Source organism: Labrus bergylta, chromosome 6, assembly GCF_963930695.1.
Source record: "Labrus bergylta chromosome 6, fLabBer1.1, whole genome shotgun sequence".
Lineage (NCBI taxonomy): Eukaryota > Metazoa > Chordata > Actinopteri > Labriformes > Labridae > Labrus > Labrus bergylta.
Genome location: NC_089200.1, coordinates 18578003 through 18690292, shown reverse-complemented (window position 1 = coordinate 18690292; position 112290 = coordinate 18578003). Strand labels below are relative to the sequence as shown.

General features: G+C 39.7%; 4 protein-coding genes and 1 long non-coding RNA gene across 6 annotated transcripts; all 5 read right to left on the bottom strand.

Annotated features, from left to right (window-relative positions):
* Positions 1-1055: 1055 nt before the first annotated feature.
* Positions 1056-48250, bottom strand: hcn2b (hyperpolarization activated cyclic nucleotide-gated potassium channel 2b). Its single transcript, XM_065955911.1, has 8 exons — positions 47090-48250; positions 45357-45780; positions 39950-40111; positions 28329-28547; positions 16238-16384; positions 15367-15607; positions 11598-11762; positions 1056-5876 (listed from the first exon to the last, which is right to left on the bottom strand). The coding sequence occupies exons 1-8, from the start codon at positions 47908-47910 to the stop codon at positions 4942-4944; spliced, it is 3114 nt and encodes a 1037-aa protein (XP_065811983.1). The 5' UTR covers positions 47911-48250; the 3' UTR covers positions 1056-4941.
* Positions 48251-50648: 2398 nt separating this feature from the next.
* bsg (basigin) lies at positions 50649-65155 on the bottom strand. 2 transcript variants are annotated; one of them, XM_020632074.3, is made up of 8 exons: positions 64930-65155; positions 57801-57969; positions 56820-56908; positions 56538-56674; positions 55669-55945; positions 52894-52906; positions 52716-52788; positions 50649-52533 (listed from the first exon to the last, which is right to left on the bottom strand). In XM_020632074.3, the coding sequence occupies exons 1-7, from the start codon at positions 64991-64993 to the stop codon at positions 52728-52730; spliced, it is 810 nt and encodes a 269-aa protein (XP_020487730.1). In that variant the 5' UTR covers positions 64994-65155; the 3' UTR covers positions 50649-52533; positions 52716-52727. The 2 variants fall into 2 exon arrangements, with proteins under 2 accessions (XP_020487730.1, XP_020487729.1); XM_020632073.3 differs by having other exon boundaries at positions 52894-52918; positions 64930-65154.
* Positions 54540-55662, bottom strand: LOC136179406 (uncharacterized). The gene is made up of 2 exons (XR_010666536.1): positions 54922-55662; positions 54540-54709 (listed from the first exon to the last, which is right to left on the bottom strand). It is a non-coding gene; the product is annotated as an uncharacterized lncRNA (long non-coding RNA).
* Positions 65156-66954: 1799 nt separating the features above from the next.
* LOC109982720 (E3 ubiquitin-protein ligase RNF126) lies at positions 66955-73024 on the bottom strand. The gene is made up of 9 exons (XM_020632052.3): positions 72872-73024; positions 71593-71651; positions 71381-71441; positions 70578-70813; positions 70408-70476; positions 70239-70308; positions 70020-70113; positions 68219-68334; positions 66955-68095 (listed from the first exon to the last, which is right to left on the bottom strand). The coding sequence occupies exons 1-9, from the start codon at positions 72944-72946 to the stop codon at positions 67925-67927; spliced, it is 951 nt and encodes a 316-aa protein (XP_020487708.1). The 5' UTR covers positions 72947-73024; the 3' UTR covers positions 66955-67924.
* A 9870-nt stretch (positions 73025-82894) lies between these two features.
* fstl3 (follistatin-like 3 (secreted glycoprotein)) lies at positions 82895-87439 on the bottom strand. Its single transcript, XM_020632137.3, has 5 exons — positions 87197-87439; positions 86594-86779; positions 84670-84885; positions 84329-84556; positions 82895-84208 (listed from the first exon to the last, which is right to left on the bottom strand). The coding sequence occupies exons 1-5, from the start codon at positions 87264-87266 to the stop codon at positions 84156-84158; spliced, it is 753 nt and encodes a 250-aa protein (XP_020487793.1). The 5' UTR covers positions 87267-87439; the 3' UTR covers positions 82895-84155.
* Positions 87440-112290: the final 24851 nt, after the last annotated feature.

The following is a 112290-nucleotide window of genomic DNA, read 5'->3' as shown; positions in this document are numbered from 1 at the left end:
CATGGAGAGAGCAAAAAGGCCCAGAGCTTTATGTCAACAGGAAGCAGCACAGGTAGTTAAAAACGTTCAACACTTCTGTTACATGTTAAATGTAATACAACATATTCAAATTCATTGCCAGCATGTTTCTTAAAGAGATCTATAGATTTAAATAGCCTCTAAATTACAAGCTGCAAGTGTTGGATCTACTAAGGCTTTTTTAATCATCTGTACTGGATTCTTTGAAAGGCATACTCACAGAATATATGTGTGAAGTCTTTTCAGTTCCCCCTTGACCAGCTCTCCCAACTGTGCAGGGAAAACTGGTTGCCAGACCAGCACCAAAGAGGAAAAGACTCTCCTGAAATGCCTCATCAAGAATCATTAGTAAAGGGGAATAATAGAGTTTTGATGAAATGTGGATTAATTTCTAAATTGCAGCTTTTATAAAATGAAATGTTATTTCTATTTGGAAATGTCTTTTTACTGTTTAAAGATACCAACAAATGTAAGAAAATTTTAGAAATGTCACTGCCATTTACTGTCATGTTAGATATTTGGTTTTTAATGTTTCTTCTACAACCAAGGGCCCATTCAATTGACCTGGTGACATTACTGCAAGTAGGCAACCTGTTCTCAAATGTCCTTGTTCCAAACAGCTTAATATTGAGTGTGTGTTTTGGTGATTGGTGGAATGATAATAAAAAAAGCAAAGTTTCATGTACGGTACTGCAGACTTGGTTGTTATCGCTGATCCCCCATTATGCCACATGGTAAGTGAACAACAACATCAGAGATGAGTGAGAAGTTCCCTCTTTGTTTCTTGTGGCCTTTAGAAGTGTGTCATTCTGTATAAGCACTACTTAATTAGCTTACTATTTCCGGTAGCTCTACAAGTGGATTTTATTGGTTCTGGGAATTTCCGACCGAGCCTGTTGGTTTCTTTGTAAACACGAGCATTTCTTATCAGCAGCTCAGCAGCGGTGGGTTTGTTTCTCCTTATCTAAGGGCTATTTAGAAAAGGTCTACAACATGACCAATAACATCATAACAGAGAGAAAAACAAACTGACAATGTACCATCACATGCCTTTATTGCATTAAGAGGTTATACTTCTATAAATAAAAAGCAAAATGATTGACCAGTAACCTGTTGGTGCTTCATTTAAACTCGAGTCCAAAGTGGGTGACTTCAACATAAAGCGGTGGAATCGTATTGTATTCAAATACAGTTTATTTGTTCTCCTTTTTCCATGTATTGCAGTGGGATATAACTAACAGTGATGTTTTCATTGTGAGGAGCTTGCATTTTTTGTACAGCTACACACATAAACAATATACGTAGTACATGTATGTGGAGACTACAGTATATGCTAGGCACTAGGTATGCACAGTACATGTTATGGGATGTGACAACTGAAGACCACTTCATTAAAAGAAAATCAGGTCCCTGATGCAGACATACTTGCACTGAAGTGTAACCTTATATTTTCCTGTAGTACTTAGTTACAGATACGTTTTGGTCTTGGTCTTTGTACTCATCATTACACACATTAGAGGGTATTGGACTGAGAAAACAAAACAGGAAAGGATTAGGTAAAGAAAAAAAAAGACAATTGCAAAGGAACAACATGATTGTATATTCTGAAATAATGTTTTAAAATAAAATCGGCGTTATATATGTCAGTGTTAGTGTGGTCATTACTGGTAAGGAAGAGAGAAATTAACTGAACTCACTGGCATGAATGTACTTGTGTGACAGAGACATCAATGCTCTCTCCAAAAACAGCCCTTGAATGTAAACATTGAAACACTGTTCATCTTCATGTTTTATCCTCAGAAAAATCGGGATGGAAATTGTTTCGACAAACCGTTGGACTGCAAATGATTGAAAAGGAAAAAAAAAAACATTTTGAAAGCACACAACTTGAAAAAAACATATGCTTGTGTAAATATTGCAGCTGCTGCATTTGTGTGGCACAGATGTTTTCCTAAAGCCTGGAGGGTGTACTGGAGAAAGCTGAACAGCTGAGTTGTTGTAACAATTACATAACACTTAATATGTTTGTAAAGTTGCAAAAAGAGGGTAGAAGGCATTTACAGAGTCCTGGGCTACATGCTAATTAGATGAAGGTAAGTGGGGAGGGGTCTAGAAGCAGCATTGGTTAAAGCACCAGGATTTGAAAAATAGACTGGGATGTAACAAAAGAAAATACACAATAAAAGGAACCATGCAGACCTCACAGCAACTAGCACAGGTTTATATACAAACAGCGGGTGGTACTGTGAGCAACTGTTGGAAAAGAAGTTCAAACCTTTGTTATGCTAATCTGTGTTCTGCTGTAGTTATTGTTTATGCTCAAGAATTATTAGTTCCAGATGATAGCGTGCATTTAGTCACAGATTAAAAAGACATCCAGTTGTCAAACATTTTCTTATTCAGTATGTTTTTTACAACAGTAAACTATGCCAAATAAAAAACAAAAGTCTGGTCTGGTTTACTACTTTCATACTTAGATATGTCAGTCATGTCAGTCAAGTTATTGTCATTAAATAATGTATTTTAAAATCTGAAAATCTTCCAGAAAACAGACTTTTAAACAAATTCTCAGCTTGGGAAATCTATCAAAAAGGTGGAATATTGCATCTTGTCAAGAAAACGACAGATCATCTGCATAGAGTGACCACTCTCCTTTTGATACATTTATTGCTTTGTCTGATGTACCTCCCTTGACACACCATGACTGACGCAGTGCAGTGAAGAATTCTCTGATTTTTACATTTAGTAAGAATTAATTATAAAGTCTGTGACATGTCGTCATGTCATTAACATAGCAAATATTTGTATACCAAAAAAGGTTAGGCCTTTATACCTGTTTTTTCTTCAGTTTTAATAAAAATTGTGGAGTTAATCAGGGATTTTTTGTATTTCTGCTTGTTATCTATAATGTATATTGGCAGTGATGCAATCCATCCAACCTCATGCTCCTTTCTCCTTCCATTTGTTTTCGTCTGCTGTGAGCTTTTAATTGAAGGAGAAAAAACACATCTCTAATCTTATTATGTCACTTTAATTTCAGCTCCTGTCTTACACAAAATGTGTATTTAACACTGTTTAGCCATCTAAAAAGGTTCCACACAACATAATTTGGTGATAAAACAGAACACAATAGACCAAACACTAATAACTGGGTAAAAATACTGTGCAAAAACCTTCAACTTTATCCCATTTTGAAATGTTAAGGTGGATAGCAAAGCAGGAACTGAAACAAAACAAATACAGAATTATCATAGAGAATGAACTCATCACTGGCACTGTATAATAAAATCAAATCAGAGGACGATAATAGAAGTCTTAAACAGGCCATAGGGATTCCAATTTCCACTCTCATTACCCAGTAATGGTTCAGGCTTCAATGCGATGAGGCGAGAGAATGTCAGGTCTGGGAGAAGAGGTTCCCTTCTTAATGCTTTGGACACAAATTATTGGCATTCGATGAATTCTTATAGAAGATTTAATGACAGAGGCACACTGCAATACACATCCTGCAAAGTCTCTTCACTGTCCTTGGCTTCTGATCAAACTGTAGCATTTACAGTTGGGGTTGAACTTGACAGTAATCTCATTATCTACTGACCAGCATAGTGAAACACAAAGAATGGATTTATAATTTGAATATGAGGGTTTTAATGGATTCAGATTTTGAGTCAAATAAAGTTCTTTGTAATGTTTGGGCAGTGAATAAACATAAAGTCTGTAAAACAATTGCTTTAGCAGTTATGCTGTTGATAGGAAGTGTCTTAAGTCAGTTTTAATTGTCTCTGATCTTGTGAAATGAATATAGTTCTATGTTATATATATATTTTTTTGTTATTTGTTAGTTTTCTGTGTGTCTTGACTGTGATTGCAGTTGCTGCCGTGACAATGTAATTTCCTGCAAAGGATTAATAAAGTACCTACCTATCTATGTTAGTCTGGTAATTTGCCTTTTTGTTCTGGGGATTACGGTGAGCTTTTGCTTAGACCTACATAAAAATAACAATTAAAGTGATCATTCTCTGAGATCACAAAGCATCCTCAGTTATTTGAACCACTTTTAAGAAATTTAAAAAATTGTTTAATTTACTGTAGCTTTGACTTAAAATGAAGGCCTCTCCTGAAGACATCGATGCCTGGCTGGAACCAGACAATTTGTCCCACAGCTTTAATTTCAAGTGGGCTGAAGTATTTATCTTTTGGGGGTATTAAAGACAGGAAGACTAGATTCTAAAAATACCATTTTGATTTATAGTTTATAAAGTCTAGTGGGAAATATGGCTTAGAATTTTGAGGGAACGAAGTGAAACCATTTTTTCTTTAATTATTTAATATCTTATTTTAGATAATATAACTACATTTTGTGCTTACACATTTGGTCGATAGAAACACTTAAACAGCAAAAGAAAAAAAACACATAATCTAGACAACCAAAATGACCACGCCTTTTTGAGACTATTAACTCCCACAGCAAAATGTAACTGCATTCACGTATCAACTTCTGGTATCTAAAGTAGGTCCCTGATTTTCTTTTAGTCCCATCTGACCCAAGGTTTTCATAAAATGAGGAGAATGATTGGTTAATGAAGCATATGTACCAACATGTTGTTGACTATGTTGTGAAATAAACTACATAAAGGGGTCAGAGTAAGGAAGATGCTACTCTATCACTACTGATTTGTGCAATTACTTTGTAAGTAGAATTATCTCAAAGCTGCAGATTCAAAAGTCAACATACAGACTTAATAATGTAATAACAGTCTCCCTTTAGATACTCCTTGCTGCCACTCACTCAACATTCATACATTCGGATAGTCAAACTGGAGTGGGTACAGAGAAGAAAAACTGTAAGATAAATAACATAAATCACCACTCCAGCAGTCAAGCCCCTGATTGAGTCACTTCTCCAAAATAATTTTATTAAGATCACAAGTTTGAAGATAGCCTGGATCTAACTTTGACATGTTCTGTCTCAGGAAGGCTCACTACAGAATCTTTCTTGGGTAGCCCCGAGTCCCCAAGACCTGTTCCCAAGCCCCCTACTGCCAGTCCTGCACCAGCCCCAAAACCCTGCATAGAACCAGGCAGAGACGCTACAGGGAAGGACATCTGGTGAGGCAGTACCACCCTATGTGGTATAGCGCTGCGGATGCCAGTGTGAGCTGATGGGGTCTGAGTGGGTCCAATGGAAGTGGAGGATACTCGTGTGGATTGGGGTGGACTAAGGGCACCTAGTTGTGCCCCCTCATGAGGCAGTGAGGGTTGAGAGGCAGACAGTGCCCTAGCATCTTGGCTCAGACTGTCCATTTGTAAGGAATGGGTACTCTTATGTGAACTGGGCCGGTGTGCAGGGCTGGCAATGTGCTGCTGCACTAGAGAAAGCTGGGAGCCTGAGGTTGGACCAGTCATGGCACTAGCTCCATACTGGAATGATCGTCCTCCAACTGCCAGTGGACTCTGAAAAGCAGGGGTGGACAGGATTGGAGCAAAGGCACCGGAAGCAAAGAGCTGAGACTGCAAAGGAGAGGCTGAGACAGGGCTGGATACACTTTCCAATACCTGAAATCTCCGAACCATCCTAGGAGACTGCAAGCTACCTGATCCTACCGAGTTCCCTTGCATGGGTGGACAAAAGTTCATGGCCACAGCCTGCTGCAAAGTGGCAATTGCGGAATTTGGTGGCTGGATGGAGGAATCTGAAGGAGTCATGGACATGGCCCGTTGTCTTGGTACATCAACTTGTTGAACCATCTCCCGATCATATTTTACTATCTCTTGGATCATCTCATTCTCACGGTTGTTGAAGACACCTGAGTTCAGGTCATGTTGAACTTTGTGCATTAGAATGGAGTTCTTCTTGCCTGCAATTGAATGGAGACATACATTTAATTCCATTAAATCCTATTACACAGACTAGAACATTTAATTGGAATTACAGGGTCTGCTTTAAGTTGGTTTGAATCCTACTTATCAGATCGATCTCAGTTTGTACATGTTAATCATAAGTCCTCGATGCACACCAAAGTTAGCCATGGAGTGCCACAAGGTTCCGTGCTTGGACCGATTCTCTTTACATTATATATGCTTCCTCTGGGAAATATTATGAGGAAACACTCCATACAGTTTCATTGTTATGCAGATGATACTCAGCTTTACGTATCAATGAAGCCCGATGGCACCAGTCAGTTATGTAAGCTAGAAACGTGCTTTAAGGACGTTAGGACCTAGATGACCAGAAATGTTTTGCTACTTAACTCAGACAAGACTGAAGTTATTGTGCTAGGCCCTAAAAACCTTAGAGAGACTTTTTCTAATGATATGACTGTCCTTAGTGACATCAGCCTGGCATCTAGCACCACTGTTAGGAATCTAGGAGTTCTATTTGATCCTTTACCTCTCACATCAGGCAAATTCCAAGAACAGCCTATTTTCACCTTCGTAATATATCTAAGATCAGGTACATCCTGTCGCAAAATGATGCAGAAAAACTAGTTCATGCATTTTTTACCTCCAGGTTGGATTATTGTAATTCTCTTTTGTCAGGGTGCTCTGGTAAGTCTCTAAAGACTCTTCAACTAGTCCAGAACACTGCAGCTCGTGTACTGACTAGAATTAGGAAAAGGGACCACATTACTCCTGTGTTGGCTTCTCAGCACTGGCTCCCTATCAAATCTAGAATAGAATTCAAGATCCTTCTTCTCACTTACAAAGCTCTAAATGGCCAGGCACCATCTTATCTTAAGGAGCTACTAGTACCGTACTAACCTTCGAGAACATTACGGTCCCAGAATGCAGGCCTGCTAGTGGTACCTACAGTCTCTAAATGTACTATGGGAGGTAAAGCCTTCAGTTGTCAGGCTCCTCTCCTCTGGAATCATCTTCCAGCCGGGGTCCGGGAGGTATTTTTAAGAATAGACTTAAACTTTCCTTTTTGATAAATCTTATAGTTAGGGCTGGCGCTGGTGTAGACCAGCTCCTAGTTATGCTGCTATAGGCCTAGACTACCGGGGGAACTGGCACCTTGAGCTCCTCTGTCTCTCTCTCTCTCTCTCTCTCTCTCTCCTGTGCTTATACAGTACATCATACTACTGCATGTATCTATCTGTAAATTTTAGTCACTAACCACCTACTTTCCTGGGAGCTCTTGAGCTCTCTTAGGGCGCGGTCTCACTGGCCATCCATACCGTGCCCAAGCACGCTTCAACGCTAAAGTCTAGTTCGTTTGGCCAGTGTGACTGCTCCGTATCGTGCGCAGGCACGGTACACTTCCTTGGCTTTGACACACTTCAGAGAGGTGTGCTTCAGCACGGTACACTTCATGCACGAGCACAAGCACGCGGGTAAACAAAGCTGACAGCCTTCATTATGGAGAAATCCAGAGTTTCATGGCTGTATCTGACTAAAATGACACAATATAAGCCACAAAGTAGCTGTCATGTTCTCTGTGTTGTTCTCCGATGTGCGGACGTTCACACGTCTATTTTATTTTTTAATTTATTTATTATTGTGTCTGATAAAAAAAATTCTAACCACTGTAACTTTTGCTGCTTTGCTAAAGTGCTCATGATGGATAGGCTGGGTCTTTGTAATATAGTAATAAGTAAGGTCTTTTACCTGCTTTTTGTAAAGTGTCTTGAGATAACACTTGTTATGAGTTAATGCTATACAAATAAAAATTGATTGATTGATTAGCATTGTTGCTAAAGTAAAGGCTAATTATTTTTTAATGAATCATGTATTCCTGTACAAGCAACACTTTCTCAGTGGGGCACTGGCATACCATCTTTTATTGCCAGTCTTTCTTATAATGGCTTTTATTTTTGACTATATCCTTTAGCTATTCCTGGGCGAAGTGGATACAGTAGGCTAAAAATGGAACGAGCTGTCATTCCCTCTACGTGCAAAATCCATCACTGACAAACACTTACACAAACATACTCAGATAGAACAAGAAATAGAGTGTCTGATCTTTCTCACTGATCCTCTGTTAAGAGGAATTGGCTAGTGTGTTTGCTAGCCGGTGTTTTTTGCCATCAACTCAGAACTTATTTGTGCTCTTATTCTATGGGTCTATTACCTGTATTTGATCAGATCTGTGTGGTTGTTCTTGTGTGTGTGTGTGTGTGTGTGTGTGTGTGTGTGTGTGTGTGTGTGTGTGTGTGTGTGTGTGTGTGTGTGTGTGTGTGTGTGCGCGCGCGTGAATTAACTTAAAACCGCTGCTGCTTGATGTGATTCGGCCCCAATGGAGAAAATTAGAGTTTTTCCAATGAAAGAACAGCTGTATTACTTTGTGTAGTCATCTTTCTATTCTTAACCCTAGTACTGTAAGTGTACAATACCAGAGACAACCTGATGTACGGCCCTCTGAATAAGATGGTGTATGCCTCACAAATGTGCACAACTTCCTCAGCTCAGCTCCACTTTTACTTAAGTACTGACAACATGTCAAATATACATGTATTACAGGAAGTTGTCAAAGTTCCATCCTTTTTAAAGTTTTCTGTCAATTGCAATATATACTGTGCTTCAGTGAAAAGCTGTATGTAAATGGAGATAAATGGTAAATGGGCTGTATTAGACAGCTTTTCTAGTCTCCTGACCACCCAAAAAACTTTGACATGTCACATTCCCCCACTCATACACTGATGACAGAGAATGGTATTTAAAGTGTATATCAGTATTAACTAATCACACATTCAGTTTAGGATCCTGTGACTTGCCCAAGGACTTCCTCAACATGAACCGCAATAGATGGGATTTAACCGCCAACCTTCCAATTGAGAAACAACCTTCTCTAACACTGACCATCAGTCGCCCAACGCTGCCTGGTTGCAGGTCTAGATGTGTAATTTACTGTTATCTGTGCAGGAAAGTGAACTCTTGGCAATGACAGCACACTCGATCAAGCATTAGCAGTTCACACCACAGCTGGATGCACCATGTGTGCAATTGCCACAAATTCAGAAGTCGATGGGCAACTGATTTGAAGCCAAATAGATATATCACCATCTCAGCTTTGTGACAACACTGTGACAACATAAACACATAACTGAGCTTTTTTCTTACTGACTGCTGTAGAGAGCTCTTAAGTTATAATTGAAAACCAATGCATTTTATGTTTCTGATATTCAGTGTCAAGGGGACTTCTACTCCTGTTGAGAGGTGGCAGAGCAAGTGCTTTCTGTCTGAAGCAGCCAATGTGATAATGATAACGATGACGGAGATGATGCTAATTGATGTTTATGATGATGCTAAAGGCCAGTCAGCCTTTGCTCACTGCTGGATAAGAAGGTTGGGACCTAAGAGAAGATTTCAGCTGCTTGATGGCCTTCTTAGCAGAATCCAGATGCCCTACCATATGCTTTCCCTTGGGGATGAAGGAGAAGTATGCATGTGCCTGTGGGCAACTCAAGTGGTAAATATTGCTCTTGTGCACTTCAGTCATTGACAGTCAGATTGGTTCTTTGATGCAGCATGTATTCAAGGAAGTTGGCAAGGAAGACAGGCTCTAAGTCAGCCTATCAGCCTGTCTTATACACCATGTAACTAAGAGGTCCAAAAGGCTGGTTATGAACTTGTTCTACTCAACACAGGCAACTGTTGATCTTAAGGAACGAATAGGTGGAGGCAGATCAAAACTGTGGTAACTCCTGTGCCCCTAGAATCGTGCACGGTAGGCATCTGTCAAACAATAACAGTTGATAATGAGGTCCTTTGTCAGAGTGTGCAATGAGGAGGAGGAATAGCCATTCACTGAGCTGCAGCCTGTGCCTACCCACCACCACTCCTCCCATAAAATCATTTGCATGGCATCATCATAGTTATGTCAATCTTGAGCCCCACATGCACTGCACTCTTGAATGCAATTTAGAGGTGAGCTGCATGTGTGAACTCAAACACCCAGTTTTTTTTACCCCAATTTTATCCAGACTGTTACCAGCAACTACCCCTACCTTTTCCTGCCAGCCCTCGAGTGTAAAGTGAAGCCAGGATGAGCAGGTGTGTTAACACAGCAGGTACTATTCTGGAAAATGAACCTTGAGCGAATGGGCAGGGTTGATGATGTTTCTATACTGCGACCGCTGTACTAACAAATGTAAATGTAATGAAGCTGCATTAATCTTTTCTGCTTGCCAGCATGTTCTTTTTCCTACATAAATATAAAGGCAAAAACTGTCGTCAAAGCTTGTGACATAATTTATCAGTCATTATTAACATTTTATATTCTTACCATGGATTTTGTTCTGCATCTGTATATTTTAGATAAGCCATGAAGAAATGTTATTATTGATTAACATTTATCAAGTGCATACATTTGAGTGGAACAATTTGGTTGAAGGTTAGGTCGCCTTAGACTCCTTCCAAGTATGTGAGCTTACTGACTGAAGGCTGTTCATGTGTGGAATCTGGCTGCTATGGCAACACTTTTCAGGTGGTGGATGTGGGTATTTTGTAAACATGTGAAGTGTAGTCATGTCACGGGTGATGTGACATCAGTGGCACTGCTGACCTTGGGTGGGGGGGGCATGTTGAGAAGGGAAAGGTATTTGCATTGTGTACAAAAATGTCTATTCACTCACTAACGACTCCCAAGGCTTTGCAAAGGCAAATTATTCTCTGTGCATGTTTGTGTGGGTGCTTTGGTTAATCCAAAAAAAGTTCTCTAATGAGCAGTCATTTCAAATAATCATTAAATTGTGAGGGTTAATCTAGAGGAGGTACAGAGAAACCAAAGAGCAATCTTTCCCAAGAGCTTTTGTCACCTTATTTCTAAGGGTTAATATGTCAAACAACAAGTGACAGGTATCCACCTAGAGAGATTTACATTGAACAGACATAATGAATGATTCTCAGCCATGAATACATTTTCAGCCACTACTCTTTTCCTCCACACACTGCCACTGCTAGGATAATTCAAACAGTACATCACAGCTGTCAGTTACCGCTGTGTTTTGACAGAGACATCATGCTAATGAATGAATACATTTTCCTTACACTTCATTTTATCTTATGACGGAGACTTACGCTTATGAAGAAACCGTACCTTTGTATTTAACAGTAAGGCATAAAGTTTATTTTCTTGGAATAAATCTCCAAGACACATTTAATAAGCTTAGTCAGGATGGAAGCTTACGTTTTGCTCTGCAAACAATAAAGAGCTTAAAATGCATGAACAACACTGGACAGAGACTTGATGACTTGTTATTGTTAGAGAGTGAATCTGAATCTCCATGGTGTCATGGTTTGGATATGCTCGTATTCAAACAATTTGAAAAAAAGACTCTTAAATAATTAAGGATATCAGATATCTGTATGTATTTGTCTGTTTTGTAGACAAATGAATCTGACCATATTTCAAATCATCAAACTGGAGACATAAGGTCAGAATAAAACAATGTTCTAAGTGTGTGTAAAATCAAACCAGACAAAATCTTTGGGACCGTTATACAAAGGTCTAGTTTTAACATCCCAACAGACAGGTCATAATAAATGATAATTTAGTATTAAACATACATACTTCAAGTAAAGGTAATTGGTGGAGTTTTCTGTCAATTCTGTCAGTTTTCACGTGGCAGTCTTACCTATCCTGTCCAATCTGTCGATGGCAACCGTTTCAAAGGCCCTCCTCATCATGGGATACTCCTCCAGCACCTCATTGAAATTGTCCACAGAGAGCGAGTACAGACGACAGTAGGTATCTGCTTGCACGCTGGCTGTCCGTCTGCCACGGGTCAGCAGACAGATCTCTGTTGGAGGGAAAGAAAGACCCGAATAGAGATCAAAATGGCAGACTGACAGATTTTAGGGTGTTTTTTTAGATTTTAGACACACAGACAGATAAGACAATCTACTATAAAAAATGATGATGTTATTTAATCGGCCCCTGCTATCACACTCTGACGAAATAACCACCTATAGGTTAAACATCACTGGAAACCATATCTGAAAAATATATTTCCAAGTGAACCCCTCTTCTATTTCATTGCAGTTGTCTCGATGTTTTAATTCATAGATTCACTTTCCACTGTTTTATGGGCTGTAAAATCGTCCGACAGTGAGCCAATGTTTGATAAGTATGTTTTATGCATGCAGCAGTTGTGTGTTGCCAGTGTGAGCCACTGAAGGTAAAACAGAGTATTTCCACGAGCACTAGTAAAGCAATGACAGGTGTGCGATGGAAGCACACTCTATATTTGTAGATGTGCCGCTATGCTTCATTTCATTCAGATGTTCCCCTTCCTTTTCCTCTGTATAGTCTTCTTTCTAGCTTTTTTCCTCAATGGGCCAGGGCTGACTGTTGTCTTGACAACCGTATGACCTCCTTTTCCCCTACCTGAAAGGTCCGCCTTCACTGACTCTGTCTGGGAAAGGGAGAAAAAAAACCCGAAAAACCCAAGGAGGCTATTTTCTGAACATGCAGACTATTAAGGGCCAATGTGCTGGATTGGACTGAAACTGTCTGAAAAAACGGTTGCTGCATAATGCAAAAATAAAAAGTAAATTAAAGGAATACGAGAAAAAATTTAGACATGAATACATTCAATTGTCAGTAAAAAATAAAAACATTTTCTAATCAGAAGTTACAGTGCAAAAGAGGATTAGGGCCACTGAAACATTTTTTTTTTGGGGGGGGGGTTCTGACTTTTTTTTTTAGAATTCGTTTTTTCATTACCATATGAAACGAAGAGTCATACAAATTTCATATCTATTGGGTAAAAATGTAATAAAAAAAAAAAACACTAGCTGGTTAGCTTAATTTAGACTAAAGGCGAGAGAAGGGTAAATGACTTGCCTTGGTCTATCTGTGATAATTACCTATAGTCAGCCTTAAGGCACACTAGACTGAAATGTAAAAATGTCAAGCTTTGGTTTAAATTTGGTTTATGTGCTGGAAGCTTTCTTGGCCGGCGTCAGTGACTTACTGAGATTTCTGCTTTTTTTTTTCAATTTAGTTTTTTTTCTACTGATAAAAGCATCATTTTTTTCATTTTTTTCAACCTTAAAATACCAGCCTTATCAACTGCTCATGCACTATGTAACTAGAATACAAACATAATTGATCTCCCTGGAGAAGTGAGCACCAGTTTATGGATTTAAAGGCAAGAAGGCTTGCTAACAAACTTCTCCTGTTCATGGTCTTCACTAAGTATTGTAGGAACAGACATCATTGCAGAGCCAAAGAAAACTGAAGAAGATTGTAACGGTAAATGATCAAAAAAGAACGAAAATTCCCTCCTCAAAAATGTGCAACAAGGTTTTTTTTAACCAGTAGAGCTCCTGATATATTGATTTTGCTATTGACAAGCGGGCTTAGCTGTTTCCTTCTTCTTATCTCTAAACTGATTTCAGTTCACTGGTGGCTGGCTCTGGCTCCAGAGTTAGTGTACAGACATGAGAGCAGTAGTATCTTGTCTATTTCATGGCATGACAACAAACAGTTCCCCAAAAAAGGTTTATCTATTCCTTCAAGGCAAAAATGAAAAAAGAACATTGGGCCATAGAGATAGGATCTAGGAGTCAGCAGCCAGACATAATCAGTGTGTCTATCCCTGGAAACACACACACTGTCTCTATGGAACAGATGCATACAGTACACTCAAACCCACATACAGGATGTACTATAACTACATGAGATTTTATACAGGGTATTTAAGTAAGACCTTCATTGTGACCATGCTGTCTCTCTATCTGATATGGGATTAATATTTACTAAGTAGATTAATATACAGTAATAGCTTGTACAGATAGATGCACTACTATATATGTGTTTTTGTTCTGTGCTTGTGTAATGGAATCTAAAAGCTTTAGGATGCACTACATATAGCCCCTTAGAAGGAACCTGTGGCTGCTGGTCATCATGTCACTCTATTAATGTAGTATTAGACACTTTATATAACATGCTGTAGCAGAGCTGCAGACTGGGAGAGATAGTACATAAAGATCTTCTCACAAAGTTGACGTATCAAATATGGGATCGAATGTTAAAATGTTATTGAAGTCGTAAACATGTATTTGAGTTTAGAAAGAATATTGAAAAGTACTTCTCTAGCTTGAAACTACTATCTATTTCCTTTTTTATTACCAATTCAGACATTTACTGCAGAAAAAAAGAGAAAGGTCCGCACACAGTTCAGCTCCCAATGAGCCACTTTATTTTACAACAGTGTGCAGACCTTTCTCTTTTTTCTGCAGTTTGTACTTTTTTTGTCCTGCACCTGTATGCATTTTGCTTGGATATGCGCACACTACTTTTTTCTTTTTACTAATTCAGAAATGTTACCACAAATTCACATGGCACTTCCCGAGGCCACCGTGGACAAACTGTGCTATCCCTGTAAACCACAACCACTAATAATTTTGTTTATGAAGAGAGACCTGCAGTTTTCTCCATGTTGGCAGGATGACTCTGAACAGTCAATGTTTGACATTACAAATGGCCCCACCATCGCTGTGCTAATTAGCTGTTATTAATTGGCTGTGGGTATGTGTAATGTGTATGTGCCTCAGTGTGTCATGTATCTGCGCCACTCTGCTGGCACCCTGGGCTTCTGGCAAATCAACATCACTGACAGAGAGCTATGGTCTGCTGCAGAGGACACCAGATGTTAAAGCCCAAAGACTGAAATAAGTGTGCAGGTGTGAGTGTGTGTGTGTGTGTGTGTGTGTGTGTGTGTGTGTGTGTGTGTGTGTGTGTGTGTGTGTGCGTGTGTGTGTACATGTTTGTCTGGGTTTATTGGTTGGGAAGTCAGTCGAGACACCTCTACCTCTACACACATGTGTCTAATCAAGCCACAGAGGAATAACATTCTGAGAAAGTGGAACAGACGTGGCTGTTAGGCAACACCAGACATAATATGTCAAAATACATTTAATTTTTTCCTTTAATTGGGTTTTCCACTTACTGCAACAACTGAAACTAGACAAATAAATGCATATATGGGATGTTACTGGTTGGATTCCGTTGAGATTCAAAGTGTTATTAAGAACAGAGTAGAAAGGAACAAGTTTTATAAGAAGATTGATTATTTAAATACTGTCATTCTTAATGCCTGTAAACAGTAACTACTATCTGCTGAGCCTGCTAAATGTCTGCTAAAGAACAGAGCTAGAGTACAAACCAGAGTAAAAAGAACAGAGTAGAATGGAACAGACTCAAATTACAAGATAGAAAAAATCTGTTCTATCCTCTTATTTTATTCTATTCGGTCTTATTGTGAAGAATATTTAATATTTTCTCTGATTCAGTTTTATGACGATATCTTCTGAAATGTTACTATATGAAAAATAGAATACCAGATTGCAGAACAGATTTACAGAAAAGTAATTTGAGATCCCAAAGTGACAGTTTACCTCCAAAGTATGAGCCGTCCATTAGCTTCATGCCGATGCTTCCTTTGGTGAGGACGGTGACCGACCCGTGCTGGATGAAGTACATCTTCTTGCCAATGGTGCCCTCTCTGACGATGTAGTCTCTGGGCTGGAAGACTTCAAATCTCAGTTTGGTCAGCATGGCCGTCACGAAGTTGGGATCGGCGTTGGCAAACAGTGGCATAGAGGCCACCAGCTTACGGCAGTTGAAGTTGACGATCTCCTGAATGGTGCCAGGAATAAAGCAAGGGATTGTAACATTACAGCACATTACAGCATTGTATCATCGCTAAACGCTTAAACTACCTTATTTCATACATCAGTACCATCAGATAAATGTGTGAAGATTAAGCTTTATTTGTTTTGGGGGTCGAACAATAAATCCCAATTTTACAAGTGATGGTTAGAGGTCATTGTATTTCTATCCAATCAAGATGAGCAAACACTGTATTTGAATCGGTTAGCTTTTTCTAGTAACCTTGATGAAGCTCTTTTGAGTCTGCACATTTTTTTCTCTTCATTATTTGAAGCAGGAGGACTTCACTTAGTGTAGCTACAGTTTTCTTAGGTTGCCGTCCAAGATTACATTAATAATTAATGTTTAATAGATTAATTAAGTAATCTTCAGGAGACACTTAATTGACTCTCTCCCAAGTAAGTAAACTTGTTAAAACAGTTAATCGTAGATAAAAAGGCTGGGAATGACCTATTAACCACTTGGTTATGAAAAAAGACACCGTAACCATGCACCATAATGAATTTATTCCACTCCACTTACTCGCTGAAGAATTAGGGAATGTGCATTTGAGGGTGAATGAGCACATTATACGGGATGCTTTGGGTGTTTTCATACCTCGCGCAGTGGCTCGTTAAGCTCCTCAAGGATGCTCTCCTCATCGAACATCTTGCCCTGGTATCTATGCTCATAGTAGTCATGGATTTTCTGTCGGAAGTCAGCCGGGAGTTTGTGGAAGGACATGTACTGCTCCACTTGCTTGTACTAGAAGATGGAAAGAGGAATCGGAGACAGTGATGAGTTTAAAATGGAAATTTAAATCGATAAAAACATGATACAGACATTGTTTTGTTTGTCATGGAAGAAAGAGATTTGAGAAGTCTTTCACACTTATTATCATCAACTCTACTTCTAAAGATGCAGTGTCTTATCAAACACTAATCACGTCACATTTAGACTTGTAAAAATGCCTATTCTTGTTCTCAGCGTGTGTGCAGGTATTTAAATGTACAGCCCTGCAATATGATGATCCTGTGACCCATTTATACCTTGTAGCTATGGGAGGAAAAACTGTGATGAAGGTGTTAAGAAAGCATGACAGCTCTGCTAAGCCCATGAGGATTCATCATGCTCTGCTGTGTTTCGAGAAGGAAGATGCTGCTATTGTACAACCTAACCACAGCAAGCGTCCTACTACCTAACAAACATGAAGAACTCTTCCACTTTCTGTTAAGAATCTTAAGAAAAAAAGTCACAGGTTAATAATTCACTGGAACAAATGGGAATTCATATTACTGGATATACTATTCAAAGACAGGAAGATGTTTATATTTTATGGTAGAATTGATAATATGTAAGTATGCGGCTAGAAATTGAGGTCAATTGCAGCACAACATAGTGTTTGCTCACTCAGGTGCTTCACACTACTATATGTATTCACAACTGTAATGTTTATCTACATCAAATGCAGCCGCATTGTCCACTCCTCTCAAGTCATTATAACGGTCCATAACACATTTCATGGCTGGATTCCCTGTGAAAATAGCAGCTGCTGGATCTACTGTATAGCTTTTGTTATAAGGTGGAATTGCATGGCACTGTGTCAGCTTGGGGATACATTGTGCAATTATTCTCCATTCGCTGTACACCATGTTTTCTAGGGGGGTTTTTTAGACCAGGAGGATTGGATATTCAATGTTATTTATCGTGTGGCCGCCTTCTTATTAACAAAAAAAAAATCCTCCCAAACGCTACAGAGAGACAAAACATGATGAGGGTGGGGATAGTGGAATTCTAACACGTTTTTCTAGTGGAGAGCTGTTTATTTCTGCAATTTCAGAAAGAGACAAGCTTGTGAAAAAAACCCAACATAATACGAATGTACAAACTGAAAAACAAAAATCTTTTCATAGACACAAAGACAGAAAAGTGGGATCAAAACTTTTTAAAAAGTCAAAAAAAATCATAGCTCTGTTCTAGGCTATTGAATGTTTTAGAAGCTTTGCTGGTCATGAAACAGACGAAAGTTTAGACTGATTCCTCTTTCTCACCTAAAGAAGCAATTCAGACCTTCAGGAATAAGATTGATTGACACAGAGCTACATTTCATCACAGTAGCTTTAAAGTTTTTTATGTACTGTATGTGTGTGTAGTGTGATTTGGATGAGGAGTTAATTTTGAAAAGGGGGTCAACATAGAAGCTCTCCTGTCCAAGAATGATTGGAAAAATAGAACAAGACAGCTCAAATCTTGTATACAGAGTTTAAATTTGATGTTTTGATGAAATTGGTCAAACAGGGTGACAGCACTTTCAGTCCTTAGTGTCCCGTGTGAAACTTGTAGTGAAAAAGAAAATGATTGCAGCCTGTCAAGCAAAGCTGTTTTTGTTTACAGCATACCTGTTGTTTTGAACCTCTGTATTAATCAGTAAGATCTGTTTTTTATTCCGTCCACCTTTGTAGTCAGAGCTGTCACTGCTGTCGGTTTTCGTTGTTAACCTCATATAAGAATCAAGTTTAAAAATGTAGGCAAAATAATGAAAGCTTTTGAGTAATCAGTAAAATAACTTAAATTCAGGGTCAAGTAAAAAAATGACATCAGCCCCTTAAAAGTGAAACTTTGAGGTATTTTAAACACAATCATCAAACATCAGAGGCACTGTTTGTCAACAGGCAAGTCAGACAACTGCTTGGGGCCCCGGGCTAGTAGGGGCCCCCCCAAGGGCTGACAAACTTAAAACCACAACAGTGTCTCAAAATGTGCAAATTTTGCAATGACAGTAAGATACCTCCCTAAGGGGACCCCATCTGACAGCACTCCCTCTCATTGCCCTGCTAAGCGTGGCATGCATTATTTCTGTGGAAACCAAAGTTTGTCAATGAAAGGGAGGGGCCTCCAATGAATTTTGGCCTAGGGCCCCGACAGAATCTAGAATCACCACTGTCAAACATCTTGCACAGAGAGAAAGTTTGAGAAATTTAAGTGGGAAAAGAGAAAAAGTGGAGAAAGAAATTACAGAAAAAAGACTGACAAAAATAAGAGGAAATCTTCCATCAATCAAAAAAATTTTTGTATTGCATTATGCATACAGTGTATATCATGATATAGTGCTTTTTCTGCAGGCTCAGGTAAGACCATAAGATAATTAAGTCAGCAAATTAAACACCTGACAGTAGCTTCTTTCTCAAGGCATTCATGACACATTTTATTAATTTTATACCACAAAATCTTGTTGGGGTGCAAAAACAGGTCAGTGAGTAAAATAAAGGATGATCTTCAGCAGCCTCTGAGTATACGTACTACATGTTTCAAGAGGAATTTGTTAATCTTTAAAGTGCCTTCACCTTCCTGCCGGTGACTCATGACCTGATATCACAAATCATGAGGACACACCATGTATGGGGAAGCAGAGGGCCGCTCACAGTGACCTTGACTGTAACAGTCCATGACACATGCTTTGGGTATGATGTCGAGCAAATTACATTTTGTCACACTGTAAGGTGACATATGGGTTCCAGGTAAGTGGAACCCATATGCCAAGTACATTTACACATACAAGGAATTTGACGCTAAACAATTAACAGGGAAATAAAGCAGACCTAGCAACAAATTAAATAATACAGTATAAGAAGCTATTACAATATATAAAATACAATTTAAAAATGTAAAATATCAAATATAAAAAATATAAAACACAAAACGTACAAAAGGTGCAATGTAGGAGCTGTGCAGTGGACTATGAGAAAAAAAATCTTATAGTGTGTAACTACTCACAGAGTGCATGTAAGGAAGATACATTTTTAAAGTCCAGTGGGTGTTAACGTAACGCATAAAGAACAGTTCAGCATTTACATTACTTTGATGTTTTACTGAATGTGGGGCTGATGAGAGTCTGGGTTATGTGGGAGGAGGGGGGAGGGCAGGGACATTGTTCATCAGGCTGACAGCAGAGGGGAAGAAACTGTTCTTGTGGCGAGAGGTTTTGGTCTTGATGGACCGCAGCCTCTTGCCAGAGGGGAGAGTCTCGAACAGTCCAGGGGGTGAGAGGGGTCGGCCACAATCTTCCCTGCACGTCTCAGGGTCCTGGAGGTGTACAGGTCGTGGAGAGATGGCAGGTTGCAGCCAATCACCTTCTCAGCAGAGAGGATGATGCGCTGCAGCCTGCACTTGTCCTTTACTGTGGGTGCAGCGTACCAGACTGTGATGGAGGAGGAGAGGATGGACTCAGTGATGGCAGTGTAGAAGTGAACCATCATGGTCTTTGGCAGGTTGAACTTCTTCAGCTGCTGCAGGAAGTACATCCTCTGCTGTCCTTTCTTGATGAGGGAGGTGATGTTCAGCTCCCACTTGAGGTCCTGGGTGATGATGGTCCCCAGGAAGCGGAAAGACTCCACAGTAGACACCGTGGATTCATCGATGGTGATGGGACTGGGGGCGGCTGCATTTTTCCTGAAGTCCACAACCATCTCCACTGTCTTCAGAGCATTAAGCTCTAGATTGTTTTCGCCGCACCAGGTCACCAGATGGTCAGCCTCCCACCTGTAGGCAGACTTATCCCCACCAAAGATGAGTCCAATGAGGGTGGTGTCGTTTCTTGACAGACTGATGACTGGAGGTACAGCTGTTGGTGTACAGGGAGAAGAGCAGAGGAGAAAAAAACGCAGCCTTGAGGGGAGCCAGTGCTGTCCGAGACATTCTTCCCCAGCTTCACCTGTCGTCTCCTGTCAGAGAGGAAGTCTGTGATCCACCTGCACGTGGACTCAGGCACGTTCAGCTAGGAGAGCTTGTCCTGAAGCAGAGCCGGGATTATTGTATTGAAAGCAGAGCTGAAATCCACTAACAGGATCCTGGCGTAGGTTCCTGCTGAGTCCAGATGCTTGAGGATGAGGTAGAGGGCCAGGTTGACAGCATCATCCACAGACCTGTTGGTTCTGTAGGCAAACTGCAGGGGGTCCAGCAGAGGGTCTGTGATGTCTTTGAGGTGGGAGAGCACAAGGCGCTCAAAAGACATCATCACCAGTGCTTCAGGGTGGAGGGAGAGACAGAGTCTGGTCTGGTCTGGTCTGTGGTGAGGGAGGTGAGTTGTGGAGTGGAGTCGTTGGTTTCTGGGCTGTCCCATTGTCTTTCAAAGAAGACAGAAGAACTCGTTCAGGTTGTTGGCCAGACGCAGGTCACTTGCAGAGTGGGGGGTTTTAGGCTTGTAGCTGGTGAGCTGACAGAGCCCTTTCCAGACTGAGCCAGCATCTCTATCTGAGAACTGTTGTTGTAGTTTCTCAGGGCGCGGTCACACTGGCCATCCGTACCGTGCCCAAGCAACGCTAAAGTCCAGTTCGTTTGACCAGTGTGACCGCTCCGTATCGTGCTCAGGCACGGTACACTTCCTTGGCTCTGGAACACTTCGGAGAGGTGTGTTTCGGCACGGTACACTTCATGCACGAGCACAAGCAGGCGGGTAAACAACGCTGACAGCCTTCATTATGGAGAAATCCAGAGTTTCATGGCTGTATCTGACTAAAATGACTCAATGTAAGCCACAAAGTAGCTGTCATGTTCTCTGTGTTGTTCTCCGATGTGCGGGCGTTGGCGTGGACTGCGCGTCTCTTTTTCTCTCTCTCTCTCTCTCTCTCGCTCTCTGCCTGTTTGTCAACTGAGCATGCTTCATAATAACATAAAGCATGCATGTATTGTATTACGACGTTATGTACAAGAGGTAATCGTGCTTAAGCACGGTTAGTCCTGTGTAGTGTGACCGTGGGCTGTGCCGGCCAGCGGGGGAATGGCGCTGCGGGGGGGCAATCATGCTTGAGTACGGCACGGTACGGATGGCCAGTGTGACCGCGCCCTCAGAGTAGAGACGCTTGGCATCTCTCACCGCCCTGTTGAAGGTGTATTTAGCCTTTTTAAAACTCTCCCTGTCCCCGCTCCTGAATGCCTCCTCCTTTTTCTGCCTTAACCGCCTGAGTTTAGCTGTGAACCAGGGCCTGTCGTTGTTGAAATATGAGGCACTGAATTGTGTTTTTTTTTTAAATTCCAGTGAAGTTTAAAAAAGAAATCACAATTTTGCAGAAGATTAAAGGTGCACGATGAAGTTTTGGTAGAGAAATGTGTTTGAAGATAAAATGCTACACGATAAGCTATTGTGGGGGCCCGCAACAGTGAAACTTTTTGTGTATTCAGTAGACAAAAACAACAGAATTGTTTCACTTCTCCAACTTTCAAATTTCACTACCAAATCTCCATAGTGCACCTTTAAGTCAATTCGAGGATTTTTTTATTTGTATTAAGAATACTTTAAACCCGCTATCAATAAATTAGCTTTCCCCCAAATGTTCTCTAACTCTTTGTCAATCGTTGATGCATGCACTGCATGAATACACACTACATACATATAGTGCAGCACAACATTGAATATGATACATGGGAGACCTGCGGGGACCACTTCCTGTAACTGTCAACATAAAGAAATGATATCTGAACAATTTACTACGTCCCTTTTCTTTCTTAATCCAACCAATTCTAATCTCAATCTTAATTTACATTTTGGGAACCCCATTGGCTATGGTCCTACAATGACATAACCTCTTGGAGTCGTTGTTAGAGATGAAAGACCTCCAGCCAAGACTTCATTTTCCTTTAAATGTCTTTTTTTTTTACTGTCCAACAAGCAGTTTGCCAACTAAGATGTTGGGGAGTAACTTGGAATAAGTTATGAAGTGACCAATGAGTTCTACCTCTTTTGCTCTCCAGGCTGTTACAGCTAAAGCATTCTGAAATTCTAATAGATGATAGTCCTCACACAACAAACAGAAACCAGAACACTTCCTGCACACAAAATCATGTCACTTGCCTACATATTCTGTAAAGAGACAGAAGCTGTAAATAGAGATCTGTTTAGAGGCTGTTTTTCTCAACCATCTTCTCACACATTTTAGAATTGTGATTTTTTTTCTCTCAAATGGTTATGTATTTATTTTGGACCTCGCTACAATAAAAGACGAAAAGAACATCAGGCATTCCAATTAAACTTGACCAATTCCCTCCCAATTTGTCGCGGGTCAGAATAGAGATGCAGCCGACTTACAGAATATCCGGCTCATTCATTCGAGCATGGGGATAAATCGGGAGGCTCGTATTAAGTGCTTCCTGCCTCAGGATTCAGACTATGGCACTCTCAATTAAACTGACATGACAACTCTCTCACTCTAGGCCTCTCATTCCCTCACTTCTTTAAAAGTGGCCGTCGAAGGAGTTCAGTGGAGTTTTATTGACTCCGATTTTCTCAGCATTAACTTAGATTAGTGACCATGTCACTCAGAGTCAGCGTGACGGCGTGAGAGTCCACGCCTCACGGTTAAGAAAAACATTTAGGCCTACACACATTTCGAGCAAAGCCTAAATGTATTCAACAACTTCTCTCAAGAGGAAAATGTAAAGAAAATATGAAATCCATAATGCATGTTGTGTTTCCACAAGGTTGTGTTCGTTTTTTTTAGCATAAAAACTACAGAGACAACGATGGGGGACATGATGGATGTCAAGCACTGTCAGTTAACACTCTGACTGTGTAACACACAAATACACACGCACACACGCACGCGCACACACACACACACACACACACACACACACACACACACACACACACACACACACACACACACACACACACACACACACACGCACAGATACATATATATTTAGAACCCATATACATGAGCAAAATCCTCAAATTGAATTTTTACCATTACCATTCAAGTCTCTACATCTCCAGAACCCAATCTGTTCCTCTCAGCCTGTGGACTTAGTTAAGGAGGCAGGGCAGTGTGGGGTATTTTTTATGGGACATAAAGCCCCTTGTTGGTGGCTTGCAAGCATGATGCATGGCTGTCACTGTAAACTGCTACAGAGGAGTGGGAGAAATTGAATTGGTCCTTGTATTAATGGGCCATGTCACTGAACGTCAGGGATCACGATGTGACAAGTCTTATATCTGTGTGTGTGTGTGTGTGTGTGTGTGTGTGTGTGTGTGTGTGTGTGTGTGTGTGTGTGTGGTGTGTGTATGTTTTATGTGTGTGTGTGTGCTATGTCCTTAGTGTATAGAACCTAATTTGACTTCAGACTTATTTAGTTCATTGACAGAAGAGGGATGACAGGAATACACACATTATCATCCCTTCAGGCACACACAAGTATGCAGGCATGCACTCACTACATGTGTTTTTTTTTTCATGTGTGTCACAATGATAGCATTGAGAAACCTAAAAATATATCCTATTTTAAAACATTAATTACAGTCCTGTACGCACTGTGCATACATGTTATGGCCAAAATGTGTTGCAGGATAGACTCAAGCTCAATACCGACTTTTACGTCACGCTCCTCTGAACTAGCTTTAAAATCGTATGATACTACAGTTGCCGCTCGAAAAAATCAAGCAGACAGTTGTTTTTTTAAGGCCAGTTGTCTGGCTACTTCTGATAAATCTGAGTTTTGGTTAGTGTTAGTACGCTGCCTTTTCTCTCTGGCGTCCAGTCACTTTGATAGCTAATGTGCGCATGGGAACTTTGGAGATAAAAGAGTCCTACATGCCAGGAATAGTTACATTAAATCCTACCAGCGCCACTGATTATATAAAATAAGAAAAAGGTGTAAAAAAAAGCAAATAAGCTTTGCCCAAAATTACATGTCGAACAAACTCGACACAATAACTTTGAAGACAATAAAATATTCATTAAGAGACTATTAGGCTGAAAATGCATTATAAGCCATTTTCAAAGTGCAGTTCTGCAAAAATACTGCAACGAAGCTCCTCCAGAGTAACTTCTTGGTGCGTTCATATTGATTCAACGGTCAAATACTGGTGTCCCAGCCTGTGAATCCACATTGCGTTATGGCATTGTGAAAGCGCAACGTGTGGAGAGTGCATTTTCAAAATTTTCACCTGTCATTTTGCCATCACAAAGCTGGCTTGGCCAAAACACAAAAGTTAGAAAAGTTGACTTAATTACAGTTGAGTTTGTTGTGACCCTTTCTTTTTTCTATTTAACTTATAGTTGTAGTTTTTAAATAGTAACCCACGTATTACTCTTGTATTTGACTTGCTTTCAACTATGACATTTGGTTAAAAGCTCAACACCTAACTGTCTCCTGAGTTTCATTTGATACGTCAGTGCTCTTTGGACCAGGTCTCACCGCCAAAAAGCCTCATGGGGTCACATCTCCCTCCTCGCAGACACTCACTCTATTGATTTAGTGGGGGAGGAAGTGATGGAGGAGGTGTTACAGGAGCACAGTTACATAATGGCTAATGCCCTCAGTCCATGTTCAGTATCCACTGGCAGATGGTGTATTGCCCAACAGTCAAGGGCAAATGGACAGATGTAGCCGAAGAGGGATGGAGGGATGTAGAATGGAGGAGTGTTGTAGAGAAACACGTTATGAAGGCCCCAGTCCCCTGAGCTTTTACTATAGTAACATACCATTTGTAGATATCGAGTGAACATCGACCAAAACCAAAAAGTCAAACGAGACCATCAACAATGTACCATGTTAGCAGTAACAGAGCACAAACCTCAAGGTCCAGATAATATCACAGATTTGTGTAATGAAAAAAAAAAACCTTTATAATACAACATTTCTTCTCCTTAACTTAGCCATGACATAACTGTGCATTTTAACAGCACACTGAATCGCAATGCATCTCCATACAGAAATGTATGGAGCATGTTGCCCAAAACTAAATACCAGATATAGAGTATGCATGCATTAAGGGACTATATCTCCAATTTTCAAACTATCCTTTTAAATGCTGTACAGGGGCAGAACATTTATTTTGCACCGTGATGATGAATTCTCAATCGATCTGCAGATCACATTATGGTCAAATAATAGAGGTTGATCCAGACAGATCACAGATCGATTGTGATCCGTTTCTCCAATTGCCTATGAAACACAGAGCGACTCATCCTCAAAGAGCAGAATAAGTACCAGCATGCTTTACCTCCAGAACTCTCTAAAGTCTGTGCAGCCGGGGGAAGATGCTGAATGTGTGAGCTATTATGACACTTCTGTCCTAACGCTGATACAAACTGTTTACTCTGTCTTATGTCACCACCAGTCCATGCTGTCTATAACATTTACACTATCTCAAACAAAGAATCTGTTTTGTACCAGAGGCGACTTCCAGCCATAGCTCTGTAGCCTGTTATCTGATGACATGACTTATTGTGAACTGCAAGTTCAGTGGTTAATGAAGAACAAACAGTCAGGAGGCACCGGAGCAGGACGGCATATTGGATAAGTTGTGTTGCCCCTGTGTTTATTATTTTATGAGTTTGCATCATGAAAGAGGAAGAGAATGAGCCCATAGTGACAGAGTGCAGCTACACATTACTGACACAGAACAGACTCCAGGATAGATTCACTGCACATTACAAGCTGCACTTTCTGGAAAAAAAAAAGACAAATTCACTTCACACCCTTTTTGCAGGATAAATGATAAAGATAACAATAAACCATTCAAAGTAAAAAAAAAAAAGTTATTTACAGGAAATATAATGGTATGGACAATATATTAATTATGCACAAGTTAATATCTTGTGCACACAAGATATTGACTTTTGCACAGAAGTTGATGTCTTGATTTTGTTTTTTACCTTTGGACTCCGTATAATGGTAAAAATAATTTTACGAAAAACAAAACAGTACAGAATATAAAACACCATACATGGGCTAAAAATAGAAAACACTGATTGTTTCAAAGCACCCCTGAGAGTTAATCTTCTGATATATTCAAAGATGGTGCTGAATTAGAGATATGTATGCAGGGTAGTCTGCAGATCTGAGGCTGCTGACTGAAAAGCATCATCACTGCATGGATTACCCCGGCTTCTTTTTTTGTTCTTTCAAATTCCCAATGTTTTTAAACAATTGGAAAAGCCAATCAACCACTTCAACACTGAGGTGAAACTGGAGTCACATAACATCAAGATGTTGCTTGCACACATCCACCATACCCAGATATATGAAGAATTCAGGATACTTGGTGAATATGGTTGGTGTATCCCCGATCTATTGGTTATACTGGCACATCCCCTGCTGCTTTTACCATGCTCGTGAATATGGTACATCAATACAGTTGGTTCATTACTTTTTAAATAGCACCACAACTTCTCCCACAGGAGAGTTGGTCTGTTTTAAATGCCACATCATTAATATGGAATTTTATTGTCATCATGACCTCAAAATGAATCACTAAAATGATCTCTCAATCATGATGCACAACCGAGCCACAAGACTCACAAGAGCAAAAATAAGAAGAACACGTCATGCTAATGTAGAAAACAGTTTGATGAGAACCTGATAAGCCTTTGTTCTGAACATTGGCCAGAGGCTCCAAATAAACAACAAAGCTTGACTGATCACTCTGATGTGTATGTGCGTGTCTGCATGCATGTGTTCGAGTGATAGATAGCATAAGACATGTCCACATCAGCCAGGATCTAAGGAAGCTAACAAAACAAAAGCACCGCTGACACCCTGACCTTATAAAGCAGGAGCGTGCTCCCTCCCTGGCCTGCAGACACCAGAAGCTTTGATCTGCTGTTTTACGCAGATGACAAACAGGCTGAGGCCCAGCGAGCTGTAGCCATGAATATTGAACTAATGGAACAGATGCTGTTCCTATCAAAGAGTGTTGGAATCAAAAGTGCAAACCTCCTCTGTTTATATCAAATCTGATAACCTTATCCACACTGTTTCAGAGGACAAGCACTGGTGATTAAATCTCTTCATGGCATCTTGCCAGGCGCTAGACAGAGAGGCCACCTGGGTGTGAGTAAGGTAAGCCTCTGGCTATCCCCTTTGGTGTATTTCACCAGTGATCCAAAAATAGACTCCAGTAAAACAATCAATCTTTCTCTATCAGCTAACAGTAGCCTGTGTACTAGTGTACTCAAACAGTACAACAGTATTGGTCCGCCCTATTTTCAAAAAATTATGGCCAATAATCAGCAGTATCTCTTTTCAGGAAGCCTGATCCAGCACACACAGAATATACAACTTAAAGTTTACAGAGAGGGATTGTTGTCTTGGTAGCGAGAACCCCAGCCCCCCCCCCCCCCCCCCCGAAGCCTGGTGCATACATCTGCGTCGAATGTACACCATAACTTAGTGGCCTGCGCCATCATGAGTATTACATACTTGTTTGTTGGTGTGTCTGCATAGCTCTGCAAAACTCTGCCTACAAACGCTGGTTGGCAGTCCGATTTCTTTGGTTGTTATATAGCCAGTTTTCAATTTTGCCAAATTCTCGGATTGTTTGTGTACATGAAACCATGGTGACTGAAACCGACATAATATGTTGGAGTTGGAGCTGATGAATATTGAGCAGCAGTTGATTATACTGTATTGTAGCATTCTCCCTTCTGCAGAATTTGAAAAAAGTGCCGATAGCAGAAATATTTTAAATGCAGCAAATACGATGCTATCCAGCAGTCTAATCAGTCGTTTTGATGCGTAGTTACATTTTTGAGGAGGTGCACATTGAGCTATGTACGTAGGCTTCTCCGTAGCTACAGGGCTATGCAAACCTGCGTATATGCTTGTATAAGGTGTATAGGTTCAAAGCAGAAGTATAAGTCTTAAGTTTCAGTTAACTGCTTCATTGAAGCAATAAATGTCCCTAAATGAACTCAGGATAGATCCTCACCTTTTCTTGGTATTGCCGTCTGGAGGAGTCCAGAGACTGGATGAGTGCAGTTGCATGGCCGATGAACATGGCGTAGCAGGTGGCTCCGACAATCATACTGAGCATGGTCAGCCAGATGTCCGACATGCTCTCTGGGGCTTGTCTTCCATATCCAATGCATAGCATGTGGCTCATGGCCTTGAACAGGGCAAAGGAGTAGAGCTCACTCCACGAGTCGTTCTGTAGGGAGAGACAGAAGGGAGAAGGAGCAAGCAGACACATTTAAAAAAAAATAATAATGGCAAACAATATTCAGTAGGTAAATCAAGGTTCTCTTTCGACATTTGTTTTGGTATCTCACTATGGGACACGCCACTCGCGCTGTCCCCAGAAGCAATATTACATTACGCCAGTCTTGACTGGCAGACAGACGGGACGTCTGCTCTCCAGAGGAGGGACTTCCTCCTCTTATAAAAGCACGACGTAACGTCACTTCTTCAATCTTAAACCTCTTCTCATTCCTAGAAGCAACCTCTCAGATGGCAGGTGTAGCTGACAGGCTAGCTAAAACTGTTCACAGAGCGATTTAACCCCTCGGTCGCTGAATGCTATCTTTAAGCTGCACAAGTCAACTGAGCCAGTAGCTGGTCTGTTCCCAAACAGTAGCTGCCACAGTTAGCCACCATACTAGCTACCACAGTTAGCCACCATACTAGCTACCACAGATAGCCACCATACTAACTATCACAGTTAGCCACCACACTAACTGCTTCTCGCTTCTCAGCTTTTATTGACGGAGCATTCCAGACTCGGTGCTTAAACTTTTTCTCACCATTGAAAAAAGGCGAGCTGCCGGCCAAGTTGTGAACATGTGGTAACAAGATAGCCCGGACAGACACCCACTCTGTATGTAGTGTGTACCTCGGGCTGCAAAACGCCCAGGATGCATTGACACCCCAGGCTACTTGTGAACATTGTGCTCGTTTTTCACTGAAAACTCACCGACGCAGGCTAGCACGCCAAGCTAGCCTGTTGACTGAGGATCCTATGATGGGGGTATCCACGCCACCACATCAGGAGATTTCAGAGAGCTCCCAGGGTGATGCCATCCCTCTGGACACTACCGCTAGCTGGGGTGAGCAGCTCGACGCAGTAGCCCCGTTAGCCGACCCCGACGATCTCGAAGCAAGCCAGAGGGCAGAGCGGGAAGACGTTGAGGATAGATACTCCGACTCCGGAGAAGAGTCCCTTAGCCTCTGTTAGCATCTCACCTCCACCCTTCACAGAAGTCCACCATGACCTCTGCGAGCCCCTCCCTGCCTTCTAAAGCCAATTGTTTCCAATCACTGACTGAGAAAGGCTATAAGGCAGTGGCAATGTCGGTGAGGGCCCTGAACACATCGTCGTCGTCTATTAGCCTACCAGGCGGAGTTAGAGGACGACATGGCAACCTCACCTACCCCGGCAGTGTGGGATGAACTGTGCATGATTACGGACCTCTGCCTGCGTCTTCACAGGTGCGCTGTACAGACCTCCGGGAGAGCTATGGCTCTGATGGTCTCTCAGGAGAGAGCGAGATGGCTCAACCTGTCCAGCCTCTCTCACAAGGAGAAGACCCAGCTTCTCGATGTGCCTGTGGACCCGAAAGGCTTATTTTGCCCAGCGGTAGCCACGATGCAGAAACGGTGCGAGGAAAAGAAAAAGGAGGGTGAAGCACTGCAGCTGTGTCTCCCCAGAAAAGTGCCACCCTCCCAAATTCCTGTAGCACGGCAGTAGCGAGACCAGCTTATCGCATTCCCAAACGTCAGCCTCATCCTCAGACAAGCGGCCGAAGCCAGAGCAAACCGCCTGAGCTAAAGGGAAGCCTTTCGCTACCAGTGTGACGCCAAGGGACCAGGTGAGCGCCCCTGTCACTCTGGGGGCAAAGAAGAAGTGATACTGCAGTTGTCTGCACCGGGAGAAAAAGCTCAAGTTTTGCAGGAGGAAATTGCCTCTCTGCTAAACAAGGGGGCTATTCAGAAAGTACCGTTAAAACAGTGTCAGAACAGCTTCTATTTGAGGTATTTTCTGGTTCCGAAAAAGGGGGGAGGTCTGCAGCTGATATTAGATCTGCGCGCTCTGAACAAGTACATGAGGAAGTACAAGTTCAGGATGCTGACGCACACAGCTCTAATGCGCTTTGTGCGTCATAGAGACTGGTTTGCTTCAATAGATCTAAAGGACGCCTATTTCCATATCCACGGATAGGCGTGCTTTTAGTGTAGCTGAGTCCAGCGACAAGCCTATGAATGTGATGTTTTGAGTTGGGGACAAAACACTCTTTTCCCGGTTTATTGTAAAACCCAGGGCTGCCAGATGTGACGTGAGCAGTCTGATCTGTACCTGAATCTGACGGGGAGACTGTGCCGCCAGAAGCCAGTCGTCTATGTATGTTGCGAGGCGCATTCCCTTTTCCTTCAGGGGTGCAATTGCCGCCTCGATACATTTTACGAATACCCGCGGGCTCAGAGAAAGTCCGAATGGGAGCACCCGGTATCCGTACGTTATGACACGGAAAGCAAATCTTAGATACTTTCTGTTAGGGGGATATATATGGAAAGGGTGAAAGCCTTTCAGGCTTGTCTGTCACTTTTTCACAGAGGGGCAATGCTAAAATTCAAACTTTGTCTCAGGCTGCTGGGATTGATGGCGTCGGCACTAACTGTCATCTCTCTCGCCTGCCTATACATGAGACCATTTCAGCAGTGGGTTGCGTCACTAAGATTGAACCCCACGCACCACTGCCATCGCCAAGTGTCGATCTCCTTGGCTTTTCTGACTACAGGCGTTTCCATGGGAACGATCCTAACAAGAAAAGTTGTTACCACGGATGCCTCCCGTACGGGCTGGGGAGCCGCTCATGGGGGCAGGATTGTGAACGCTATATGTAGCTCACAGATGCAGATGTTTCATATAAACTACCTGGAACTCCAGGCTGTCTTTCTGGCTGTGAAACATTTTCTGCCCCTTCGAAGAGGGCAGAATGTGTTGGTCAGGACGGCGTATATAAACAGACAAGGGGGACTGCACTCACGTCATCTGCACACATTAGCACGCAGACTGATTATGTGGAGCAGCTCTCGCCTGTTGTCTCTGAGAGCTACCCATGTGCCAGGAATATTGAACAGAGGTGCGGATCTAATGTCCAGAGGCAACCCTTGCTACAAGGACTGGAAGCTCCACAGCAAAGTGGTGGCTCAGATATGGACGATGTACGGTCGAGCGGAGATAAACCTCTTTGCATCAGAGGAAAACACTCAGTGCCCGCTGTTTTATTCCCTGACCGGTCATCATGCTCCAATGGGACTGGATGCTTTAGCGCACGAGTGGCTGCATGTTCTCCTATACGCTTTTCCCCCATTAGAGCTGGTCACTCCTACTCTCGCCAGAGTGCAGGAATGGGGTCTCTCTCTGACTCTGGTACCTCCCCGCTGGGCGGGGAAACACTGTTAGAACAAATAGCGGAGATATTTCAAATGCTTTGGGGACCTCCGTGGCCTCTGCCTTTCCGCAGGGATCTCCTGTCACAGGCACGCGGAGAGATCTTCCATCCCTCCCCAGAGCGCATGGCTCTGTGAGCTTGGCCCGTGGAAGGTTAAATTTAACTGCTACAGGGCTTCCGCAAAGCGTAATTGCAACTATTCATGGCGCCAGAGCATCATCTACATCTTGTGCTTATGATGGCAAATAGCGTGTGTTTGATGACTGGTGCGTAAAAGCCGGGGGTTGCCTTCCAGAGTTCGTTGTCGGATGTTTTGACATTCCGTCAGTAGCTGCTGGATAAGGGCTTGGCCTTCTCCACTGTCAAAGTGTATTTAGCCGCAATATCGGCTTGTCACATAGGCTTTGGTGATAAAACGGTAGGTCAACATCCTCTCATATTTCAATTTATGAAAGGAGCGCGACGCCTTAGGCCAGTGTCTAGAAACTTGACTGCCCCTTGGGACACACTGTCTCATTCAGTGCTGAGCGTAAGCGCGCATAATATGCTTGTTTAACTATCTTTACCGGTCTTCGAGGTAAGCCTGTCTGGCAATACGGGAGTCTCTATATCCCATAGTGAGATACCGAAACAAATGTTGAAAGAGAAGTTTAGGTTAAGAAATTAACCCCGGTTCTCTGAAACATGAGTAAGGTATCTCACCAGACCACCCTCCTTGCCTGGAGCGAGGAAGAGGTGTGTTTGCCAAGACTGAAGAACTGAAGTTACGTCGTGCTTTTATAAGAGGAGGAAGTCCCTCCTCTGGAGAACAGACTGCCAGTCAAGACTGGCGTAATATAATATTGCTTCTGGGGACAGCGCGAGGGGCGTGTCCCATAGTGAGATACCTCACTCATGTTTCAGAGAACCGGGGTTCATTTCTTAATCTAAAGTTATTCTGTCCATCTAGACGAGTTCCTCTTCAGTATTTTTCCTTTATGCCACGGTAATATTGACCTGATGACCTCTGCTAAAGGGGAACTGTTGAAGCACACTGCAAAGAAAATTTGAAGAAGTTGGAGATTGTCAGAAGAGGTGAAAGTGAGTTAATTATGAATAAGAGGGCAAAAGAGTTAGATATTCCTGGTGAAGTATATACAGCTCTGTGTCTGGTGATTGTTTCGGGGTTTGGCAGAGCGCCTCATCATCACTAAGCAGGCTAGCCTCGTCTTGGCAGAGCAGAAGGGGAAGGGGGAAAAAAATCTTGTGTTTAATGAGGGGCCTGTACATCTGCCTCCTCCTGTCTGCCTTTGATTGGTGCTCACAAACGCAGTCAACCCTAATTCTCCTGTGTTCGACTCATCAGTAAGTCCTCCACAGGCGGCTGAACCTCACATCCTCCCCTTAAGCAGCTGTGGTTCACACACTGTCCAGAGTTTACCACTGTGTGTGTGTGCGAGTCTGTATCATCTGACACTCTTGTCCCTCTCTGGGATGAGTGCTGTTTCAGTCACTGATTGACTGGTTGCAACTCATTTGTATTTTTTCCAGGGTTATTCGCATTTCATTTGAGATTCAGATTTAGTTGTTTATTTAGAGGAGGTGAAAGAGGACATGCTGGTCAAAACAGGCTGCTATTAAATGTTTGAAAAATGTGTGTTTTGAAGTTGTTCACATCAAGAGCGAGAATCAAGATTGAGAGTTTAAAGGCACACAGACTGACACCACCGCTTTAGTTTTATTGTTTTCCTGCTGCACGAGGCTGGCTTTTCGTTTTCATTTCCGTTTTGAGCTGTCGGCTGGATCTGTTGTCTGTATTTGTTTAAGTAGATAAGCTGGACCTCGTAATCTTTGAGAAAAGACAGAATAATATGAAGACTGATTGAAGCCTCTTAAGATTATGAACTCTTTCTCTTCTGCTTTGTCCATTTCCATTCGCCGTAGCCTAGTTAATGCAGTCCTTGTTTCACTATCATTCCCAGCCCTTAAGACATTTCCATATTTCCAACAAACCCTAAGAGAACATTTAATAACTCTCCAGCCTCAGACTGCACCTCATCCCCGCTGCCCCGGGTGGTTAACAGACCTGGAGCTGAATCCCTCCAGTAAGCTATTAGCATGACGGCCACATTTCGGATGGGTAAACTGCTGGAGGGAGTAGGAGGCCCAAAGCTCAGGCAGAGAATAAAGACTGTCTTACACATGGCTTCATGTGTCTGTCTCACTCTGTAACAGACAGAAACACTAACATTTGCAACAGTTTTTATCCAAAACTAGGTTGAATCATAGCCAGGGAGATTAACATAACAGAATCATTGGTTGCCAAGCTAGCTGATTCTTCCTGTTTCTATTGCTAAACCAAGCTCACCAGCTCCTTTCAGAGCTTTATTAGGGCAAATAAGTGGATAATCTTTTAATTTACGTCAACGCTTTGCTAGAAAGCAGATACGCATGTTTGTTTTTTTTGGTACGTTTTCTTGGACCCCCAGAGACAGTCACATCCTGACCGGCTGTAACTTGATGTGTTTAAGTTTGAGATATTAGCTGATTAAAAAAGACACAGTGTACAGCTGCCACTTTCTATTAAAAATGACAGCCTTTAAAGTAACAGAATAAACTCATTCTACAGAGATACCACCCAGTGTGAGGGGGGGAGATAGAGGAAAGAAATGAAATTAGCTGTTGTGTTCATTTTATCTGCAATCGCTCTTCACTGGGTTGTGAGGGTGATGGCTAATTGTACATAATACATTTAGCTAGGAACACAAAGGGAGTATAGGACAATTATGATTCATGACTACGTAAGCATAGAATGGGGTGTGTGTGTTTCGTGTTTGGACGTGTGTCTATCTGTGTGTTAGTCAGTCATGCTACTGTAAGTCTTTTTGACATGGTTCTGTCTGCCTCTGAACATTTCAAACTAACATTGGGGGTATGGATTGCTTGAAAGGACTGACATGTCACTGACACTTACATATATAAAAAGCTATCGTTAGCAATGTTAAGATGTATTATTTAGAAGCAGAGGGTTCGTGTGTTTGTTTTCATTATTTAAAACCAAATAGAGCGTTACAAGATGGCTTGGGGTTTGATGGAAGGTCTTTACAATATCAAATAAGAAAACTGACATTTAAAGTTACCTCCACCTGTTAGCATTGGTTGAAATTGTCTGCTTGGTTAGAGGAGAACTGATACATTAACTTAAGTTGGAGGATGTGTTGAACTAAAAATAATAGACTACTTGGTTGAATGTTTTGCTGCACGATTCAAAGCTTGATCCGAAGGCAACTGGACGTTTCACGTCACCTCCAAAAGGATTCTTATCCGTCCACCAGAAATTTCCCTAAAGTACTTCTCTAGCTTTTACTCAAAATGAGTAATTATGCTATTTTTTTCTTTTTATATGATTGGCAGCCTTTTAAAAGATATTGTTTGGCTCATATTTGTTTCTTTTAAATAGATGGAAGTGATTTAAAACTGTAGCAGCATCTTGAAGTAAGTTACAATCACTTTTTCTCTTCTTTCTCTTGAATTGAACATCTAATAAATTATAAAGAGACAGTGAAAAATCTGATCCAGCAAATATAGTGAATCGATAGTGTTTTAGACATTGTAGGCTTAGTGTACAGATCTAAATGTTGAATTTTCATCAGTCTGGTTTATGGATACTTGACCGAGCTGGCACCTGTGAGTTTTCAGTCGACTTTGTTGGACGTGAAATAGAATCCTCTTAATCATAATTAGTACAACAGAAGCATAGCAATGTAAAGACACAAATTCCCAGTTATCTAATAGATAAATAACAGGTTTAATTGTTGGTTCAATCCACTATAGCTGTATTGTACAGAGGACATAACAGTTTTTGAGGAACAGGATCGCTCTAACCAGATGTTTGTTATAAATATTTTATACTAATCTCCTTCAAAATATGTTCAGTTAGCTATTAGCAGAAAACCATTTAGCTTGTAGATGGCTACATTTAGACACTTTGACATGTATAGCTTTACAAGAGTTGTCTGCGGAAAGGACATAGATGGGGCTATCATAAACCAGTTAAAAAAATACATACTGTACTGATGGCAATTTTATGGATGGGGTAGTGTAACTCTTGTTAAATTGATTGATCAATGTATGTTAGAACCATGTAAATCACTTTAAGTACAGCTTCTCTGTGCGCCACTTGCTTTCGCAGCTTTTCTGCCACTACAATGCCCGCACAACTGCCGTGATGTAACTGTGACGTCTAGTCCAAATCTGTGAATTGAATATATTAATGGTGTGTTACACGTTGTTAGCACATGTTTCCAATTAGTATTGAAACAAGCTGTTGGATCATAAAGGGCAATTGCCACTCATTCACAAACACACCCACACCTTCAAACACATATCTCACTCAATAACAATCTATTACTCTTGGCTCTGGCAGGCCTGCCCGTCATTTAGATCACTTCCGTAATTGAATGAATTAAGAATTTCTCTATTAACCTTCAGAGCGGGGGTGGTGGGGGGGGGGGTGGGGGGGTTCATGAAAAGCATCTGTGTTAACATGCACAGTTCAGTACACATGCATGGATACAAGAAAAAGTAGTGTACTATCACAATGAAGGCATTTCTTTCCAACTGTAAAATGTCATTTATCTACCTAAACTTACATGACCAAAGCTCAGACTAACGGTAGTAAAGTTGAGAGGATGAGAGAGAAAAGCTTTTTTTTTTTTTTAACTTTATTAATCCAAAATCCAATCAGGCTGAGGTAGATGGGAAAAAATACCTGTCATCCATGAAAGAAAAACCCACACAAAAACAGAAACAATGATTTGTTTTCTTGATCACTCTACTGTAGAAGCATGATTATTCAGCCTTAAGTTGAAATCACTGTCTGCTGCATGCATGCGTTTTACAAGTCACACATTTTGTTTTGAAGAGTAGAGAGTGCTTTAAAGCATGACGCTGAATGCATTACAGGAAGCAAAAGAGTTGAAAACAGCCTATGTTTGGATTATTTACTATTTTATATGGACAGACAAGCATATGCAAGATGAGAGTACCATCTGCGGATAAATCACGTGTTGTTTCTTTATCTGGTTGCAGATCCATATCCTAAGTGCATGGATGACATACAGGAAAGGTAGGTTGGAGTCCAGTAAATTTCTAGCGCAGGCAGAGAGCCAGTCAGCTGGAGGAGAAGCATGAGGAGAGGGATCATTTAACGCTGTGTCTCTCATTTACAGCAGCTCTGAAGAGGATCTCTGACCTTGATTACCCTGAGACAGGGAGCACAGCACAGAACACCAGGCTGCCACACCCACATGGGGTGGCACTGTGGCATCTCGCTCAGAAAAAATGATGCACACACTTTTAACAACAACCTAGTGGGGATTCCTTGGCTTTAGAGCCAGACTCAATTGGACAACAAATAACTGCATTTTTTTGCATTTCTGCATTGGATTAATTTTTCTACAATGAAGATTGCAGGATGCTGAGAGCATAACTCCAGAAGTCTGACAGGATACAAGTGGAGTACTATCCAAAATAAGGCATTTTATCAGTCAAAGTGAATCCCGTCTATCTCCTTGTCTAGCAGCACTAACAGCACAGCTCCTTTAACTGTTTTTGTTTTTTAACCCTCGTTCTGAGGACATTATTTTTTTTTAAACTGAAGGTTGTTTGACTCGAGGGCTTGTGTCTGCAGGTCATCAGGACTCGACTGGTTCTGGTCTCCTGTAACTTAAGGTGCAGCTATGAGTGTAATTTAAGTTTTTAACTATTGTAAATACTTTATTAGACTCCTTGTCTTTGTAATATAGCAATAAGTAAGGTCTTTTACCTGCTTTTTGTAACATAACAATAAGTAAGGTCTTTTTACCTGCTCTTTTGTAATGTTAACAGACAAAGAGTAAGGTATTTTACCTGCTTTTTGTAAAGTGTCTTGAGATAACACTTGTTATGAGTTGACGCTATACAAATAAATTGAATTGAATTGAATTATAGATAAAAGTGATGATGCAATATTCGATAGCCTCCACCAGGACTCAACAGTAACAGATTTTCTCCTTTACTCCTCTGCAGTTTAGAAGTATTTGTACTTTGATAAAGTCATTTATATTACTGATCAAACAAGTCTAAGTGGTATCTTCCACTAGAGTTTCTGTGGCCATTGGCTTCAAGCAGAAGAACCGTCCATTTAGTGAGCAAAAGAGACAGAATGCATGGACTGTGATGCAATCCTGGACATATTAGCTATGATGACTATTTAGCTGATCTCTACATAACCAGATGTTTGCATATAACATTCATGGTTTTGACATTGCCTCTCAGCCCCAACTTAACTCTCTTCTCAAGTTGTGAGTTGGACTGCGAACATTGATGACTGAGTCCTGGCCTGGATAGTTTCGATTGATTTTTGGCGTAACCTCCTGCTACACTAGAAGCCCTGAAAAATTGGCTGTTGCTCTCGGGAGCTATATCAATGTCAGACAAGAGCTGATGAGATCAGCGCTAACATTTAAGTAAAGCACATCAAATCCAATGGTATTTTACTGTTCTAAAAGGGACTTATCAGCTAAATTTGGGTACTGGAGGCATTTTTATGCTAACTCTTCTGCTCACTTAAGTTAAATGTAAATGACTCTTACTTGTGACAGAGTATGACTACAGTGTGCTGGGATATTGTTCTTTTAACATACGTAAGCGGTAGCTCTTTTATCACTGGCCTTGACGGAGATAGAGGAGAGTGTGTGCGCGCAAGCGTGTGTGCATGTGTGTGTTAAGAGGGGGAGAGAGACAGAAAAATATGGCCAGGGATAAAATGAGAAAGAGGGGTGGGACAGGAGAAACAACAGTGTTGTCTCACAGGGTCAGTGGGTGTGTGATCCATCTGTTCCTGAGAAAACTAAAACAGAGTGTCTTCAGGAGTGTATGGCAGGCATCAATGTCACCGATCATCTTGCAAAAAACTGAAAGAAAAAAAACAGCTCTTATTTCTGAGCAACAACAGTGTCAGACAGCTCACAAGAGGAGGCATGAGGGAGAATTTATCTTGTCTGCTCATCTTCCCGAACAACAGTAAAGTGATGTTCAGGAAATAGTTTAAAATGATTTGCAGTGCACCTTTCGATGCTACGACATTAAGTAACAGTCATCCACTGACATCTTTTGGGACCTACTAGGTTACTTTAAAAGGCCAGATAACGCTGATGTGAACTTACTTTAAATCCTTATCTGTGTACCTGCGCACCTGCACAATCATTCAATGATAAATAAAACATTTCCAGGCTAGTTCAGTAACCATGATTATTCTCTTTTAATAATGTCATATATAGTTTTGTATTTGTTGCACTTCGAATCAGGGGTGGATCCAGACATTTTGAATGCGGTGGCCGAACTGGGGCATTATCTTATGCAGGAGTTCCATGAGCTATTATTTTCTAGTTCAAAATCTGCTTCAGGGAGGCATTTGAAGGGAACTATTAGGCTTCAAGAGGTTGACTGATCAAGTGAGTTGGTCAAAAGTTTCAAGAGAAATTAACACACCTTTAATAAAGAGTTTTCATGAACGGTCTGGTTACATAATTGTTTTTCATGGAGCTCAAGTGTTGCACAACTTGTTCTCTAGAGAGTATAACTTTCATGCCAGCATGTGTTAAAAATATTTGTTGTAATAGTCTGCCAATCAGCACATGGCCATAAGCTGCCAGCCAGGTAGAGAAAATGAAGGACATCTGAGAGGAGAAGTAAAGGAGAGAGAGAGAGAGAGAGAGAGAGGGAGAGAGAGATGGTAAAAGAAGAGACCACATGAAGTGCTGCTTTGAATGAGCAGAAAATGGCTCATTTTTTATCCCTCATTTCTGCTTTCTGTACACTTGCATGTCTCCTGGGTTTAACTAGAGAGAGTTTAATTGAGGATGGTCCAGTGTGGGTGTGTGTGTGTCCGTCTGTGTGTGTGTGTGTGTGAAGCCTCAACCTTAAATAAATTCTATTCCCCGAACTGCAAATAACACACCTTTTTCTCTCCATGGGGGATACATTTTGTACTCTGTTTTTGCAGTCATTTTTCTGCCTGACATATGAAATGACTTTAAAAAAAAAACACTTCAATCTCAACCAACTCACATTCATAAACACACACATTCACAAACACACACACACACACACACACACACACACCGCAGATTTTGCTTACCACCATCTTGTTGAGGGAGACCCAGCAGTCAGAGGGGAAGTCCTGCAGCATGGGAACGAGGAACTGAAGACAGCCATCCCAGTGACACAGCAGCAGCATCATACCAATCAGGTTGAAAATTCGCATCACAGCACTGGCCAAGTCATAGGTCATGTGGAAGATCTGTCAGGAGGAGAGGAGATGGGCAGACCGAGGGAGACAGGAGGAAGAAGAAAAAAAACAGAGATAGATGTGTGAGCGGAATAAAAAGCAGTTTTCTACTTCTTCTGAAAATGTTGAATATGTTTTGATAGATATCACACAAAGGGGGATTTCAGTGATCTGCTAAGTTAAGCGTAATTAACAGAAAACATGTTTCACTCTGTATTTTAAATTTATTAATAACAAAAAAATCAAGTAGTTGAGTTGTACATTGCAGGAAGAACTCATTCTGAGCTTCATCAATAATTCAAAGTGACATTTTATTTCTTCATGTGTCAAACGGCATGCCAACAATATAAGTCTCCTAATGCATTCTTCACTGTCACTGAGACGCTGTAGTTTGGCTAACATTCTCTTCCAGCAATGTTTTTATTAGCAATTTAAACACAATTAAATTGCAGATACAACATTCACATATTGCCATGTTTTTAAGTTTGATTTTGACGTTCTGTTAGCATAGCTCACTGTGGTCTATTTATAGATTAGCAGCATTAACATGAATTTAGAGTTTTGTTTCTGGACACCTGGTTAATTATTTCCAGTATTCACATTTTTAAAGCTCTATTTTTGTTGTTAGCTGCTTGTTTGCTTTGTTTGTGTGTGCTTTGATGCTAGGCAGACAGTAAATGGAGGGTTTCTAGAACTTTTGAAAAAAAAAAACATCTGTCTGCTGTGTCTGGAAATGAAAATAAAAGAGAATTTAAACAAAGTGAACCATGAGAGTAACAGATAGGGCTGCTGAATGAATCACAATTTGATCCTTGTTACAATATGAACATTGCAAAAGTCGGAATTTATCACAGAGTAAGAATTGTGAAGGAAAAACGAGATCATAACATATTAATGGAAAAAGTAATGTTGATGGATATGTACTGTTAACACTCAGGTACACAAATACAGACAGATACATAACAGTATGACAACATGAGGTATGCACTGTGATTCCTCACTGTGATTTTAAATGTAACTTGAGCTGTTTTTACGTTCTGTCTTTTGGGTGTGATTTGATCGGGATGCAAGGCTATCTGAGCTTGTAATGTAAGACTAATTTCCGTGCAAACAGACAATAAAGTGTTATCTTATCTTATCTTAATCAGTAGGTAAGTGAGGGTTTTGTAAGGTGTGCTGTCTGTCACTTCTCCATTTTTCTATTAATGTGTCAGGCTGAGATGGGAAACAAATGAACAAGCATACTCTTTGGTCTGCACTCATTCATGATCAAGCTCAATCAAAGCGTAAATCAAAAGAACGGGCAGACCTTTCTTTTCTGCTCATAAGGCTTACTCCTCTCAGGTAAGACGTCTCATTTGTGTGGTGACAGCCTCGTACACTAAACGCACACTGTGGTCATGCTGGCTGATGGTGAGGCCTTGTTATCACTCTGTGTCTGAGTATGAGGGTACATTAACATGCATGTGTGCATTGGTGGGTAATCCTTGTTTAGCTGGGCCAACTGGAGGCTTCGCTAAACTGCATGCAAACGCTAACCGCTCACTAGGGACATCAAACTGGCTTACACGGGAAGTAGGCCAGATGCTGCACATATATGAATATTATATATAGATACTCATGAATACTGGAAGCACTTTTATGAGCCAATTTGATGGTTTCTTTTATTTAAAAAAGCTTCTTTCTCACTTGAGACTTCAGAATCGTCCTGCATATGAACTAGGCCAGATACTGCGAGTGTGTGTCTGGAGACGTGAACAAGCATACTCTGTTGTGAATTTACAGTTTTTTAGGAGCAGCCAAGTTGGGACTTGCGGTGACTCATCCCGTCACCTCAGAGACCTCGCTGCCATAAATCCAGCGCTCTCTTGAATATCAAACTGTGCCTCCTACAGAACCCTTGGGTGCCAGTGTCCCTTGTTAATTTCAGTTCCAAAACAAAGCCAACCAGTGCAACATATTCCTCCATCCAAACCTGACCAACACACTTAATGCACTCTTACTCTGTGCAAAACTGTCTGATGCTTATCTGGATTACATTGTTCTAAATTATCAATGCGTAATTTTTTCGTACATGTTGCTTAACTTTGTTATTTGTGTTTTTACTTCCGATATCTCCTAATGCTATATTTGCTGTATAAGACCAATGAGCAACTGTGACACACAGCTTTCTGAGGTTTCTTCTTAAGAGCTCCTGTGAGGAGTTTTGAGTTACTTTTGAAACAGAATGAAATGAATATTGATGCCTCTTCTTTAAGACTTAGAAAAGCAAAGAAGACCATCAGGAATGAGATTATCTATTTCGCTGCCCAAAGCTGCCTTTCTTTTATTTGTACATGTTCCATTTTTAAAGCTTCAGTCACACTCTTGACTGTTAAAAGAAAGCAGGATGAGATTTTTTTGTTGAAAAAACTTTTTATGCATGTTCAGGTTACAATCCAGCAAAAACAAACTGTAAGGCGTACCCCTTACTCCACAGGAGGTACAAAATAAACATCAATTTAAAGTTCTTCTAGATCTGTAAATATAGGAGCTTTGGTAGAGCAAAACTAAGGCTATAAATGCTAAAAATACTATTCGCTACACTATTTTTAGTATCTTCTGTAACGGCTAATGGCCTTCGCTAATTTGGAGAGGTTGAATGGTAAATACACCGTGAGGCCCTGCCCTGTGATAAAGAAACATCCCAATCATGATTAATGAGGCTCCCGGACTAATGTTCCCCCCGACACCGGAACAGCACCTGGCCGTGTGTCACTGTCACACCGCAATGTGGGTCAACAACATTACAGAGACCACCACTCACAGCCTGAAACCCACAGATAGACTACTTTCTATTCTCTGCTGCACATGGATAATTACTCTGTGATCTGGACAATTTGAATAAAGTTATTTGGGGGAAACTATTGAACCTGATGAGTTTAATCCCCACTACCAATCTCCACTGATAAACATGGACTCCATCAATTCACCATCATTGTGTAGCTCAGGTAGAAGGCATCCTCTGGGCAAGTGGAGAGCCTTGATAGAAGCTTCCTGCCTCAGGAAATTGCTCTGGTTATTCCTGACCATGCTTATCTCTGCACACAACACACACACAAATATATCCAAAGATCACATCAAAACTACATATAGGGCATTCCTTTTTAATTATAAGAGTTTTTCTAAAGCAGTCTCTTCTTCGCCTACAGCTAAGCTAAACAGTAAAATCATCACAACACTAAGATGATCTTATAGGAAACCCCCTCTGAAGCAAGCTTAGCTGAGCTGAGCTGAGCCGAGCCGAGGTGAGCCAGGCAGAGGTGAAACACAGCCAGCCGTGTTTGGATCGCGCTGAGCAGAGCAGAGCTCAGGACTAAGCTGATTGGGGCAGGGCTGAGTCGGAGCAAAAGAGCATTCAGTTGTGAGTGTTTCTCAGTAATCAGGGCTCCCGTCAGGCTCAAATTACCACTCTGTAATCAGAAGAGTGCTGGTTATTTTCAGAGCTCGGAAACACACGTTTTATTCATAGATGCTGGGTTGGCCCAAATAGGGATCCTCCGTTTGTGTACACGAGCCCATGCACACAGCAGATGAGGGTTAATTGTGTTTGTGTGGCACATAAGGATATGACGGATGGTGCAGCTATCTATAGACAAATCTTATTTCCTGATGTGTAATGTCATCAGAAAGCAGTGTACTTGAGTTAGCCAGCCTGTCAGCATCCATTTCCAGCTGTTAGATGTTTTGAGTGGTTGAAAAGCCACATTGGAAAAAAAATAAAAATAAAAATGAGGAAAGTGAATTTCTTGTTGTAAAAAGAAAAAAAAGTCAGTGAGTGCCCCTGGTGGTTGCGTTCGTTTCCCTGGAAAATCCCTTTTCATTTTCCCACTGATGAGCACAAATGAATGTTTCATGAATTCTTAACTACATCAGCACACTGTGCTGTGACGAGCTATTATCCAGCTATCAGGCTCATTGTTATACAACATGGTAAACCTTCTTTTCTGTGTGTCAGGAGGTAATTATGCAGCGCATTGTTTTGATGTACAAACAGAATTACTTGCATAGTGATTATAAACCACTGCACTGGAATCAAATTATTGTTTTATTAATTAGAGCACAGTCAGTGTAGATTCTCTTTTTACCGCTGCCAAAGAGGTTATGTGTTTGGTCTGTGCAAATGTCTGATTTTTTTTCTGCTGCAGGATTAAGGGGAAAACGCCTGGCCTGATTTTCATGAAACTTTGCATAAAGGTAGAGCATAGGCTAAGAAAGAACCCAGTAAAGTTTAGATCAGACTCATGAACAAGAAATTACAAGCTGGATCAGACACACAAACCAGTAAAGTTTCCTGCTTGTGAACAGAAAGTTTCCCTTACAATTATAAATGAAAACATGTCATGTACATGACATTTTTTTTGGAAAAGCATTGATATTATACATCCGTGACAAGTTATCTCTGACTTTCAGAAGTGTATGTTTTACCTCTTACCTTAAAGAGTCTAATAGATGCTCAGTGGGTTTAATGATGATACAGGTTTGACAAACGGATACAAAGTGGTGGAGCTTGCAGATGTGCTAATAATAGACTTAGACTAGTTTTGTATGGAAAACAGTTCAAAACGTTTGAGTAAACTGTTCTTATATCCCAACCTCGTCTGGCTTCTACTGAACACAGGCAATAGTCGATAAAGCCCTGAAGCCTTTGATCTGCTGTAAATAAAGGCTGCTCCAATTTGCCATTTAAACATCTCGATGTGGGACCTTACAACCAAGAAGCAACATGATCAAACAAAATAAAAGTTTAAATCAGGTTTTATTTAACTATCTTGAATTATTTGTTATTGATATAAAAATTGGGTTTAGTGAGATTTAGTCCAAAAGTATAGCCTCCCCATTTCAAAAAAATTAGTTGTTGAATTGTACAGATTGTGTACAAGTGAATCAATGTATCATTTTTCATTGAACTGTTTAAGATTTAACAATATTGTTAAATAATATTGTTGCAGGCATTTTCATTTTGGTATAGGGTGATTCATCCATATCAGTCAGATTACAGTTGTAGAAGATTTAGACGGCTTAGATTAGCCTAACATCTTCTTTTGATAGGTAACCTGCATATGATAAGGTTTTCCCCTCTTGTATTTCTTTCCATCTACTGCTTACACATGGTTTGTTTGTATGTGTTTCTTGCCGATATGCTCACCACATACAAACAGCAAAGATTAATTACTGCCTCCTTTCATTGAATTACAAATGTTGAATCCCAGCCTACCTCCTCCCATTGGTGGATGTAGCGGATGAGTCTGGACAGCCTCAGCAGTCGCAGCAGACTGAGGATCTTAGTGAAGCGGACGATGCGGAGCGCTCGGGCCGTCTTGTACACCTCTGAGTCGATGCCCTTCTCCACAATGAGGAAGATATAATCCACAGGTATGGAGGAGACAAAGTCCACCACGAACCAGGTCTTCAGGTACTTCTTCTTAATCTTCTCAGGGTCCAGGATGATCTCTGTGTTGTCCTCGAACACAATGCCAGTCCTGAAGTTCAGCACCAGGTCCATGAGGAAAAAGGTGTCAGAGACCACGTTGAAGATGATCCAGGGTGTGGTGGTCTCGTCCTTGAAGAAGGTGATGCCCACAGGGATGATGATCAGGTTGCCCACCATAAACATGAGCATGCTGAAGTCCCAGTAGAACCTGATGGGGGGGAAATCAGCAGGGAGAAGGGAGTTAGAGACTGAGCAGGGATCTATTTAAGCTCTGATCCCTAAAGAAAATCCTGATTTTTCATTTTATACACTGTATCTTCTCCTGGTGATGTAAACTATACCCCCGATTCAAGCCAAAGTCAAGCCAATGACAAGCAGAGAGACAGAGATACTACAGGAAAGATAAGCTCCCAAGAAGAACAACAGGCAGTAGCACCCATAACACAAAACCTCTGACAGAGTAAATGTCAGCACTTATCACAGCTATAGTTCTGTGTAACTGAGTCATAGTTGATTCCATTGGTGCATGAACAGCCTTTATATGATGTTGCTTTGATTGGCAAGCAGTGCAGCATTAGTCACTAAACCAAACATTATTTATAGACTATGTTTTATTGAATCATTCATCACGAAAGCAATATTTTTAAATGTACTCTGTTTTAGCTTTTCACAGGTGACGATTATGCTGCAGATATGTATCACAACAGCTGAAGAAAAAATACGTAAGATATATAAGACATGTGATATACCTTACATTTTGATGACCAAACAATTCATCAAAATGTGACATGGATCTATCATACCATAGTTATGCTGCTGTCCCATCAACTTGAAGTTAGTGGGACGAAATTATTGAAGCGACGCCGAGTCATGACCCAACTCAAAAAATGTGCTATTGTTTAGTCTTGAATGCCCCCTGACATAATTACCCTTTAACAGAATAAATAACATTTGATCAAATAATGTTTTCAGAGCAAAAAAGTTAAGAGCAAAATGGAGGAATATGTTTTTTCACGCATACTAAGATGGTAAAATGAGCTCTCCTTGGTGCTGAAACAGATTTTCAGACACATTCCCATTCCAAAAATCTAACTTTTCCAATTTAACATCATGTTAAAAGCTCAAGAACCAAAGCGTTTGTGCAGGTCAGTTGCCTCTAATGCACATCTGTGTGGCAGCTGTGTATAGATTAGAAAGTGTAGGCAAAGAGTTCAACCAGATTTGAAATGGAGACTAAATGTGGAATCAGTTGGTTCTATAAACAAATGTGTCACAAAAATCTGTAATATAAGGAATAGACTTCCTTATTTCCTGCAATTATTGTTGTCAGCCTCAAAGAGGGCAAGTTGAACTTATTTTGCGTGAATAATAACTTTCAGTCTTCATAATTTTCTGATCACGGATTCATTCCTGATAATTCTATTTCCCATCTGTTTTTAGTCATATCTAAAAATGTGTATGTTTGTGTCAGTATATCCATAGCGAAGTTTATGAACTTCACTCAGTTTGACTCATACCTGAAGTCGCTGTATGGGTGTATGATCCAGTTACCCGCTGACTTCACGCGCTCTTGTTCTTTCTCCACTGCCTTCTGACTGCCAAACATGCGCAGGGAGAACTTGTTCACTCCAGGCTGAAGCATGGAGCTGAACTGCCGCTGCATGTACGTCTGATTCCCCCTGGAGTCTCCATCGTCCGGCACAATCTGAGAACCATCGTCAGCTTTGGAGAATGTCACGGAGTTTCTCGAGTGTTGGCTCGGAGTCTGTCCTTTACTAGCCGGGGTGTTGGAGAAGGAAACTCTGGAGTCCTTTTTCTCCATCGCTGCCGCACTCTTGACCTCGGCCCCGGGCCCCTGAGTCAAGGACCCAGCCGAAGTGATGGAGCCATCCATGACTGCAGCCTGCCCCTTACAGTCTTCGTCTTCTACTCCTCCATATGTCTGCCTTTCCTGCTTTGAGATCAGGGAGGAGAGGCTCCCTGAGCTGGTCGGGTCCCTTCTACAATCTCCGTTTTTGTTGCATATCATACCGATGGCTCTTTCTCCCCTCACGCCCGCCTCTGACACTGAGTCCCCAGACTGTGAGCCGTCAGCAGCAGCCCTCTGGCACAACAGAGCACAGGCTCTGATGCCACTGCCACTGACAGGTGCGGAGTCCTCGCCTCGCAGGAGCCACAGCTCATTGTTGTTGGAGTTTTTGCGCGCAATGGACGCGGCTCCGCCTACTGTCGTTAATTTCTTCATCGTGGTTCCGCTGCTCCCATCCTCGCTTACTTGAGGTGCTAGTCGAGGGCGCAGGAATTTGGGCTCCTCCTCACCGTCATCCGCCTCGTCCATCACAGCCAGACGCACATACGGACACTCCCGTACCTTGGACCTGGCGAGACTGGGCGGCGGCGGCGGCGGCGGAGGAGGAGGAGGAAGGGATGTAGAGTTCAGAGCAGCAGCGTCAACCCTCTCCTCTCCATCCACACCACTTTAAGGATAACAGCGCACCGGGGCCGTTGCTATGGCTGCAACCTGGCTCCTATTGTGTGTTTTTTTTTTTTGGCTGTGTGTAATGTGTTTTGTGCGTGTGAACAGCAGAGAAAAGGACGGTGGACACAATTACGCCTGCAGGCACACTAACCACCTAGGCTACACAATACAGATAGTTTATAATTAAAAAAAAAATGAAACAACCAAAAAAGTGGATTTCCAAAAAAGGAAAGGCCCAATTAGGTGACAGTGTAACTAGAAAACTGTAAGATCATTTAAAAGCACACATTTCGGCAAAGTCAAAGGAATTCCAGGGGTGACATGAAGGTCACATGAAACCATCAACTTCTCCTTCGTTTATGTCCTACAATCAAGATGATCTTAAAATAGTATTCTAAATAGGCTAATAATCGAAATACGCTCCTGGTCATGGTGGTTATCGTAGTAAAAGCTGCTTTTTGACTTGTTTGAGGGGCTGTTTTAACAGCATGTGCCTGTTGCTTTAGGTTGAGAAGTCTCTCAGGGTGGTCCCGGCCTATAATTCCTGGTGAAAAGCCCCACCTTGTGGAAAAACATAAGTATGGCACACCCTATAGCCTCCTCCTCCTCCTCCATCGTTAGGACTAGGCCACTATTACATTTGTAGAAGGCGTGTTTTTCATGACACCATGATGTCTTAGACAGATAGTTTTTTTCCAATAACTTTGAAAACAAACATTTTTTGGATGACTAATTTGTAATATGTCCAAGGTATCAACTCTACTTTCCCCAAAACATATAGGGATAAAAATCAACAAACTTGGAAAAAGCTGACCCTTCTTTTTACACATAGACACCAAAAGAGGTAACCAAACACATCAGACTGATATCATAATTTAGGTAAGTCTTATCGCAAATTTACTTTCTTTCTTCTCTGTAGAACTTTCTCGTTGTTTGCAGAAGTGTAAAGAGTGCTGAACATCTGCTCAAGTAAACCTACTGTAGGCTACTGTTACATTACTAACTTTACTCAAATGCACTGTATTTATAACTGAACTGTTTTCATTTTCTTCTTTTTCTTTTTCTTTATTTCTATCTGTTATTTCTAAAAGCTTCCCTGTGGACAGGTGTTTCAAATTAGCATTTTGCTAAAAACACTAAGAGTAGTGCCTGTGGGGCTTGTGTGTATTTAAATGTCACAGCACCAATGTTACTGAATGTCAAAGTCAAATAAACAAATACATAAATAAGTAAAAGTACTGGTGTAAGGAAATACTCAAGTAAATGTAGGAAACCGTCTTCTTAAAAACTATTAGTTAGTTAGAGTATTAGTTACTTATTTTGTTAATGTAAGAACAGCAGACATTCAATAAAAGAGGGTTCTGCTTTTCCAAACCTTCAGTCTAAATTGGGCGACCTGTGCTGTTCTGTTCATTGGTCACAGTCACTTCTTCAAACAAATAAAATAAGTCTCAGAAATACTATATTCCATCTCTGCCAGCAGATTCTCAAGAATATTACACACTAGACCTTTAATTCAAATGTTACTTAGAAGGCTACCTTATTTAGATTTTCCAAGTGACCAAGTAGATGACATCATGTAAAGAGTAAACATAAAGACTTGAAAATATACTCATAGAAGTACAAGTACCCCAAAACACTACTTAATTATAGTAATTTGACTATTATATAACTTTCGCTCCTTGTTTTTTTTTTTAACTTTAAAAAAAAAAATGGTTATAAATAATTAGCTATTTGTGTAACACTACAACTCATTAGACTGCATCAAAGCTAAGTTCAGGCGTTCTTGAGTTCATTAAGCTTCATAAAGTTCCATTCACCCATTTTGCATGGTAATAATTATGTTAGAAAATCTCTGAGCAGTTTTCAGCTTCAGTAAAAAAAACTGACCGACATTAATATCGATGCCTCTAATTGAGAACAAATGACAAAAATGACCGTTAGAGACAAGCTTGATCATTTTTTTTACACCTATAACCACTGCAGGGCGTATAAGGGTGGGTGTCAGACGAAGTGAGTCACAGTGAGTGACTTGCAGGGTCTTTTTTTTTTTTTTAAATCAGAAAACTATTTTCACATTAAGCACAATATCCAAGAAGAGATTAGCGGTACTGCTTTATCCACAGGGGGGCGCCAAAATTGATGCAAGCCACAAGTTCCTCAAAGGAGCTTTAAGGATCACCTGACACTGAACTGATTCTTCTACCTACAGTTTCTTTTGTAAGGCGAACAATCTACAAATCGTCAGCCATGTTCAGAATAAACATCAAATGTCAGATGGTAAGTTCAGATAATTTAATAACGGCTGTCAAACTATTTCTACATGTATTTTACTGTTTTCTTTTGAATAGTTATTCCTGTATACACTCACGGTATTTCTTTCCAGGACTTTAAATCCGATAATGATGAAGATCTTTGCATCTACTGTATGAGGGGCCACAAGCAGGGCCTTTTGACCTGCTTTTCTAAACCAACCTTTGACATGCAAAACAGTTAAACATGTGACCAGACTTAAAACCAAAAATCTTTATTCAGTCTGTGCAAAGCTGTCAAACAGATGTTATTCCATACTCTGAAAGTACAACAGATTACACAAGTGTGTCTAGGTCTTTTTTATTCATATAGAATACATCCAATCACATCAATACTCAGTTAAATGAAACATATGGCTTCTGAATGGTCTACACAGTGAAGGGAACAGAGATGGTGGTCCAACAACTGCACACAGATGTTTTAGCTCAGGTCACAGTGAGCGAGAAAGACATCTTCTCCTGTATTACATTTTAAATCTGTGAATTCTACAGAAATAACAAATGTTACATTTCTTGCATTGGTCCTTAATCATGTTTTTTTTTTACTGTGCATGTGACATCAGGTAGCTAAAAGTTGCAAACAGCACTGAATGGGGACCAAGCAGGCTGCTAGCATTAGGATGTGCGTTTCTTAGTTGACAAGAAGTCAAATGTTCCAACATTTTTCATAAAAACATCTGTAAATAATTTTTCACTGATTCATAAATTATATTCAAATGACTGAGAACAGCCAAAATATTGATTCTTCTGGTTTTGGATATAGTGTTTGATTTTGGTGTAAAATTATTTTGCAAAAGTTGGTGAAATATAAATGTTGTGCACACAATAGTGATTACAACAAGACAGTGAATGGCAGTGTGAGCCTAAAGCTTGGCCGAGTTACGTTCACCAAGTGTAGTTATAGTTGCCCATTTGGACTCAAGAATTAATGTAAAATTGTAGTTAAAAATATGTTTAAAAGTGTTCCACATCATTAGTTTGTGGGTCAAAATTCCTGTTTTTAACTTGAGATCAGCAAACTCTGGAGATGATCCTGACAAAATTTGAAGAGGACTGGCTCAAAGCTCTCAGATGTTTGAAAGAAACAGGACTCTGAGGAAATTGAGAAACAAAATCCCCAAATGTGCCTTTTCAGAGAAGTAGACAATCAGAGCAAAGATGCAAATAAATGAAAAATATCTGGCTCCTTTTAAAGCCACTCCGGAGATTTTAGAAAAAACTTAAAACTTGATTACTGTAACGCCAACTTTGGGGGAATGACCATCATTGTATGTGCCTGAGAAGTGGGTGGAACTTTTAATCCACCTATGAAATTTTGTTAAAATCTTTGTTCAGTTTTTGTGTTAATGAGATATTTCTGCAGAAAATATCAGAAAATTATCAGAAGAGGACTATTGATTAAAAATTCCATTCGGCTGTAACAGGAAGTGGCTGTACTTGGACCCTTAAACATTTTAATAGTCAAAGGAAATGAAAGCAGGATTTAAAGGGACAAACGCTTTTCTTCTTGAAGGACTTTAATTTCTTACGGCAACAAAAGCTAGCAGACATTGAATCTCAGTCATTTCTGCATTTAATCTTTAGTGTCACATGTACACCTTGTAACAGGTAACACAATGCAAAAAAGAGAAAGAAAAAAATGGTGCTAGTTAAGGCAAAGTATAAAACTCTGCTAAAGGAGGTTTTTGTTGGTGTAGGGACAGATCAAACGTGTGAATTCAAGCACACTCCAGCTGTTACTAGAAGAATGGCAGTGTTTTATCTTAATAATACAAAATAGTGTCTATCATCTAAACAGAACTTTTGATTGGAGAATAAAAGCATAGTAAAGTGTGAAGTCAGTGTAGGAAGCATTAAAAGAAAATAAGCACAAACTAAGCATTCCTCACATGAACTGTCTAATGAGTTTACAACAAACACACACTTTTCTATAACAGCATTTACACTCATGCAATATTTGCCCCTTGATCTGAAGCAGAAATAATTCCACACTATGCTCTCTGGCTGCACAATATGGAGAATAATAGAGAAGAAAAACTAAACAAAGAGGAAATCAGTCAACTTCTTAAACATTAACACCCAAGCACAAAAAGGTTCTTCAAAGTTGCAGGGTGCACAGTATGGTGTGCAACACAACAGCTGAGTCCTGGACTGCAGTCTGTGGGTCCATCTAGGAAAGACAAAAGTTGCATGAGTGAAGAATTACAAAATCTTTCACTTGTATTGGATTGTCAAGGAGTTCATCTTCTACATAGTGTTTCTTAAAGGTGTTAATGTGAAAGTATTAGAGGAGGCCAATAGTGAGCTTTTTGACTAATAATGAGAAAACTCCCCAGTAGTGGTTTCACTCACCTGTTTCAGCTTCTAATTAGAATTCCTTTGCCTCACATTCTTGTCTTTGTGATTTGCATTAGAATTGCTCTTCCTTAAACACAATGAAGCAAACATGAGTTGTGTAAGAACACTAAAACAAACAAACAAACATTCAAACATTGAGTGACGATAAAGGTACGCTGCGATCTGTACTTACAAGGGAGCAGATCCTGAGTCGTCATCTGGACAGCAGCAAATGATCAATGAAGGAGAGCAAACAAAAAAAAGGGGGTCAGCTGATAGCAGGTTACATGTATGCGATTGGTGTGAGCAAAACATGCCCCCCGCCCCCTTCCCCCTCCCCAGATGATTGTAGCAAAAAGTTAGAACATGACATCTTCTGCAACATACCAATGAGGTTATGATCAAATCAACTTAACATGAACTGAAGCATGCCCACCTGTAGCATTTCTGAATTGGATTTGTTCAACTTAAACCTTAGGGCAATTCCAAACGTAAACATTGTGTGTGTTCTATAAAAACACACATCACTAAATGTCACTTAAGTCAACTGACTAAGAGACTGAAGATCTCTTAATCATTTCAAAATTGCCCTGAAATTGACATTTGTATACATTGCCCAAAGTCAACCCTATGCATCACAGAGGGCTCATGCAATACAAGCAAAAACACTGCAGTGGCTCTATTCAAATAAACAGTAGCATCTTCAAACTGCAGGAGCTAACACACAGCCTAGCATGTCAGGGGTTGACATTAAGCTAAATTTGCCACTGGTCCTCCGGGCCACTGGTTTTCAAAGATCACTGGCCTGACCATTGTAACCGCTGGCCCAGGGATGTTACTTTTGATGCGAAGAATAACAGTCACCAACTTAGGCTACTCTTGAACAATTCTGATGCAAGATTAAATTACAACTTTTATTTAATTAATTGAGCTCTAGTTATAAAAATATTGTGTATTTTTCTTATATTTATGTGCTCATGTTTATTCACCATGCTGGTAACTGTAAGAGTCTACTTAATCTCATCAATATTAATATGAGGCTGTGATAGAGCTGGAATTCTTCTGATCACCTTTCTCTCCTTCTTTCTTCTGTGAGAAACTCTTCACCCTTAGTCTTTACTTTAGGAGCTCTCTTAAGGGCTAAGATGCTTTGTGAAAAACTTTTCTCTTTACCAGGATCTAGTCTTGAACTTTAAGCTGTCTGTCACTGTGGCTTAAACTTTTTTCCGTTCTGTTTTCATCATGCCCTGCTGTCACTCTCGACTCTTCCTGTGATTTTTTTCCTTTGAATGCTGATTTAAGCTCAGCTTTTGTCGGGATCTGATGGTTTTAAAACCGTTTTACCGAACCAGTTTTTTTAATCAGAGAAAACCTGCGCTAAAATCTGTGTGTGAGTGTACAATTCGAGAGTAGCGAGCACACTCGCAGGAGGGACAGCAGTGAAGCCGTCGGCTGCCTTTCAACTGTGACAAACATGCGCGCGTGCACGAGCGCTTACGTTGATGCTGTAGCAGTTATTAGCGCAACGTTTAAAAAAAAAATTACTGACAAGACACCGGTATGACAGGAAAGCGCTGTGAAATTGAGCTCGTGTTACAGTCTTTTTTTTTTTCCAGGCACTATTTTAAGTGGCCTGAGCGGACTCTATCAAGCATTCATCCGGGCCAGCGGGCCAGTTATAATGTCGAGCCCTGCATGTGTAGAGGCAGTGTTCATAGCAGAGCAAGAGCACATGCGCGAGGATCTAATTGAGAACGAACCGTTACCTTGTGAATACAAGGTAACATAGAAGAAGGCTACCTCTGTGGTCAAACAGTGAATGAGACAATGTAAATGATGTACTGATCTGGAGAACAGGGTTTCCCTTTATTGATCATGCATAGAGTACACGATGCAGAGAGCATGCAGACAGAATGCTTAAACCTCTCACTTTTCAACCTGTCCAATTCCCTGTCAAACCGTTTCACTCGTTTGCCTCATTTGACTCTTTCATTGGCTCCGACACATGACTTCAAGTAAAGGATACAAAAGTAAATATGGTAATTTTTTTTGCTCTGTTTGCAGGGCCAGTGAAAGAGTGACCAAATCTTTGAGCACATTCCTCTTAGAAGTGGTGACTATGAAAGCAGTTAATTCAAACTCCCATAGCTTTTTGTTTTTTTCACGCTGTCATCTCAGCTCAACCACTTCAGTCTGACATGCAGTTTTTTTTTCCACTTACCAAAATGCAAAATCAGCAGCGAACAAAGAAGTAAAAGTGTAAATAATAAAAAAAAAAATAGTTTCTCTCACAGATGGTTTACACAAAAGTGGAAGCTAAAACCAGATTATCATTTCAAAAAAGTTAAATCATAGCAAGGACAATAAGGGTTCATATTGATTGCGTGCAAATACAAACTATACAAAACCTTAAAAAGCTTTGACTTTAGTCTCCACTTGCTAGTAGGAATCACCATTCATTACATGTGGCTACAGTTTCACATGTTTGTATCTTTCACAAGTTGAATGAATTCAGAGACATTTGTTTGTGTTCATGTAGACACAAATTCTGGCAATACACAATCAGGTTGAGAAGTTGTCAAAGATCAATGTTTGGTGAAATTTTCTGAGGCCACTTTGTTAGCCAATTTGTATTCACTTTATGATGTTTTTTTCTCCAACCAAACTTCAGTCAATAACATTGTGAACATCACCACTAAGCAGTGGAATTCATGGCTGTTCAAACTGAAAAACAACACTTGGTTAAAAATAAAATGTGAGAAAACTGTGGCTGCAGTTTGCTTCAGGTTCTGATCAAGTTAAATGCATCAGTAGCACTTTCAGTACTACAAGATTATCAGCTGGGTATGTTTTCACATTAATGGCAATCAATGATATCGTCTATCTATAAGGTAAAACAGTAGTAGTACTGAACAAGACCTTAGAGCTGATGTTGTATGTAGTGGTGCAGGTAGTGTGACATACATACCGTCATTGATCTCATCAGGCTTTCGCCTCTTCTCGTAGATGAAGATGATGGTCACCAGGATGATGACCTCGGCCACAATCCCCAGGAAGGGCCAGAGAGCAGCCAGGCGACTGCGGACACGCAGGTGGATCTTGTCGCTGCTTGTGCCAAGTTCATTGGTTCCAGAGCAGACGTAGTCTCCAATATCGTTCTCCATGCTCAAGTCATTGATGGTCAGAGTGGTCTTGTTAGGGGTACTCTTGATCTCATATTTGTCGGTAGTGCCGTTGATAATAGGCTGAGGGTCATGTTTAAGCAACTCGTTAGACATGGTTTGTACTTCTGCATTGAATCTTCGTCATAGCTGCCTACCCTGTCGTACTTGTGTGTCGGTGTGTCTGCGAAAACTTTGCCTTAAAATGCTAATGGTAGTGCGATTGCTATGCTAGTTATATCGCCAGCTTCCTATTCCGCTACATTCTGTACTTGTTTACAGGAAACATGGCTACTGAATCCAAGCGTATAATTCTGTTTTTTTTTTTTTCTTGTTCAAGCGTTTTTCTTGCTGCAGAATTTTGAAAATGGCAGCGATACTGTTGTTGTAAATTCTGGAAAACAGTCTGCATCGTTTAGACGGGTAGTTACATTTTTGAGGGGGTGCACGTCAGGCTACATACGTAGGCATCTGCTAAGGTATAGATTCAACGCAGAAGTATAAATCAGGCTTAAGGCACACAAAATACCTAAACCCTTTTTATTTTGTTATAAAACTCAAATAACTGGACAAACATTATTTGCATTTTATAAAGCATCATGATATTAAAGGTGAACTACATTTCAATTTTTAAGTTCTGTGACTCTGCAGTCAAAAGTGCAAGCGAGACACATACCTTCTGGGAGCCTTCTTCCTCTTTAAACCAGGTCCAGTCAGTGGGCAGTGGGTAGCCATGGCTATTACAGACCATCACACCTTTGTCATTCTCATTGGCATGCTCAGAGTGCTTGTGGGCACCTACATGAGGAAGTGCTACAGCAAAAAAAATAAAAAAAATAATGTCACGCTCAAACTCAAAAAGTTTTGATAGTTAAAACTCTGACGTAAACGTGAGCAAGAACTTTCAAAAGGTCCCTAAAAGCAACTTTCAATATGTTATATCTATTAAAGGACTTACTTTTGACTTCAATTGTCTGCTTCACCTCTGGATCAGTCAGGAACACACATTCATACTTTCCACCAGAGTTGTGGGTGATCTTATTCAAACTATGGAAAGAGAAAGAGAGTCAATGGTTTGAGAATCTTTTGCTGCGCTCCTTCTTCATAGAAATATGATTCTATTTCTCTGTAGTCATAGCATCCTAGCATATGGCAGGTTATGACTTCTAAACAATCAAATGAATACATTTCAATTTACTTAAGTAGAAAACAGGCGAACTGTTTTCAAAAAAATTCAAATTTCCTGGTAATCACAATTCCACTTTTGTTTGTTGCTGCTGTCCTGCACATTCCTGCTTGTTCTCTCTAATGGGGAATTAAGGTCATGGCAAGTGAGCACACTGCTGTGGGCGCTTATCCCTGCTGCCAAGACTACCAGCAAAGCTGCACGGCTACACAGTCCATCTCTCTGCAAATTAAGAGCAGCGAATAGCTGAATGGTGCCCCTAGCTCTGCTGCTAATGGAGGCAGCCAGCAAGAAAGGGAGCATAGTGAGAGGTGGAGGGACAACAGGCGTGCAAGAGGCAAAGTAAAAGGGAAAGGATGTTAGAGAATAAAGATGGCTATTGACTGTAGTTACAGAAGCAGAAACAGACAGCGTAAGAGTCAGACTACAGAAGGGTAACTATAAAACTACAAAATAATCTCTTTCAGTCTGAGAAATTAACTATCCTTTTAAATTACTGACGTAGTTTATTTTTCCAGCTAATAAAACATTTTAAAGCATTTCAAATCAGCTGAGCTTGATATTTTCTTGCATTGTTCATATAAAACATTCATGTGCCTGTCAAAAAAAACTTTTTTGTGTTTATAAGCTACTGGAACACTTTATTTTAACATTGTCCCATTCAATGTTACTTCGACAGGATGAGTGTCTTCAATGAGACAGAGTACCCATAAGCAGTTCTGCTCATGGCACATTATGATTGTATCTACTCACCTAAGGATGATGGATGCAGAAGCCTCAGTGGATTTGGAATCTTCAATGACTTTTCCATTGTGCACCCAGTGGGATCCCTTGATGGGAAGGTTTGACTCTGTCAAGTTGCACCTGAGGACTGCGGAGGTCTGGTTGCTGACCTCCGTAGGTTCAGTAATGATGTTTGGGGCTTAAGATAAACAGAGACGAAAGTGTAGATTTTAGACACAATAATGACATGTTTGTCAAAAAGTGTCTGACTTTTTGATTTAAATATAAACATTGTAACACAAGTATGAGGTCTAAACAAATGTACATAATTTTCTAAGAAAGGTGAAAAGAGTTCCCCGAAGGGGGAAATCTATTTCACCGATGATAGAATGAAGGGGAAAAAAGGATTTGTACTGGAAATCTAGTAGGTACAGTAGTCTCCAACAAGGTCATGGGGAAAAGATATAGTTACATAAATACATGCAGAAGATCCACAACAAGTTGGATATTAAAGTACTGCAGTTTTGCTGCTTCAACCAGGTAACGAAGCTGACCAATTCTTTACAATAAAAATAATACTGGACCACAAGGCCAAAAGCTATCCCATGGCTGAGAAACTATTGCTTGATCATTAGTTTCTATGAGCCGTGCCTACCGTGTATTTGGCTATAAGCCATAGGAATTAGCCAATGTTAGTATCAATTAAGGAAAATGCTACCAAGAAAGCAATACTAATCAGGTAAATCTGACACCCCTTTTTTTTGTTCTCCTAAAAATGTAATAGTCATATTTTGTCAATATCAAATTACTTTAATGCAAGAGCCATTTTCAAATTTCTGACCTTATGACCAGTATTATAAACAAGAACACTTATCATGATGATATGTAAGCTTTGCAAAAAGGAAGAAAAAAAAAAGGCATCAGATTGAAGGCATGTTGTGTCAGGACATAAAGGAATAGGGAGCGGTCCAGCCACTCTATTTGTATTCTACTACAGGACAACTGTGGAGCTGTTGAGGAGAGGGACAGTGGATACCAGGTGAGGCAGGATAGAGAGGACACTGGACCAGGAAGCATGGGAATTGAGTGCAACAGGACCTGAATGTCCGGGACTTCACTAATGAGGAGATACCAGCCAAGTGAGTTCTCCTCATGCTTCCTGTGCCACTCACTTTCAATCACAATAATGTTTGCCTGCGAGCGGATCCACTTGATTTTTGGCGTCTTCTTCAGTTCATTGCGGTCGGGGTCGTTGGAAGCACGGCACTCATACGTGCCAGAGTCATCAAGGGTGAGACTAGTGAGTTGAATGGTGCTTGTGCCATGTGATATATATGTGGCATTTATTTGCACACGGTCATCCCGTGCCCCATCAAAGAGCTGGGTAAAGGTCTCATTGGGCTCTTCACCCACCACAAACCACCACTGCACTTCAGGGATGGGGTTCCCTATTACCTCACAATGCAGCTTTGCACTGTCATTGACCAACTTCATCTGAGACAGGGGAGACTTAATAAAGCCCGCTGAGAAAGTTTCATCATCAGCCCAGCGAAGAGATTTTAAGCAATTTTGAATGTGGTGGGTTTAAATCAAGACAGGTGATTTTATGGATCATGATAAAAGGCCGTTATGGAAAACAGACAAGCAAGAAGGAAAAAGAAAGACAAAAGAAACAAAGTTAATACAAGCAGAAATGAAATGAAAAAATATGGAAGTAAGCTTTGAAAAAATACATGATCATTCCTGGCACTCTGGCCTGTTTCTACATAAATAATAAATGAAACATGGATCACTTTAATTGTTGATCTGTTTTAAGAATTGAGGTAAAACTAAACTACATAAATAAAGCAGACTTTATAGGAATTATACTTTTATATAAGAGTCATCATTTGAAGTTAAATTGTTTTAATTGTCGTGATGAATCATATTGCATTGCGTGATGGTCGTAAATTTTGTGCATCCTGTTCATATCAATAGCAAGTAGAATATTTGTTGCGAGTGATCCTCTGGAGTAGCTAATCTTATATAATTGGATTTCTAAGTCATGTCAGTTTACCAAATTAATCGTCTTTATATTCAAAGGCTAAAGAGCAGTTAAGCAACAACTAGTGTTTGGGCTGATGGCAAAACAAAATGTTTGATGAGACATCCCTAATGACAGTTGAGCAACAAAAAAACACACAAAAAAACAACAAAACAGTTAAAGTAACCAATAGCATTCCCATGAAAGACAATGAATAGAAAAGCAGATGAGGCTGAAATGAAAAACATTTAACATGACTAATCTGGTTTAAAATCCATGAATGCCTTTGGACATGGACCAACCAATTCTTTTAGGCTAGTGTTTACTTCTCTGCTGTGCCTACAGTCACCCAACACTCTTAGGGTGTTAAAGTAGGAAAACAGACCATTTTTCTGAAATGATTCTGCCAATGAGTCATTTAGGCTATGAACATGACCTTAATGTAGGCGAGTAAACATGGTGAATATCATCTAAGGGGGAAATGAAAGCAACATATCTGTTGCATTTACATGGGAATCACAGAGAAAAGAAAATTTGTATACGTGACATGTTGCCCGACTCTGTGAGAAAAAGATAATCAAATAGGAATACGTTTACAAGCTATTGATAGACAATCAGAGCAGACCAAAGCAAAATCCTTTTGTGAAGGATTTACGTTAACTTTCCTTCCTAGTATCACAGCTCTACACTTTGGAAGCAGGCAGGGTGGCCACTCAGTGGTGGACTGGGGGGGGGTTATAAACTTAGGTGGGTCCAGGGAAGAATAACATTCTCACACTACTGGCAAAAACAAGGGAAGCTTGTTCCCCACCTTTCACTAACACAAAGCAGAACAAAACCAGGGCTGGGCCCAGGGAACCCAGCACAAAAAAACAAGCTCAAGAGTGAAATAAAAACTAAATAAGCACAGAGTTCCAAGTATCTCTAACTGCCATCATGGCTGTATGCAGCTAGACAGGCAGCGTTGTATCCTAATCAATCCTGTGCACCAAGACACACACTGGCAAACAACAAAAGAAGAAAGGTGAAAGGGGAGGAAGATAAAATGTTTCCTGGAGTGTATTGGTGTATTATTCACTATGCTGCTGTACCAACATGTCATACACAAATATCCGGATCCCAATATATTGTCGATATTAATGATATTGTCCTAAAATTACAAACACCTACAGTACAAAGATCTCCAAACATGCGTTAATTCTACAGAGGGATCGTTCATTTAAGACAGTTGCAGCCAGACTGCAAGAAAATTAAAAAATTGCACTGAAGACATAAGAGTCACACAGTAACACAAGGCTTCAGGATTAAATGTGCTGTTTTTGTTTTAGGATAATATCCTCTCCTTCCCTGTCTCTCTCCCTTTCTCTTCTCCTACACTGTCAGAGTATGATTCAAATATTAATATCATATTCAGCGCCGTCAGGTCTTGGTTACAGCGTTGTGGCGTGTGATTAAAAAGCTTCTACATGCCGACTTTTGTAGAAGTGCCACAGAAGATTTGTTTTGTTAATAAACGGATGATAAAAACTTAAAGCCAGTTATAGTCACAAATAACATTCATACATTACACGGTCAGGATCAACAACTCATGGAACACGCCTGACATTTTACAGTTTTCTGCAGTAAAAATATAGAAAGTGAATCATGTTATCATTTGGATAATTCAATAAAGTGAGAATACGTTCCAGGTGAAAAAGTAAACTTCCTGTTCACCATCAGACTCGATGAGAATGAAAACACTTTAAATCAGCTAGTGAGATCTGATATCCATGCAGGAAGTACCAGATATAATTTATTAATATGATACTTTTACTTTTGAAAACCAAAGGGAAAATAAATAGTTTTTGTCAAATTGGTGCACAAAAATAGAGCATAATACAAGAATTACAGTGCTTGATGCTGAAAATTCCCAGGGGGAGGACTACCAGACCCCCCAGGCTTAACTGAATTCAACATCTTTGCTCTAATTGTGGAAATGAACAAACTAGCTTTCATGTTGTGTTGATTCGAATTTAGAACAGGACAAATTACTCAGTATAATAAATCATTTTTTAACATGAGATTTGTTCTTGCTTTAATTAGCCTACACAATAACTAGAATTCCTAATGTTGCTTGTTAAGGTGTCGAGGCGGGTACATCTGCAGATGTATGGTAGGACAAACTTAATGAATGTTGACCTCCACCGAAAACTTGGAGCATATAAATGAAAGACAGAATAACACAGACTGAGGTTTGAACTTGTCAACTAGACCTCAGTCTCTACATGGAACCTACATCATGTAACACAGCTTCCCCACCATAACCAAAGGTCACCTTCCTGGGACATAGTTTATGAAAGTTCAAAATTAAATATAGTCAGGGCGGCAGTTCCAACTATCATCGGTTTTGAAGCACATGAAGCTTGAAAGCTTTACCCCTTGCAGCTGTCTGCTCATGACATGCGTGTCAGTCTTAAGTGTCTTTAATCCTTTCAGAGAACAAAATCCAGTGGATATTCAATGTTTACATACGGTGCGAACAAGCTGAAGAGCCTGATCAATTCACAAATAAAGTCTGTAATTCTGTAATTTAAGGAATAAATATTTAAGTTTTGATGTGAACAAAACAGAAAAGAGATTTGTTAAGCAATACATGAAAAGCAAATAAACCCAAACTATGGGAATACATGCTTTATCTTCACAGAAACTTTTTTGTATATTTTGTTCACAAAGCTGGTTGAAGATTAACAACTCAAGTTACAATTTACTCCACAAGGTCTAACAAAGACTAAAATGCTGAAACCTAAAGGAACTTTTGAAGCTCGCTTAACAGGTTATATAGAAATGTTCAGAATGAGCAAGATTGTGTATTTTAACACCCTGTCGTATAGAATATGGATGTCATGGGTTCAGCATGAAGGCTGAGACATGCTTGTATCAGACAATGCTTAACTCCCATATTCAGCATGTGGGAAACACCATCTGATAAGAGGGTAAATAACAGAGTGTAAAACCAGAATTTCCCCATCAGGGATTAATAAAGTATGAAAAAAAAACATCTAGCTTATGCAACCTGATCTTTTAAGGGGTTTTGTTGTGTCTGGAAATCTGGAGTGCACTAATCTAAGCCCACTTTAATGTAATCACTCAGTTGTGGCATACCAACACAGACTTGCCATCACTAAAAGGAGGACACCAGAAACAAAAAAATCATGTAATCAATGGTGCAATTGCTTAGACTGATTGCTTTCATCATACGGGGATAATTTGAGAAAGAGCTGATGGAGCTGCTCTGATCACAAAATGGTGTTGAATGATACTAAAGAAGCAAAAACTCTAGGGATATCTAATTTTACTTCTGATCTACTCCAGAGCTAACAGTACCAAAGCAGGAAACATTGTGGCATGAGGGCTCTTTGACTAGTACTTAATGCTCATGCACTTTAACATTGGTAAATAGTACTGATGCAAGGACCAAAACTGATTCCAGTGCATGTGCCCTCCTTTTACTATACCTACATATTTCAGAGCGTGCAATCTTGTTTTCTTTAGGATGCTGCAATACACAATAAAGGTACATTCATGTGTGCTTAAACGATGTTGCCCAAGTGTTTCAGTATTACAAATCACAATTTTTCCATGGCAATTTTTCCATGTGAATTATGTATGATGTGTTGACCGTCATTTTTAGACATAGAAGATCACTGGGGCAGACAATATACATAAAACAGCAAAGCTCTGGAGAATCAGTATGACCACTACTCATATTACCAGTCAAACATTAATGTGGCTGGCAATGTTGGGAAAAAAAATGTTTCTACTGAACACTGGTGAAATTGATGATTTATCCGTAAGTAGCTGGTAAATATATTTGGATCTTTCAACCCTTAATTTAAAGTTAAACACTGCTGCTATTTTAAATGATAACAGACAAGAAAAGGGGTAACGACAGTTCACGGATCGACACAATGAATAAGCAGGTCATTTAATGACCACAAACAAGACTTTTACGCTCCAACAATGTAGGAGCATAAAAACAACTGATTCAGACATAATGTCAAAACACTGTAACATGACAACTGACACGTCACTGGAATGAATTGATGGCGTCTTGATCTGGTCAGTAAATATCTCCAAGTTTTATACCTTAAATATCTCTAAGTTTAATATCTTAAATATCTCTACGTTTAATATCTCTAAGTTTAATACCTTAAATATCTCTAAGTTTTATACTTTAAATATCTCTAAGTTTAATATCTTAAATATCTCTAAGTTTAATATCTTAAATATCTCTAAGTTTAATATCTCTAAGTTTAATACCTTAAATATCTCTAAGTTTTATACTTTAAATATCTCTAAGTTTAATATCTTAAATATCTCTAAGTTTAATATCTTAAATATCTCCAAGTTTAATATATTTAAATATCTCTAAGTTTAATATCTTAAATATCTCTAAGTTTAATATATTTAAATATCTCTAAGTTTAATATCTTAAATATCTCTAAGTTGAATATATTTAAATAGCTCTAAGTTTAATATCTTAAATATCTCTAGGTTTAATATATTTAAATATCTCTAAGTGGCGGAAGCTGTCAGTTCTACAGTGACTAGCGAAGGCTGTGATGAAACACTTACGAAAGGACGGAAATATATTTAACCCAAAGCGTAGTTCTTGAGAACTTGTCTGTGGTGACATTTTAATGAAAGCAACCCTTCACTACTGAAACATGACGAGTTAGTCTGACAACATGACAACAATGTTAATACCCCACCATACGTTGCGAATTAAAGCAGCTCACATGACTTGTTACATTTGCGATCGTTTTGTTATGGACGGGTGAATCTGTAAATACACTCAATGTTAAAGCTCTATTAACAAGATATTTCCGGTTAAACGTCTGAAATTTAAAAATGCAAATTAGCTAAATGAGTCGCTAGCAAAACCACAAACGAAACGCCTAAACTAGCGTTCATAACCCGAGTCTTTTATAAAAGCACTGGATAAATGAGTATACCAGTAGCTGCTGTACAATTATAAACCAAGAGACAACACTGTTGTTTCGCGTAAATAGCAGAAGACTTAATTTATATTATTTACGGTCGTTGTCAGAGCAAAGTCTACACATTGAGCCAACATGGCTGACACCAAATTCTTACCTGTGGACGCGCTAGCTTGCCAGCAGCTTAACAGAAGGGCACCGACAGCCCACAGTAATTTCATGGTCGATGATTTCGTATTTAATAACTAGTCGATTAAAAGTAACGTTAACGTATTCGGGGTAAATCTTCTTCCACTTTTACTCGCGAACTTCCAGCGAGATGTCGGAGCCGACTGTTACGAAGTGAAGCCGATTGAGTCGGTCGTCCTCTAGTTGCACCTCACGCACACACGCCCTGATCGGCACGTACACATGACGTATTGTTTAGAGGCGTGGTTACGTCACATGAGTTTCGGAGCTCTCCTAACACAATTCAATCTTTTCTAATGACTACATCTATGTTATTAAATGTATTAATGTTGATGTTGAACAAACTTGGAAGGGTTGTCTCATATTCACAAGACAAGTATAACTGTCTGTATGCCACCTCAATTTAGTGTTAATAACTCTGATTTAACCAAACGTGTTACAAAAATGTCTGCAGTTTTCAAACACTGGGTTATGAGGTCTTCTTGGAAATGTTTTTTGGCCGTAAGAATCTAGGTATCTTCTCCAGTTCACTAAGACAGAACGATAATGTACTTATGCTTTCAAGTTATCAACTGGACAGAAAGAAATGTATTATTTGAATGTGGAAAAACTCTCATTTGTGTTGTAGAGTGACCAAATATAATTTGTTTAGAGACATAATTTCAGTATGAGCAAAAATCAACATATGGGGATGTTACCTCTTGCTGTGTGGTAGTTGTTAAATGGGGACCTTCAATGGGAACAATAAAAACAAACAATATACATTCCTGACATGTTGTGATTGAGTCCAAATACATCTTATAGTCCATCTGTGATCAGACTTTTATCCTGTTTAAATTCAGAGGTAATCATTTTAGGCTTATACGAAGATGTTCCCTATAAACTCAAACAAGCTTGAATAAATACTTAAGAAAATTTGTCAGAAAATCTAAATCCAGATATGCCATTCTGATGTTTACTAAAACAACAAGAGCACTGCTAGCCTAATAAAAAGCTTTTTGAGTGTTTCTTATTTTGGCTTCACAAAATCTGAATACATTCAATTCCAGCTAGAAGGAATTATTCTCAATTTCAAAGGGCTTCAATTGTAGCTCTAGGCATTCAACATATATACTCTTTTTAACAGCTTGCTTTGATCCAAGGTACATAGTTATCAGGGTTTCAAATCCTGCAGTGTTAACAAAGGTAACAATAAACTGCACAAATGAATCGTGAATTTCACATTGTAAAGTCAAGCTTTCAGCCATTACTGTTTCAAATCGCTCACTAGCTAGACTGATGTTTCCTTACATAACAATCCCTTTAGATTAAAAGGCCTTTGATCCTGAGCCCCAGAGGAGAAGAGGTACAATTTCAAGGAAATACACCCATGCTGCTAAACAATAAAAGGAAGCAGAATTGACTGGTTTCTGGGTAACACTTCACAGACAAGCCCCCTTTTGAAAGATTTAATATAGATTCTGTTTACTATAAGCACAACAGGCCTTACTTTGAACTTACAAAACAAGCACAGAACTGTATTATGCGCTGAAATCTTTCAGCAGTGCTTGCTAATGATGTTATTGTTCCCTGGTTGATTCTGTGTTCTGAAAACCTGCAAAACATCATAAAAGGACAAATAACTTAGTCTGGGAAACAAAAACCAGCACAGCTTGTGACTTGCCTGTTCACCAACAAATGCACACCATCCTTCTGGTTTTGTTTTTTTTCTTCAAAAAAAACCCCCCAAAAAAAACCTCTTAACCTTTTCTAAACCAAATAAGACATTTTAGAAATATTTCCTGAACTCTACTCCCATCTAGTGTCTGATCCCAGCACTGCACTCAAAAAAGAATAGTTTTTAATTCATGTTTTTTCACATACCAAAAATAGGAGCAACATTTATATGTTCAGAGTCAATGTCGGTTTCTGGAACAAGCTCAGTATTGATTCTACTGCTCATAATTTGACTGCAGAAGAGTACTTTATAGAAACAAAACACAGAATTCTTACATGAATTACGAGTGGTAGCACCCAAGCATCTTTATTTTCACATCAGTTCATTTATTTGGACACGATGATACTTCAAACCAATGGTTTTTCAACTGGCAACTTTAGAAAATACTTAATATACCTTAAGTTAAAATGCAAAAACGCGTTGAAATGTTTCTAAGTGTTATATGTGAAGAGCTGATCCACAAAATAGGCTTGCAGATACGATAAAAATAAACTTTCATGGTTAATTTAATTGTGCTTTTCACTTATGTAAAAAGCACCAGATGACTGCAATTTGATGCATAATAATTTCAAGTGCAAAAATTTACCTGATTGGATTCAGGTAATCTTTCTACTGTAAGAGGAGCTTGATTGTAAAATAACTTGGAAATGTATTGTTCAAAAATTTAAAAAAAAAACAGGAATAAAATGTAGTATCATCCAAACTGAGGAGTAACTGAAGTGCACTAGAGTGCAGTTTGAGTCATTTCATCTGTGAGATATGAATGCTAGTTATAAAAGGAATAACTGCTCATTTCTTTTTGCTTCATTGGCAAAAGTGGAGCATCCTAAGTCATACCAGTCCGGAGAATTTTTTTTTTTTTTTTTTTTTTTCTTTTTCTTTTTTAAGAACAACAACTGTATTCTCATGAGTCCTCTGCCTTTGGATTCTCTTGTATTCTTTTCCTGTATGAGGTGATTCAGGCAGAGCGAGCCACTTGAAGTCTCCACACCCTCCCTGATAGAAGCTGCACTTGAGGCCTCCACCCCTTCCTTTGTTCAGATTCCTGATGAAGGTGGGAGCAACAGAACGGGCAGAAATACATTGTCCTCACGTATCACTTACCCCCGAATCGGGCTTGAGTGCTCCTGGCGAGATGCACTCAGGTCTCTGCCCGGCAGCAGGGAGAGACTGGAGGTCACCGCACTGAAGTACAGCAGCCCAGGAGCTATTAACAGCTCGCAGGGTGATGAGGGCAAATGGTTCTCTAGGAGTTATCAGTGGAGTTCTCATTGCTGGTCGAACTTGAGGACTGAGGGGTGGAGGAGGATGAAGAGGAGGAAGAGGAGGAGGTAAAGTTCATCCCTGATAGTTCTGGAGGGTTTGTTGCCGTGTTCTGCCCACTCAAACTTTTCCGGCACACCGGACAAGTGTCATGCTGGAGAAAACGAGTGAGAAGAATATGAAGCTGTAAAAATGTCATGGCACATAATGTTGTAGTTTCAGACTACAAATGATGAATATATAGGTGACAAGATGATGAGACTGCTTATGACAATACCTGCTCCAGCCAGGGGACTATACAGTCATTGTGGAACATATGATTGCATGGGAGCTGCCTCACAGTTTCCCCAACACAGTAGTCTTCTTTACACACCGGACACTCCAGTCCTGAAGCTGAGAACAGAACATTGTTCAAATTGTGAAAAGTAACAAATAATTCAATAGAGATATTATCAGCCAAGTGGTTTTAGATGCAAGGTTTATCATTAGTGATATTACAATATGAAATGGTAATAAGTAAAAAACAAAACAAAACAAAAAACACTTAAGCCCTGTTCTTCCCTGGGTACCTCTGGTAATTTGTAATAATTAGGAAGGATTTCTGTGTTTTGAATTCCATGTGAATCCCAATATCTGTAATTTGTAAACTAAAACTTCCTGGGCAAATTACCAACCATTAATTTCAGCTGATAATAGTTATCCCACCTGAAGTCTCAGTAATTTGGGGCAGTCCACCACTTTATTTTTCTCATTTTTCCACAGGAGAATGAGAATATGGGAGGCTGTGCTGGACAATTTAAATGAAGGACTGGATAGCATTTTAGGGAAAAATTCAGCTGGCTTATATCGCTATACAGTATGGCAGATTTGAGGAAGAAGCAAACAAAAAAGCATCAGAAGAACCAAATGTTGAAGAGTGAATAATGCTGCTTTCATGTGTTTATAGTTGTCATTGGTTTTTTTAGTTGTTTTTTTTTTTAGAAGTGAACCAGATTTGGACGTATTCTATTTTTAATGAATGTACGGCAGGCTGTACTCTACAAAGTGTGATGCTGCCCCCAGAGACAAGGTGGCTACCATGAAGCGCCTCAACATTTACAATCACATACTGTATGTCAGTAAATATGTAAATTAAAGGCTTCACTTCTCCTGTGTGAATGTGCTGTACCAAACACTGATGTTGAGGGACAAATCCCAAATTACCAAAAGGTCCCAAGGTAATACTTATTCCATTCAAAAAGGGTTTACCACATACACTAAATACCATGGTGTATGTGGTAAACCCACTGTGTTTTTCTCAGACATAGTGTTGGATGTGATGCTATGATGTCATTTCCCTTAAGTGAATGTGGAGTGCGAGTGGCACAACCAGCTCAAGAAAAAAAACCTACCTGGTGTGTTAAACAACTAGGATAGTTGTAAATCTTTGCATAGCACTTCTAATATTCAGTAGTTCATTTCATAATGTGTCATTTATTTGATTCAAAACATTCTATGTACCTCAAGTTAAGCTTATTTTCCTCATGCATTGTACTCATTTTATTTTCATCTTTATAACGTGGGTTTAACTTTTACATCTTTATTTAGTATTTTATTTTCATCCTTACGAGTTTCATGTGACTCTCAGCACAGCTGTTTTCTCTTAATGCGAGATACTTTGGACTGCATTTGCTTGAATTAAAGAGGGCATCCAAAATAAACGTTATTAATATTATTATCGTCCATTCTTTTATGCAAACATGTCGGAATGTGTAAGGCTTAAGATGTTGTCTATTAATGGACAGCTTACGATAATAAAACATTATACGTGGTTGATCATCATGTTATGCACTGCTTGTGTCTCTGAGCCACGAGCATTTACATTTTTTTTTTTTTGAGCTCCCTCTGGTTATTTGATCAAGTTCATCATGAGATCCTTCGACTGAAGCTTTCTCTGGATGTTACAAACTGAGGCCCGCAGTATAAACCCCTCTATTGGAAAGAACAAGCTGATGTCCAAAATAGAGCGAATAACACAATGTTAAAATAACACGCATTAAAAATAACACAATAAAGATATGAAAAGAATAAACACTTACCAACATGCTGATCTGTAACTCGCACTGTAGGAAGACTCTTTATTTTATCCCTGTCAGCAGGCGGGGGTCCCGTGTTCTCAAACTGGTTTAATAACTGAAGACAAGAATTAAATTATCTTAATGTGTGCGTATTACTCTTCTTCTTGGTTTCTTACAACACATGTTAAGTGTTATAGTAATTACTTTAAAATAATCACTTCAAGCTTTTCCTTCAAATACCTGAGTTATAATTGCATCTAATCCATTAGCACCCCAAGCATAATCCATAGGATTTGAGTGAAGAACACCCCTGTAAGAAAATAAATTAACATTACAAAGTTAAGAAACACATAGCCCGTTTTCTTAAGGATTTATTTTCTTGTTCAATACATCTGTTTCTTAAACTTACCAGGGTCCTACACCCATATTTGGCATTGCAGTGGGTGCAATTATTCCATTCACTAGTTGCTGAATGATTCTGCAAAAGACAACATAAAGCAATGATACACAGCAATGAGGGAGATATCAAAACTTCCTGAGATAATGAAAGTCCAAAGAGTCACCAAGATAAGAACTTACCCTTCTAATGTGGGAACTCCCTCATGCCTCCCTGGTTGTCGCCTTGAACCATGACGACTTCTCGGTTGCCGTGCACCATATCGTTGTCGTGATGCCGTTTCCCTTTCTCGCCTGTTTTCTGCTTCCCGGTTGTCCTCTGTTCCTAGACCAGCCCCAAAGTCAAAGCGGTCATCAAAGACACCCAGGGCAAACTGGCCATAGCCCGAAGGGAATGTAAACATGTGCTGGTCCACATTCTGGGGGAGAGACAAAAACAATATCAGTCAGAAAAAACTTTTTCTTCATGGTAGCAACCAGACAAGTTTCTCTACAAACTGCAGGGGTCTCCACAAGCTCAGACTGTCGGCCAAACAGCCAACTACTCACTTATTTACAGCCAGCTACTTATGAATATTGTTGATTTATTTTTTTAATAAAAAGGTTCACTTGTACTTTCAAATCATTCTGATCATGAGTAAGATGCCTTCTCATGTTATCAATATATGCAATTCATTCATTAATTACAAAGCCTGTCATTTATTAGATTCATTTTTTAATTGATTGACGGCACTAGTTAATACTGATAGAAACGTCACACAGCAGCCTCTGACATCAGTATGTGACCTGTGGTGTAAAAAGCATTATACAAGCTCAAGTCCATTTATCATGTCTGTGGAAAGCCCTGAAACTGGTTCAAAACAACCCCTGTTTGGTTGACAGTATGGTCAAATTTCAACCCTCTGGGTATAGACAACTCTGACAATATCACCAAACAGTTGAGTGAAATAGAAAGATGACAGATACTAAAAAAAAAGGTGAAAAACCTCAAACGGTTGTTGGTTCGGAGGTCCGCTGGATATGGTAGACATGGAGCCATTATCCGCACTGACAAGGAGATAAATAGTTATGAGAGTTACGCTCACAATTAGTATCACACCAAAATATTCAAGGTTTTTCAAACATGCATCACAGTTTCCATCACTCTTAACAGTGTTGACATCATGAATTTCTGTGTCCTTTTCTTTATAATACACACCTCCTCTCTTCCAGCAGTTCCTCAATAAACCCTGACTCACATCTTGGACACGTGTACTCCTGTAAACAAACAAAAAAGGTAAAAAATATATGTCAGATTGTGGCATTTGTAATTGCATGGGATTTAACTTAAAGTTGGTCTAAAAAAATTGTGACAATACATCGTATTTTTTCAAGAGCTCAAAGTTACTAATCTGTCTCACAATGCCACCAGAATCAGTGAAGACGCCTCACGAAGAGAGACTGAGCTGACAGAGGCTACCAACCCCAATCAGCACTGTTTGAAGTGTCCTGTCAAGCTGTGTCACGATCTGCTATGAGAACTGTCTTTAAGCCCCCTCAGCAAACATTGAGGACATCTAAAGAGGATGAGCTAGGTCTTCTCTCCCCTCCGTTCAGAACATTTACAGAGATCAATGTTTGCAGAGATGTTCAGGAAAAGCCTGCAGGTAATGGATACCAGAACTAGAAAGAGCCTCTTGCTCCAGGCTGTCATATGGCTGAACACCTAAGAGCAACCAGACATCAACACAACCCTAAATTCATCTAATTTTAACATGTTATACATGAAGTATAAATGCCTCTGCCCTACAATAACCTGATTCCAAGAGGAGCCAAGAGTTTTCCAAACAACATTAGCAATAACACAGCTGTTTGGGGGTGTAAGTTGAGACCACCTGCTATTATCAGCAACCTACAGAAAGCTGTGGCTGATCTCTTACATTGTGAAGGGAACATTAACTCACAGAGATCATTCTAGCCTGTGACAGACATGTCACTTGTTTGCTTTGCTGAATGGCAAAACAAGAAAAGGACGCACCAGGCATTGTTGGACATTACAATCTGGAACACGACATCATCAGGAAGGCGGGTTTTACGAGTGTTTCATTTATAGAAATACAATTTTAAAGAAGATATTATAAAGGCGCTCCCTGTGCAGCAGGGGACGTTCCTGCTACTTGATATGGCTAAGACGCTGATATAAACCATGACACATTAACAAATAATCCTGTCAAGCTTTGCTGAAACATTGAGAGAAGAGTGACAGAATTCTGCGTGTAATGACTACGCAGTTGGTGCCTGTATGTTCACGGATCCACCACTAAGATAACAAGATAACCAACACTGGTTAGCGGTAGCCGGGACCTTGTAGCAGGAAGCTAACGCTGTTAGCATGCTATCTTTTGGCTGCAACACTTTCTACGACGGTGACGACAACAACAATTTGTTTTCCCATTTTAAAACTGTCCGTGCGTTTAGTTTAAGTCATTCGTACTTACAGGCAGCCGAGGACTTATCTCTGCTGAGCATCTGTGGCAGAAGAACCGGCTAGGCCATGGAGGAGCTTCAGCCATCTTTAACCACTAAACAGGTAGAGAGGGGGGAAGGACTACGGATCCCCGGAGTGGTCAATGTTAACCCCTAGAAAATACGACGACCATGTGATGGTAACAACTGCACTGATCAGGCAGGGTTTAAAGTGTACGCGATACACACTGCCCTTGCCATAATACGTGAAAGAGTTTAACATTGCTGAATGTGGGTGTAGATATTTGTAGAATTACTAAACTACACAATATAGCCCCCTAGATACAAGTTACCATTGGTGTAAATATAAACAATGTTACAAATTAAATCTGATTATTTTACTGACAAGACCTAAACTAATATTTATCCGAATTTGACAACTTCAAACAACTTTTGTGTTTTATCGAAAATTGCCACAAGGTGGTGCTTTTGTGTATCAAGTGTTCAAGACTGGCACGGTAACCAGAAAAAGTGTGTTTAGAAACACTATTTTGATACTTATTCTCACGTGCTGAAGCAAAAGTCTTTCTTTGAGAAGTGACTCATTTTAATGTAATGCTCTCTAACCAAAGTGTGTCATGTAACACCACACAGTGTCTCCACTGAACCCATACCGTATTCCTACAGGTTTAGGGCCCTCTGGCCTCCCTGTTCACATGAAAATCAGAGATGTGTTTTTGCAATTTCACAGTGCACAGTATTTATTTTGACATGTTCCCTTTCCATTGGATCCTTGTCAACTACCCCCAGGTCCCAACTATCTTAAAGTGTTCGAAAGTTGAGATGCATCTGTTTTGTTTTTGAGCAACACATCTTGTCAAAGGTGAATTTGTAGTTTGTCCTTGATCGTTTGACAGAATTTGCTGGACCCATATTATCAAGTGTCAGATCTGAGACATAAAACAGTAAATAAGAAGCCTCACACATGGGAAAGACATTGCCTGGTTTGTTGTTAACACAGCCAAGTTGTTGTTGGCGTCTATCAGGAGGCCCTGAGATAGCACTGAAGGTCTCAGAGACACTTTAGTTACATAAGAAATGGAGAGGAAAATGATTGATTTTATTTTGTTTTCAGGTCTGTTTAGGTTGGGGGAAAAAATCAAAAAAAATATTGGACAGCTCTACTTAATGAGATTACCATTACTCCAGATTGACAGCTAAAAAGTTGTAACACAATTCTTTTGTATCATTTTTTGCCTGGCACCACATGTTGAGAGGAGTCCAGTTCCCATCTGACTTCCTGTCAGCCAATCACATCTCTTTAGCTGCCTGGCCTGATTTTTATTTACTAAATATTTAAGTCTGTGCTGTGCACAAGGATATAGACCTTAATGATTGATGACTGGAAGTCATTTTATGAGTTCATTATTTTCAACAAAATACATAGAATTAACAAGCCATAAATGTTTTAGCTGGTTTAAAAACAAAGAAGTTACTTGCTGTAACTGTGCTAAATGTTGCTAAGTGCTGTGCTCATGAAGGATTAATGTTGGGAAATGTAGCAATGAGTAAGGTCTTTTTACCTAGTCTTTTGTAATATTAAATAACAAAGAGTAAGGTATTTTTCCTGCTTTTATGAAGTGTCTTGAGATAACATTTGTTATAAAATAAAGATAAAGATTGATTAATTGGATCTTTTCAGTATTATGCAGAAAAATACATTCTGTAGCATGCACTAGTAGTCTTACAGAAGCAGAACTGCAAAATATCAGTGGAACTAAGCTTTTTTTTTTGTGGCACGTACAACATAGATATGGTTAGTTATATCAAGACTGGATGTTTCCCCACAGCAAAGCTCACAGTGTAACCTAGTTAGGTCCCAGTGTCGTCTCTAGGCAGGCGTGTGTGTCTGATCCTGCCATGTGGGAGCAGGAGAGACACGGCTGTCCCATGGACTGAGATTAGAGAGGGTCTGATAGCATTTAGGTTTGCTATGTCTGCCTGGCTGAGGTAAGGTATTGTTGTCTCTCTGCACTCAGTGCGTCACCGCCATCCCAGTCAAATGCTCAATGTAGCAATGCAGTCTGGGGAGTGAGTGACTTTGGGTCAGAGACAGGTCATGTGAGGCACCGAAAACAACTCTACCAAGCAGAGGGACCTTAGGTCAGTACTTATCTGGATATTGAACATGGTCAACAAAAAAATGTACAGTGAACCACACTGCTTGCCTTGTTGCGATACACATTACAGCACAGGATATATGCTGCTAAACATTCAAGGGTCGGAAATAATGTTTTACCTCCTGCCACTAATTAAGTAGCTTTAAGACCATTTGCACATGCATGAATACAATGACTTAGTCAAAATAGATTTGTTCTATTTTATTATTGCTGAACACCAGTGGCAGTTCTTGGATCACTGGGTGGTATCTGTCTCATGCACAAACAGAAGTATTTTATATCAACAAATTCACATGTGACCTGGGATGACACATGATGTAGCTTATAAAAGCCTGCATCATCCCAATAGATGTTCCTACTATCTTCTAGCAGGTACATTTTCCCCAAAAGCAGGTCGAGCTAAAGAGGATATCTGATAACTTCTCACATGGAGTATTTGCCTTGTTTGAGCTATATGGTCTCGTTGTCCAAGATACTCACTTGATATCGCTGAGCTGTCTGACCAGTGTTTTTGCTGTTTCTCTCCATTACATTACAGACTGGCTGTTGCTGGCCTCAAAGTTAGACTGGTTAGGTAAGTATCATCCCTTTGGTAACTTTGCTACAACAGTTTGCTTATTTTTCAATGGCCTGGTTTTGGGTATCTTTGGGTATCTAACGGGCGGCTGGCTGCATTGTGGTAGTGTGGAAGCTAGCTATAGCTGATTCATTGCCCCCTGATGAGTGCTTTATATATACAGTATATTTAAATTTAGTTCAGTCAGGTCCACTTTGTCAAGAAGGATACTTCGACGCAGTTATTTCTATTTGGGGTATGGCGTTGTTTTGGGATCTTCCTGCCCTTCCACATGCTTATGTGGAAAGCATTAGGCAGAACCAGCACACATTCCTGCCCTTCCCGTGCATACAAGGAAAGCTATAAGGGAGGGAGATAAGCAGCAAACCCAAACAGAGCAAGCATCAATGACAAGCATGACATTAATTAAGTCAGAATAGCATAAAAGGAGGAGCTGGGGTGGAGGAGGGATGCAAATGCACTTGCAAATGCGCTTGCGGTTTACACAGGAAGCAACAAAGAATTGGCAGGCTAGAACAGTTTAAATAAGGCGGCATATTTGGCCAATAGGATGCTTTGAGCAAATCAGCTGGCCATCAGCTGATGAGGCTTGCGTGAGATCAGCTGACACAAACTCTGGCATGATAGAGCGTGACTCCGTGGCCTGCCTGAACTAACGCTACGCTCAATGTTTGTTCGACAGCTGCGCAGGTAGCCTTGGAGTGTGACTCTGCTGCAGTTTGCTATCCTTCAGGGACATGAGACAGTGGTGTTCCCATGGTTATAGCACTAGTCATTCTTGGGTGCCAGCTTGCTCTGGTGGCTACCTACGGACCTCAAAATCCCTGGAGTGGCCTGATCGCCACGACAGTCTCCCCCACGGTCTGTGCTACAGCCCTGCCCACTTGCTTGCAGTAAATATTCCCAGTGGTGTAGTGCAGTGCACTTATTTTTCAGTCTCCATTGGATATATCCACTTGTAAATCTCCTCTGATTCACACAGTTGATTGATTGACAATATTTTTTAAACCCTACCCTAGGATGGTGAGGGGATGACCCTCCCTTCTCTGTCTGTAATTGGCAAGTACACACTAAAATTATGCAAGAGTAGTCTTAACAGAGGCCATTTATCCTCTGCTGTACAGGACACTTTCAGGGGAAAAGTAAGAGAATATTCCCACTTCTCATGGCACCACTACACCATGGAATATTCCTGAAAATGTCCTGCTAAATTCACCCATCATCTCACTCCTACATTTTTTTAATAAAGTTTTTAGGGGGCTGACAGGAAAAATTCAAGATCAAAGTTGAGGTAAAAAAATTCAGCAATTTGAGTTTATACATTTATTTCTCCCAAAAAGTAATTAGGACATTTTCAGGAGTTTTGTGCATGTGTGACAATACCGTAATAGGCTTTTGTTGCAACCAAGGCAATGCTGCAATACACGCGACTGCTTTTGTCACTAGAGTTTCTCCAGACACTCCAGCCAGGATTGCCCCATAGCTCACACACTCCCTCTGGGCCCCGAATCACATTCTCACACAGACGCACGTAAACATACTCCTACACTTACTACACACACACTCAGCAATAACAGCCGCCTGTTGGAACTTCCTGGGCCTCTTAGTCATGCGGCACTTGTTTTCAGTCACCCATCGAAGACTCTCGTTCCCTTCAGACACACTCTGCCTGAGACCATATGTCAGAGGAGCTGTGCATTACACACACATGCACGCACTGCACATGCACACTCTTACAAGGTCAACATTAGTGTATAAATGTTGTGTTGATGTGTTGTTTTGTCCTTATCGTGAACACTTGTGCAAGCATCACGGCAGGCACCCCTTCTATACAGTGTTTTCCCACTCAATCAGCACTACATTGATACATAACTGTTTGAGATAACGTCACTGGCAGCCTTAGTAAAATGTAAATGTAGCTGAACGTATGTTTAGAAACTTAATTTGAACAGCCTGTTTTGTCTTTGTGGTCAATGACGGCAGAAATTTTGACTGTACACTTTCCTGGCCTCTTAAAAAAAACATCTGTATCCTTCCTCATCATTAACAATGAAAGTTGTTTTAAATGCAGATATTTAACAGTTTGAGTATTTTTTAACACTGCCAATTTAAAGTCGTTTCCTTGTTAAAATGTCATTGTGATATTTGGTGCACACAGTTCTAACAAACATTTCAACCCTTTCACCAGAAACAAAACGAATGATATTCTTGTAAACTTAAGCTATGCTCTAATATAAATGAGCTATTCTAGCAAAATGGAGGCTGTGGACCTCTGCATGGGGTTGTGATAAGTTTGAATTATGCCGTAACACTAGGATTGTTTTCATTGACTATGTTTATTGTCTCCGGCAAATAATTAACAGACAAAAACCTCCATGTTACATCCCAGTATGGAGATAGAATTGTCTCAAAAAGATTTATACATATCGAAATGATATCTATAAATATGCATACATTTATAAATATACAAATACAAATATACAAAAATAAAAACGTGACATACAAATAAATAAACTAATTTCTATGAATAAACGTGTATTTGTTAATATATTTTCGAGATTTGAAAATAAATATGCTTGACTTTGTGTGTGGATTCTGCGTGTTTATCTTGCTGGATAACTGAATGAGGAAATTCAGTGAGGCCACTATAATATTTCTATTTGTATATTTGTAAATGTATACATATTTATACATATCATTTCGATATGTATAAATCTTTTTGAGACAATTCTATCTCCATATCCCAGTAACATAAAAGTACAACACGTAAACTAGTCATATGTCATTAATGTAAGCTAGCTTAATTTACCATGCACGCCAAGCTAGCTTTTATGACATATAAAATTACGCTATATACTGGATATTAAATCAAATCAATATACCAACAGTAAGCACACAATATATTCACTATTAGCCAACCTTAGCATTCTTATGTACTTAACTAAGGTACAGAAACATCATACTAAACATTAGCATCAGTATGGTTATTGTGAGACACTTTGCATGTTGTGATTATGATTTAGCATCTGTGTATCTAGCCTATCCTTAGACCCGCTAGCATGCTGTCAGAAATTTCTTTCTAAAAATTATAGTGTCTCACATTGTAAGAACATTTTAACTTACTAACAGAGACAGAATTGCTGTAGATGCAATGCAGTTGTACTTAAGCATATGACACAAAAGATAGTCTGTTATCTTTTTCTACCCTGCCCTTCTTAAACAGCAACACCTACCACAAACATCCCCCAGAGACACACTGTATATTCTTATTCAACAAGACATTTTCAAACAGATGGCTAATGTGAAATGAGGACAATAGACGACAATTACAAAATGTTTGTATGAGAGGGCGACTGTTTAAAATATTCCCTATTGCTGTGTTGTTTTTGGCATGAATTCTGTGTGTGTAAATCTGTGTCTGTTTGAGTATAGAGAGTGGGCGAGCACATGTTTTTAGTCCTTTTGTGTATGTGTGGGTTTCCAGAGTGTCCACTGGGAACATTTTGAGTGCATAAACATAATGTGTGAGTGTGTGCATGTATATGTATTTGCTCACACATTTGCATATCTTGCAGCCACAACAATCCATCAGCAGTTGGCCCTCTAATCCTAAAATGACTATCAATCTCAACATGATGTGCAGTGTGGGGGAATAGTTGGGGAACATGGGCCTCCTGAGTAAATTTGTGGTACATTTCCTACTTTAACAAGCAGAGCATTTCCAATCCTATTTATTGAATTTGGTGTCCTGGTGGCTTTTGTCCTGGGATACTAAAAAAGCTTATTGATAATCCGAGGGGGGGGATTTTTAATGAAATCCATACCAAGGCCCTTTTCCCACTTTCTTATTTGCTGAACTAGCATTACATAGCATTATGTTACACAGCAAATTAAAAACTGGTGGACCCTTGTGCCCTAAAGTCTGAGAAACAAAGAAAAAGCCCTCTTGGATGCCCCTGTGGTAGATAAAACATGATGAAGTGTCCGCCCAGGTGCCCGCTTACTGTTCAAAGTAAAGTACATAGTAAAGTATCCTCTAGGGTGCCCTAGAGCAGGTGCCCTTTTTATTATTTTTGCCCTTGCCCCTCAAAGATCTTGAGTCCGCCAGTGAACTCAAATGTTCAACCAATTTAACATTTTAGGTAGTTGGTTGAACAAGGCCAAAGTCTATAAAAAGGACATGTTTGACTTATTACAATGTGAGGGCAACCCAAATAGTTAATGTGAAATCATGGTAAGGGCCTGGTAAGTCTCCAAGCCTCAAATTGCTCAGAGCTCAGAGTAGCTAAATTATCACACTTCATTGACTTTTTTTCAGTTGTGTAGCTTGATATTTCACCACAAACTCAAACCAAAGTTAATTCAATACCCCTTTCAGAGCCAAGTCTGAGGGGCTACAGTCTCATATTAACATGCCTCTGGCACCCACAGCATGCCAAATACTTTAAAACCTCAGAGTCTCAACCTTACCAACATTTTTTATTAAATAACACAACAAACTGAGTGTAATTCCAGATTCTGTTTTACACATTTCTAACATTTAAAGCCTAGGTGTATTTCCAGCAAATTCATCCGACAGTACATGCAGGACAGACCACACACAGAGCCACAAGAGACGTTGTCCCAGCTATGCTCTGACAAGGAAGTGAAACAATTCTCCAAGAATAATTGGGGACAATTAGCACTTGCACAACTTCCTACGTCGGCTGAGATGTTGTTGGTGATTTGATCCTCACCAAATTACAGAGAAACACTACAGAAAACATGCCAGAAAAAGGTTCTCTGAGCACATAAATCACTAGCTTTGTTGACAAGTACAGCTGTTGGATATTTTGTTTGTGTGCTTTAGGCTCCAGAATCATGTACTGATTTATGTTGCAATTACTGTGCAAATTTCAGCTTTTAAACATTTGTTTTTCTTTTTTTAATTTTCCATTATGTCTTGTATATAAGAATATTTATCCTTGATGACAGGTTGGCTGGTTGCTAATATATAATACCCCAATTAAATATACATTACCTCAGATCAGAGATCATGAAAGGTACTTCAGAGAAATCCATTAAACATCATCTGTAGCAATATGTTATACTGTAGTGTGGGCTGTTGAGTGAGTAAATCAATTGTCAAAAGTTAAATATCAGGCACATGTGGAAAATTTAAAGACTTGCCATGTAACAAAGGATGTCTGGGAAATAATGTCTAAGGCAGAAATATTCTGATGGAGTGATGAATCTGATATCTATTAGTTTCAGCTGTGAGACTGAGCTGTTTACAATCCAGTGGCGAGATCCAGAGAGTGGGTGGTCTCTGGAAAGCGCCGGCTTTCATCACAACATCATTTCAGATCTAAATGTTGGCTGTTAACTTACTGGAAGTACTAGGGCAACTTGGCGGAAATGATGAGCATGTGGATGCCGTTGAGAAAGAGGCTTGACATATCAGAGCAGGATGATTACGCATCCATGAAATGTCAGTGTGGGCGTCACATTATGGCTTCATGTGTTTGTTATAAACGACTCAGCCAGGGGTTGTGATGTAATGCGTGTGACTGATGTCCTGCTCATAACAGGTGAGATCAAGCAGGAGAGATGGACCTATAATCACGCCCACACAGTCAAACGTACACCTCACAAACACTCACGCAAAGACTGTGTCTCTGTGGAGGTAAGGCTGACCCACCACAGACCAAAACATGTAGAAAAAAAGATCGGTATACGGAGTAAAGTGGGCAGAGAATTCCTATGGTCTCATGAGGAGTGTAATTAGAATAGCTCTGAAATGGCTCATGGAAATGCTCATAGGTTTACCTTGTGGTTACGTCAATACCACCACTGGTGTGACACGAGCGCATCATATCCGAAATCAGTCAGAGAGCATGTGTGGTGATGATATCGCTACAGGTTGTTCCTGGTGAAGAGATCATACAGTCATTATGACAACAGTATTCATTCTGTCAAGCATCTCAGGATGATTTGTCCAGATATGTTTATCAAACTGCTGTATTTTTCTGTTGTTGTTGTTGTTGTTGTTGTTGTTTTTTCACTGGAAGACCACAGCCGGTTCTAGATATGGACTGGAAAGTGTGGCAAAAACTTGATTTTAGTGGGTGTTCACTGCAAATTCCTGTGGGACTGCCACTTCTCAAACTTTGGCGAGAAACACTGCTGAGTTTATTGTGTGGGTCAAAGAAGAATTTATGGATGTCTGGCACACATAAACATATGAGCATAATTGGCTTTCATATTATATTTACCACTTACTTCTTAAACAATGAAGAGTAAATTAAGCAGTTAGAGTTTGACTGGAATATCTAGAATATGTTCTTATTCATTAAAGCCAGAGATAAAACAATAACCAGGCACGTGGGGCGTCATTGGACAGAAGTCTTCTTTACTGAGACAATACCAGTCGGACACACTGAGGTCAGCCTCATGACAACAACTGACCAACACAGTTGTGTGGCCTCAGATGAATCGGTCATATGTCTTTTTATACACAATATACCATGAACATTTACAGATACATTCCTGAAAAAGACGAAATTGTGTGTTTTATGTGTGGGCACAGCAACAGCCCCTCAGTGGCATTGTTATTTGCCCTGTTCGAACTAACAAAACATCTAATTCCATCCCCAGTGTAATAAAAGGGTACTTGAACAGGAACATAAACATCTTCCTAAAGTTGAACCAGATGCTGCTGTACGGCGGAGCGCAGGATTCAGAAAAAGGAGAGAGAAAAGACAGAAAAACAAGGGAGGTACTTTTAGCAGGAAAGTGAGTCAGTACCCAGGCCTGAGTACTTTGAAACACTCATTCCTCCGTTCCTTCGCCCTCCATACCCCTGACCCCTCCCACCTAATCTAGAGCAGGGGGATATCCCTGAGGAGACAGGGGAGAAAAGCTACCCAGCCTGGATTTGATTGTCCGTCGCCTCTCACATGACGTCTTCAGAGGCCTTTTGCAGAGGCAACTCAGTCGCCGCACGCACAGGAGAGGAGGTCTAACCACTGCACGCACAAACCCGAGTGCCTGACCCACCCAACCAAACCCCAGCATGAGATGCAAGCTGTCCAGTTCCCTTTAGGGTGCCAGTATGATCTCATTTGGCTTAAACTGGCTATGAGTAAGACTGTGACACAGTTAAGAAAAATCCAAATATTATAAAATGCATGGCAGACACAGTTTCAATGTCTTAGAGTAGTGTGGATTTTTCTTGTATCCATAATAACAAAATAATACAACATGCTCGCATGTCTTGATTTCTACTTTCAAAAGTTGCAAAAAAAAAGGAGACACAGTTGTGACAAATGTTAACTTTATGTTGTTTTGAAATGGCAGTACAAAAATACAAAAAATATGTTGATGCATTCAAATTTCACAGTAGTTACACAGGTAGGTACACATAAGACTGTTATTTACAGGAGGAGGAATTTTCATCTGCTTTGAGTTGAAAGATTTCATCGGATCACTGTAACATTTGAAATGGCTTTTTGTATCATACCTCCTATGTTTACCAGAGTCAATGAACGGATCTACTGATCTCTGATGGCGGTACGATCTGGTACGTTCAACTGGCCTTAACTGTTGCAGATTCTCAGACTAACATTTTTCTTTCAATCAGACATTTTTCCATCAAGAAATGACAGATTTCCAATCAAATCAAAGCAGGAAAACAGTAATGGAATTTCTTAAAATGAACTACAAAATGCTTTTTTTAAGAAAAAGCCAGGCACTTAACAGAGGAGGTATTGTTGAGCTCTTGGGGGTCGTACCAACACTCCAACAAACACAACCAAACCTTTATTTAGAGTGGTCAGCAGGTTGCTGAGAGTTTAGTACAGGATCCAGAGTAAACATGTTTAGACTACAAAGGTTTGTTTAGGCTGAATCCGTTACTCACCTCCAGATAAAAGCTAGTGTACATACAGTACATCTGTCCTGTTATTGTTTGTGGTTCACTGAAACCACACTGGCTGACTATGAAGTGGTACCGATTTCTAAACAAATTGGTGTTGCTTTCCATCAGCTTAGGAAGGAAAACTGTTTGTCTGTGCGAAGTTGAGACTGTAAAAACAGCAAAAAAGAAGTTGTAATACACCAATGCCAGTGGCCTCTATTGTACATACACAAAAAACAAAACACAATAAATACTTTTTTTTTCTGTCAGCTTTCCCAAGGATACATGGAATTGTTACTAGGATAAAAACATAAATAGAGTTTGATACCTTCTCCAATAAATAGTAGTGGTATTCTATTTACAATATGCACACATCTCCCAAAGAGCTCACATGACGTGTCTGTCCCCAGACACGTGTTCATCTGCCTGTACTTTCCAAACTAACACACGATGAACAGACATTTCTTGCTGGTTTTTGAAGCTCTTTTTGAGGCAGTCACACTAATGTATGTCTTCCGAGAGAGGACTCTCATTTTAATTGTATTGTCATTCTGTGTACAAAGAGAAGGGTAAGTGATTGTCAAAAAATAAGAGGTCATCATGGGAAATGTTTTGTCGACCGACTCGTGTCTTGAGAACGGTACTTTTCAGGAGCTGTTCGCTCAGACTGCATTTTCCTCGCTGCCATGGAAAACATGGGGTTTCCTAGGAGGATCTGTACAAAAACAAGAGTCAAAATGTACTTGCATGAAAGCTGTAAACCCTTATAGTTACATCATTACAGAGAAGTAATTCAGTAAAAAAAAAAAAAAAAGGGAGAGATGTTATTCCTTACTGTTGCAGTGGCCATAGTGGCGGACTCCTATGGAGCGACCGAGGAAGCAGGTGGCCCGGCGGAGGTGGCAGGCGCTTGGGTAAGTGATGTTGTCATTACCACAGATTGGCTGCTCAGGCGCTATGGGTATTGGGCAAGGAGTTGTGCGGCACATGACACAGTGAGCACTGTTTGTCTGGTCAGTCACACAGGTATGGGTACCTGGACACACCACATTGGAGCAAGACTCTGGAAAGCATGAAAAAGAAGCAAAAAAATCATCAATTGTTTTTTATTTTATTTAAAATTTCATTTGAATAGCTTATCTTTAAAGACGTATAAAATAGATCAATCTTTCTTACTCTTGCAGTCTCCTTGGTACATGACCTCCAGGTCTGGGTGTCCCATGCAGCGGGCCATGAGAAGAGTACACTCATCCTTGTATGACTTTCCATCGCTGCCGCACACAGCATGCTTCGGGATAATGTGGGAGCAGTTTGGATTGCACACACACTGAGGCCTTCCCGTCTTCATTTTGCAAACCTTCCCAGGGCTGCATCTGACTCCCTCACATGTTTCTACAAAAGCACAGCCAGTGGGTTTCATATGAGAGTGAGCACTGCAGGAGACCAGTGTAATGTTACTGTATTAACAAAAGTGCAGACATCAGGTGATCCTCAGGCATTTTCATACAAAACAGGCTGAAGGACCTGGGGCTTTCCCAGACCATAACGCAATCTCCACCGTGCACAATATTTACAATAATCACATCTCCTTATTGACCGTTACACACATGGGTGTCTCGCCGGTAGGAATGTGAGGCTGGTGTGTTTTCATAACAGATCTATGTGTACGGCTGCACACAGACTGGGTTAAGCTCCAGCAGAGGGACAGAGGGGCTCTGAGGTAGACGGAGTTCAAATAACTGTCAGAGCAGTTTACTGGCTGAGAAGTGAGGAAGCCCCAGGCTCCTCCGACACCCCATTGTGTCAAAGCACAGGATGGACTGTAATTCTACACAGTGCAGAGGCAACATGTACATAGAACTCCTCCTTTGACTTTTCAGTCTTCAGAGATGATCAGCTCTCTGTTCTGAGAAATCTGTAAACAATGAAGAACTTAGTTCTTATTTCCTGTCTCTGCCTTCAATATCCTGTTTTATTGTAGAGTTTTATTTCTCCCGCCCTCCTGGTCTTACTTTGTTTGATCTCCATTTCTCTCTCTCTCTCTCTCTTTAGTTGTGTACACACTTTTATGTTTTCTTTCCTCAGAATTCCAAATGATACAGAAAGTGTTGCACATTATGAGTCCCAGACATCTGGGCATGCAGCAGGCGCTCATTCCAGCCTGCAGGAATGTATTTTGTTATTTTGCTGGTGGAGGCAATCATGGATTCTTTTTAACTAGGTTCTGACAAAGTGAGCATAAAATGAAAAAAGGGAAGAAGACAGAACAGCACTTCTAGTATTTAATTTTCCATGTGACAAAGTTATTCTGTATAAAGCTGTAGACTTTCTTTAGCAGTGGTCTCCTCTGCTAATATGACTTTTATCTAAATACAATCTGTCTTTGGTTTATTTTACCCCTGCGAGAAGAGTCAGGGGCCATGGTTGGGTGTTTACTAAAAATGATTGTAGATACATTTTACTGGACTTGGAGATTTTTTTTGCCAATGGAGAACATTTTTGCCAATGATAAAATAGTGCGAGTGAGGCTAATAAAAACCAGAACTTAGTGAACCTGAATGAACCTTGCATTTGAGATTTTAGGAGAAGAAGCCTCTCATGATAGCTGGGTGGAGTCTAGTGGAATGTGTCTCCTGAATCCACGTCTGCATTGTGTTACAAATCTGCACTGGGAACACATTGTGTTGATCACAGATGATGTGGTTTAAATTAACTTTCACTAACTTCAGACATCTTTTTTTGTGGAAAAGAATTGCCATGCTTTTTTTTCCTTTTTTTTTTAAAGTTGGATTTTCTGTTTTGAAGATGCAACTGATATCCCAGCAGTGATTTCAACTCTCAGAAATACTTTTGACATAACATTGGCATGAGCTTTTTACTGGGGTCCAGTAAAATATGTTTCAGAAAGTTTATTCTCAGTGGGTCTGTTAAGAATTTAACTGTGGGCTTGAAGCACTTCAGTTAACTTTTGGGGTTAATACAATGACTAATACTACCTCCCCCCGCAGTGATAAACCAAAAACAAAACACAAGAAACATTCCTTCTCTTCTTGGCAGATCCAACAAATAAGTTCTTTAAGTGGTTTGTTTGTTTGTTTACCTTGGCATGGCTTACAGGAGACGATCCCCAGGAAGCCCAACAGGCTGACCTCATTCATGGGCATGCTGGTGTTGGACCAGGCTGTGTCCAGGCGGCCCCCAGCACAGCACTCCTCTCTGGTCACTCCTCTCATCAGCACCATGTCACACCTCTGGTCCTGGCTCTGCTGCAGCCAGCACATCCCGGCTAGAGAGAGAGGAGTATAAATATACACCGAGCACATCAATTAACCACATATGTACCCTTACACATTTTAAGAAATATATTATTTTTTAACGCGTATCGTGTTTAAATGAATAATTGTCATTCTGACTTCTTCTGGTAAAAAACCATGAAAGAAACTCTAAACTGTAGAACTTTTGTTTTCATTCAAAATGTTAATAAATAGCACCTGTGTGAATGATGTTTTCTAAATGATTAATGATACATAAATATAAATATGTATACATATACAAAAAAAAGTTTGTATTGAGAGAGTAGATAACCAAACTGGAAAAAGTACTTTTTTAACAAAATATCTACCTTTTCATAGGATAATCAAAGCTTCTCTCAAGGTGGTTCTATTTTATATATTTTTAAAACACACCAAAAACATTCACTCACCACTGGCAGGATTCCTCCCCATCTGGTAAAAAGAGAGAACCAAACAAAAAATGGAGATGAAGAAGCTCATTGTGTTCTCTTGTTAGTAAAAAAAAAAGTTTCTTGAAAGCTTGAGATAGGAACTAAAAGACAAGAAGCTCCTCTGGCAAACACAGCGGATCACTCTGACTCAAGCAGCTCTCTCCCTTATGTGAATGAATGTGTTGTGGATAAGTGATGTCGTTCCCCCTCTGTATAAATATTTAGCCCAGATGGAATTATGCTGCTGGGATGGGCGATCCTCTCAGCCAGTAATAAGCCAGGGCAGGACACAGTTTGACTCTGACTCAATTTCCAGAGTCGGGAAATGATCCATGCCCCGCAGCACCAGACGCTGGGCACTTATATGACCGAACAAAAACTTTTTCACACCAACCGTATCAGGCCCATTAAATGCTCATTAAGAGGAAACAATTAGAGATGTTTTTGTTTTTGTTTGTCATAACTGAACTTTGAGGAAAAGTTTTATCACGCATGGACTGTTTAATTAGTTGCTGTTATTTTGGGGGAAATACATTATAGCATAATCATATATATATATATATATATATATATATATATGTATACATATATATATATATATATGTATACATATATATATATTATTATTATTTTTTTTCAAATTTGCTGTGTCTCAGATGTATTTTCCTGTATTGCTTCATCTTTCTTTAATGTGATTTGGCTCAGAGGTTCTTAATCTCAAATCATTTATTCTTTGATCATTGTGGGTTTCTGTCTATATGCTGCTCTGTCTGGTTTTGGAAGGGAAATAGTCTATATGAAATGCAAATTGAATTTCTTATGCCTTTATTTATGTTCAAACCATAGTCGTTTGAAGTGACGTGATCCAGCACTGACCCTGAATTTGGCCTCTCTGTAGTGTAAATACGGAGGAAGGAAAAGACCACCACAACCAAGCGGTTTCAGTATCTACTAAGGTAATTCTTAAAGTGGCTTCTGGCCATATTGCGTCATAACAGAATAATAAAATAGTACCCAAAGAAAAGCATAATAAATGGCCTTTGAATAAAAAGAACTATATCTCCTCTCCAGCAGTGTCAAACCTCATTTTGTTGACGGTCTAGGTTTATCAATAAATACTAATATTTCACTCCACAGCTGGTGAGAATAATTCTGAGAGAAGAGAGAGCTGTATGAGAGAAAGTGCTCTGCCCTTGAGCAATATTTCAAGTTCAATAAACACAACTGTGTTGGAGCTTATCAAGAACATTCATGTCTGCCCCCTCATTCTTATTCTATGATAAACACATTATAGTATTGTCAATTGATATACTGTGCCTTTTAACTGGAGCAACAGGAATGGGTGTTTAACACCATTTTATACCATAAAACTACTCACTAGAGGTGATACTATTCTGCATTTTCATCACGTCTGATAAGAACATCTGCAAAGCTCCTCTATCTCCTTGCACTCATTCACCCTCTAACACTGAGAGGTATGCACTAATGCCAAAGTAATGAGCCGCCCCATCTGTCTGTCACTGGTTTTATTTTATGTTCCCTTTTGATCGTGGTTGGAAAATGAAGGTAGCATCTGCTGTAGTATCTGTGTCTTTGTGAATGATGTTCCCTTCTTCAGGAGAGATCCCCAGGAGACTTAAAGAATGCTGCCTGACCTAGGAGGGAAGGGGGAAAACGAAGAGAAAGCAGTGAGCATCGGCTGTGGGTGGCCTTCCTCTTCACTGGGACTCTGCAGATCCGCTCAACTCCTCATATGGTTTGGATCATCACTGCCGAACCATACAAATGAATACAGCATGGTGGGGACTTTAGAGCACTCACTAATGTATGATCTTTATTAGGGTGCAGCTTACTGTGTCCTATCTTTGAGAAATATTGGTCTCTTTCAAGTGGCCGGAATCTGAGGGGTAGCTTGAAATTAAAGTAGCGCCATGGTCAACTGTGTCTAATGTGAAATAGAATGAATGCATCTCTGGCAGGGCAGGTGGGGAGCTCAGTCTGTCATACTGTACATTCACTTGTTAATAAAACAGGCAAAAACACCTCTGCCATCTAGTGGATTAAAGAGGAGGTTCTTGTTGAGACTCCCTGTGAGTGTGGCTTGTTTCATTTCGTACACATTCAGATTCAAGAGTTTATCTGTGTCCAGTGCTACATTGCATTCTATTAGAAACAGAAAAATGGAGATAAAGATTCTAATGTAAAAGCATACACACAATATCAAACTGCAAGGCCAAATTATTTCAACTAATACCAACAGTTTACAAAGGGTGAAGTGTTAAGCAGGTAAATTAGCTTTAGCCACATCTCCCTTCTAATATCATAAGATTAGATGAACTAATTCAGTGGTTCCCAAAGTGGAGGTCGGGACCCCCTGGGTGGTCGTGAGACACTGAGAAGGGGGTCGCCAAAAGCCTTGCATATTTTCCATATCATATTCCATACTGTACCCATTATTGTGAAAATACATACAAAAAAGTAGTTCATTTAAAATACAACTATATTCAGTCAGTAAGATTAATGCTGAAATGAAAGTGATATGTTAAATCATTTAAAATGTAAGTTTGCACAAAACTGCAACAATATAGGTGTCTGTCACTCCTTATGAATAAAAATACACACCGACATCACCTGTGTGTCTGTTTATTACATTTTGTATGTCCACTTACACCTACTGTTTATACATGGAGATCACTTGTGTTCTGCTTCTAGCCTTTCTTGTAATAAGTGACTAAAATACGGACAGTGTCGAGTCTTTAGCAAAGTTATTTTAATAACTTTACCTACTGACTCCAAGTTAACTAATCCATCTGAAAAAAGCCTATAACCAAAGAAATTATATTTGTCCAAGTGAATTCTGTATTAACCTACCTCCAAACATGCTCCTAGTTATTCAACAAGTTTAGTGAACCTATAATGTTAGCTTACATCTCTCTCCTTGATTTCTGACTCTATCCACTGTCCTATCTCTAAATAAAAAGCATAAAAAGCCCCCAAAAACTAACAAAACAAAACAAATAGCTGCATTAGTCAGTAGCTAGTAGGGCTGGTAATATTTGGGTGTCTCACGATTCGATTCGTTTTCGTTTCTTGGGGTCACGATTCAATTGAGAATCTATTTTCGATTCAAAACGATTCTAGATTCATGATTCAAAGTCTATTTTTGAAGTTGTACATACTTCAGGCAGGGAGTGACTGATTAGCCCCCCCAAAAATATAGATTTTTAGAAGATATGAATCTATTTAAATTCTCAGAAGATAAGAATCTCGATTTTTACAAAGGCTAAATCGATTTTTTTTCCCCCAACCTCTAGTAGCTAGGCTACTTTTTGTTTAGCCTATACATTTTGGCTATCTAAAATTTTGAGAAATAATGTTAAAAAATGCTTGTTAGCTCGTCCATGTGTGAATACTAGCCTACTTTGAACATTGTTTGGCCTGTGGTAAATTAGAGATATTACTCTTACTGAACATGAATTATCTTTAACTGTCACAGCTGCTGAAACTCACAATAGATCTGTGTGAAGTGTAATACCTGTGACGTTGTATTGCTTGTTTTTGCACTTCTTTAAATCCAGGTTTTATAGTTGCAGGTGCAATAAAAGAATATACCAGATGAGGGCGCTCCTGTATTGCCTCTTAATCTTGCATCATTTCTTCAGCCGGATTTTTGTCCATCTCTGCAGCCTCCGTAACACACCATAATAGTGTCCTCAGCTAGTGAAAATCTCATTAGCCTTTCATTTTATACTTCAAAAAGGTCATTCATTTAATTAATAGGCTACATGTTTTCTCCCAGATACATCTGTCATCTTTTAGAAAAGCACAAGTGATGGCTGTCACAGCTATAGGGCCTGTCTGTGGAATTTTAGTTACAGTCAAACCAATGAACATTTCCCCCTTTTTGGTCATATTTGCCAGTTTCTGTTTTGCTGTAGGCCTATCTGTTCCGAAGGATACCTTGATCCCTTGAGTCACAAATCTCTAGCTATTGTGTAAGACAAACCATTTGTGTTATAGAGAAATAACATGCACACTTGACCTGTAGAAGCTATGAAGTCTAACTTTATCACAGAAATCCCATGTGTTTATTGCGTTTGGTCAATTGGGAGTAAAGAAGATCTTCCAGCCTATTACAATCCACCTACAGCCCTATCTAAAGTCATAATGCTGGTGGGTACGTCACATGGCTAAACAGCTCTCAGCAGTGGTAATTGCTTTGTCCAACTGGCTGAAAGCAGCTGCATCATCTATCCACTCAATTTACTTCTAATGTGTGTTACTGATTGGACCGGCAATGAGGGCATGAAAAGTGATGGGGCCGGATAGAATCACCCCCTCTGTCCCTCTGCGTGCCACTTTCCTCCTCCTCTTCCACCTCACCCTCGTCTTTCCCGCTCCCTTCCTGTGTTTAGCGTTGCCCATGTGTAAGACTCTCCAGCAGTTAATTAATGAGGAAAGTTAATGTCAGTGCACGCGCCGCTCACACAAACATCCCTTCCACCCACTTCACCTTTCTCCCTCCCTCTCTCTCACATACCCCCCTCTCTCCCCTGATTGCCACCATGGCACCTTTCTGCTCTCTAAAGTCCTCTCTGTGTAAGCAGAGCAGGGCACCGATGTGGTCGTGACTGAGGGTCTCCCTCTGTGTCACAATGACTGCCATTTATATCCGGATCTGTATGTTCCTCCGGATCTCTCCGCTGGTCCCCAGTGGGCGGGAATTACCCCTGGTGTTCATCTTCTCTGTAGCCGCCTCGTGCTTCTGGATTCATGAGGACTTGTAAAAGCTCTCAAGTGTTTTTATTCAACTTGACTTACAGACTTTCATTGACCCTAAGTCTCACAGCTAGATACAAAAGTATGGAGTTTCTCTGAAGTTGCAATTTCGAAGTAGCCTGTAACTGCCATCATGGAAACTAATGGCATCAGTAATGGTAATTAATCTATAGTAAGATTATTAACAACAATTTATCTTACATAGTCATCAAATAAAATCAGTCTACAATTACTGTCGTATGGTTTGATGAAAGTATCAAATTTAGCCTTTTATGGCTAATAACCAGAGCTGACTGCCTCTGCAAATAGTTTGGGTGTGCCCATTACAATATGCTATCCAGTAAATTCATTAATATTTAATTCTTTTTTGTTGGATTACTGGTTGTGGGGGGATGAGTGAAAACATAAACAAGAGTTCCTGTGTTTCAAGCCCCTTGATGCACATTTGCTGTATTTAATTATTATGAATTAATATTTGCCCTATATTTTTCATTATACAAGTAAAAAGTGCCAATTTAAGCTGCATATTCCCTTTGCTTGTTATGTCTTGGTTGATACAGATATCTCAAATTTATTGCATCAAACAAAAAATGAAAATATTTGTAATTCTTATTATTCATCCCTACTCCCTTATTTTAACTTAGGTTAAAAAAAATAAAAGACAGAGGTACAACATGAAACATTTCTTCTATTCAACGCTTTGAATGTCAACTTTGAAATATTATTGCTGGATAGTGGCTGTGTCCTGATCACAGCTTTACCCTGACCATATTGGACTACATACCCTGTCATTACTTTGATTGCAACTAATATGTAAGCTACCATCTGCTGTCTTTTCACTTCAAGAAGCCGTATGCTGCTATTGGAGCTCACTTATACTAACAGAGTTTTTTTCAGAGCTCAGTTAAAGCCGGCACATTTGTACTTGTGATTTGTATTCATGCAACTTGATATGACTCACTTACTGTAGGCAGGCAGCTATACGACTTACTGTAGTCACTTCCTGGATTGCTGCTGAACCCATTGCAGACCCTGTTAATTGATGCAATGTGGCCAGAAAAACAGTCTCAATATTTACTCCTTGCAATGGTGGGAAATTCTTCTGAATGAATGTTGAGATTTGACCATCTCCTGATGGTCAAAGGTGATTTTCAGTTAGTTCTGTTAAGTATGCTGCAAGCAAATGGTATATGGTAAATGGACTCGAGCCTGTATAGCCCGAAACTAGTCTTCTGACGACTCAAAACGCTTTATACACCGCAGGTCACACGTACACATTCACAACCATTCATACACTGATGGTAGAGGCTGCTATGTAAAGTATCAATCAGTATTTTACAAATCAATTCATACACATTCACATGCTGCGTTACAGCAGGAGCAGCAACTTGGGGCTAGGCGTTTCCCAAGTAAACATCGACACATGACTACAGGATCTCTACCACTGAGCCACAGCCACCCCAAAGTAAACTGTGTAAAAAGAATATCAATGGCCATGCTGTTGTTTGAAGGATACATCAAAACAGGTTTTGACTCATTAAGGTCAATCCCTCGTAATTTTTAACAGAACATTATTAAAATAGTGTAGTGTTGAAGGGGGGCTGTTATACACACATCCACTAAGTGGTAGGCAGTCAAAAACAGCAGCAAAAAAGGATAATAAACCCATTCAAATTCAAAGCGCATTGTGTCAATCCAATGGTCAGATGACGACAACCACTGGGTTGATGTTTTTTGGATAATTTAACTTTGGCATGAAGTTTGTGAGTCTATCCTCCTTTTCTCAAAGAGCATGGTGTTCCAAAGAAATGTAGCTCCAACCTGCTCTTAGATTACGTTTGCCCGTTTATCATCTTTACTGCCACATATTGTATGTTGTTATTCACCAACCATGTAGCATGAATAGTTTCTATGCTTTGAAATCTGCATTAAGGTGAGAGAAGAATATCAAGTTTCATCACTTATCAGTTATTTATTTTCAGTCCTGTTGTGAATATAGTCTAGCAGTCTATGTGCTAACTTGGTATGAGTCACAAGTGTGAAAAGTGTGTGCCACGCAGTCTGTCCTCTAGGACAGCTTCATTGTCCCCTATATTGCATGATTTTACCACCAAAAAAGATTTTGAGTCATCACGAGTAAGGAGCTGGTATAATAAAGACCACATAATAGTTGGTAAGTTGACAAAAAAAATAAAAATAACACTATATGATATAAAAAAGAGGACACTGACATTGGCTGCTGTCTCTGGGGTGACCAAACATGGACGACCAATTTTGATTTCTCTAGATTTTTGTTGACTCTAGTTTTCAAACCTTGGTAAGCTGAAAAAGCTGCCATTAGTTGACCTTAGGCAAAAATACAACAACTTGTAACTCCTTTAGCCAATATATCAACCTAATAGACATTTATCAAACTGATACATTTCTAAGACCATAAGAATATAACCAACAAATATAGTTTAATTAAATATTTATATATTAGAATATAGAATAAATGATTTTTCAATGAATTCAAACCACATTTTTCATTACAATGGCCTGCAAATCTGGGGGGAAATGCCAAAAAAGGATTAGGTGAAAACTAACACAACATACCTATGACCCCTCCAGGCATTTGTCTGGCAGAGAGATAATGAAAGATAATATAATCCATTATATAACACATCCATTGAGTATTGCTGAAAACCACCTGAATGGGAAATGTTGTATCATTACAGCCATTTCACCAGATTCTGAGAAGAAAACAGAATATTTTTTTTGTTTGTCCTCATATTACACCGAAAGTCGGTGTCCACTTTCCATAATTGCAGGATGCTTGAGGTCGACCCTGGAGAAAGGTTTGTGATAACAGATCACTCGTCATAAGCAAATAATAACTCTCGTGCTTACCTATGAAGCAGCAATTTTACTCACCAACAGGCCTGTGATAAAAAAACAAAGTCCAGATAATAATTTTTTCGGTAGTAGCAGTGATGCTTATTTCACCCTATATATATTTTGTGCAGGAAAAAAAAAATTGGTAGTCAATGTAAATAAGAGAACACAGTACACATTTAAGTTAATGTTTTTCGTCTTTTCCTGTTGCCTTTATCCGGTTCAATTGGAGCGCATTTACTATGAGCCTCATATCATCATCTGCAGTGTTTACCTTGCCTGTTTTGTGCAAATGGATTTGTTTGTTGGCCGAAAATTGCTGTCAGACCAGTCCTTGTCATGCAGTGATCACAACCTGTGAAATGGGGCAGACTGCGCAGCATACGATCGCTCAAATACAAAATAAATCTGGTTCTTTTATAGACTTTCACCTTGCTTTTTTTTATATGCTTATAAGAAAAAGTAAGCATTTTGGAAGAGGTTTTAAGATGTTACTGTGGTGTTTCAACCGAAAAAAAGAAACAGATGACTTAAAGCTTTAACATCCACACACTAGGTGATCTTTGTTGTCAAACTAGCCACACTGATAAATATCGCTTTATCGTCTTTCCCAATTTCCCTGCCTCCCTCTCTCTCTTTCACTCTCTGTCTTTCCCTCTCCCCCTCTCTCTCTCTCTCTGAGCTATTTCTTTAAAGACTCTTGACTGCTCAAGAGCTCATGCTGGCAGCAGTTACCATGGCAACAAATGACTGAAGGCTGTGTGTTGCCTGTTATTATGTGGAAAACCGTCAGAAATGGATAAATAAAACAACACGGAGGAGGGAAAGTTTTGATTCTGTCTTTCAGGATTGAGCACCATGTGACAACTGTGAACTCATAGACTTTGATTCATTGCATTGGTAAAAAGAATAAACAAACAAGCAATTTTATGTGTCAAATATGCACAGAATGATACTTCTATTATTGTCCCTTAAATGCCAACATGATTGTACTTTTCAGTGCTTATATATTAACTGCTGTCTTTGATGAGAGATGGATGTTGGACAAGCTGATTTTGAAACTCTTCTTTCACCTATACTTCTCTGTGGTGAAATAACGATGAATTATTCCACAGATCTAATGCCATATATGGTAACGTTGTCCTTGGAGTGCCAGGCAAATACAGCCAACAGAGGACAGGGTAACGAAAAAGAAAAGTAAGAGTCATTGCTGATTAAATATTTAACCAAGCAAAAGGGCAGATGGGTCTTTAGAATTAATTACCCTGCTCAGTGTAAATATGAACATTAGGAGCGACTTACAATCAGTCGAAGCTCCGTGCTGGAGTCTATGCAGTATTAATGACCGGCAGCAAAAGCAGCTCACCTCTTAAAATGGAACATGTTCACTGGCTTCTGATGCAAGCAGTGCAGTTTAACCGTTAGTCTAGGAAAACACATAAACAAGCAGCAACAGGAAGACTAATTATTTTTTAGCTATGTTAGAAGAAGAGCTCCAAGGTGGGAATATCTGTGTTGTTTAGTTCGTCCACACTAATATCTCAACACCTACTACTGATCATTAGACAATTTAGTGCAGACGCTCCTGTAGGAAGAAACCCATGATAACTATGAACATCCATTGACTTCTCATTTAAAGCCACCAAGAGGTAAAAACTTGGATTGAAAGTTCAGTTTAAATCTGAAAAACAAAAAATGTACACAGAAGCCTCGCCTCTACTTTTTGTTTAGCATCAACTACAGATGTTAGCATGTTAGCAAGCTTTGCTAAAACGGTATGGTAAACAGTACGCCTATTAAACATTGGGAGCTTTACATCATCATGAGGGAAAATTAGTGTGTTTATATTAGCATTTAGCTAATAGCCCTGATAAGTGCTTGTATGGCTGAATTCAGATGATTCAATGACAAAATGGCCCATTTACCATACATCTTCCTTACTACTTAAACGTTGATTTAAATGATACCTTTATAGCCATTACATTAAGGATGGGATTTTTTCTTTAAAGGGATAAATTCTATTCTCAATCAGAAAGGAACAGGTATTGAAAATATAATTATAGGGAAGAAGGAGATGTCACACTGGCCCCTGAGAAAATTCCAACCAAAAATACCTTGGTTAAGATGACATCTTTTATTGAAATATTGAAATAAACATGTGCTGTGTATTTCTACTCAAATACTGTGAAGCTTCTTTTTAATCTCCAATTGAATAACATAATCTTATCATGTACGTATTTGTTGCTCGAGAATCCAAAAATAAAGTGATATTCACATTAGAACCATTGTCATTTTTTTTTGGAACATACAGTTACGAGATCTAAAATGGCACAGGTAAGATTAGTAGGCTTTGGTATCATGGGTAAGGATATCGCTTTTGCTGTTATTGTGTACCAAGTCCTTGGAAGGTATACAGCATACACCTTCACATGTCCAAAAATCCTTCTGTTTGAATTCTTTTCAGTGTTGAACTTGTTCAAAGTCACCGATAAATGCCATTTTATTTTATGTAACTGCAGTGGTGGAGGTGGCGGAGAAAGATGAGCTGTTTAATGTTAGAGACTGGGAGTGGCTAGAAGAGCACTCAGTTGCAGAAAAAAAAAAACTGTTTGTGGGAAGAATGGATAATGACAAAAAAAGGCAAGAAAATAACAAGTCAAACAAATATAGAGTTTGTGACATGTGACAAGAGCACAAAGAAGCAAGCATTCCCCGTGAGCCTCCACTTACAGAACATGAAAGCACACACATGCACCTCCCACGCGTCACACACTCTACACACACACCTTTCCACACTTGCACCCACACAAACACACGCACACACACACACACACACACACTACTTCAAGCGGATAGGTTTTTAAAAAAGAAGCTCTGCACACACACTCAGTCACTCACCGCTACCTACCTCATGCCCCTGTGGCTCAGCTGGCATCACTCGTGCTCTGTGAGCGGTTACAAAACAAAAGGTCTTCATCCCTTCATCTCCAAACATTACTCACTGCTCTTACAGGGGAGGGGGGGAGGGGGGTGCTGTGTGTACATGTAGTGTGCCACTCTATTCAATATTTCTGATAATAGGAAGGACATGTGGGCCATTTCTGTCTTTTGGACGATGTCTAATCCGAACAGGAGATGGCCACCTACAGAGGACACATGGAGTATGACGGTGACAGTGAATAAAAGCATTGTGAAACAGTCTTTCATAAACTTGCCCTGCTGCTTTTGTATGAATCCTTGTTTAGATTTTTCTATTGGCTGAAGGCCGTTGGAAACACGTTGAACACCAAGGATATATTTTTTGAATATCATTTCACGTCACATTTTATGTAACAGGCTGATCAGAGAGAAGAACTCATATTTTCTTGCATTTGTTGATTAAGCTCACACTAAAGCATCCATTGAAACTGGATTACATTTAATTCAGAGTATTTTTAATGCAGGTCATGTTCGTTAAGCTCCCGCCATCTTTCGAAATTCCTCCCGCCTCCTAACATCCTGTACCTATATCAGCACCCAAAAACGTATAGATTTTTAAAAGGACACATGAATATGAACACCAAAATGCATGAAATAAAGGGTTACGTTTGGTCATAACTGAAACCTACACCTCCAGGCATTTCAGCAGAAAATTAACTTCAAACTGGTAGATTAGTAGAAATAGCTACAACAAGAATGCAAGTAACAAAGGTACATACTGATACATTTATATTGTAAAATACAAAGGTCAGTCTGAATATGCCAGTCCTAGTTTGTTGTTCATGGTGGCTTTGTGTATGGTGGGAGTTATAGAAAGTGTCAACTCAAATCATACTGTGACTTTAGGGCTGCTTTTTCACCATATGTTCATAGTTTAAATTTCAAAGGTACAAGTGATTGTACCTGCAGCATTGTACTGTTACATGATGCACACCACAGTGACTATAGCATATATATATATATATATATATATATATATATATATATATATATATATATATTAATTGGTGATCACATTATGGAATCTTTTTGTTATAGACATCTAGATGTAATACAGCTGATCTCTCTTCCCATCTAAATATCAACTGTAAACATAAAATATTAAGAGTTCAATATTTGAGGCTATAATTATGGGTTTTATGAATACAAAGTTCTTCTTGTGAATACGAATTATGAATAATTCTTTAATAATTTTCAAGGAAGTTTCTTGGAAGAACAGAAAAACCTTAGGTACAATTTATGGGGAATTTTCAATTAAACAAATTTACTGGAAAGTTATTTTTCTTATATTTGTTGAATTGTTTTCTGGCTAAATGACTCTATTCCCCCAATGAATCAAAATGAACTAATATTTCTCTCCCCCCTCCAGATACAGTCTCATATGGATCATAAAAAAGAATGATGCATTTCTATTTCCAAGAAATTTGCATCCAAATTATAATTCCCAGCAAATATAACTGTTTCTGTGTAGGAGATAGAGGAATTGTAGTATTAAATAATTTACATTTTTAGGGATTTTATAACTGAATATCTTAAAAACAAAAAAATAAACAAGATGTATTTTCATTATTCTTGATCCTTTTCTGAGAATATAAAACAATTTTTTTTTTTTTCATTTGTCATATTAACTGCCACACACAGAACTCTGATTTTTTGAAGTATGACCTGCTTCATCATGAAACGCTGAGTGATCATATTCAGGATGATACTGCTGTAGTGTTAGCAGCAGTGATGGCCTGAAGAGGGATTTGTGAGCTGTACAACAGAAGGTGCTAGCAGGGCTCAATATGTCTTTGTCTCTTGTTTGGCTAATTACAGCATGATGCCGGTGTCAGCCCTTTGGCAAGCCAACATATGCAGACACACACAGGCTCAGCAACACAATCACATGCAGATATTCACATAAACACTCAGGTCCATAACGTAGCTACAGAGTTACCTTAAACATGAGTGTTGCTTAGAAGCTTTTTAAAAACCAGGCTCAAGGCTCATTCGTACTAGTGTCTACACATGTTTTAAATTAATGTTACTTATGTCACAAACTGGCTCCAAGTAAGTGACAAAGAAGGGACTCACAGAAGAAATATGGTTAAAAAAAAGGAAGTTAATTTGTTGTAAACTAAAGTTAAAACAATCCTAACTATATAAATGAGATTAATCAGTCATGTTTAGTGTTGTGAAGTGCAATGAAAACCAAATCAAGTGTGGTGGAGGTCTAGGAGGAAAACGGGGAGAGAGATGTTAAAGTGGATGCCACTCAAATAAGCTGAGGCCTAACACAGGTGTGAGTGACTGAGGTCCCTCCTTAGTCTGCCCATTGGCTGCGGAGCCAGGAAGCTAAACCAACCAAACCCATGAAGGCAAAAGTGCTGGACAGCACTTATTTATTGTAAAAAAAAAATGAATGGTCTGTTTGTTATTTGTCTGGAACTCTGTCGTGGCCAGGACTCCTTTGTATAAGAGATTGTTGTAAACTGAATGCAGAATCTAAAAGCATCACACTAACAGTCATATTTTTTTGCATTTCATTTCAGGCTTAGATGTCACAATTTACAGGATACAGCAGCATTTTGGATAAGTCTGTTTCTACTGTAATGGCTTCGTCATACTTTTGAAATAACTTTTCCCCATCTTTTCACTTCTATTGCTGTGACTCCTCGATGAGTCAAACAAGGCCAGAAAGGCTACAGTGTGGCATCATCTTCCAAGCTATTTAAAATCAAGCCTCTTCAATCACAGAGTCCATCAGTGTGTTGCTGCTGCAGGCAGTCGGAAATTAAAGAAAAATAATCATTTTATTCCCTGTCAGAACATTTTTGACTACAATATACAATCACCTCCTCCTGAGGTGGGACCTGTGTTTGGGGTCACAGGGGAAATTATGTCTTTTTAATTCATGGGCCTATGTTGTATTATTGTGTTAGCTTTCCATTTGGAACGTTTATTTTTTTCCGTAGTGGAGCTTAATGAGCTTCCTGGAACTGTGGCTATGTCCACACAGGACCCAATTAATTCAATATGAGGACCATCACTCTTCCCTACCCTCACTTCGGTGTCTTGAGTCTCTAACACCTCCACAGCAGTGAGATACAGACAGAGAAATGGTTGGATTAATTTTACTGCCCGATAATTGTCTGTAAGAATATCAGAGAAAAATTGTGTTTTTGTGTGCGTGGGGAAATTAGATTAAATCTTGACAAATCGGAATAAGGACACTGATTATTTAAAAACAACTTAACAACTGTATTTTAACAAAAATGTTCATGATTCTTTATTCTAAATGTCTAAGATGCATCTAACTAATCTTGAATATGAACACATAAAAAAAAAGGCTGTTTCGGCAGAGTGCTGATAATCCCCTCATCTGACACCTATACGCACAATAGCGGTGACAAGCACTCTAAAAGAGTTACATTGAAATAATCCATCTTTATGATTGTTGGGCCATCCAGGCTTAAAACAGGCAAACAATGGCCTGTATCTCTTTGAGAAGCCTCATTTGAGTTATTCACTGGGATCACAAAGAGACCTAAAGGACTCCTACTCCCAGAATCCCCTGTAATACTTCACACCTACGTGTGAAGAAAAAGGGGGACCTGAACCCCTTTCTTCTTATTGGAGGGGACCTAAGGTAGACCTCCCATGAAGCAGGCCAGGCTACAAAACTCCAAGACTTCCATTGTTCTTTCTCTTTCCACTCGCTGACTTCAAGTGTTCGGAGACACAAGCTTACCTCTTGTTTTTGCAGCACTCTTCTTTTGTTTCAAGTTTCGGCAGGTAACCCGCGGCCTAAGCACGGGCAGTGTTCTGAATTCCGAGATCGGATTGTCCAGTGAACGCATCTCAGTTTCTCGGAGAGCGTCAGACTATAACAGATTATCAGAAAGAGAGACAGTGACAGAGACAGACAGAGACATACATAGAGAGACAGAGACAGAGAGAGAGAGAGAGAGACAGACAGACAGACAGAGACATACATAGAGAGACAGAGAGAGAGAGAGAGAGAGAGAGAGAGAGAGACAGACAGAGACATACATAGAGAGACAGAGAGAGAGAGAGAGAGAGAGAGAGAGACAGACAGAGAGAGACAGGGAGAGAGAGACAGAGACAGACATAGAGAGAGAGAGAGACAGACAGAGAGAGACAGGGAGAGAGAGACAGACAGACAGAGACATACATAGAGAGACAGGGAGAGAGAGACAGACATAGAGAGAGAGAGAGAGAGAGAGAGAGACAGAGACATACATAGAGAGACAGGGAGAGAGAGACAGAGACAGACATAGAGCGAGACACATAGAGAGACAGAGAGAGAGAGAGAGATGGTTGTAGTCAAGCAGTTAGTCTGTTTCTGTTCATTCCTTTTTTGCTTTTGTTTTTTATATATAGAGGCTTTTATGCTCGCTCTGTGGGCCTATACACTGCCCTCTGAAACCCCTTTTTTCCCCTAAATGGTTTTACCGGAAACTTACATTTCTCCTTGTTAGCTGGCAGCCACCAGCAGCTGAAATCGCACGTTAGAGGAGAGCTTGTCTTTAGGTTGCCATGGCAACAGGGTGAGTCATTCTGCTGCAGTCAGTTTAGTCACACTTGCACTGACTGTACGTTTCCCTGTTTCTCGTCCCTTTTTTTTTTCTCTCCATCTCACTGTCCCTCTGCCTCCACACAATCCACACAAATACACTCACACACGCAACTGAACACACATTGCATTCCGATGAAACATTCTGTTATTAAGACTGTTTGTTTATAACTGTAAAGACGGGGTAAAAAAATGGATCTAAAAAAGTGTTGTGTGTTGTTTGTGAGTGATAGAGCAGGCTGATAAGTGCGAGTGCAATGTCGCTGCTCTCGATCTGATTACTTATTTATGGATCAGGCTAATCAGTAAACCAACAGCTGTGAAGCACACTGTGAAGAGAGTGGGGGGTGTGTGAAGAAATGAGGGAGGCAAAAAGAGGAAAGGGGCACCTTACTCTCATTCTTCTTCCCACACACTTGTTAGCTATGATTAAATGGGTAGAATTTGGAAGAAATCAATGTTTTTTTTGGTTTTTTTTATGTAGTTCTATTGCCATTACCGGAAGTTAATTCCTGTTTTCCTATAAGAGGACATTGCAAGTATACAGTTGTATCCCATCATTAGCAACACTCCCCCGTTTCATAAATGAGTCGTCAAACACCTCCCTGTCACAATACTCAAATTAGGATTTTCAAAGTTGGAAAAAAAGAGAAAAGGAGCTTTTATAGTTGAAGTGGGCTTCATATGCTGTTCGCTTTCCTGCTATGCAGCTATTGCAAAATATCAACTTTTGTCAAACCCTTTTTTTCAAGGCTTATTTTTGGGCTTTTTTATGCCTTTATTAGAGAGACAGGACAGTGTGGACAGAGTCAGAAATCACGGAGAGAGAGAAAGTGAGTAATGTCATTGTGAGTAATGAACCACAGGTTAGATTTGAACCCGTCTGCCCACTTGGAGGACTTCAGTCTCCATTTGTGGTGCACACACACTAAAAACCTTAATATGAATGAGATGACATCTGATGATGAATTGAAAGCTGAGGGTGAGCAAACTGCTTTCGTGTAATTTCTGAATAAGGACGTCAATACTTCATGTTAAAGAAATAGGATGTACAGTGAGGCTTATTGGAATGCTAGCTTTATTGAGGCTCAAAACAGCTGCTCCCACTATACTGTCTCTTAATACGTCAGAAGAAGTGTAGCAAATATAACACAGCATCTGGTTTTATCTGCCATTACTCCAGAGCCTTTGGATCACTCTACTTTTGCTTGTATTTAACAGACATGTAGACGATTTGAACTCCCTTTAATATACTTCACAGCCATGACAAAATTGGCAGTAAATTTGGTACAGATATTCTCCCCTCTTGAACAACACATCCTTGGTGAGCCCTTGGTTCTCTCACTGAGCCTTCACATAGTTGCCAAATTCAGTGATATCATACTGAGTCTATGAAAGTAGAACCTCAGTGGTAATCTGAAGGGAATTTATGCGTATCTTTAAACTGTTTTCTGTGTGCAAGTGCAGCTAACCATCAGTTCTAGACCAAATACCTCAAGAGATGAGATGAGATTCAACTTTATTGTCATTACACATATACAAGTATAGAGTAACGAAATGAGGTTTGGCATCTCACCAGAAGTGCTAATAAGCAGAAAGTGCAAGAGTCTGTGCTATGTACAGTAATTACAAAATTTACAGATGTAGACAAAAAAAGTGAATTATTAGGTATATCTGGATGGCTGGATTAATGGGATGCTATAAATATAAATAAATGCTATAAATAAGTAATGCTACAATACAGTACAGTAATGTCACTCAACTTGAGTGACCTGAACTTCCTATGTCGTGAAAGCCAGTACATCAATAATTTTCACTTTTCAGCACACAGAGGAAGACAGGACTGTTGTGTGATTTGAAAACATAGTTTGATAGTAGTGGGCAATCAGCTCAAATCACTGCGTGTCGATTGGCTTGCATCATTCGTCTTGTTTATCTTTTCCTAAACCTGCAAAAACTGATATGACTACTTAATGACAGCAGATTAAAGCTGTGAACACAACACAATTATTTTTAATTCATATAATACATTTTTAGCAAGCAGTTGCTTACTTATACCTTTTAGGTGTTATAGATATAGGAAGATATTTTACATCTCCTAATAACAACACATGCAAGCTCACATGTATTTACAATTTAGTACCATAAGTATTTTCACTAGGATTGGGACAGTTATTTCCAAACCCAGAAAACTGCTCCCCTATATAATTCAATACCATGGACAGCACACCATATTTTCATTGTTGGGTTGAGATCGCTTTGGATTTTTTTTGTCAAACTAAAGAATATAAAATTAAATGCACGGTTTGATGTATTACGTTAGATGGAACCCTGCAATGGCGTAATATCAGTGTGAGATTTTAAGTTGGGTTAAAGAAACTCAAGAAGCGAAACATTTAAAAGTGGGACTTCACATGTGTACATTCAGAAATACACAACGCTGTTCCACCCTGCCAGCTCAAAGATTTTACAGTGATCCACTTTCACCTGTTGTTTCATCCGAAGCCAGCTCAGAAGCTGAAGGACAGCAAGGTGTAACATAGGCATAACTATTTCATTTGAACAGACAATGTAAAAGGGGCTAGAGAGAGTGTTTTTTTTTTAACAGATGCATCGTGCTGCGGCTGACAAGATCGATGAGTGTGAGCCAAAACAGTGAATGTGTGGGCCAAAAACTATAAAAGAAACTGAACTGCTATGATCCCAGTGAAGCCAAGATGTTGCTGCTAATAATTGTCTTTAGGCATACCTCTCCAAGTGTTAGAAAAACAAAGTGGAGGATCCAAAAAACACAAAAATATCTCATTAAACAAAAAGGACCAAATGGCAAAAACAAAAAGCTTTCTTCTGACAAGCACAAAGTCGATCAAAGTCGACAAAAAAAATCCAAAAGAAGAGAAAAACAAATCAAACTAAAAAGAGGAAACAGAAACATGAGGATACAAATTACAAAATAAAACAGGAAATAAAAAAGGAACAAGGGATAAACAAACTAATCAAAGGTTAATCGTGACAATATCACTATAAGTCAAGCCTTTTACAAACTGGTTTCAAATATTGATTAAAAAAAAATGTATTCAAACATTGCTTAGAAAACAATTCCATATTTAATTTCAATTTTGATTCATTTGCTAATTTCAGTGTATGATTCCAACACAGCAACACAACACACATCAAACAACATTTTCTCAAAATACTTTTCCACTGTTGATGATCAAATATGAGCAGGAAGAAGAACAATATGTTATACCTGTGCATTTCTTAATAACATAAATTACTGTTGATACAGACTCAAATGGCTAACCCTGTTGTTTACCCTTTTCTCTCATGAATCATATCAAATGAACAATACCTAGTGAAACAATTAAATACAATCATCTCCATGTTTTCCTTTTCCTTTATACATTCTTTTAAACTGAATAATAATTGAGCAGCATTTTTAGTCAGCATCTAGAGAATTCTACGATGACAAATCATTCTCAATTTCTGTTTGTTGTCTCTTCAAAAAATGTTCCCATCCCACTCATTTCCTCTGGCCCTGTTTGACCTCGACAAGTATTGATTATTTGATGTGAATAGTTTGAGTCATAACCTACCAGTCAATTCCCCATGGTAGTGTTGATTTTGTAGGTTGTAGCCTACGTCTCAAGATGTAGTGAGTCAACTTTCTTTACCTTGGAGCTGACCTTTGTCGCTCCCCAGACAGTCTAAAGGAGGATCGGGGAGAGTGACATCATCAGCGTGGTGTCTAGATGCAGGCTGAGGTCTCAGGAGTGTGTTTGACATATTCACAAACACGAGATTCCTCTTTCTGCAAGATCAGATAAAGTTCTTGAGAAAGTAATTAAACCTTCAGCTGTTTTTAGAGTAGCCACACGACTGGTGAGGAAAGCCCACAGATTTAGTCAAACTATCTCATGCAAAGTGTCTCTGTCATCAGCTGGCAATAAGCTACATCTATCACAAAGATGTAAATTAAATCCTTGAGTTTCTAAAAGCCTGGCATCATTCCACAAGCTTTAATGAAACACATCACCAGAGTTTTTATAGTTTGTTCATACAAAAATGATGTCTCTCCAGTGTGTGGATTCAAGCCTGCACAATGCGTGGGTGTGTTTCTGTCCTTCAGCCCATCATGAACAGTAGCTGCTGTAACAAATAGCCTAAAAAGCCTCAGCCTGTATGTGATATCACAGCTAAGTATTGGAGAGTTCTGCCTCATCCCCAGAGAGGCGGGTGGGGGCGCACACACAATGAAGCGCTGGAGATGACGCAGCCGAGGACGGAGAAGGGAGGGAGAAATGGATGGAGCAGAATCCTGAACAAGGAGAGGACGAAGAACAGGAGGAGGTGGAGGGATGGAGCGTGGGCAGACTGCGTGGGAAGGAGATGCTGCATAATAAGCTTTCCAGGGTTTTGTCCTGCTCTCTTTTTATCTTTACTTTCTCCCACTATTGTCATTTCTCCTGAGCTTCATCAGACATTAATCTCCTTTAGCTCTAACTGTGTCTACTTCAATGTCTCCTTCCTTTTGTCCGTCTCATTTTTACTTTTTACTTTTCTTTCCATGTGGTTTTCATGACATCATCACTCCTCTTCTGGGTATATCTTCTTGCACATACACTTTTGGGTCACACTCTCTTGATTTGCTTCAGTTTTGTGCATTACAAGGGAGAATATATACACTATATAATTGTTCCTTGTGATTTCCTACCAAAGTGAGAGTTGTAGTAGTAAAACATTTTTAGCTTAAGGCTGTATTCAAACAGTTAAGTTCTGCTCCGTCAAAATTACTTCACACTTATCAGCTTCTGGCAACACATTTGTTTAGTCTCGTATAATAAGTGCGAAACAGAAAAACCTTCCTAATCGTGAGCAGAGAGGTACCCGATGAGTCATCGGCATCTCTCACACATTCAGAATGCTGCCTGGAGCTGCTCTGTAGATAGGAAAGTCTGATGAGGGAGAGGGGGAGGAGGGGAATGCGTGGGTTGAGGGGGGGGGATCAGAGGAGCAGGTGGTGGCGGTGGTGGTGAGGGGGAGTGATGAAGAGGCAGGGGGGGGTTTCCCTTTTAGAACCATCCTTGAATACAGTATTCTGATGTTGCAGAGCAGGAGAGGTGGAGGGGATTGCAGAGTCGAATGTGTGTTCATTCATGTGTAAGTTAGGTCTGAAATGTGCAATGTGTGGATAGATGTGTAACGCACGAACAGAACACCTTTCCCACCATTATTGGTGGTTCTGGAGGGTATGAGTCAGTTTAGTTGTGAACGGATCAGCCAGAATAATTACTTGTTTGTTGAAGGGATGAAACAGCTGAAGCATTCAAATACATTTGAACTGATTTTTGGAATCTAATGCTTTGTCTGTCTGTCTGTCTGTCTGTCTGTCATTCTAAAACAAAACCAGCAGTGCAGACATAAAGCAATAAAACATGAAGAATGGGAAGAACATTTGTCCAAGGAGCCATACTATACAGACAAGTCAGGACTTCAACCCACACAGCAGCCCTTATCTCTATCAGGAGGTGTATAAAGAGCCCAAGTCGTGACTTTACATCTGGGTTGGCTCACCTCTGTTTCACGAGCTTACTTGACTCAATGCAAACTCCACTTTAACTTGTCTTTCATCTTTCTTTTAAGAAAATGAAATGTTTCCACATGGTTAACTATTGTGCAAGACCAATTGCTGTTTGCTTAGAGCCAAACAACCAAATCAATCTGAGAGCTCCAAAATGTGTCCGGTTATAGTTCCATTCAGAATGATTTATAGCGGACCGAATTTAGGTCAGGCCAATCACATGCAATAAACTTACATTTGCTTGGTAAATCACTTAAAAGGATTTCTTACAAAACAACCAAGATGGCTGATGATATGAATTGTTTCATGTCATGCAAAATGTGGATTATGCTGAACTATTAACCAGAAGAAATATTCACAAAAGATACACAAGTCAATTTTTTACAAATAATACATTTGCTATAGTGTAGACTCCAGTCTTCATTTGGCTCTTGTTCACTAATATTCACCAGCAGTCCTTTGCTATTTTTATCTGTAATCATTGAAGTTTGAAACATCAGAATGCTCAGTCATCTCTCCTTCTGTTACTACGCACACGTCTGAATTTGCCTGCTGCAACCATACTACAACAAGCATTGACATAAATGTCAATCCTTCTTTAAGTGTAGCAGTAAATGTGTTTTTGGCTGTTGGGATTTTATTCACCTCCTCATTGGTATTTCGACAATTGTGAATGGATTTGTGAAAAACATCAAAGGATATTTCTCTGCATCTTCCTCACAGAACAGACGATGACGCAACGTCACATACTGAAGGAAACCCCAAACCTCCGACTGGCTGACTGTTGGGGTGTTGAGCTCAGCCATTGGCTGACAGACAACAAAGACAGATGGAGATGGAGGTGGGGCACAGATGATGCAAAAGAGTGTAATGAAATCAGAGGAGAGGCGGTCTGAATCTTTAGATCCCCCTCTTTCAGAGAAGCCCATTTCTCTGATTCTCCATCTCATTCAACCTTCACTGAATGAATTTAGACTGCAATGTGCAGCAGACAGACAGACATCAACATGTTGTTTTCTGAGGACTATATAATGCATTGGAAAGGGTATTTTCTCAAGTGTATAAATAAAATAAAAGCTAGCAGATTTAATGTTAAAAAATCACTCAATGACTTTGTGATTATTGCAATTATTAGCAGATTTAAAAAACTATGACTGCTTCAACCAATTGCTCTGCAGTGTTCATCTTGACTTTGAATTAATGTGTTGGTTTGGGAATATCCCAGACTTTAATTAAACAATTAAGTGCCAGGCTCTGTGTTATTCAGGATAAATCTGTGTCCTTTACTTATGTAAGTCTCATCTCAGCTGAGCTTCAATTATTTTTTTTATTTGTTCGTATATCAATTTTATGGATGGCACCGGTTTATCACTGTTTTTAACCATTATGTTAAAACAGCAAATGTATTATCCACCCTTATCTGGCAAAGGCAACTGTTTGAGGGATCTCCATTAGTATTAGACAGCTGAAACCAAAATTGTCAAAAACCAGATGCATGCTGCATGGGTCTTGAATTTTTTTTTTGAAAGCTGTTGAAAAGAATGAGTCTCTCTGGTGCGCTTCAGTTCGGGGATCTAACTTAGAAGCTATGGAGGAGGTCTGAGGCACTCAGAAGCCTTTAATACATCAAGGCTATATATTCATAAAAACATGCCAACATGTTACAGCCATACAGAAATTTCCTGCCCTAATGAATGATTGTAAGGCTGAAACATGTTAACATGTTGGCAGCCTTCAAATGCTCACAGTTTGCTCACAGTGTGTTATGTTGGCTACTTTATGATATGGCATAACCAGGAGACAAAGCATGAAATCTCCTCTGAATCATTATTGTATAAGTGTGCTTGTACATTACCAGTAAGCCAACTGTATCGTGAAAATGTTTATGATAGATGTGACTCAGCATTAACTTTTGTATATTTTACTCGAAATATCTGCCCCTGCATTTTTCCTTCTAAATTGTCCTGGCTCCTGAGAAGCAAGCTCCTGTTTAATGTGCACTGCCTGCCAACATTTATAGCCTAATGATTTTATCCACCAAGGATATTTATAAACCGTCCATTTTCCTCTGACTTCTTGCGCAGAGTAGGAAGCTCAACTGCTTTAATACTGTTCTACTATTCTCTTAAGTTTTAATCTTTACAATAGGTTATCTGATAATGTATTACAATTTCTGGGTTGATAAGCCAATGAACAGTGAACATTTTGAGGTAGCCTAAATGTGGCCATATCTCAAGTTATACTTGTTTGATAACCCAAGAGCTACAATCAGACACAACTATCATTAGCATTTAGAAATGTTTGGTAATATTTGCAAGTGGCCTCCCCCTAGCCAATGGTTGCACGATGCGATAGACAGGGATTAAATTCTGAGTTAGCCATGTAGCAGGTCTACAGTATGTTGTTTGACAGGAAGTGGTTTGAATGCTAGCATTAGCTGTTGTCTTAATAAAGAATTGATGATTGTTGGATAGCCTTCTTTTAAATGACTTAGATCATGTAGCAGAGGCATAAGATATAGCTAGCCTCAAAACTTCAGCAGAAAATTGCCGCGATGTGTTCAAATTGACATATTAAAAGCATTGACAAAGAATTTCAAATTGTTAATCCATTGTTATCTACTGACCTTACTCCACTGCCATGTAAAATGATTTTTACATGACTTCAAGCTATAAAGTTCAGCTACAAAGAGCCCTGAAGGACCGTCCCATTTTCAAGCTCTTTGTTCTGAGTCCCCACAAATATTTAGCCTATAAAACGACAAATATCCCAGTTTTTAACAGTCCCTTGATCAACCAAAATTGCAACACAAATTTGTCTTTATATATGTCAATCAATGTCGTTGCCGATGCTGTGGCTTTTTTAACCAATAGAAAAACATCACTAATGCAAGACGAGTCAAGATTCAATACTTATTTGTTTGAACATGTGTCAATCAATCTCAAGGTAGCGTCTGTTGCTTAGCTAGCCTAGCTTATCATGGTAACATAATCTGACAGGTTGGCTAACTATCATGCCGAAAAGGAAGCACCTTTTTCCAAAGAGCTCCAGGAGATTCACAGCTTCCCGCGAAAAAGTATCAGGCAATGAATATGATGGGTTTTGCACTAACTACAAGAGGCAATTTTCAGTTGCACATGGTGGAAATTCCGACATATAAAGCCATGTTAAAACTAGCAAACACAAAAAGTGGGTGTAGGCTGGAAGAAGCACTGCACTAGTACTACAGACAGTGCTACTTCTACTTCAGTGGAAAAACACTGTGAAAAGGAGCTGCTTAGGAGGGCACTTATTGCCTACGATTTTCAACAATCTGTTTCCCAATTTGGAGGTATGAAAATATGGTACCCTACTGAAGGGTGTAGATTTGTTCTCGCTGTTTGGTTTGGTAATAGATTAGCCCACTGTTTTTCAGTTTGGTTCTATCAGTTCCAAAAGTTGGGATCAATTCACAAAAATGTTGTATTACAGAGCAAGAACCTGCCCGAGTAAAGCAGTGTCATCTTAGTTTTTGTCTCTTATAACTTGTTGTGCCCAACAGCTAAGGCCAGTGAGACAGATTATAAGGTATGGAAAGAGCAGACATGTAAGACTTTTTCTTATAGATCACAGACTGGATTTGGCTTTTCCCTGGAGTTAATTTGAAGGAGGTGATAAGGCGAGGAAAAAATCAATAGGCTATGAGCCTAAGCAACAAAGAAAAATGAAATGAGATTCATAGGAGGGAACCTTATCAGCGATGTGTTCCCACGCCTTGAACGAAAACCCTTCCCTTGAAATAATGAGATTCAGAACTTTTTTACTTCATTCATTTATTCACAGATTGGAAAACAACCCTAAAATAACACTTTTTTATGATTTGGTCCCTCAAGGCTCATTAGATTTGGATCAACAAAAGCAAGTTGTTAAGAAAGTTTATCTTGTTTGGATAAATTAAGCAATTAACTTACAAGCAATGAATACAGAAATACTACTACGTTCAGAGATAAATCTCACAAAATCGGATCAATTACAGCATTCTAGTGCATGACTTTAAAAAGTGGATTCCATCATACAAAATCTCAAGTTATACCAATGTTTTGATTTGAGCATCACTTATGACCATTTTGTACCACAAGTCTGAGAAAACATGACTGTTTGTACTAAATTGTAAACTCTCATGCAGACCTACACACAGCTATGCATCAATGCATTTGACAGGCTACTGGTTAGTATACAAACACAGTGTCCCCAGTTAAACAGCATCTGTCTATACCTAGTAAAGGACATTGATTAAGTCTA

Coding starts and splice junctions, on each gene's coding strand:
- fstl3 (XM_020632137.3), bottom strand. CDS start 87,266: ATGAGCTTCTTCATCTCCATTTTTTGTTTGGTTCTCTCTTTTTACCAG. Junction 84,886..86,593: donor CTCCTGTAAGCCATGCCAAG/GTAAACAAACAA, acceptor GTGCTTTTGTAG/AAACATGTGAGGGAGTCAGA. Junction 84,209..84,328: donor CCACTATGGCCACTGCAACA/GTAAGGAATAAC, acceptor GTTTTTGTACAG/ATCCTCCTAGGAAACCCCAT.
- hcn2b (XM_065955911.1), bottom strand. CDS start 47,910: ATGGACGAGGCGGATGACGGTGAGGAGGAGCCCAAATTCCTGCGCCCT. Junction 45,781..47,089: donor CACCCATACAGCGACTTCAG/GTATGAGTCAAA, acceptor CCCCCCCATCAG/GTTCTACTGGGACTTCAGCA. Junction 40,112..45,356: donor ACATCCACCAATGGGAGGAG/GTAGGCTGGGAT, acceptor TCCTCCTGACAG/ATCTTCCACATGACCTATGA.
- bsg (XM_020632073.3), bottom strand. CDS start 64,993: ATGAAATTACTGTGGGCTGTCGGTGCCCTTCTGTTAAGCTGCTGGCAA. Junction 56,675..56,819: donor GCAGACAATTGAAGTCAAAA/GTAAGTCCTTTA, acceptor TTTTTGCTGTAG/CACTTCCTCATGTAGGTGCC. Junction 55,946..56,537: donor AGGAAGAAGGCTCCCAGAAG/GTATGTGTCTCG, acceptor CATGACCCTCAG/CCTATTATCAACGGCACTAC.
- LOC109982720 (XM_020632052.3), bottom strand. CDS start 72,946: ATGGCTGAAGCTCCTCCATGGCCTAGCCGGTTCTTCTGCCACAGATGC. Junction 71,652..72,871: donor AGATAAGTCCTCGGCTGCCT/GTAAGTACGAAT, acceptor GTTTGTTTACAG/GAGTACACGTGTCCAAGATG. Junction 70,814..71,380: donor CGAACCAACAACCGTTTGAG/GTTTTTCACCTT, acceptor TCTCTCCCCCAG/AATGTGGACCAGCACATGTT.